Source organism: Tauraco erythrolophus, chromosome 17 (genome assembly GCF_009769465.1).
Source record: "Tauraco erythrolophus isolate bTauEry1 chromosome 17, bTauEry1.pri, whole genome shotgun sequence".
In the NCBI taxonomy this organism is placed as follows: domain Eukaryota; kingdom Metazoa; phylum Chordata; class Aves; order Musophagiformes; family Musophagidae; genus Tauraco; species Tauraco erythrolophus.
The window spans coordinates 10210979-10324924 of NC_141481.1; the positions used below are offsets into that span (position 1 = coordinate 10210979).

Below are 113946 nucleotides of genomic sequence, written 5' to 3' on the forward strand. Positions count from 1 at the left end.
ATGCTGTGGAGCAAGCGTGGATCTGTAAGATGGATGGGGAGAAAGGTAAGGAAGCGCTAATATTAAGCCCCATGCACCCTCCCCTGTTTGCGACGTGGGGAGTGGCATCACCTGCAGCGACCAGGTAAGAAGGGGCAAAGACCCTGCGCTGCACCTTGGAGGAGACAGTGGCACCCATAAGCAAACCCTTCTCGCCCTGAGGGGAATGAGCTGGGGCCCTGCGGTGTTTCTGGGTCGCTGCAGTCTCAGAGGAGCTATTCAAGGGGAAAATCACATGCACATTCCACAGCACAATGGAGCCCAGCGCCAGACGATGCTGTGGTCCAGGCGCATCCTCCCAGGACAAAGCCATACAGGAATACCTGAAAGAGGAAGACTATAGTTAAACTTCCAGTTCTCCCAGAAGGTGGAAGACAATAAGTAGCCAACAAAAGGCATTTCCTGCCCATCTATTGTTCCCCTCTCTGGGTCCTGACCAAGCTTTGCACATGGTCTGTAAACACACAGACCTTCTAATTGCTGCAGCGGGTGAAGAGCTATGCACACCCTTGCTTGTATGAGCCTTGGAGCAATCACCAAGCAGCTGGATGAAGATGTTTCTCAGGAATGTTTGCTGCTGGCGGTGTGTCTCCATCTCATAGCTGGTCTCACCAGGTTCAAGAACCATCTCAGTCTCCTGCTCCTCTCCTGGGTGCCTGCACAGCTTCAATCGCTGGAGGCTGGCGTGATGCAGAGGCTGTTCCCTGCCGCTCACCCACTGGAGCACATGTAGCACATCTCCTCTGCAGGTTAGGGCAGCCGACCTGTCCTCCATCTCTGCCTGCCTTTATCTCATCCCGTTTCCTGGCCCCAATTTTTCTCTCCCAATTAAATGGTAAAAGCACGTGGGATCCAGGCCAGGAACGAATGGTTTCAGCGAAGCAATTAGCCCGACGTGAGCGAGAAAACAATTAGCGCTGCTCTCTGGAATTCGGCCATTGTGCAGCTCATTGTATATTTTTGCCTTAAAAGGGGGCCAGCGTGTTGGGAGGAGAGCGAGGGCCCCCGTTCGCAGAGCTGGGCTGACATTTGCACTATGTTAGTCATGCTACATGTCAACATTTTTGTGAGCTTTCCAAAACAGAAATTCTAATGGGATGTTTTAATCCCGTCTTCACCCCCGCACGTCCCCCCCCTCCCCTTTCCCCCTTTCAACTCCCACCTCCCTCCTCCTCCTCCCTGCCTCTCACAGCGCTAATACCACCCTCTCTCCGCTTTGGCTCCCGGAAACCAGGCGAAGCCAGAGCAGCAAAATTCCTATTTAAACTAACATCACATGAAAAATGAACTGTTGCTTTTAATCCCCTTCGCAGGGGGAATGGGAAGGGAGCGAAAAATTTCCCAGGGGTGTGATGGGGAAGGGGCTTTCGGACACCACCAAGGCAAGCTGGGGGCAGCGGTGGGTGAATATTGCCTCGCTGATCTACCTTTGAAAAACTGCTTGGCAACTTCACCGTGACTCCCCAGGGGCAAGGAAGAAGCCAAGAAGATGCAGGGGCCCAGAGAGAAGCCAAGTTCCCTAGGGAAGCCAGTTTTGGGGAACAGCTTTGTTCAGGGTGACACTCGCATCTGAAGTGGGTTGGGTGCAGAGGGTGTGCGCTGGCGGCTGCGGGAGCTATGGATGCTGCAGGGAGAACTGCGGGCACTGAGATGCCCAGGTCCGGGTGGGCAGTTAAAATGCATCCCCGACCCTCTCCCTGGCTCCTGGAGGTTTTGGAGACCTGAAGCTGTAGGTGGCTGTGGGCAAGAAAGGAGTGACTAGTGTCCCATCATGGGGAGGGACCAGTCACTGCATTAAAAGTGGACCTTAAAGCAGGAGATTTAGGGAGTTATTAAGGCAGATGCTGAGCTGGAGGGGAGCCCCGGGGGCAAGCAGCCACCTGGGCTCCCCTCCGCTCCCTGATGCAGCATGAGGGCTGTCTCCAGCAAGGAGGGTCCCAGCACTGCTGCTGGCACAGCTGGGCACATTTCGGGGCCAGACCTCACCTGCTCCTGCTCACTGCCTCCCTTGGTTCTCGTCTCTGCTCAGGACCCACAGCGGCAGCTGCCAAACACAGGGCAGGGCTTGGCTGGGATGAGGTCTGAGAGCAGCCCCCTTTTCTTTGCTGAACCTCATACTCTAGTTCTGCTGTTGCTGGAGATGGGATGCTGGGTTCACTGGGCCTTCATCCAGCCCTGCATGAGACTTGACTCCAGCCTTCTCCTTGGGGTAATTTCTAAATGCTTCCCCTGACATCAGCTTCTGGCTCATCTTCAGAAAGGCGGTGGGGAGAGGGACAGCTCAGGACAGGAATGTGAAAAAATTTGGGGCCAGAAAGAATGAAAAGCCAGAAATTAAAGGCCAGGAGATGCAAGTCCCTCTGACCCCATCTCTGGCTGGGAGGAGCTTGGGATAGGCTGGTCATCATCGCAGCAAACTGTGATCTCATCTTGCTGTGCTCTGGCCCTGCCTGTACAGACGGACAGGTACGGGCTCCATGGACAGCTCATAAGGGAATCTCCCAAACAGGCAGCTGCCCAGGGAACAGGGACCATGGGATCTCTGTCAGTGTCACCTCTTGGGAAACTGAGGCACAGCGAGCTGGGCACAGTCGGTGGGAGCCTGCTGCCCCACTCGCCTCTGTCTGTCTGTCCACCTAACTGACTGCTCATGCAGTGCAGGGCAGTGAGTCACTTCAGCTTTGCATAATTAGTTATTTTCTTTTACCACCCCAAACTCACACTGCCAGCTAAATCTCAGAGGTGCGCGACAGCAAGGCTCCAGCCCAGGACAGCTCTAAAGCTCCCTGGTTTGCTGTCAGGGTCAATCCCAAGTGAGAGACCAACAGCCGGAGGCAGCCTGCATCCAGCCCAGCATCTCTGGCCAGCAGCAGTCCCCCCCCCCTCCATGGCCTTGCGAAGAGGGGGTGCTCCTGCCCTCCAGCCAGGGGATTTTGGGGTGGCAGAGCCAGGTCTGTAAGGCCAGGTCTGCCCCAGGAGCTGCTGTTGGGAGGAGGGAGATGCACAGGATGCAGCAAAGAGGAATCAGATCCAGCTGATTTCACTAGTTCAGGTTCCCTTTCCTTCCCGTTTTTACCTTCATTCCACGATTTTAACATTAAAAATTCACTCTCTGAAGGAAGGAGAGGAAAGCTCCCCTCACACACCTTATGCTGCCGAAACCCCCGGAGATCCACCTCGGCTGCGAAGCCCCGAGAGAGGCACTAAATCAGCGACGGCCGCCCCACCGCCCTCCCCTCTCCCCACTCCTGCCTCCCCTCCCCTGGGATGAATAGGGAGCATGAGAAACCAGGCCGGGTGGGGACAGCCCCGTGCCCCTCGCTTTCTTTTAGGATCAGCATGTCTACGGGGCCGCTTGTGTTCCCCAAGCCCCTCTCCCCCCACAACACCGGGGGCTGTAATCTGGGGGCAGCGGGCTTGGAGATGGAGAAGAATGTGGGAGCGGAGAAGGGGGGTAACGGGGACCATTCCCTCCCGCCACCACCACTGCCAAAGCCCCAGATTCTTAGACCTGGAGGAGTCACCACCAAATTCCATTCAAGTGACAGAAAAGAAATCAAATCCTTTTAAAGAGAGCCCACTTTCCCCGCAAGAATGCTCCCTCGGCCTTTTGTTGCAGGGCTTTGCTTGCTCCCGGCAGCTCGGAGGAAGCTGCTCCAATACATTAACCAGTTTAACTTGCTCGTGACCCCCCTGCCCAGCGCACAATGAAGCTCTTCGCCCGCTTTTTTCCCCAGCTCCTTTTCAGGAGCTAAATCCCCCGCTGTTCCCTGCTCGCTGCCTCTCTCCCTCAACCTTTCTCAGGCCTCTGCTTCAGCCCCGGGAAAATAATAACGCTTTGCATTTGTATAGCCCCCCGGCCCCGTGGGATCTCAAAGCGCCTTGCACTGATCGCATCGTGTGTCCCCCCGTCCCGCAGAGGGGACCTGCAGTTCCCCGAGGTGGAGGGGGCAAGTGGTGTAAGGTCTGAGGCCACGGAGGTGGCAGGTCCTGGTGTAGAGCAGTGCCAGAGCTGGAGCACATCAGGGCACAATGGGGACAGGGACGGTTCAGCATCAGGAGACGCCTCATGAGCACCAGTTGCGGGAGATTTGGGTGCTGAGTGGAGAGGCACCCACATGGTCCACTCTCCAAAGCCACCCGAATGGCACTGCTGGGCCCTCTGCTACAAGGGCAGGAAGCTTTTATGTACCCAGAGTGGTTAAAAAAAAACATAGATGAAAAATACTGAGCCCTCAAACTGGTCCTGAATAGCAGAGCCCATCAGACAATGGGAAGTTAACCAAGCCTGGCCGGGAGGACAGAAGTCTGCCGCAGGGTGCTGCCGTTTTCCTACCAGTAATTGATGCAAAGTCTCTTTTGTGCTCTCAGAAAATCCCAGAAAGAAAAAGCGGGGCGTGAGGGGGGGACCGTGGGCAGGATCCGGCTCCCCGGCCGCCTTCCTCCGGCGTCTCCCTCGCACATCTCGGCCGTGCGGCCAGAGCTGCGGCCGGCTGGCCGCGCTGCGGGGCTGCACCCCGTTAAATAGCCCCGACAATAGGATCGCGACGCAGCCGGCGCCTGACAGAGCTTTTAACCCCTGTCCGACGAAGCGCGTAAATTGTTGCGGGCGGACAATGCAGCTCTGCAGCCCGAGCACAGGCGTTTCTCTCAGATGACCTGAACACTTTATTACTGGGGATTTATTAAGCGTTTTTAGCAGCCCTGAGAACCTGGGAGCTTCTTAGGGACCACCTATCGAGCGCTGGGGTCAGGCTGCGAGCGGGGGGTGATGGGGAGGGTTTAAACCAATTTAAACCGACCTAATACCGCAGCACGGCTGAAAGGGAGATGCCCCACGTGCAGCCCCAGCCCTGGGTTGGTGCAGGGCTGAATCCAGCCAGCTCCAGTCTGGGGTACTTGGGCAGCGGGGTCTGGCTTGGACCCTTCCCTGTGGGGAGCACACCCTGGGCTCACCCTGTGGTGTCTCATTGAGGTGAATTATGGGCTGCATCCAAAATGGGGTCCGTTTTAGGGGAGGAAGTGAAACATCCCTCTTGGTCCAGCCTTGGCATCCTTCCTGCAGAGCAGACATGAGCATTCCTCTCCACTGGCTCTTGTATTTATGGGGCACCCAAATTTTTCTGGTTAGGGTGAGGCTTTTTGTACTCAGAAGAGGGACCGAATGCCAATGTACGGGGAACAGGGCATTTCAGAGAGCATTTTCCACCCAGCAGCCTCCTGCTCCCTGTCCCTCGGGTACCATCCTGTGCCCACTGAGGAGTAATCAGGGTGACTCTTACCCCAACACCATTTCTCTGAAGGCAACCATGCCTCCCTGGGGACATCAGTGTGGCAGGCAAGGGTCGAGCCAGGAGGCCAGGCGCCTGGAGAGGAAGCCTGCAGGGACACAGCCAGCAGCCACCCGATCCCCGGGAAGCCTCACTCCATCAGGACAATGCCACCAAAAGAATAGCTTCACCTCACCACCATGGCTCACTGACCCTGGCCGACGTGGCTGAGCTGAGCACCGGCTGCAGGAAGGGGGTTACCGGCAGGACCAGGGGACTGGGAGAATCCTCGTGCCAGCGCTGGCAGTGGCACGGCAGCTCAGCAGACCCCGCCGCATCGCTCGGGGGCCGGCAGCACACAGAGCCCATATTGTCGCTTTGCTCCGCGGTGCCAGCCGGGACCCCAACATCTGGCTGCGGCGCGTGTCCCCGGCCAGCGCCGGGGCTGCAGGAGAGGGAGAGCAGCTGGTCGGGGGAAAAGTGCCTTTCCTCCCTTTTTGGCTCCTGGAGAAAGGGGCTCTTTCTTCATTCAGGGGTTTGTCGATCGGCTTTTCAGCTGCCTCTCGAGCCGCAGTTGCTGTGCCATCGGGTTGGAGACAAAGGGGACACGAAAAAAAAAAAAAAGCAGCAAATTGAGACTGGAAGGCTGGGCTCTGCAGCAATAGCGGGAAGTGGGGAGTGTGGGATTTGGTTCCTGTGTTTGTATGGTCTAACTGCTTTTTTTTTTTTTCCTTTTATTATGGGAGGCTTCTTTGGCAGCACAGGTCTCTCCCCAGACACGGGCAGTGCTGTGCAGAACCAAACCCCCACAGCCTCCCTGAGCATTTCTAGCCCAGGACCATGATTCAGGGGCTGACCAGGAGAATGTATAGCCTAAAATCAGAAGGCAAATGCCGGGACTTGCCTGAGGAAGCAGCTTCCCTGCTTCGTCCTGCCTGGTATTATGGTATTGTTTATCCAGTGCCAGAGATGAATGGAGCACGTGACAGCAGGAAAAATGCAAGTTGGACAAGGTCCCTGCCCAAAAATGCAGCAGCCCATGATTATGGCATTACATTGCAGCCTAGGCCCAAACCCCAATCCGCCTCCCTGTAGCAGTGCACATGCTGGGAGAGAAAACCCCAAGAGCTCCCTGCCTGCAGAGAGGGAGGATAAGGGGGAAAAGAGGCCCCAGGGTTTGGCGTCAGTAGAATAGCAGGTTGGTGGCACATCCAGGACCAGATTTCAACCCAGTTTTCCCTCCCAGGCGCCACTTCTCCCACTACCTGTCTGGAAAAACGGAGTCTCGTTTAACAAGGCGTCGTCATCATGGTTAGCGATCCCTGGGGGGGCTTGCTTGGCATCTATATTGTGTTTATTTTGGGGCATCCCTGCACCATGGGGCTGCCCATCAGCGCTGCCTCGGAGGCATGATGCTGTACCCGGACTGAGGTTAGCCAGGTCTGGGAGCATATCCAGGTCTCCCCAAGCAGGAATGGGAACAGACCCCCTGGCACCCTGTTCCCAGATTTACCCACCAGACTGGAGCCTGGTGGAAGTGAGAGGAGTGCTGTGGTTTTTTGAGGGTTTTGGTTTTGTTTGTTTTTTTTTAATTATGCTTGGCCTCAGAAGAGACTGATGGGAAGCTGCCTGGAGTTTGGTCAGGCTGGTCATCTTTCTGGTAACCTCTTGGACACGGCTGTGAGAAAACCCCGGTGCAGGGCTCTGGGAAACGACAGCTCAGGAGGGGGAACGCGCCCGTCGCTGCCGATGAAGCAGCGAGGGATGCTCCCTGGGGGCTGCAGGGACTGGCGTACCCCCATCCCTCCCCCTGCCCACCATCCCCATGGGGAGGGAAGGAGCAGCAGGCAGCCTGCCGGCACCCCGCCATGCTCCCGGCCTTGGGCAAGGCACGGGCAGGAGACGGGCAGCGGCCGGGCAGGGCAGGGGCCGGGCGGGACGCGTGTAGGGGCTGGCGGGGAAGACGCGGGAGGGACGGAGCTGCCCACGCCCCGCGTGGAGGCGGCCCCGGGCACGTCCCTCCCCGGGCGGGGCGGGGGGCGGTTTAAAGGCGGCGGCGCGGCGGGGGCCGGTGGTGGGGCGGGTGGAGCGCGGCCGGTGGCGGCGCGGAGCGGAGCCGGTGGGAGGATGCTGAAGAGCTGCGGGAGGAAACTGCTGCTGTCCCTCGTGGGCTCCATGTTCACCTGCCTCCTGGTGCTCATGGTGGAGCCGCCGGGGAGGCCGGGGCTGGCTCGGGGGGAGGCCGGCGGGGCGCAGCGGGCGCTGCAGAGCCTGGGGGCGGCGGCGGCGGTGGCCGCCCCGGCGGCGCAGGGTCCCTCCGGTCTCCGCAGCTTCGCCGACTACTTCGGGCGGCTGAGCCGAGCCCGGCGGGAGCTGCCCGCTGCCCCGCCGAGCCCCCCGCGGCCGCCGGCCGAGGACATCTCCCCCCGCGATGTCTTCATCGCCGTCAAGACCACCAAGAAGTTTCACAAGGCGCGGCTGGAGCTGCTGCTCGACACCTGGATCTCTCGCAACCGCGATATGGTAAGGGGATGGGGATGGGGATGGGGACGGGGACGGGGACAGTCTCCGCCGCCGGCCGGGATGGAGCAGCACGGGCCGGCTGCAGCTTGTGGATGTCAGCCGCGGTCCCGGGCCTTCGTCGTGCGGGGTCCGTGGGGTGCTGTGGCCCGGCAAAAGCCACCTCCTCTTTCTGCTCGCCCCGTATTGCTGAGCAGGAGGGCTATTTCGAGGCCATCAGGGCTGTTTTGGAGCCAGATGTGGTTTTGGGAGGGTGAAATGCAGTGTTGTAGGCTGAGTTTGGGATGGATGAGTGATGGAGGGAGCCTGCCCTGGGCTCCTTATGTTCAGCAGCACCCCAAAATGCTGCTCTTGGGTCCTTCCTGCTGAGTGGCTCCCCTCGTAGAGCTTGCCCCGAATTGCTTTCCACTGGGGGAACTGAGGCACGGTGCAGGGATGCAACCCAATCTACTGGTGCATGATGTGGGGTCAGGTCCTTGCGGGTGCTCTCCTGGGCTGCAGGGCCTGGCTGCGGGTGAGGTTCGGCAGAGCCCCACGAGGTGCCTGCAGTTGGGTTGCCCAAGGGACACCCAGTTTAGCAGCCCAGGGCTGAGAGAGCACTGGGGTGTGCTGATGCTTTTGGTCTCCTTGACAGGAATTAGGCAGGACTAGCGTGACTAGGGGCTCTTGAAGGTCTGCTCTGGGTCGCCTGCACCGGGGCAGTTGCAGCTAGACTGATTCCTGACCTTACTGATGTCCTGCCCAGAGCCTTGGCAGTCCCTTACTCTGTCCTTCAAGTACTGAAGCAAAATTGAAAAGGGAAAAAAAAAAAGCCATTTCCTTAGGAAATGTGCTTTGCCATCTGCTCTTAAGACACTTTTTCTATCCTTAGACAGCTTCCCAAATAACTTATGCCTGATCCTAACCTTTCCATCCTACTGTCTTCACGTGTTTCCTCCTGGCCTGGAATCATGTTTCTCTCTTGCAAACTGGTGGTTTTGGAAGTCTGGAGTGGCTGAGGTGAGAGGCTGGGGCTGGGGATCCACTTGCCCCTGCATCCTTCACCCAGGTCTGCCGGACCCTGTGGGGTCTTGGCTCCTGCAACTTACCCCAAGTATTATCTTGCTCTTGTTCTTTTTTTTTTTTCCTCCCCTGTGAATCTTGTCCCTTTTTTTTTTGCTCAGGTCTCCTGGGCTTGGCAGTGGCTCTGCCGTCTCTTCCTGGTCCAGTTGTTTAATGGAAACCTCTTTTATGCTCTGCTGTCACTGCGAGGGGGTGGCGAGTGGAGATGGGGGGAAACGCTCTTTGAGCACCTACAGATGATCCTGGGAATGGCTGCTCTTTTTTTTTTCCCCTTCTTCTTGTGAGCTCCGGCTTTCTTATAGGGTTGTTTGGGGTTTTTTTTGTGCTCCGTTTGTCCGTTTGGATTCCCAGGGACCCGAGGCTCGGCTCTCACGCTGTCCCCCTGGGCAAGCTAACAAAGCCCCTTTTCTCCTGGCGCAGAGAAAAGGCTTCGCAGCCTCTTGTGTGGCACTTTCCATGGGAACGGGGGAGCCGGAGCTGGAGCCGGCCGTGTCCAGGTCAGGTTGCCTAGAGATGAGGGCCATGAAGCCAGGGGGGCCGCAGCCCGGCGAGGTGCCCGCCTGACAAGCCAAGCTGCTGAGTGACGGCTCTTGTACAGCACTTGAGGACAAGGAGCTGCCGAGAGAGCTGGAGGCAGCGCAAGCTCCTGCGGAGCGAGGACTGATGGGGGGGAGGACACATGGAGGCAGAGGGGACAAACCCACCACGATGGCTCCAATCTTCCTGCCCCGACTCAGCCGCTGTCTCTGGGAAGCTTTAGGGCACCCTGGGCTCCTCCAGATTTGGCATCAAGTTGTTTTTTTTTTCCTGCAGAATGCAGGATTGGTGTCATGGGTCTCCTTGCCCTTGTTTCCTTGTCCTGGGGAAGGGGCTGTGTGGTTCCCGCATCCTCTCCTTGCCTGGCCCTGTGGTTTCTGCCCAGGAGGGTGTTTTGGTGATACCAGGGTGCTGCCTCTGCTCAAATGTCTCTCTCAGTCTGAGTGAGACCCTCTCGCTCTTGTTTCACTAACGGTGCTCAGGCATGTTTGTTGCCTCACCGAGGCTGCCTCGAATCGCCCATGTCTCTCCTTCCCCAATCCACCTCTCGCATCACACCCCAACCTCCCTCTTGGTCGTTCAGTAGCCAGGCAGCTCCCTGGGGAGGAGGGATGCAGGGACTGGCAAGAAGGAGTTAAATCCAGCAGGTAACTCCAGGCTGGGTCCTGGCAGATATGGGGGATAGCTATTGTGTCCTTCCTTGGCTGCTCTTTGTTCTGCCCACAATGGTCCCTGTTTCCTGCCCTCTGTCCCCTCCAAGACCCTGCAACGGGCACCCCCTCCTCCTTCCTGCTTCTCTTGGCTCGGGGAGAGCAGATCCCTATTCCCTTCTAAATCTGCTCCCCGGCTTGCACAATCCAGGCCGAACAAGCTGCTGTTGGAGGAGAGTTACTGCTTTTCCCCTCCTTGCTTTGGTGAGAGTTTCCAGCTGTCTTGGTATCCTTAGGATGCTGGAGTGCAGTCTGGGGAAACTTTGCACTTGAAAGAAAAGAGAGAGGAGGGGGAGGAAAATGGCCATTAGTTAGAAATCCTGGGCAGGAGCAAGTCTAAACCCACCGCTTTCCTGCTCAGTCGGGGGACTTACAGTAGAAGAGTTGCAGAAGGCACAGCTCCCGGGCCAGGGGGCGGCCGGGCGACTCGGCACACGCCGCGGTGCCCGCGAGGGGTCTGGCCCGGGCTGCCCTGGGATCCGCTGGCTTCCTCTAGCTCAGCTCCCTAATTGCAGGCTTTGAAAAATTCCTGCTCTCGGGGTAGAGGGAACGGGTTTGCGTTCCAAAGAAGCACGCTCCTCCGATGGCAGCTCCCAGATTTCTCTAGCACCTTGGCCAGGGTCCCCATCCTTGGGGTGGCCACGACGGAGCGTGCTGGTGCGTTGTCCCTCTCAGCCTCCCACCAGAGCAGCTGGGATGGAGGGGCTGCTCATCCCAAACCAGCTCCACAGTGCAGGCAGCTCCATCCCCGAGCCCTGGGCTGTGTGCCAGGGCCTGCTGAGCACTGCTGAACTCAGCTCATGGATGAGGGTCTCTCCCTGCTTCTCCCCCTGCAGCCGTTAATTGCCTGCCCCAAACGATGCTGCTGTCCTTGTCCATAAAAGCCCCGGAGCTGGTGAGCGGCGTGTGTGGAGCGCCAGGCGGGAGGGTGGGGGACCCTTGCCGCACAATGAGCTCATTGTTTGCGAGGAGGTTATTAAAAAATTATAGCATTTAAAATTACAGTGGAGGATTCTTCCTCTTGCCGAAAAGAGCGGGGGGAGAAAGGGCCCACGGCCTTCCAAACCCCTTCCCTGCCTCTGCAAGCCCCAGCTCTGGGACCCCTGTGCCAGCACAGACCCCCCCAGTCCTAGGGAAGGTCACTGCCATGCAGGAGGGGGACACTGCCATCGAAGGGACACTGCCATCGCCTTGCTCCCAACCCGTCGAAGTGGGGTGGGGATTTTCCCTCTCAACCCCCGCAGGCTGGAGGGAAAACATCTGCTGTGGGGGACACAAAGCCAGGCAGGGACCTGCTCCAACAGCACCCTCAGCTTCCCCTGGAGGCCCTTGCCGAGCTGGAGGCTGAGCCCCCAACCCGGGACCTCTTTGCTGCCTCCTGCACCCAAGCCAGGGGTAGCTGCTTCCTCCTTGTCCTTGGGGTGAAAAGGGGGTGCAGCCGCCCCCCTTAAGGGGCTGTGTAGGTGGATGCTGGGCTGCTCCATCCTCTCCCAGCACAGGGAAGTGAGACATGGTGCGGGGGCAGGATTTGTGCACCGCAGGGTCACGAGGGTGCTTGCCTGGCCGAGGTTCCCCTTTTTGGCGGGTGTGCTGCCAGGAAAGGTGGGGACAGTGGTGAGCGCAGGGTCTGCTGAGCGTGTATCACCCTGGGAAGGTGGCCAGACCACACGGCCAGTCTGCATAGCTGGGGGCAGAGGGGCAGGATGACTGTGGGGTGGCCCTGGCTGGTGGGACACCATGAGCAGCACCCAGCCACGAGTAGCACCCAGCCACAAGCGACCCATGAGCTCAGTCGGTGAAGGGGGAAATGAGTCATCACGAAAGGAGAAATGAAGGGGAGGGGAAAAAAAAAAGAAAAAGAAAAAGAAATGGGCCCTCCCCAAGGGTGAGGAAGAGGCGGGTGGCTGCCGGCGGCTGCCTGGCTCCTTGCAGGCAGGCGGGGGGGGCTGACCCCATCCCAGCCATAGGGACCCCGGGTGCCTCTCGGTCCCCGTATGCAGAGGCCATGCATTGTGCGGGGCTGTATGGAGCAGTGGCAGCTATTGTTCAGGAGGGATTTGGCATCCTGTGTTTCTTGAAGCTGCAGTTTTGAGAACAATGATGTTTCCTGCAGGGGCTGGGGGGGGCAGTGGGCCCTTCCTCTCCTGAACCCCGCAGGAAAAGTTACTGCGGGGGGGCCCAAGGGGTCCTGGCACCCCTCGGTGCCACGGCTGGCACAGGGGCCAAGTGGGGTAGAGGTGGAGGGGGGTGGGTGTAAGGGCTCGGGACGCTTTCTGCCTGGGAGAGGGTGTGGAGCTGGCCCTGCTGCTGTTGGGTCTGGAGATGGTGGCTTGGTAGGTGACAGCCCAGTTGCAGTGTCCTGTTCCACTCAGCCTGCACTGCCTGAGTGCCCAACACCCTGTGTCAGGGATGCCAAAGGCTGATCCGTGGTTTTCCCTTGTCACACCAACACGGGTTTTTTTTCTGGTCCTCCTCCTTTCCTGGCCTGTCCCCTCCCAGGCTCAGCTGGCATATCTGCTCTTCTCCCCTGCAGCCCCGGGGCGAGGGTTTGACCAGGAAGGGCACAGCCCCCTCCCTCTAAGAAATGCAGGCAAATTAATTAAAAAAAATAAATAAATAGAGTCTTTAACTTTTTTAGTTTGAATTGTGTTTTATGCTGGGGCTGGGAGGGAAGTGGGGAACCTGCGAGGACCCGGTAGCCCCTGCGAGGTGACTTCCAGGGCTGTGTGCCCCTGTCCTGGTCCCCGAAGTGCCTCCTGCTCCACCCGCACCAGGAAAATCACAGGGATGTACGCGGGGAGAGGCTGGAGGGAAGATGCCTCGTTAGGATGAAGCCTTTCGGTGCGGGCGAGTAATAAACAATTGTCCCTGCGGTCTATTTATAGCGGCTGAGCCGGAGGATTAGCTGCGGGGTTATTTTTGGAGCGGCTGAAGGCACGGTTGCTGGACGGCGTTTCTGAGCTAATCAAGCAAACATTTTTTGTCTCGCCTGTGCAGAGGCTGCGTGTCCCCCGCCTCCCCTGTTCCCCCCGGGGATGTACGAGGCACAACGCGTCCCAGGGTGGATGAGAAAGGGCTTGTGATGGGCTCGTTTTGGGCATCCATGGATGGTTTCCCCCTGCCCTGGGCCAGCTCATACCCCCAGCGCCTGGGGGAAATGGGGGCCAGCAGTGAAGTGCTGGCTGGCCCCCGCCTTGGTTGGGGGTGACCTCCTCCTCCTCCATCTCCTCCTCCACGCACAGCACCGACCTCTCCCACCCCAGCAGTGATGTGTCCCAGGGTCATGATGACCTCGGACATCCTTAGCCCTACAGCTGATGGGCTACAGTCCTCATCCCCCAGCTGTCTCCCCCTCATCAGTGAGTCCCCCATCCCCTAACCTTTCCTCACTGCCTTCCCGACCCCGGGGGGGCTGACCTCTGTCCCTCCCCAACACAGGGCTACCCGGTGGGCTGTGCAGTCGGGACAACTTGCCTTCCCGCCTCCTCCATATTTTTTTTTTTTTTTTCTCCTTTTCAAGCCCCAAAGGTCACTTGTAGTCCCGTCGCTGGGAACGTGCCCTCCTCCCCTCCCATTCTGCCTTCCCGCAGATCGGGGCTCTCCCCACCAGCCTCTCCCGGCTCCGGCCGGGCTCCCAGCGCAGCTGTATGCTAATGACCACCGCTGCCCGCTTAACTCTCCTCCACTGAGTAAAGTCAACCCCCCTATTGTACCCACCTCCTCAAACAAACCACAAAACCCCAAGCGCGTTCCCCGGGGCCGGCCGGCTGCGGGGTGGCACCCAATTTCCAGTTCACTTGTAATTCATCATCCCCAGCGCTCGGGATCCATAGTCCCCCCTCTGCTGCCTCCTGTTCCCCCCTGCCCCCCCCCCCCCCCAGCCCTTTTGTCTTTCTTCCTTTACCCTTTTGTGCAAGTCTGGTTTTTAATAGCGCTTGGCAGCTGGTTGTGGTTTCTCTCCTCCAGCTTTGTTTGCTGCCCGCTGATTGATGGCGGTGCCTTTCCACCCCCTGCTCTCTCCTCCTGCTTCTCGCCCTTCCCCAAATCCCAGGCCAACGGCAGCCTCCCCCCAGTACTCCTTCCCGGGCAGCATATGCCTGGAATTAGCTGTGTAAATAGCGAAGTGCAGCTGGGCGGGCAGCTCGGGTGCCCGGAGAGGAGGTAGGGTGCTGCCAGGCACTGTGGGGTCTGTGCTGGGCCCCCCTTCTTGGGGGTGGTGAGAGGCACCCACTGGCACTGGCTCAGCCACCCTTAGGAGGATGAGGGGTGGACAGAAGCCATGGGGGTGTTGTGCAAGTGGCCGGAGACAGCCACGTGCTGTTGACACAGGTGGGGACACGGTTGGCAACTGGTGCCACGGGCAAACACACCTGCCTGGGCAGGGAGAGCTGCGGGCAGCTGCTTTGGCATCCCCGGCCACACGTGCCGGCCACGCCGGCTAAAGTCTGAAGTCTCCGCTCAGATCGAGCCGCGCTCTGCACCCACGCCCTGTCACCTGCTCCGGGGCCGGCCTTTGCGTCACCCAAAATCCTCCTACCTGCTGCTGCCCGATGGGAAAGGAGAGAGCATGGGGATGCTCAGTGTGGGCACTGGGAAGGGGCTGGGGTTTGCACCCCGGTGAGGCACGGCATTGTGTGCCATGTCCTGCCGGGACAGCTTGGCACCTTTCTTGGACTGAGGCTGAGTGTTCCATGGGTTTGCCTGGCTCTCTGGTGCTGCTTTGGGTTTTAGTGAGAAGGAAGATGTCACCAGCAGTGTCCAATGGGGACCAGTCCCCAGTGCTGCCCGGCTGTGCCGGCTCATGTCCAGATCTGCGTGGTCTCAACTCTTCAGTCCTCAAAGGTGCCTTGTCTTCTCTTTCAGACCTTCATCTTCACAGACGGGGAGGATGAGGAGCTGAAGAAGCAAGCACGTGAGTCTGGGGCTCTTGTCCCTTTGCATGCGTGACCTGGCCAGGTCCCTAAAGGAGCTCCCACCTGGGGAGCATGGCTGGTGTGGAGCCTGCCCCGGGAACTCTGAAAAAATGGTCAAAACGCCACTGGTTAGACACTGAACTCAAGAGCCCTTGCCACAGGGACCTGGGCTGAGAACGAGGCAACTTGTTTCACTGATGGTGCCTCAAGCACCCTCTGCCCAGGAGCCCCACCTGAGGACGGGTTTCCTTCCCAGTCAGCCAGCTCATCTCCTGCATGATGCTGCCGGGGAGCACGCTGACAGGGAGGGGTGCCTTTGCACCCGTTTGTCCCTGAGGAGAGCTGGGATTGACGGGCAACACAGCCAGGGTTTCATAGAGGCATTTCCCTGGCAGCCGTTCCCTGGGGCCGGGTCAGCTCCGTCTATTCTCCCCATGCAAATGACTCCTTTTCAGGCCGGGGAGAGATTGCCTTTGAGCTGGGCAAGCAAATAACAGGTGGCTGCTGTGGGAAAAGGCAGCGGGAATAGGGCAGGATTTTGGCTGTCGTGTCCTGGGTATAGAAACCACTTCATGGACACTGCCTTGCTCCCGGGCTGGCTGGTACATGGCTCCGGGACGGGCAAGGTGATGTAGGGTGGCATCATGCATAACACATGGGAATATGGCTCAACCCTGGTGCACCTGCTACACCCACATCCCTGGCTCATCCCTTCCCTTGTCTCATACGTGTCCAAAAGCCATTCACCCAAATTCATTCTGTGCCCAAAACAATGTGGCATGGAGACCACCAAGCATCAGGGACAACCGTGGGGTTTCCAGCCCCCTGGTGCCACTGGAATGTGTGCGGTGAAGCATCGCTGTTCGAGCAAGCAGGGAGGTGTGGGATACCCCGGCACCGGGCTTTGACCCTCGTCTCTTCCCGCAGGAAATGTCATTAACACCAACTGCTCGGCCGCCCACAGCCGCCAGGCCCTGTCCTGCAAGATGGCTGTGGAGTACGACAAGTTCATCGAGTCTGGCAGAAAGTAAGCGGCACCCAGGGCTGCCGTGGGGGATGGCGGGGTGGCGGGCAGGGGTCGGCGTGGGCAGAGGCCGGTTGTGGATTTTGGGGCCATATCTCAGCACGGGGTCTGAGGATTTGCCCTGGCCTGGCATGACACTGCTGCCACCACAGGTGGTTCTGCCACGTGGACGATGACAACTACGTGAACGTGCGGACGCTGGTGAAGCTGCTCTCCAGCTACCCCCACACGCAGGACATCTACATTGGGAAGCCCAGCCTGGACCGGCCCATCCAGGCCACGGAGAGGATCAGCGAGAACAAGATGGTGAGGGGGGGGGGGTGGATGAGAAGCTGGGGCTGGGGTTTGCTCCCCAGTTGGCGGGAGGAGGTCTCACTGCTGTTGCTCCCCCTCTCTCGCAGCACCCGGTGCATTTCTGGTTCGCCACGGGCGGAGCGGGCTTTTGTATCAGCCGGGGGCTGGCGCTGAAGATGAGCCCGTGGGCCAGGTAAGAGCGTTGGCGTTGCTCTCCCATGGGAACTTGTCATGGTCCCAGTGGGGCACAGAGCGACGGCAACATCTTTGGGGATGGACGCTGGACCTTGTCCCACCACCTCGCTCTCTTTGCCTTTCGGGGGGTTTCTGCAGGGGGCTTGGAAACAAGCTGGGAAGGACCTCAGTTCCGCTACGTCTAATTCACTTTTAATTAGAGCCAGAGCTGGGCAGCCACTGGCCAAGCCCAGGCCCCGTGGGGTGCCCACATGCCCGCAGGCTTTGCTCCTCTGCAGCTCCTCTCTGTCTCCCCGCAGTGGGGGCCACTTCATGAGCACAGCGGAGAAGATCCGCCTGCCCGATGACTGCACCATCGGCTACATCATCGAGTCTGTGCTGGGGGTGAAGCTCATCCGGAGCAACCTCTTCCACTCGCACCTGGAGAACCTCCACCAGGTGCCCAAGACGGAGATCCACAAGCAGGTATCACTGTCCTGATGCCCTGGGGTGGATGGAGGGGTTGGGATGGATGGTATTGCCATCTGGTTTCATATTGCCACCTAAAAATTGGGCGTTGCAGCTAAGGTATTGGTTGATGTGCTTCCAATATGTTAGCGGAGCCGGAAAGCCTCATCAGCCCACCCCTGTGGGGTGATGCAGAGCATGACCAGAGGCTGTGGGAAGTGGAGTGAATTTTGCAGCCCCCCCCCATGCCCCTGCTCGATCTTCATGGCCACGTCAGCCACTTGACCCTCCCTGTGCTTCCCCCCCCGCAGGTGACACTAAGCTACGGCATGTTCGAAAACAAGCGCAACTCCATCCACATGAAGGGAGCCTTCTCTGTCGAGGAGGACCCATCCAGGTGAGATGGGGGGACCCTGTTCCCCCCGAGCCGGACCACCACAGGGCCACTGCCGCCCCGTGCTCAGCATCGTTCCTCTCCTCCGCAGGTTTCGCTCCGTGCACTGCCTGCTGTACCCCGACACGCCGTGGTGCCCCGCCAACGTGGTTTACTAGGAGACACGTGTCCCCTCCAACCTCGTCCCGAATTTCCCTGGTATCCGACGGGCGTGTGGGACCTGCGTGCGGGTGCGTCGGTCCGGCCTCGCCACGAGGCGGACGGACGGACAGACGGACGGACGTCGTTGCTGTGGTATTGCACAGTGTGTGTGTACTGAAGGCTGCTGTGCGGCCCCTTGCCCCTTGCCCTGCCTGCCCGGCTGCCCGTGCCCGCTGCCCGCTCCGTCCGGGACGGTGGGGAGGGACGGGTCCTGAGCACTTAACCGCTGGGCACCCCCGCGGCGCGGGCGGACCCCACGCCATGCGTGGGGAGCGACCGCAGCGCCTGCGGGCTCTGCCTCCCCCAGGCTTGCTTCTCCTTTTATTTTTTCCTTTTGAATGTTAAGTTTTTTTGGTGTGTGCCTCTCCCCTCGCCTCTAACCCGGATCCCACTCCCGTAACCGTTCCCCTGCCCCATCCTCCCCAAAATCTCAGCAGCAAAGCTCTGGCTCCCGATTCGGATGAAGGGTCCCAGCGAGTTTTGCTCCCCACTCGGTGGGCAGCAGGCGGGCAGGGGAAGCCTCCCGGCCATGGCAAACACTGGGTGCCGCAAAGCTGCCGGGTGCTCAATGGCCGCACCGGAGGGAGACGGTGGGTGGGCTGCGAGCCGGCGTTGGCGTTTGCTCCGTCTTCCGGAGCTCCCCCCACCTGGCAGCATCCATCTATGCACTATTTATAGAGACTAATGTAAAGGCTTTCTATAAATATGGGGGGCGGGAGGAGGTTTTTTTCCGGAGCTGCCGGTGCGGCGTGGGTGCTGTATTTGTGCAGCGTCTCCCTTCAGTGCCACCTCCCCGCCTGCTCGTGGGCAGCCCCGCACCTTCGCCAAGGAGCACTTCGAGGTCCGGCCGGGGGCTGCATGGGTGTTTCCCCACCCCACCACGCACCCGCAGCATCCTCCATCCCTGCTGCTGGGGTGGCCGGAGCACCCGAGAGGTGCCCAGACCAAGGGGCACCTGCCGCAGGCAGGCAGCGTTTCCCAGCCTGACTGTTGCTCTGCCTGCCAGGAGACAAAGAGGGATTTAGGCAGGGAGGGAGAGGGACCTTGTGTGTCCCCCACACCCCTGCACCCCACCTGCCACCACCAGCCCTGAGCCCCTGGGGTAAGCGGGCTGAGCCGGAGCTGAACGTTTCCAACCTGAAGCTGAGTGAAAATAGCCCATAATGGGTGCGTTGTAAATATGTTATTGCGCCAGTATTTTTTTTACTGTGCCTTTTTTTTAAAAAAAAAAAAAAAACACAACAAAAACCAACTCATTGAGAATTATGTAGATTTTAAAATGCTTTTTATACGTTTTCTGTGGATCAGAAAAAAAAACCCAACCCCAACCTTCTGATAATCTGTTTAAGAAAGAGAAAAAAAAAAAATTTGCGATGTCTTGTAACTATCACTTACCTTAATTTATATGTTCCAGTATCTGGAACGTCACTCTGTGCTTTTTTGTAACTAGGATGTGTTTAAAGAAATAGATGTGGGATGGGGAACCAGCATGGACAGTGTGTTCTCAGGGACTTGAACCCGGTCGCTGCCACGGGGTCCCCGTGGGAGCCGTCACCAATAAAGCAGCTTTTTTGCTGACCACAGTCACCTGGTCCTGGGCTCCGGCGTCTCTTTATGGACGGGCTGCGCTGAACACCCCTTCTTCCCCCCGCGGATGTTATCGCCTCTAACGAAGCTCTCAGGGATGCACCAAGGATGGATTGCACCCTCATCCCTCTTTTTCCCACGGGTACCGAGATCTGCCGGCCGTTTGCCTCCCAGGGTGTGTGAGGGTCCCCTCCACCATTCCCTCCCCAAAAGGCACGGGCAGGGCTTGGCACCTCGGGGCTGCTTTTTCCCAGGCTCTGGGAAGTGGTGGCGAGGTGTGAGCCGGTTGTTAGCAGGGGGCTGTTAACAGCCAGCGGGCAGGCGTGTGCGTGGGAAGGTTGGGGGCTGCGGAGGGGCCAAGCCTCGTCCCTCCCTTTGCCCTCTCCACTGTTTTAGCCAACACCAAGCACCCACCTGCCAGTAACAAGCCCCAGCTTTCCTGGGCTGTGGCAATAGCATAAGATCTGCCCTGTTTCCCAAAACCAGCCTTGTTTGTGCCGCACCAGTATCAGCTTTCGCCTGCGCCATCCTCTCCTCCCCCCGCCTTCCTCCATACCCAGCATCTTTTTTTTTTTTTTTTTTCTCTTTTCGAGGCACACTTACTTACTTTACAGTTTCACTTGAATCTCTGGGTTATCAGGGGTTGGCCTTGCTAAAATACAGCCTGGCAGGAAGTCGGTGTGTGCTGAAGTAGCAACCCCTCCTCCTGACACCCGCACACCCTTAGCCCCCAAAATCAAAAATCCCCGAAACTCTGCAGCCCTTGGCCTGCTGCAGGGAGGAGGCTCTGGACCCTGCCCCAGGGAACTGAGCATCACCCTGACCCAGCTGCCCTTCCCCTCCCCCCAAAAAAAAAACCCACCCCACAGGTAGCCAAAAATCTTCCTGGAGAAAAGCAAGGTTGGACAGCCAGCCCTGCAAAGCCCCCGTCCCACAGCACATGGGGTCGCGACTGGGATTGCATGGTGGGAGCAGGATTTGGTGCCCCTTGGCCCCCGCCCAGTGCGGGGTCAGCGAAGGGGAACTGCGTCAGGCGCAGGAAGCCGTGCCACCCGCCGCGGATTTTCCTATTGCTCATGGCGCCGCGGTTTCGGCAGCGCGGGCGCTTCCTGGCAGCGGTGCCGTCACCCTGTCTACAGGCTGGCCCTGCCTCAGCCCCCCCCCCGGGCAGGAGGGGGAGATGCAGCCAGAACTGGGTAGCACCCATCTCACTCCAGGCAGGGCTGGGTGCAGGGGGCCTGTTTACTGCAAAACAGCCCAAATGTTGTGTTACGTGCCCACTGAGGCACTGGGGAGGCAGGGACTGTGGCATGGGGCTGGGTTGATGTTGCAAGGAGCAGGAGCCCCTTGGCAGGGGTAAAGGTTGGGAGGGGGTGCTGGGCAGTTTAAAAACTAAAAATAAAAACGAATAAATAAAATAAAAAAAATAAGAATAAAATCTAAAATAAAAATAAAATAAAACAAAATAAAATAAAATATAAAAATAAAATAAAATAAAGAAAATAAAATCATATAAACTAAAATAGATAAAGAAATAAACCACCTTACCGAGCCCTGGGGAGCGAGGGCAGGCAGCACACCAGCTCTCCGGTTTGCCCCCCACCAGGCTCCCAGCCTCTCCCTCCTCCCTCCCTGCTCGTGGGCCGAAAAGTAAATAAGTCGAGGCATTAATAAACAAACGGACAACAAAAGCAGAGCCTGCTGCTCTCGCACACTTGGCGGGCTCGGCAGGCCGGGCTGCTTTCATCTGCGCCCCGGCGCTGCTGTGGGATGGCACGTCCTGTTTACTCTCGCCCGCTCGCGGCAGCTGATAAGGCGGCTGCACCTTTCGGAGCGTGCCAGTGGCACGGGGACAAGCCCAGCTTGATGGAGACACCGCCGCTACGTAGGGACCACCGCTGGTGACACCTTCGTGCCCAAGGGATGCTCCAAGCCAAGCTCAGCCAAAGGCTTTCCCAGTCTCTGGTTGGTTGCAGCAGCGAGGGCAGAGTGTAACGCGCTTCTTCAGTCCTTTTTTTTCTCTTTTGCTCCCCACCTCCTTTTTTTTTTTGGTTTTAATTTGCATTTGGGTCATTTGCTATCATGGATTTGGTGTGAATCACTGTGTTCCCAGCCCGGGAGCTTCACGGTCCAGGGACTTCTCAGTGGGGAGCTGCGTGTGCAGCGGTGGGCTGAACACCCGTCCTGGCACTGATGGGGTGAGAAATATTTGAGACTCGGGGTGGGAGGGGGGGTGTCAGGAGACGATGAAACTTGTGTGAATCGGGTCCAAGCGGCATTTCCAGCTGCTCTGGCCCAGCAAACTGGAATATTTGTGGGAAACGAACATAAAAGCAGCCGAATTGCAGGGCCTGAGCAATGCTCACAGCACTCCAGCTGCGGCTTTGGGAGTCGCCCGTCCCAGTGCTGGGAGAGGGGAGGGCTGAGTGCCCGTGGGGGCATGAGCTGCACCCCAGCACCTCTGTGCAGCCGGAGGCCACTAAATCTCCCACTAATGTGGCCTGTCTTGGCGCAAGGGGCTGCAAAACCCTGTGGCACATAGTGATGGCTGTGGGATAGCCACGATGCAGCACGGGTGCGCAGGGCAGCCCTCCCACCCCCCCCCCCGCCAAAAGCAGCTCCCAGCCATTGCCCATATCCCCTTTTTTTTTTCACCTTCCTAATTTTTCCCACCCCTGCATCACTTGCAGGGGATTAAAACATCCACCCCCAGTCTGCCAAAGTTTATTTTTCTCTTCCTGACTTTTAAGACCAGTCTTGGATCAATCAAAACCAATCTCCCCCCCCTCCCCCCCACCCGCCCTGGGGCTCCCAGCACCCGCTGCTCTGGGCTGCCTCAGCCGTGCAGCAGGGCCAGCTCTGCTCATGTAGCCATTTGGCAAGCCAAGAGCAGAGGAGGAGATGAATTGAGCATCTTAAAAGCAGCTGGAAACACTTCCCACGGCGCTGCCGGACGAGACCCATGAAGCTGCAGCACTGCTGTATGGCCTCGTTCCCAATACTTCCTTCCTCCTCCTCAGCGGATGTGTCCTTCTCCATCCCCCCAAACCGGGGTGTCTCCAGGTTTATACCTGTCCCTGCCAAGGGCAGGGGACAGAGTGCAGCAGTGACACCGCACGGCAAAGCAGTGGCATCATGCTGGTCAGCAGCAGGTGATGCTCCAGCTGTGTCCACAGCAGCCTGGTGAGTCCCTCCTTATTTAGGGGGCACAGGATGGGCTGTTGAGTTAGAAGTCCCTTGGGGAGTGGGAGGGGGCCATGTCAGCTCCCTGCCCAAGCAACCCATCCACTGGCCCTGGAGCAGCCACGTTTGGAGTGGATCATGAGTGATTTACGGGGTGCAAGTGTCCAGGTCCCATGGTGTTCCGCTGGTGGGAAGAGGAGGCGGGTGGGAGAAGGGCTTCAGCACCGGTATCTGCAACACCTTGAAGCAGGGAGGGAGTTGTCCTTCCTCCCACTCCCCTCCACACACCGGGGAGGGATTAAAAAAAAATTCCCTGAGCAGGGATTTTTGTTGAGGTCATGGTTAGAAATGCCGCCTGCTCCACGCAAAGACCTTCCTGCCTGCAGAGCCAAGGAAAGTGGCCCTGTGGTCCTGCCTGCAGCAACAGAGCCATCAGCCACAGAAGGAAAGTCCTACTGCTCCTGCCATCCACCGTCCCCTCTCCATCGTGCCAAAGGCCACAGCAGTGTCACCGGCGGCTCCGTCACGCTGGCTGGAGCCGTGGCCCGCGGTGGCCGCAGCCTGGCCACCCTCCCTCCCTGTCTGGCCACCAGAGCTGGTGAATGTTGCTGACAAACATTTCTCCCCTCACTCCTCTGCTTGCAAACTTTTCCAAGTGCCAAAGCAGGACTTCAGCATCCCCACGTGGTCAGACAGACCAGCGTCTCCCCGCTCAGGCTTTGCTTTCAAACGGAGGAGCCAGCGGGCACCCAGCTGTCCTGGCCACCCTCACAAGTGGCCTGGCAGAGTGGCATGGGGAGATGAGAGTCATGCCTCGGGGCCAAGGGTGCTTCAGAAGGGGTTAGGGGAGATGAGATGCAATTTCAGCTGCCTGTCGCCTGACAAGACCCTGCCAAAGCAGAGCTGTGACCCCAGCACTCAAGTGCATCTGATGGGAGAAGCTGGGCAGATCCACGCTTTGACGTCAGCAGCAAATGCTGCATGCACAGTGTCACGTTCAGCAGAAAGCATCACCCGTAGCACGTGCCATTTTCCACCTCAAGAGGTGACAGGAGATGAGGGGGTATGTGCTCAGTAAGTGCATCCCAGCGAGCACGCCACAGCCACCAGTGCTGCCTGACAGTTTTCCAGCAGCCAACCCATTGACAGCTCCCAGAGGCAAAGCTCATGTCAGCACAGCTCAGCACATCACAAGAACAAATATGTTTGAAAGCATCTCCCCGGGGCATCCCTCCCTGCCTTATCTTGGAGGGCAGAGATCTAAGGGACCACTACTGAAGGCTGATCAGAAGGTGAGGTTTATTCAAACACATACTTCACCCTCCCCTCTGTCTTCTCCCAGCTCTGCATCACGTAGGAGAGATCCCTGCCCTGCTCCTGCTGGGATAGGGAGGAGTGCTGTGGGGTGAGCGAAGCCTGTGGCTGCTGGGGATGGCTGGCTGAAAAGCACTGGGAAAGGTCACTGGGCAGATGGCCTTCGCATGTTCCCATCCCTGGTGGGAATCCATAAACCTGGTAAAATATTTACGTGCTGACTCTGACGGGGGCTTTATTTTCCTTCACACCATCAGATTCCCTTGACTGCTCCAAGCCCTTTGCACCAGGGAGTAGGTTTAATCATCTCTGATCAGGGACAAGGATGAAAAAAGTGGGTTCCTCCTTTATAAAAAATAAAATAAATTAAAAAAAAGAGTGGGGAGGCAAATCTATCAATTATTAGTGAAGGGAGGAAAAATGCTGTCTGTTGAGATTCACAGCCGTGAGGGCGAAAGGCTGCGAAAAGCTCTCTGTGGTTCTGCACTGCACCACGGGCAGGACTCTAGAGCAAGGGTGTGGGTTTCAGCCGTACAAACACACACAGCGCTTAAAAATACACAGCATTAACTAAGCCAGAGCTAAATTTTTGCTTAGACCAGCTTAGACTCCCCCGGGGAGTGGGGCAGGACCAGCGGCACCGAGGAGGAGGGGGCCCAGGAGCCCAGCTCAGGTCGCTGGGCTGCAGGGTGCGGTCCCCTCTCAGTGGCCTTCAAACTGGCTCTGCCACTCAACGGTGACACCCAGGATCCTCAGCCTGGTCCTTGCAGCATCACTGGGTAGTCTGGGAGCTTTAATCCACAGTGGGATCACGCGCAGCTGCCTCCAAACCCTGCCAAGGGCCTTTTTCATGCCCCTTCCCACCCCACAATTGTTTCTTCTCCCCTCAAAAGACCTGCACTCCTGTGCAAGAGGATACTCTGCTCCCCCCGTCCCTCGTCCTGAGGGCTGAGCTCAGACATGGAGGCATCTAGCAGCAGGAGATGTTGTCTGGCTTTACGGCATTTTGGGGGGTTGTTTCCCAAACACCCGCAGCCAGTGATGGGCTGAGGTCGGCGGCAAGAACCGCGCAGGATGGAGGCAGGAGATCAATCCCCCGATTCGACTGGCAGGATCAGGCAGAAAACAGATCGAGAGAATCACAGGAAGGTAAAGGTTTTAGTTCACTGCTTGGTAGAGATGCGGCAGAGCGGGCCGGCGATCAGAGAACAGTACAAACGAAGAACTAAAAAGAAAGCCGCGGTAGCCCGGGGCAGAGCCGAGCCGAGCCCATGCCGAGCTGCACCAGCTCCTCCCGCTCTCCATGTGATGCTACCGGAGGCATGTATATCCATGTCACCGTGTTCCATTCCAAAGAGGGACACCTTGGCAGTGGCTGAGCTGGTGGTGTACCCCCCATACCGTTTTTCCACACCTCTTCTACTTCTGCTGGTGAAAATGAACCGCTGGCATTCGCTGCTGCTCCAGTGCAGCAAAGGGGGTCTGGGGGATATCCCACGCCACAGCACCGTGCGCAGGGTGAACATCTCCGCAGGCTGATGTTCACATCCCCCAGCTGCTCCAGCACCTTCTACAGCAGTGCCTGTAGTCCCCGGAGGTGCCCGACACAAGGACAGCCCCGCAGCAGGCACCAGCCTGGCTCCGTGCCCCCACCCACGCTGCCCCCTGTCAAACCTCGCCCTCCCAGGCCCCCAGCAGCAGGGGCAAAAACTGCATCATTTCTACAGCAGGATTAGTGCAGCTTCCCCTGGAGGAAATGTCAATATCGCCCGTGTGTCTTCGGAGATTCTTTTGAAGCTGTCCAATTCAATTTTAGCAGCCCAGTCTTCAAACTGGATTAGAAATCCCAAAGTCTGTGATTCCTAACAGCAACCAGAGCAGGTTGGGACCTATGAGCAAAGGAAGAAAGCAGCCCTGCTATCACACGTGCACACACTTCATCTCACATAAATATTAGCAGGACTGACACTAATAATTTGATTTCTGTAGTACGGGGCACTCACGTTCCTATTCCTTCCATCCTCTAGTAGCTATTAGACTTTATGGCTCCATTACTCATCCTCACTTCATGGATCTACCACAACATATGAAAGGTAACAAAAATTCAGGCAGGTTTATGAACAAAGGGGGGAAAAAAAAAAGGAGAGAAAAGAAGAATCAATAAGTAGGAACAGTGGTTTTAAATTGTTTATTTTTAAAACATGAAACCCAAGCTGAATAGAAACCACAGAAATTACATTTAGGTTTTTGTTTAGTATTTGCAAACCAAAAAGTTACAGTAAAAAATAGCTACATTACAATCAATAGAACTACAGAATTAAAAGTAAAGATACAAAAATGGGCTCAATCCTCTTTAACCCTCACAATTTAAAAACATTTTGGGTAAGTGCAGGAACACTCGAAAGAAACTAGCAGGTCCAAAGTTTTTAAAAAATTATATATATTTATATATTATATATGTATATAAAGTGGTGTGATATACAACCATTATGGTTAAGAAGAAAAAACAGAAAAGTTACAAAAAGGCCAGGTACATGTTCACCATTAGGTTTCTGTGCACAGTGTCCAAGAAAAAAACTTCCCTCTGAATGATGCAAATAAAACTCCCGGGGCCTCCCATTAACAAGGGACCTGAGGCACGCGACGTGATGGCTGGGCACCTGGACCCAATGCAGAGGACAATGAAAGAAATGAAGCTTTTCTGGGACTTCAGTGGCCACCTGGGCAGAGGCCATTGGAGAAGTCTTGGTGTGAGACCAGAGGAAGGAAGGATTGGGAATTGCATAGTGAGGAGCAATGTGGTATCAAATATGCAAAGCACCTAAGAGCTTCATGCTACAGTTATCCTCTTCAGGAAAGGAGTATTTTGAACTTTCTGGTTGTACATCAATTTATGTTCCACTTTGTTCATGCATGAACAGCCACAGGGGCTGGGTGAGCACCCGGGAGCTCCAGGCCACCAGTGACCCATCCCTTCTCTCTCCCAGCTGGGCAAGACACTCACCGTCACAGCTCAGCAGATCCCGCTCTCCCTCCCTGAAAGCACCAATCACTTGCTAGCCATCTAGGAACTGCTACCAAAACATCCCACGCTTCTGCTGGGTCTCCTGGAATGACTAGGGAAGCCATCCAGAACATGCACACAGATAACTTTAGAAAATGAGAGTAGGCTGTGATGAAAGGAGCCAGCCCGTTAAAGGTACAGATTAAGTCTTGTTGGGTCTCCTGTCTCAAGGCATTAGATCTAATTCCTTAGTATCTGCCTGGAGGGCTCTTCCCCTCCCACCCAGAGATGTTAACTCATCATGGAGTTGGAGAAGACCCTGGCTTCTCCTTGGTCTCTGGGTAGGAAGTACTTCAAAGACACCTCCCCTCCCTAGCTAAAGGAAAACCCACCCACCTCATCTACTCCTGAATCAGGTGGGGTGGCTAGAATCAACAAGCCAAGACACTTCTCTCTTCTTCAAAGGACTCAACACGGTATTTCAGTTGCTGCTAGAAAGGAAGAGAAGGTGGGACCAGAAGCGAAGCATGGGTTTATCCAGACAGGTAGCTGTACCTCACTCTTACAGGTATCCACCCACTCCTGTCTGCTATCACTCTGCAGCACTCAAAGCTCTCATGAGCGATGGCTAAGCAGGCCCCTGAGAAATGGTTTACTCTCAGAAAGGCCAAACTTTTCATGTATTTTCAGGGAACTGCTATGGAAATGCTAACTTGGGATCACTTAAAACCCCACGCACTGTGTCCCCCTCAAAGCACTCAAATGAACATCCTTGCATCTTGGCTGAGATGACTGTACACGGAAAATTAACACCTATCAAATGGAGAAAACTTAAAAAGGACAGGAGGGGAAGGGAGCACTCCATCCTTCACATTTGGATACATGGATGCACGCTAAAAATCTTAGCTTGAACCCTTTTATCAGCACATAAAATGAACCCAGTTTAATAATACATACAGGATACAAACACTACAGTTATATTCCCAAGACAGCACAAAAAATTCACAGCCAAGTCTTGATTCGATTTCCTTTACAATTACAATGCAGTCTTGAACACTGGACACAAGAGTCCAACATGCTATTTACATTTCACATTGTGGAGATGTTTGTGTGCTTGGAAGAGTTCTCAGTTCCAAAAGGAAGTGTCATTCACACATGATGATGCAGTGGAAATAAACCAAGCCAACCAGACAAGCCAATGACCACGTTTGTGCTTCTGAAAAAGTAACATGAAGGGTCTTCACCGATGCAGTCACCTTCAACTGGACAAGCTGCCTTCCATTTTACAGTCAGTGAGGTGTCCAGAGGCCAATCTCATCTGCCCTGAACTCTGGACCCTTTTGCTAGCAACCAGTAACATAAGTAATGTTCCGATAAGGTCAGCTGGGACTCACCAAGTGATATGGCCTTGGCATTTTGTCACATTAAAAACAGAGACACACAATGGAAGAGAGAGAAGTCTCTACAGCTTTACCTCCTACAGCTTGAAGAGTTTGGACTCCCTCAACCATGAATGCCATCTAGAACAGATGAGTCTTCGCCAGATAGCACCTGCTGTTCACCCGAGAGGGAGGCACAGAGTCTGGGAGATCTTGGCTTTTAGAAGTCCACTCCTCAGACAAAATGTGACCATATGGATGAGGCTGATTATGTCGCAGCCATAAGAACAGGCAAAGGCCATCTGTTCTTCAGCAGACCCTTTCAGACCAGCCTGCAGAAATGCCACACTGTTGCTCAAGGTTCCAGTAAAAAAAAAAAAACAACAAACAACCAACAACAAAAAAGAAAAAGCAGTAATAACAACAATAAACCAAAAGAAACCCATTTGTCTGTGTTTCCTATCCAGCGCTCTGCACAGCATGCAGCGGGGCAGCAGAGTTCCAGGATGCTTTACAAAAGTGCAATATCCATGTCAAGTAAAGGAAGTGCTGGCTGGACGAAGGTACACAGCTCACACTGCAGTCATGTTACGCTGGCCTCCAGAGAGCAAAATGTTATCTCCGTAACACTCTTTCCAGTTATATTTTGAAGTCACAGAGCACATATCTCCACATCTGTGCCTTGCTGCAAGCCCCAAACATTGCCAGAAGTTGCTCTGGGTGTTACGAGTGGCTATACCAAGCCTTGGAAGGAAGCAGGTCAAGGTGGCTGCTCCGTTAGATGCTGCAAACAAAAAGGCATAGGCTCGCTCCCCGTTATCCCTGCTGGCACAGACAACACCACCGCGACAATTTAGGTCCAACCCAAAGTGCAGTCACACGCATGGTCACGATGCATTCTGTATACAGAAAAGTCAATATACAGAAGCAATTGTTTTCACAGGGTTCCCCACACCCTCCAGCCTTCAAAACACTTCCCTTCAATGAGTAGGATCGGGACACAGATTTTAGGGCGGCTCCCCTAAAACTGATAGCGTTAAGTAGTAATCCAAGTACATCCTTGCAAGGAGAGATGATGGCAGAACAACTCAGTCTTAATGAGAATTATATGGCTCTTGCTTCTTTCTTCAAAGCAAGGGGAAGGTTCAGTTCCCCCCAGACAGTGGCTGCGTGCTTTGGGCCCTGCAAGCTAACCCTGCCACATGCTTGCACAGCCGGGTCTCCTGGTAGGCTTTAAGACAGAGTAGAAAACTTGGTGCTCATGAGCCACAGTGTCCCTCCATACCACCTGTGACTATGTTTCCCTGCCCTTGTTATTTGATAACAGCGAGGTATGTTTCCATGTGAAGCCCAAACATGTTTGAAAGGGCATTACTGAGTCCTGAGCAAGAAAATCCTGCTTCCACAGATTTATGGTGAAATGTGAATTTTTTTTCCAAAACCTTCTCTTTCGGTCTGCATGGTGGTGCCTCCTCCCTGTCTCACTCACTCCTTTGAATGGCAATAGCTGGCCTACAGCTTTTGCAGTCTATTAGTGGTTTCTATCTTAAAAAGAGTCTCAAAGCTTGCTCTTCCACAGAACTGGTACCATTTTACAGCAGATACCATCATCCTAGTTAGCTACCTGCTAGGAGCAATCCCTACCTCACTGCAAGAAGGCAACTGACTTGAGTAAAGGCAGATTGGTAGATTCTGTGCCCCGTACAGCAAACGTGGAGTAAACAGACACCGAGTCTGAACGTCACTGAGGTGAAGACTAACTGCCTCTGCCAATGGCTCAACTCCAGTTTGAGAGACCTTCCCACTTTATTTACTCTGCCAGTTATTTACTACAACGCTCAGCAGCTACGCTATGATGCCCCTGCTCAGAGGTAAAAAGACAAAAAGGAACATCATAGTTACCCTACTGAGAGGGCAGAACTCAACAGCACCTCCCAAGAGGCAGTCTCCTCTTCCAGTAGGAAGCTGTCAGTGCCCTTTGGAGCACGGCTCTTCAGTGGAAAGTACAGCACCAATGGACGACACTGGCCTCCGCAGGCACCCAGCTGCCCCTGTGCAAGCCTTGTTCTGCCTCATGTCTAGAAAAATGCCTTATGTATGCCTTCATATGGTCAGATAGTGGTTAGCAACGTGCCTTGAAAAACAAAACGAAATATAATAGCATAAAATAAGAACCTCTTCTTACAGTCACAATGTTCTCCAGATGTCATTTGGGTTTCTGATTCTGGAACACAAAGATATACTGACTATCTTGTGAGTTTGTTAGGACTGAGGCTCCAAAAACCTCCTACAATGCCAGTTCAGCAACCCTGTGCTGTAAATGACGATTTTTTTAAAAAAAAAAAATAAAGTCCAGCAGACTCCACAGGTCACTTCTGCAGGGAGAATTTGCATTTGTTACAAGTTCCATTGGTGCTTCCAGTCTCTCTTGCTTTTGAAAGCTGACTGTCCCCTAAGACCTAGCATCAGAGTGCTGAAACCCTTTAGTGCAAAAATACCCCCTGTGAAGTCTTACAAGTCTTTTCACAGAAAAAATTTGGCACCAAGTGGGTGGCTGGCTCCTGTTTGATCTGTGTGTCAGCCTTGTGAAGGGAGCACGCAGAATGCCACCTGCGAGTACCTGGGCTTCCCTGATGGAGCAGAGAGGTCAGGTTCAGAGCAAAGGACAGAGTAGTTGGCTGATGCTGGGACCCCCTGCTCCTCCTCCAGAAATCACATGCTAGATATGGTAGGGGAAAACAAAACAAGGCATTTTCTTAATGGATTTTTTCTAAAAAAAGTTAACCAGGGTAGTGGAATGGTTTGCTCTAGAAGAGCCCCAGGCTCCCAAATTACAGTGGATATACAGTGACACCATGAGGTTTCCGTCCTCCCTCACACAGTGCACCAGACCAGAGGACTCCCACCAAGATGCTGCATCGTGAGCTGACTCAGCATTCCCTTATTGTACACTAGTCACAGGCACCCAGCCTCTGCTTCTTCAGTGTTTGACAGACTGCTGATCCCACTGCAGAAGTGAAGATCTACCACCATCTTTCACTGAGTCCCTCTGGGGAACAGAAGGGGAAAAAAGGGGGCAGAAGATATTCACCAACTTTTTCTGACAGGCTACTCTAATAAGTTGGTGCCCAGGCAGGTGTCATTTCTTGCCTGGGTGCTTTCAGGTGTTCACCTGCACATGCTCTCTCTTGCACATCAGGTACAACAAGGTGAAGGTTTAAATTCAAAAAGGGCTTCCACTCCAGTGGGCAGGTACCAGGTTGGAGGGGTGGTCTAGGCTGCAGAAACAGAAGGAGCTGCACTGGATTTTGGGCAGAACAGCAGGATTGTTCTACGAGGACAGCACAGGGGCACAGCAGTTGGCACATTGTTTAGTCTGACTGCATGTGTGGGTTTTGTGTTGTGTTTTTTTTTTTTTGCTTTTGCTTTTTCATTTTAATGCACACTGCCAGCATCTGGACGAGGTTGGTTGGTGGCGAGGTATTTGGCTCTCATGCTGGAGGTGTACTGGAGGAAGACAAGACAAAAAAACAAAACAGAACAGAAAAGTAAGTCAGAATGACTAATGTAAACACAGAACCACAGATTACTACCACCTCCCAGCATAAAACGGTCTGTATTTACAGCAAGCACATGAAGGAGCAGCTGCTTTCACAAGCCACTGCACAGTCAAGTCCGAGTAACATCCTATCAGCCTGCTGCAAGGATGCTGGCCAGGTCAGTGCAGATGTGTTAATCATTTATCTAGGCTCTCTACAAAGAAGGAAATCCAACAGTAATTGAGTTGAAATATGCCATACTTCACTTGCAAGAAGAGGGGGAAATGGAAATGATGCAGACGTAAAAACCCACCTCACACCTTCACCCTCTCTTAGCCATGTTGTTGCTTTCAACCACGCCAGAAAAGGAGGTTGAAATGAAAACGGGTGTGCACTGCATTTTCACATTGCATTTTACAGCAACGAGGGCATCGGAAGACTGCATGCATCACAGATGGGCAGTTTGAACGAAAAGTGTAGAAGAATGAATCTCTGAACTATTTATGCCCAAGAAAGAACAGACCCTGTCAGGCTGGAAACAGGCTGTTGCCAAACAAGATGATACTAGCTAGCAGTTATCCGATGAGTAATAATCCACCGTGGCTTGGGATCCAACCCGCGCACCATGCAGCAGTAGACAAGACTCCAGCTTGGGGGTGAGAAGAGAAAGTCAGAAAGATGAGAGGTTCTGGTTTTTAGGGCGGCTGTTTTTTTTTTTCTATTTTCTTTTTTATTCTACACAAGGTAATCCAAAACAGCTCCCAGAAGCTACTGAGGTAACATATGCCATTCAGCTTTGAATAACAAGCTGAAAAGCATTAAAATACTACCCAGCAGTAAGAACAAAGCCTTTGCCTCTTTATGACAATGTGTTCAATGCCTTCATCACAACCACATTACTGCTTCTGGGATTCTGCTACCATGATACTAACCACCAAGCAATGAGGACAGACGTTTTAGTCATCTTTTTATACCAGCTGGAGCTTGAATAATTCTATAATACTCACATCCTACTTCCCAAGAGTCTCTTCAGCATACTGTCTTTTTATCGCCTTTAAAACTGAACCACACAAAATAGCCAGTTAAGCCAGCAAAGAGACAACTAAAAGACAGTTCCACACCAGGAGGTAGGATTTATCTTGCCCACTGGGAAAGAACATTATGAGGCATCTTTAGGCTCTCTAAAGCTCAGCTGTCCAAAGAGGTTTTCAGAGAATTAACAGTATTTTACCAGTTTTCCTTCAAAGACTGACCCAGGTTGAACTCCTGCACAATAGAAGAGAGTATCTGCTCCTTTGGCAGAGCTGACCCCATCAGCACAAGATGAAGACACCTGTGGCTTATTTGCAGGCACACCTTTTAGTGTCTTCCATAATTGGAAAACTTTCTGCAGAATATGGATCTTAATACAAAACTCTGGCCCAGAAATGGCATCTATATTTAGAAGACAAAGAGTACATCTGTCCTTTTTAAGATGTATTTTTTGTCAGTGAGAAGGAAAAAGGTAGAAAATACCAAGCTGAGCCAGTTTAAGGACTATATTCTATCAAGTTTATTAAGTGTTCCAGAAATAAAGTTTAGGGCATTATTAAAACATATGAGACTAACCAAACAGGCTCAGAGAGGCTTGGAAGTCAAAGAACTTTCGTGTAGAGTAAATAGGGCATGTTTCAGATAGGCAATGCTGACATTACCAGCCAAACATCATGTTAAGAAGAGGGTCTTAAATGGAAAAATGCATTGGATTGCTCATTTTCCCTTTGTATTCGGTACAGTGACACATGATAGGAGATGAGTATGAACAGAGAACTTCCAGGTGCTAAGGTTTTGTAAGAAGTATTTAGAAAAAAATCTCAGATCATGGAAGGTTATTGTGCATCTTCCTGGACAAGTCATACAGGTTCAGCACACAACATGCAACATCAACTTTCTTTAGAGCATTAAAATCAAGAAGGGCCACCTGACGAACTGCATTTCAAAGATGTACAAAGTACACCCAACCAAGACAGAGAAGTCAAAAAGAACTCACTTCTTCCTCCACCAAGAAAACACCCCACAGTTGTTTAAGTGTCACCAAAACAAAGTCATCAGGAACACGAGATTTGGACAGTCAAGCAGAGGGCGTTTTACATTCAAACCTACCTGCAATCCACCACAAAGAACAAATCAAGACTCAGAGTAGTCAGAGTTAGGGCTGATGTTCTCTCCTTAACTCAGGATTTTTTGCCTTTGTACCTTTTCCCATTACAGTTTGAACCAGTTACCCCTTCTGTTACAGCGTATTTTTAACGACCATAAGTACGATTGAAACTTGGAAGTAGAGAGTTAACACTTCACTGCACACCTCATAACCAGCACAGCTCTACCACCGTGCACTGGATCTTCAGTCACTGCATTAGACTCCAGGTGCAAATGCTTTGCTCCACGTGCTGTTGACAGTAGTCCCTCATCCAAGTCCTTCAGTGCATCCTCGGATAGGAAGCAGAGGAAAGATGCAGTGGAATACAGAGATCCCAACATCTCGACAGGCCAGCAAATGAAGATGTATCAGCAGACACTTGCCAGTCACTATATTATCCATAGTTAAATAAATAAGTCATTAGCTCCTCTAAAAAGGAGGAGACTAAAGTCTTAAGTCTAAAGACTTAAAGCCTGCGGACAATTCAGAGCTAAGGAGGTCTTGGACTCTATTCTGAGGTAAATCAGGATACAGAGCTACAAGTTGCATTTAGTTTTCTTTAAAGAGGAGCTTTCATAGAAGGTTAAACACCACACACAATGCAGTCATTCTTCCAGTACTCTCGCTGGAAGTACCCATGTGCCTATACACCCTCATTTACCCTTTCAAAAACAGCAAGGAGGACAAGTTTCAACCCATACCTTCCCCACGCTGTCAGCTACCCTAAAAAGAGTACCTAAGAGACTTTTTGTTACCATTTCTCCTGGTGGCTGGTGCTACTCAACACAGCACACCTCTCAGTCACTTACCAGTCAGCTAGGACAAACACAGCTGATCGCAATCAAGTTTATTTTTGTATTTCTCCAAAGAAAAAAAAAATCTCTCCTCCACATTCAGCCCTGTTGAGGGTATAAACTTTCCCAGGTATCGTTTGCCAGTGCATACTAGTTAGGTGCTTAACACATATAGCCTGTGTACAAGGGAATCATTGGTTGCCAAAAAAAATAAACTAAAGGGAATAATCAGTTAATTTTAGAGACCATAAATTCTACCAACTCTTGTGACCTGTGCAGACTATGAGTACTTCACAGCTAACAGTTATGCTGGAAGATCACTTACCATATGAAATCATGACTCCGAGTATAGACTGTTTACTATTTGTGGTTAAAAAAATAATAACAAAATTAAAAAAAAAAAAATCGATATGCATCTCTCTTCAGCTACCCTGACTGATTTCCTGCCAAAGCTACTCAGGGAATCCAATAAAGACCAAAGCTTCTGGATTCAAGTTCTTAAAGGCTGATCCACCTTTTAAACAGCTAGAGCACAGTAAACACATAGGGTTTGGTATCATTAGGTACGTGAGGTACAAGATGCAGGGAATTTCAGCCAGTGAGTTCTGAATTCAAAGCGACTTAAGCTTTCAAAGTCAAAAGAACAGAGCTTCTGTTTGTTTTGTTTGTTTTTAAACTCTTGGAAAGAATGTAATGCCTTTTTCTTAGCCCTGCAGTCAGCCACATTAAACTCTGGGTGTGACCTTAGGTAAACAGAAGACAGTGCAGACTGAGATCAGGTCATATTTCAGCCCAGACGAGATTTCAAGTCCAGAACAAAGACACTAGAATTTCCACCCCCCCACCAAGCAATACTTTATTTCATGGAACAAACCCATCTAACATCACTACAATACCACCTGTAGGAACCAAAAAGCAGAAAAAACACCCAATAAGCTGATGCCCAAGAGCAGCCTTTGCAAGACTTAAGACTGAAGGAAGCCGTGACCCTTTCAAAGGTGCTAACACCATGCTTCAAGACAAGTTTGTTTGCATTCATGCACCTTGGCACAGGGCATCAAGACACTCGATTCAGAGAGCACCCTTCCCAGCACATCACAAGGCAGGCAGACAAATGGCAAGAGGCAGCAAGAATGCAGACCAAGCAGCAACATGACAGAAAGGAATCCAAGGCAAGGCTGACAAAAGTCCCAACATGAACAGCAGAAGAGAAGGAAGAGCAGCTTTATGGACATGTAATTCTGGGAACAGAATGTAAGATACGGTTGATTGCGTAAGCCAAAAGCAATGGGCCTTCTGTTCCAACTGGAACCAACACCTTCCAGTTACTCTGTGACTAGTTTCCTTGAAGAAGCCCTGTCCTTCCTTCACACCAGGTGAGTTACCTGGTAGCTCTAATTATACCCTGTATTCAACCAAGCTAAAACACTACAAGGCCTAATTCAGACCACCTACTCTTTCTGTAGGCACATTGCTTTGTCATGGACCACCATGAAGGAAGAAACACTGGCTATCTTGGAGAACATCAACTACAGCCCATTAGGAACTCAGTGAAATGGTACTAGAAGGGCCCTGTTCACAAAGCCTGTGGGACATGAATGGGATGATTGGGACACACACAACAAAAAACAGCAAAAGGTTTTGAAACAGAATGAAACAGATCTCAGTGCTTATGTCTGGACCCTTAGGGAAGTTTTGTTTTGGTTTTGTTTTTTTTTTTTAATTTGCTCCTTTCTGACTTTAAATGCATGGATAAAAGGAAAAGCTGCACACAGATCTAATAGGCAATGAAGTAAATCTTCAGGACAGGCCACCATGACCACCTAGGATATTTCAACAAATTAAAAATCCTACAGAGGAGCTTAAAGCTTGTGGCAGGTAAGTCTCGGTGGTTTTGGGCACATGCTGTTATGGCCAGTCAAGACAAATAGAACAGCAGTAGGGCTCAAGGGAACCAAAAGCTGAATTAAGACAACCAGTCCCAACTGAAAAGCTGCTAGATTGGTTCTCCTTACTTGTAGAAAATGGCTTCTTGTGATGGGAGAACTTCTATGCTGCATTTGGAGGGCAAGGTTAGTTCTGCTTTTGAGTAGCACTCAGTACTAAGTGTTCCAGCTGTTCTCAAGTGTGGACTCAGCTGAAGCTGCTCTGAGTTAGGTTTTGTGAGGCATGGGCATCTATAACCCTCACAACATGCACCAGAAGCCTTTGCAAGGTTGATGCTGCTCCTTGAGTCTGCACCAGAGCGAAACTGGTTTTAATTTTAACCCTTGGCAGGAGGGAATGGGGTGGGAGGTGCAGAGGAAAGGAATGTGAAGAAATAAAAGGCGCTGGCCTGGGAGAAACAGTGCAGGGATGAAGGGAGTGGTTGGGAGTGGAGAAGGGGTTGAGCAAGAAGGACCTTTTTTCCAGTACCTGTTCCATTTGCGGGCGCTGTTACCAGTATGTCCGTGCACTGTCCGAGGGCTTAAGCTGCCAGCTCATATGGCTGCTACTGTCCATGGCAGCCAAATACAACTGTGATGACGCAAGAAAGAGAGAAAAAGAGAGTGCAGCCTCAACGTGCATGAAAAACACAGTGCAAGCAAGTGAAACGCTGTGGTGTGTGTCAGCAACAAGGTGGGCTCTACAACCCTAAGGGAATAGCCCTGTGGGGCAAGAAGGAGAAAACAGAAGGAATGAGAGAAGGGAAAACAAACAAACAAAAAGCCAGGAAAAGTAACGGACAAACAATGCAGCAGGATCATCACATCTTAGTTTTCACCATCTGTTCACAGAAAGCTAAGTGGAATATGTCAGCTCTGCCCACCCACTGGACATAACCTGTTTGGATGGTTATCCCCCTCTCCTCCCTCCCAAAAAGAGGAAGGAACATGTGCACTGGTATTCCCTTTGCATCTCTCTCCTCCCACAGATGATTTGCTACAAAAAGTTACCATCCCTTTTGCCTCAGTATGGTCTCAGCCACCTGCTATGGAGAGCTGCGAATACAAAAATCCCAGAAAAGCGCCCTTCCCTGCTGCCTGCCAGTATGAGAGTAGACAGTATTCTTCTTCTCTTCAGTGCCTATCTACTATGTCCCTCCAGAAAACACATTTATCCTATAGCCTGTTCTTTGCTTCGTCTCAAGAGAAGCTCCCTTTGTCTGTATGTTGCACTCTCCTCCTACCACGGCTCCTGCACTTCCCTACAGCTCATATCGATGGCTGTCAATTCAAGCTACTCTGAAAAAAAAAAAAATATATATCTAATCTTTACTTCTTCTCCTCTCAGAAACCAGCCTCAGGCACAAGGATTCAGATCCCCCCTCAAGGTATTAATGCAAACAGCTACAGAAGAACCAGGGAACTTCTTGCATAACTAAAGCCCCTGCGGAAAGGAGTGTGCTTTCTCTGAAGCAGAAGAGCTGCAGGGGAAGGGAAAGCAGGACCTTGGTCTACAGACATTGAACGAACACACGCCTTGGCAGTACCAGAGGGACAGTGCCCTTCCTACACCAGGAAATGCCAGCAGGAAAGCATTTGCCACACTGTACTGCGTGCAGCACACCAGGTCTCCTCCTGAGGACCGTCTCATCACTGAGAGCAGGTAACGCTACCAGAGCTTGCCATTGGAGTACCATCAGGGATCAGGAAAAACTCTTTGTGAAGGTTGAAAGAGGTCTGGTCAAGTACAGAGACAAGGATCAACTCTCCACTCTTCACTTTCTCTACAGCAAGATGAACTGGTCCTTTTGAAGTGAAAACATGAATGTGATGTCCTCTTTTCCACCACAATTCCTATTCCTTCATCCTCTAACCACCTCCTCTTTCCCTTCCCTTCCCATGCATTTGAAACATGCACCACAGAGTGTATTTTCTTTACCTATATCTGAAGACTGGTTCATTATTAAGCATGCTACTACTCATCCTCTGTAATCACACCATCGAGTTAGTGAGCACTGCAAAGTCATGTTCTCCAAGTTCTGGTGTAAGTAAGGCTTACAGGATCCAGTGATGGAGGGCAAGATTCATCTAGTTCTTAAACAGACAGGAAGGCAAGCCCACGTTTTATCCAGGATACAGAAATGGCTATTATCGGGCCACTCCAAAAACCAAAACCTTCCATGAAAGTTGTTGTGGGTTTTTTTTCCTTTATAGGAAATTAAATACAGAAATAGATTCTAAAGAAAGTAAAACAGTTGTGAAAGAAAGATTTTTTTTAAAAAAAAATCTCAAAAAAAAATACAGGTTTCATCCTACCATGTCTTTAGGGCAGATTAAGGAGAGAGGTTCAGCGATAACTCTGAATTTACTGTTTGAACAAGTTTCTTTTTAAACTTGAGGAACCAATGCCACAGACAGCAAGTACACTGCATGCAAGTGAATCATCCTGCTGAAGTCACCCAAGACACTCATGCACTTCAGTGGTGGCAGGACTGGGCCCATAGGACTACCAGTGTTAACAGATGGAGTCTTATTCTTTTTATGTCCAATGTCCAAAGTAGCATAGCAACCCTGCTACTTTTTCTCCATGGCAGGTGAGACATGGTTTGTCTATTCAAATTGCTGCCATTTATGGGCCAGATCCTGTGTTTGGCTGCACAGTCAGCTCCCTTGAGAGTATACAAGAGTGGTAAATGTGTATTCCCCAAAGTTGCTGAAGCAGAGAGGAGCAGTAAAGAGAGACTTACTGAGGGAGGTGGGGACTCCCGGCCAATGAGCGGGGTATTCTCACAACGGGGGTTCTGGAAATTTGCATTCTGGCTCCTAGGAAAGGAAGACACACATGGTAATAGGGGGGACGTGCCATGCTTATCTGGGGAAGATCTCTGATGGTGAGAGAGGACAGAGCATACGCACCCCCCAGAATTACTGTATCAGGTCAGTCTCCCTCAAAGCTTTCCTTATAGACCAGATGGATCTCCTTTCTCAGACATGGGCACAAAACTACCATTATTTTCCTCAGATTAAGCACTATCTTTACACTCTTACTCAGAAGGGCCCACGCTGAATCACGTCAATTGATTTAAAAATAGGTCCGTGTGAAAATCTGCCTCCCTGCAGCATTGGAACTGCCAAGCTGCAGAAAGGGAGATAACATGAGGACAAAGTCTATAGGGAAGAATGAAACAATGTGCCAGCCTAAAAAAGATAGGCCCTGAAGGTAGTTCAAGTGTGATCAGGGTTAGGCACTTCTGGAGACCGTTCTGAAGATGCCACCTGGACTAGGTAGCCCTAAACCACAACACGTCAGAGCTGACTGCAAATATTGTGGAAGGACAGAGCCTGCAGGTTTTATCTTGGCTCTCGGTCTCACAGGAGGTTTAAAATCTTTTGGCAGGACTGCTCTGTCTGAAGAATTAACTCCTCTGGTCATCAGAATCATTGTGTAACAAGGAGCCCAGACAATACTTTCCTGCTTCTTTTCTCTAGATCGATTTCTAAATCCTGCAGGACAAAGCTGTTCACATTTTGGAGCATGCTGCCTCATATAACTCCTTTGACTGCAGAATTTTTAAGCTGTTCCTTTCTCCCAGCAGATGCCAATCAGAAAACATGCCTTTTGGCACTTCGGACAAAATCTTTCATCACTTTCTACTGCTTCGTCAAATGTGCCAGCCTCGCAGCTCTTGGCAAGAACAGAAATCAGAGTGAGGCAACCTGCACAAGTTGCAATACAGCCTTCTTGTCGGGATACTCACATGTACTCTGTGACGGGAGCATTGCTGACTGTGTGTGCTGCTGCTGGAATGCTGGTCTCACTGCCATAACTACTCCCACAGCTATAGAGGCTGGGCATGTGCACTCTGTAAAGATTATCGTGTGTTTGTCTACTCCCTTGAGCAGCTGATTCTTCTTCCCCATCATCATCTGAGCTTCTGCAAGAAGGAGAAAAAGTTCCTCCTAGAACCCTACAATCACCCCACATGTGAGGTTTGCAGGAAGCCATGGTAATCCTAGGAACCTCCCAACCATCTTCCACACCTCCACATTTATACCCATTTGGGATGCCTCAGGGTGGCAGTGTCAAACACATCCTACACCACAGTGACTCAGATCTCCCACAGATACCATCTGGACTTCTACACTGCGTGATCCCCTCCAGCCTCCTCCCAGGGCTTGGCAGACAGCACAGTTCTGCAACTGCCCAGGCATACAACCAAAGGATGGACACACCACCTGAAATACACACCATTTTATAAAAAAAAAAAAAGGAGAAAAGAAAAAAGAGAGGCAGTGAGGATGTAGTGCCATACACCCTACAGAAAGCATCCTTCAAGGCTGCAATGTGTCCTTCCATTTATTGTAGCTGTGTCCAAAGAGCTTTTAAGGATAAGCCTCTGCAGACTTCTCTGAACTCCCATTCTGGTTACAAAGGGTCTGCTTCAGCTCCTAGCAAAATCTCTGAAGTCTTTACAGAGACTAAGTTGCAACATTTGTTTCTAAAGGCTTTATTCTCTCAAAAATGTCAAGATCTAAAATAAATTTTAATGCAGAGCAGAGCTGTTTGCCAACTGGTTCCTTCTCCCTTTCTCATAGTATTCTCTTGTCCCTCCTATGTAACATATGCTGTTATTTTATCTCTCCAATTATGGGACAAAGCACCAAGGTCTGAAATATGTTTTAGCAATGCTTTACAGAGTTAGTAAAAGGCTCTACAGGAAGCACTTTGTGGCTGAGGGAGACAGCATGGACATGGCTAGAACATCCCAAACATCTCCTGCAGGTTCTGCACCACGAGGTGGCACTGAAGATTTATTCAGGGAATTATAGCCTGCACAGTCTCTTACAGGCAATGAAGTATGACATCCTCCACCTCCCAGAGGGAGGCAGAGGAAGAAATGGTGCTCCAGGGAATGCAAGAGGGAATCCTTCAGTTCACAGCAGCAGCTTGAGCCTTGCTGGGGGTTGGCAGGGCAGGCAGCAGCCCACGTGGAAGGCAGCACAAGGGATACCACTGTGTAAATCTTTCTCCTTCAAACAGGCAGACTATCACTCTCTTCTCAATAATGCCTCTGCAGCTGCACGTGGAAGAGGTAAGGAAACCAGCTATTTTCTTAAGTGCTATTCTGACGCATTTCCCAAGGCTTTCTCCGTGGGCACGGCAGGCCTGGCAGGTTCTGGCTTCCTGCTATTGTTTAGCATGTTCCATGTTACTTCAAACCTTGAGCCTGGACTTAGACCACAAAAACCATGTTTCAGGATCCCAGAAGAGAAATTGCTGCGCAGTCTACTCTTCTTCTGCAAGAACAGAAAACTCAAAGCTATTTTAATAGCTGCATGTGGTACAGGAGCCAGTCAGTGAAGCCCTGCAGAGGTCTGCTCAAGACTTACTGATCAGCCTGGTTACCACCATTAATAGCAGTTCCAAACAACTTGCTGTTAGACGATTGTCACCCGTTTGCAATATCTCATCTGCCCATGCTTTTGCCAACAAGACAGCTCCAGGTTTGTGTCTGGTATGCAAGTCAGTCACCCCAGTGTGAGCAAAGCCAAGAAAGGCAACTGTGAACTGCTTCTCATTTCAGTTCTCTTCCCCATACTAGAACAAATGCCTCAAAGCAATGCGAGAGAACAGGCACTTTGCAGCTATAATCACTCATCTCTGACTTAGAGTCCTACGGTGTATTGAATACTCTGCACACATAGTATTCCAGTACAATAAGGTTCAGATGTAAATATTAACCACAAAAGCCAATAGTTTTTTTTCTGTTGGACCTGCGCTTCTAAAGCTTCATCCCTCACACTCTTGGGATTATATGGGAAAGAGCTCCATATGCTCATGGGCACAAATCCAATAGCCAGTCTTCATTAGGAAAGAACTCCACAGGATCTAAACCCTCTCTATACCTCTTTTGCTGCCAAGTGTGTGGGACGCTGCACACAATGGAACTGAACATGAGGGCTGTGACAAAGGAGAAGAGAACCAGGTAGATGAGGCCTTCCACTCCATCATAGCAAAAGCCCGTCAAAGCCTGGACGTAATCCTGGAGAGAGAAATGAGCAGAGTTTCCTGATCACTACAGAGTTAACATTGAGCTCTAATTCAAAAGCCCTTCCCCTGGCCTATGTTCTCTGAAACAACTTATAAGACTGTAGTCCCTTTTCCAGACCATACTTCTATTTTAGTTTTGGAGACCTCGAGTGTTTTTCATAACTGAACTTAACCCTTGTTTCCTCTCATAAAGCCCAACTCAGATATAGACGTGGGAATATTTTCAACCCCACAAAATATGAGTTTAAAAGAAAAAAAAAAGGAAAAAGCCAAGACAAACTTATCCACCCAACTTAAAACATCACATTTTTTGTTAAGCCACTCAGCTCCTTCACTATGTCCCATTGCCCAGGAACACAAGCATAGACTATCCCTTTTCTCTACCTTTGGACCTGCAGCTAGGGAAACAGTCAGGCTATGCTATACTGCAGCTATAAGGCATTCCATAGGAAAGGCAACAACATATGAGCTATAGAAAAAAAAATGAAGGTCCCTGAAACCTTAGGGCTGCAGCTTGTATATGTATAAAGGCATGTTATCTAGTTTCCTACAGTGATCTTTAAGCACAAAGCTAACTTGATCCAAATTCCCATTCTCCTTTCTCCTGGAGTCAATCAGTAAAAGCTCTCAAACTGTTTTGGTACACCAGCAGTTTGAAATTCCAAAATAATCAGTAGGCTACAGGTTCTATGTCCCCTTTGTTCTTTCTTAGCTACAACTCCATTACCAAGTACTCACCAAATGCAGACTCCGGCAGTCTACTAAAGCTGTCAGTTGCTGCAAGTTGATCTCCGTTGAGTTTAAAACCTCCTGGATCCGAGTAAGATACTCCTGTAAGCAACAAGCTAGCAATTACGGCAAGGAAACGGCTTAGTGGGAGCTGATCTCAGGCTTTGTACAAGGATGAGGGAAGCCAGAAAGCACAGGGAGAGCAAACTTGGAGAGTTACCTTGGAGGCGGGGTGCTCTCTGCTTGCTGACCTCATGAGTTCCATAACATCATCTTGCATTTCCACCAGAGCCTTGTGACTTCCTGACAGCTTCTGCTCAACACAACACATGCAATGTTTCAGCAATTCAGGACACATCAACCAATGGAACTCCTCGAAAAAGACTTAAATCATACTTCTCAAATATTGAAGCATCATCTGTGTGAATGGTACAAGTTAAAGATGTCTCAACTGATATGGGTGCAACTGCGATAGGGTTAAGTTTGACTTTCACCATTCTGGAAGAAGTACAGACAAAAAGAGGGAAAGGGAAGAACCAAAAGAAAAGGAAAGAAAAAACCCAACACACACACAAAACACATACACGCAGCTAGGGCCAACTACAGGATAGAGCAGAAGGAGAAAAAGACAATGCATTCATGTTTTCACCACAGAGCACAGCTGGATTTTTTTTTTTCTATTAAATCAGATGGCTGAGAAAGACTTAATGTTAACACCAGAAGTTGTTTGTACTGGGGTGCAGCCTTCATATCCCATTAAAGCATCCATGGGAATTTCACATGCAATAGCATGTCAGAGTACACTGAGCAACCAGAAACGCAACAGATGGCAACGGTGCATCATACCACAGCTTGAAGTGTTCTTACCCCACCCTTTAAAACAGAGGAAGACAGGACTTAAAAAATCCTAAATATAAATGGTGAAGCAGCTGGCGTCTGCCAAATAGTGGGTGGTGTGGGTTCATTCTGGCCTCTGATGCATAAGACAAAGTTTGGGATGGGCCCAGGTGCTGTTCCTCAGCCCCCACACAAAAGAATAGTGACTCACATTTACACTTCAGGATACAAACATCCAAGGGATTTAAGAGGCATATGGGAGAATCACTCCCTCACCCACAGAAGTGGCTGCATTCTGGGAGTGGAACGATGCCACTGTTTAGCCCAAAAGAACCTGCAAGAAGATATTCAAAGCAGGAAGTATGTAGTTTCCCACCCTGCCATTAATTGCGGGTGCTCTATATCCATGATGCTGATCTTAGAATGGTGCTGTGTAAACAGAGGTACCACGAACAAAGCCATGGTCCTCACCACATCACACATGGGCCCTTCTAAGAGGGCACCCTGGACCTGAAGCTATGCAGGTAGTGATGAAGTTGGAAAAAACTGCTCGCTAAATCACAATGCCATCTCTTGCACAGCTGGAATGTAGCTACCAAAGCTTTACCAACAGGTGGAGTGCTCCCTAAAGCTAACACCTTGCAACTTGCTGCATGCTGGCATCAAAAGCCTTTAAGTGATACCCTGCAGGATGCTGAGAAGGGGTGAAGGGAGGCAGGATGCTTACACTTACCTGCTGGAAAGGGTTGGGGTATCCAGCACTACAGGTCATGTAGTAGCGGAGAGTATCTACAAAGACAAAAGAGAAGAAACTCATGCTAGATACCTTGTTCCAGCTTTGCAGTATTTTACAACTGCCACAAGGGAGGTGTTAAGTTCTGAAAGCAGTACGCAAAATGAAAACGCAATATAAATGGAATTACTTCCCTCTCTCCATGTAGGATTACAGTACGTGGATGGCACTAGAAAAAGGGATGTAAGCTGCCTTTGTTGTTGTTTTATTCAGAAGTCAGCACTATCCACAGTATAGACATAAGACAAGACATCAGTCTAGGATAAATCCAACTAGATGTTTAATTTCTGCAACTTCCAAGTGCCAGAATGTTATTCTGCAGTCACTGAAAGCAACCATGGACTTCTGTTTAGGGCATGTAGCAAAGAGACAACTCAACTTTCAGTCAATTCAGTTCACCAGCTAGGTCACTGCAAAGCCACAAAATATCAGGGCAGGAGAGGTAGTAGGGGTGATATAAACACAGGCTGCTATCAAAAATACCTGTGAAAGCACGCTGCTGGGCCAAAGGAAATGCATATACACATCCCTGTGCTACTACACAATGCTGAATATACCACTTCCTAAATGTAAAAGTTCAAGTGTTTAAATGAACAAAAGAGGGAAAAAGGCATCTTCACAACTGAGGATTCTTCTGTCATGTTCAAGGAGAGACTGCTTTTCGGTAGTGTTCTGCAGAAGAAGATAAGAAAGCCCTCCTAATTCAAGCAAATCAAAACCTTCAGAAATATCATTTCCTAAAGATGGCATCACTTTGAAAGCAAGTGAGAAAATGGATGGAAGACAACAAGTTCTTGTCTTTCTGGCATATATTAGTGATAAACAAGTTATAGTCTGTTTTTTGATAGGTGTCACTTGCATGCAGTTAGATTTTACTTAGAAGGCTTTAATTAGACTTTAACTAAAAAAGTGCACGCCATTTGTTTTCCATCCTTCTTTCAACTTATGAAGAAATATGTTTTTTCAGTATTGAGTCAACACTGTAGACTTCATCGGGAAAGAAAGCTCTTACCGTATATTAGGATAACAGCAACATGTTATCTGCTCAAGGGACCTCAGATCATTTGCTGGTAACATCCCACCAAAAGTTAGTCTTCATACTGAGCAGCTCTACCAGTAATCACAGTACAGTGAGGATGTACTTGTAAAGTTCCAGATAACACTGTTAAAGCACTCTGATAGCAGCATCACTTGTTTCCAGGCTTGAAGACACGGTTTTATCTCACCTCATTCGGATGTGTATGAAACCAGCTCGGTGCCCTCATGAGCCCTCCATAATACTGCACCAAGTGCTGTCATGAACAAGTTACAAATATTGGGCTTTCCTCTGCTGTTCTCAGTAATGCTATCGAGGGAGGGAGCTCTGAAAGATGTGATCATCCAAACACCTTTAGATTATTTCTCAAATGTTTACAGTTCCTCTTTAGAAGAACGGGAGCGCGCAGGCTCCACGAAATCAAGGGTGAAGATGGCTCAGAAAAGACAACAAAAGCCCAAAACACACATACACTCTGCATTTCCCTCCCCGCTAGCACCCTTTTCTCCATTCCTTTTAATCTTCTGTCTGTGACTTTCAGTAATGCATATTCCAGACTGCAAAGGTATTCTAATCAGTCCCAACTCAGGAATCAGTAAAAGGCACAAGAAGCAAGTGGAGCTGTGAAGGAAGCAGACCTGACTGTAACCTGACTCTGCCACACTCCCCATAAATATTGAAGGCACCTTTTGGCAAGCCAGCTCACTGGAGACCAAGTGGTACAACGCAGACTGTCAGTTCCTGCACACTGGCAATGCAACCTGACAGCTGTTATTTATAATTCATTAGCCCACTTTGGGGGCAGCTTCTGCCAGCTGCTCCATCTCCCCCCCCACCCAACTCCTTCTCTGGAATGGCTTACATCTCCCCAGCCAAGCCTCTAAACAGCAATTAGCAAAATTTGGGCAGACAGGAGGGCAGCAAGAACTGTTTTGTGTGCCTTACTTTGGGCAGACCACACAAATGACTGTCCACAACTGCTGAGCCAAGGAAAGGACTGCTCCTCTCAGGCTCATAAATCATACTCAATGGCTACGGAAAAATGGATTAAAACGCACCTGTGTGAGAGAACAGCATAGTGACAGCAATCCACAGCGTCACACCCAGTGACCTAAAGGAGCTGTGATCTTGTCAGTTATGTATTTTAACCCAACAAACCACTAAAAGTTTCTCTTAGGCTCCCACGGTGGTATCAAGTTTTCATCGCCTCTGTAGGTGCATTAAGTTGCATGACATACCGCTAATACATAGCTCCAGAAACATTTCTTCAGGGCCTTCTGGATCATCCCTGGTGGGCAGATTCCAGATGAGAGTTCTTGATATTCCTGTCATAGTTTGCAGCTTGTAAGCCCAGGATAAAGATTGCGGGTTACAAGTGGAGCAAAAAGCAGCACAGTGAAATAAGTGCTTCCCCTGCATCACCCTGCAAGGCAGGATCAACAAGGCTTCGCTGTGGCAGCAGTGGTTTTGCAGCTTACTAGTGTGACACTGCACATAAAAAGCGCTTTCCAAAATGGCAAAGCCAGCAGGAGCAGCTTTCCCCTGCTCTGAACTCAGAGTGCTAATAGCTGTGGTGCTTTAAAGCTAAAGCAACGATATGCAGTGAAGCTGCTTTAAAGTGATTCCGTGCTGCAAAGCCTGTAAATTAAGAGGAGCATGATCCTTGCCTCCATACCACCAGGCTGGGAAAGAACAGGAAGCACCTTCACCAGTTTTAAACCTGGTAGAGGCTGTCCTGTACAACACAGAGTCTCACATTTGTGTTAAGAAAACAGCTATACTAACCCATCATTTGCACTCTGCTAACAGCTCCAGGCAATTTCTTTCTATAATTATCTTTCCGATGCATTTTCCTCCCAAGGAAAATTCCTGAAGGTTGCATCTGATTTTTGAAGCTGGCCTTTAGGTGACCTATTTTACAGGAGAAAGGCTAGGCAGGGTTACATCTGCAGCTGCCTATGCCTGCTGTTGCTAGCAGCGATCCTCCTGACCCACTCTTTGTGCACAGGCAGTGTGGGAGCAGAAAGCAAGGAAGGAAACTACCCAAAACGCTTTATTTTTGCAAAGTCTGTTTTTCCTAGAAAGGAAAGTAGAACTGCCTACTAAAGACAGCTTCAGCTGCTAGAATTACTTATTGCTTCTGCAACCATGGAGACTACAATTCACTTCAAAGCCCAGTTGAAATGCAAAAATAGGATTATGCACTCGCCGAAAGGCAGCGAGAAGGTCTGTAGGGTAACGAGCCATTAGAAAAAAAATCCTAGTTTAAAAAAAAAAATCCCCACACCTAGAACAGTTTTTCTAACTCTTCTTCATCTCTACTTGAGCATTCTTTAAGCAGCTTGCATTTTTACATATACACCCAGATGAGACTGTCTCTATGGCTTCAATCATCAGAGAAGGTTGAAGAGTATCACCTGTAATGTCAAAGGAAGACGACTCTTTTAGCCGCATTTTCCTGCCCAGATAACATGTTCTCTACCAGGAGCTTTGTTTCCCTAAGGCAACAGTCTGACAACAGAGGGAAGTATCTGCATAACATTCATATTTCTCATATATGCTACTCTTGCGTTGGTGAAATCAGTCATTGTAAGCCTTCAGCAAAGAGCTTGTAGCCATCCCACGTGCCCTCCGCTCAGAGCTTTCTGCTAATCAGGAGTCCAACAAAACCACGCAGCAAAACAGCTTCTCAACACCAACATCAGCTCAGCGGATTCTTGAGAGCCCTTCTTTGGGCAAACTCTTCTCTGCAGTGCCTGCTGAGCCCGAGTAATAACTGTGCAACCACCACATGTCTCGCATGAGGTTTTGTCCCTATCTTACTTCTAGAGAAGAAAAGGAGGTGGTGGTGGTGTCCATCCTCCGGTTAATTCAGATCTGGGCTTCTAAGATGAATCAGTGAGAGGCCAATTAGGAGGCTGTGTGCGACAAGAATGCTTGATGCTGATATCTGAGCAGCTAAGTCCCAGCATCCAGCCTCACCGACTCAGCTAAACCGCAGGTAAAAGGCTCCACTATTCATCCCCTGAGGTTTACAGTTCCTTTGGATGAAGTGAGTGGCTGTTCACTGAGCAGATTTCTAGTCAGAGAACCTGGAAAAAGCTGTTCTTGTTTAGACAGATTGTGCCTTTTTATTTAATTTTATGCAATAAGTCATCTGATAATAACATAATATCAATGAAAAAGAATGAGACTAGAAGATGGCCTCCTGCTTCGAAAATAAACATCTTGGCTGCACCAAGTCTTTTTACTAGCAGCAGGAGTTGATTACACAGCCACTGTTCATCTCCATTGGCTTTATCTCAATTAATGAACACTGGGTGTTAGGCACACGTATCAGCCTCTTCTGCAAAGTGATTTAAATCTCTCCTCCAAGATATCTGCACTAAGGCTCTTTGCCCCCCATTCCCCCTCCTTTTATTAAAACAGCATATTGTATCTACAAAACAACATCATCATCTCTCCAGCTAAAAACATGACAACAATAATAATGCACTTAATCAGATTATTCTCAGCTCCATTAATTCTATTTAGATTTGCAAACAGCAATTAATAAATAGGAATATTAACGTACTAGTTGCCCAGTATCCAACATAGTTCTTTTTCTGTGAAAACTACTATAACCACCACCAACAAGAAAGTGTTGCAAATATGCAAACCTAGATGACTCAGTCCTAGTTTGAATGCCAGAGCGTAGGGCTGGGAATATTACAACTCACTATATTTAAAAACAACTAAAAGTAGTGATTCAAGGGAAAAATTGACCTAGCACGACAAAGCTTCTTAAGATTACTTGTTGGTTCTTATACCCTTAGAGATGGCAGCACTTAGCCCAGTATGCCGTACCCCAGCACTGGCCAAACACAGACACCTAGGCAAGACTGAACACACGAATGCCCTCTCAGCCCAACTTCAGCTCAAGTGATTCCTACAGTAAACGTGATTCCTACATATATGGTAACTCCCAAAGGATTCTTCTTCCATGGACCACCTGAGCCCCTTCATCCACTCACACCATCTCTTCTCTGGACTGAAAAACTCATGGTCAGATACGCTCTGGTGAAACTAGCTGGAGCAAAAAGTTTCTGCCTCATCTGTCTATGCTGCTGTTAACTGAGAGCATCACCCATAGAGCAGAGGCAGCACACTAGAGAGCGTGAAGAGTCTGTGCACTAGGACTGGGAGCCTTCAAACAGGGCATCTTCCTCCGAGGGGAGAGCATTGATGCTGGCTCCCACCTGCTTGCCCTGTCTCCGTGAGCTCGTCGCTCAACCGATCACAAAGCAGCTGCTACAACTTACAGCCAACCATGTTGAGGGATACCAATACTTATTTCAGACTTTTTTTTCAGATGTTTCTAAGGAGTCATTATTGGGATTAAAGTGTCATGGAACAGTTCCACACTGCAATCCTCATGTTGTGATTTCCTTCCTGCTCAGGTGCCCAGGACAGTCCCCAGTGTCGGGACTAAGAACTATTTCTGTAGCTTCCTGATCATAAACTATGACACAGCAATGAAAATCCGTATGGGAAGGTGGAACACTCAATCATCTCCCAACCAGCTGCCTAGTGCAATGGCAGGCTCAGAAGTTAGACTGATTTCCTTCTGAAAAAAAGGAAAAAGGCGCTCACGAACGCTCAACGGCTGCCTAACAGCAGGGAGCTGACACACCAGCAACCCACGGAAGGGGCCACCCTTCCAACTCAAGCCTGTGTCAACACCTGCTCTTCCTCCTCTTCAGCATTTCGCTTAGATCCATTCACTGTTATTTATGGAGCCTTAACAACTGTTATAGCTGGCGGTGCTGCCAGAACAGAGCCTGATTTCACCAGGGGGAGCTGACTGTCCCTGCCGGGGGGAGTGGGAGGAGGGACAGGAATGGCAGTCCTGCACTCACCATTAGCCTCAAAACGAATGATACAGACTAATGAAAAACTGCAGGAGCCAAGCAGGCAAGGACAACCGAAATGGAGAAGTAGCACAACGGGGCATTTCTTCAGTTTCCGCAGGGTCAATCTAACTGTAATCCAGAGCTGATTTGGGTTACCAAATTATTACAGCACACAGCTGGCATCGGCGTCTGATGTTTCCCCTTGGCCTCACTGACCTGTTTGCCTCCTTGAACAACTAAGAAACTAGCTTGGTACCTGAAGCTACATCTTCATCACCTCCACACCCAAGAGAGGATTTTCATCTTGTGTGGTGTTAAACACTCATTCTCTTCCCTTATTGCATTTCTTTGTAACAAAGAGTTGCCTGGCTCTATCCTCTCCTTCCCAGGAAATCAATAAATAAGGTGTTCCAAAAATAAGCTGTAGGGTGGCAATATCAACCTGCACATACTCTTTTATACTACATTCTGCCTCCAGACAAACATTTCTTATTGCTTCTAATCCCTGCATCCTTACCCACAGCTACATACCTAATTACCCATTAGTCAGTCAGTTGCACAGTAAGAGGCAGCATTTGGCTAAGCACACGGCCATACATTAGGTCTTATGTACATAAGGCAAAGATTCTCTGATTCCAGCAAACAAGAACCAAGAAAAACATGCGGCTCCTTTTACAAATCAGTGTCATTGCTTATTTGTGTTTTATCATACACAGAACTATACAGAGACTATCAGGGGAGAAAAGTTAAGCAGCAAACTCAGCCCTGAAAAATATCTTTCCTTTTTAATGTTTATGATATTCTCTGCTGGCAGGTGCCCAACCATGTTTTTGTTAAGTCACAGTTCTGAAAGCCACTCTTCCCCCCCCATGAGGTCCAAGTTAGAGGCAACCCTCATCTCACCAACCACTTCAGTCTAAATTAGGAGCAACAAACAAAAAAATCCACTGGTGCTTCAGCTGGATGCCCCTGTGACACAGGCATAGTGCTTTAAATGGAACAGGATAAACAAAGCAGTCAAAATACTACATTTATAATGGAAAGAGAAATTCATGCTTCTCTTTGTGGTTGTTTCCATTTATTTACCTTTTAAATTAGCTTTAAAGAGACTACTATTTTTAGCCACTATTAAGAGGAAAAAAAAAATATATATTTGTTCATAGCAGATACAAAGATAAGTATTCTAGATTCAGGAATGCAGAGCCAAGAGCAAGTTTTAAAAATGACAACTCAAACTGCACACTGCTATCACCACAGCTCTGTCACTTAGAGGAGAACAAGATTGAAGAGCGCTACGTTTAAAGCAAAATAATCCAGGGACTTCTGTTGTTTCACCTTATCAATTATTTCCATCCAAGGGCCAAGATGGAAGAAAGGTTCTGAAGGCTCTTCTGACAAAAAAATAAGTACATGTGCGCTTCTGACTGGAGTATAAATGCTTCTTTGGGAAGAACGCTGGTTTTCCAGAGCTCCACACACATCTGCTTTTCCCCACTATATGCAAGCTCCCCTGCTCCAAACCCAGCCTTAAACTCTCAGCCACTGCCACGCTGCTGTGTGACAGCTGGCGCCACAGTACGCCGCGCCAAAGCCAGTCCCAGCACTTACCGGCACTAAGCACTGCATTCTCCTCCACCACTTTGGAGACATAAGCATCAGGGTTAATACAGAAGTCACTGGAGCCCTAGATAGATGCAAGACAAAAGGGAAAACGGAGATCAAAGAACATGAGTACAAAAGAGCAGCTGAGCCAGGTCAACATCAGGGAACCCTCTACTATAGAGGTGTTTCCCATACTGAAGTCTCTCATCATCCCCACTAACACTGCTTTACACAACCGCAGCTGGGCAGGAGCACTCACTACCGCACCACGCCACGGAGGAAGGAGGAGCTCTGTACTTTTCAAAGATGCAAATTGCCAGGACAGCTACTTGGAACAAGATGCTCTATAAAACAGGCACAGCGCAGCGTTCATCTCATGTGTACTAAACCTGCAGCAACGGGTGAACGGGACTTGGCTCAGAGCCACTTACCACAGCGACAGCCAACTCCAGACCCAAGGATCCCCAGCTGACAATCAGGGCAAACACCCCAAGCAAGCACACCCTGTGGGAGACAGACAGATGGCAGATGTAGAAGCTCTGATTTCAAGCAGATCCTTTCACAAGATGTATTATTTGGAGTCCAAAGCAATTACCAAACCCAAGAAATTATCAGCCACTGTATCTTCAGATAAACCATCCCATTTTATATTTTGTGGACAGCAGCAACAGAGAAGTTTATGTCCAGTTGTTTGTTCCCACTTTACCTGGCTGTGGAACTGCAGGGGAAGGGAGAAGAGGGTGGAAGCAAAGACTTACTCTGCTTCTAGCAGGGAAGCCAAAGGCAGAGAGACACATGGGTGGCTGCAGGGAAGGCAGATTGGCAGATGGATGACTACAGTCCCATCGCTTTCACTATTCCCATCCTGGACTTATTTTCTGAGTCCAAAGATATTCAAAGAAAAATATGCCACATCAAAAATATCTCACAAAAAGATACTGATCCAAAATTAAACAAATCCCTCCTGTTTCTGGGATAAATGAGCTTGTCAGGTGTAAGCACTGCACAGCTACAGCCAGTGGGAGGGAACGCTCAGCCCCTGTTGGGACAACTGACTTCGGTTCCAAGCTGTGTGCATCTGAACAGCACCTAAGCATCCCACACAGCCCCAGGAGAGACAGTCACCTGCAGGCAAACAGTTCAGAGCAATGGTTTGGTGCCTACCACTGCCAAGCGAGTCCATCTCTGCACAGATTTGAAAGTTTTGTTCTGGCAGCTTGACCTCATTACCGACAGAAATGGCGGGAAGTGTCTGCTCTCAAGCAGACAAGGCAGAGGGATGACAGAGCAGTGGTCTCTGTGACATTCAGCTAGCACGCAGCAGTGGAAGAGGCTTTTGCACTTCCCCAACCGGCATGTTAGCTCTTCACCTTTGCTGTCAGTATGAGTCCTAGAGATATTTAGGCAAAAGCGTTCCTCAACACAAGTGCTCCTCAACTCCCTTAGGTATGGGGACGCAGACTAACAAGCAGTTTCACTTTATGGTCCCCTGTCTTCACAGTAAAGGGACGCTGGCTTGCTCTGTCAGGCTGGCTTTTTCCTTCAGGCTTTGAAACACAAGCAGGCTACCTCCTACCCACACCCTGAAGAAAACAAAACAAAAACCTGTTCATAACCAAGATATTCTTTATTCAAACCTAGTGCAAGCATCTCTGTGAGGAAGGGACATCTCTCTCTTCTGCTACATTTGTTTAATTGAAGACTAGAGCTTTAAAAAAAAAATAAATCTATGTGTCTCTATTTAAAAAAATATATATGTAGAGAAAGATGTATGGATGTATGCATGTCTGTCCCTTACTTCACCAACTTATTTTAATTCTGAGTAATCCCTATTCTGTGAATGGATCTGTGGCTCATCTTGCACAAGTAACAGAACTTTACCAGACTGACCTCTGTGCAGCACTCTGGAATAAGATGCTAAAAACTTTATTATGCTTTTTCCAAATGGATGCAAAAATTATCAGCCATGGATGAGCAAGGTTCTGTGGTTTTATGACATAAGGACAACACGGCTTGGTGCCTCCAGCTGAGCATGGTAATCAGTAAGACATTCGTGATTTTACTTTAAATGAAGATGACTGGGTCAGTAACTGACTGCTTGGCTAAGAGATCTAAAACTGGCATTTCACCATCGCGCTTGGCTGTGATACACTTGCTTCTTCATGCCATGTGCTCCCCCTTTGGGGAACGCCTTAATATGAACTTCTGGCTAACAGGGAATGAGATTCTAATTTAAACCCTGGGTTTACCATCTGTGCATACACTTGGACTTTTGTCTGTACAACCTGCCAGGTATGAAGTCATCTGGCAAATAATAAACCCAAATATGTGTTTCAATTATCAACGGCATCACCATATACCAGGATAAACTCTTGGCCATGTCAGTTGTCAAACTGTCACTATGTTGATGATACCAGTATCTTTGCCAAATACGCCAAGCTAAACTAAGCTACAAGACAGGAAGAGGAATATTTTTTCCTTGAAACATGGACTGAGCATGGCAGCATTTGCAGTGCTTTTTAGAAATAGACATGTATTAATATTGCAGTACCATGGCAACAGGACTCTTTCTCCTAACGGTACAAACCATTGCTTGTTTAACATTTCTTCAGGTGTGACGGTCAAAGGTACACAAGAGCAGGTCACGACACAAAAAGCATGCTACCAGGTTGTGTATACACATGCAACACTTATCACCGATTAAACAAATGCCTTAACTCTATGAGAATTGAAGGGAGATTTCTAAAGCCTATAAATTTAAGGGAGGATGTTCACATTACTATCTCCCAGCAAATGGAGGCTACCAATGCTAGCCAGTGGCAGGCAGACTGCCCAGATGAGTTCCTCATCTCTGATGAGGAAGCAACGGACACCAGTACCATTGCATTTTATAGCTCAAGAACCTTCCTGTGAACATCTCTCATACATAGCCCTAATCCTACCCGCAGACCTATGCTCTATAAAGTCTCTCTACAATGAGAGGCAAATTTAAGATGTTCAGTCTCAGAGGTCTTTGATATCAACCAACAACAGTCCTGAGGTTTAAACTGGCAGGCACTTGCATTCAGATGTTCTTCCATATGCACTGTGCCTGGGTCAGGACTTACCCCATAAGAATGGCCCTGGAGTTTCTAATGAGCCCAAAAAGCACCAGCAAACATATCAATACATGGAACAGGAGCAGGCCCAGGTATCCCAGCCACCTGCAGAAAACAAAAACATAGCGTACAAAGGAAAACTGGTGTATGAAAGGCATAGATCAAGAAGCTAGTGCGACTCATGGGAAAAACGTAGCTCTTCCTTTTCTTCAAGTAAAAGCCACCACTAATGATGAATCTCCAGTCAGCTCTGGATATTTGCTGAGTTCAGATTCAAGGCAGGTAAAAGCATTTACACAACACGCCCAGCACACATAGTTGTTGAGAAATGAGACTGCCAATCTTGTTCTAGTGTAGAGTTATATGCAACTGGACACCTCCAGATAAAGAGGCGGCATTGCAGCTTCTTCAACTTCCTCGACATTTGTTAGAAAAAGCTTCAGTTATTTATTCCACATTGTGTGGACAGAGGTTTTCTTCTGCAGAATACAGTTGATGCAATCTTTTATTAAATATTCTTAATAAAAAGGAATGTCAGGGTGTGGTGTTAACCTACAGAACTAGTCCAGTTTTCTGCTCTATTTATTTAATGTCTCATACAACTACAAAGCACTTATTAAGACACAACAGCAGCTACCTCCGAGGTTGGTTTTACTCCTGTGGTAGAACACAAGCTACAGATTTTGTACATTGAGAATAAATTTCTCTTCAGCTGGTAATGAGCACAGTTAAGAAAAAAAGTTGTTGTCATGCATTTTGATTTAAACTAAACGTAATTTTGCTGCAAGGAACGAATCAGCTGGGTGGGCCAAGAGCACCTGCAGTAATATAAAGAGCTTTTGGCTCAGCCACCCAGAACACGCACATCATTGTTGCAAAATAGGCCAACACAGATGCTACAGTCACTACACTACAGCACACTACACACCTGTACCAGTCATAGAGGTCGATCTGAATTGCCAGCTCCTCTAGAGACAGCTCTTCATTCTTCCAAAAGGGGATCTCTGTTGTTTGCCTGACTAGATCATCCAAAAGACCTTGCATTTTCTGGATAACATTCAGGTAGTCCTTCTGCTTTGTGAACATCTCCTCCAGGATGAGCAAGTTTGGTTCCACTGTTTGGTTCAGGGCCACCGCTGTATCTAGTACCTATAGTATGGAAAAGAAAAAGGGAAAAAAATTAAAAGAGAAATAATTGAAGGACATGAAGTCAAGGAAGTAAGAGAGGATTCATCCTTACTATCAAGTTACAGACAGCTTCCAGATTACCAGTCCTCTATCTTAAGAGGCTCAGACTGCTTAACCTTCAAAAGCAACTTATAAGCATCTATAACATAGATTGTTTGCAAGTAGTCCAACAATGGCACCTCAGCTGAGACTTCAACAGATGTACACATTTTGCAGCAGAATACTATGAAAAGAGAGACAGCACAGCAACAACTGATTGTACTAAAATGGTACATTCTACTAAGAGGCTTGCCTGCTTTGGCCTGCTTCCTCTTCCAGGCGTGGAAGAGAGCTGATCAGAAGCTGTTTTTAAATCCAGCAAAGAGAAGACTTCCTTTAACAAGCTGTGTTTGCTTTTATATTTTTAGAAGAGCTGAAGAAAGCATCTCTCCATTAACGGAAGTTTTAGCACATCTCTCAGCCCAAAGACTAACAGAAAAGAGGAAGGCACAGCCAGATTCAAGAGAAGAGGTGCTGAGCAAGTCTGCTCGTTCCCACCCTCCCCGTTTGCTGGCGTGTCTCCCCTAGTGCTTACCCGGTCTTGGACACCTGCCACGGTGCGGTTTGCATGGCGTAGCGAGTACGTCAGCCGGTGAATGCCGTCACTGGTCTCTCCATTCCCATAGAAGCCAACAGCAATTCCAGCACTGCAGAGAAAGCAAGCAAGAAAGGATAGAGTTAAAGCCAAAAGACAAGCTATACAATGCATAGCTTACCCCAACTGCACCCTTCGTAGTCCCATCAGCACTTTCCACAGACAAGGAAGCCGTGTGCCTCTACAAAGGGTAGCAGGGGTAGTCATGCTCCTCAGCAATCACTAAAAAAATTCACCTATAAACATTCACCTGTGTCTTCTCCACACAGCCACCAATTCTCTGTATAGCATCCATACAACGAACACCATCCCTTATCAAAAGGTACGTTCCCTTTATGGTACAATAATGAAAGTCTGTTAGAGATCTCTTGAAGAGCTCACACCCAGCCATGGGCAAACAGAAATCCATCCAGACAAGTGGCTCTCCAGTGGCTCCTGCAAGAGGAATGGGAGGCTACCACTGCTATGCCAGGAGACACGTCTTCTCTGGACATGAAATACAGACGGTTTCATCACGTTTTTAAAAGCAGGACACGAAGAGCTTCCATTGACTACTTGCCCATGGCCGCAGTTCATCTGGATCCATTTTCCATGCCCTCTTCTCTATGCTGTGAAATATCTATGAACAATCTATCTTCATTTATCTTCCCATTAGAAGCATTTGTGTCACTCTGATTTAGAGTACTGGGAAGGAAGGCTTAATAACTTACTGGGACAAAAGGCTTATTTATTTTTAAAGCAAGCGAATTTCAAGCTCGCAGACACAATTCAACTCCAGCTGCTTAGCAAATTACCACCTATCAGCTGGTTTGCCATAACTGTCCACACATATCAGTCTGCCCCAATTATGAAGTAAACCATATTAGCTTAAGCCTCACTTAAAGGAGGAAGATCCTGCAAATGAGTTGCAACCAGGAGATTATCTCATGCAAGTCAGTGATACCTCTTCTCTTAAGACATCACTGCAGGAACTCACACAACTCAACTCAGGGCAAGCAAACATTACCAGGATACAAATTTCCTGTTCTGGTAACATATTTAGCTTCAGAGGAACAAGGATCTTTTCTGGGAAGGTTCTCAAGACACCAAGGTTGTGTTTGTGGTAGTGGAAAGGAATGTGGTAGTGGTGGTTTTGGTGTAAAGCTAAAGTTATTCTGGATGAAACAGTTTCTTCATGACAACTTTGTGCTTGGGTTACAGCACTGCCCTCACAAAGTTGGTTTGATGAAGGAATAAAACAGGAAGGAAACAAGCCAAACAACAGCTTTCAGAACAAGTAAGTGTACTGCCGTTGTTTAACAGGAAGGGTCACTAAAGGACATTCGGCATTCTTCCCCACCATCACCACCCGCGTGGGAAATGAATCCAAGCAGGCAGGCCAGAGTGGGCTTTGTCTAGATAACAGACCTTTGCACAGATTTGCTCTGGCACATACATCAATCTGCAGTCCAAACGACTCTTTCTGCTCTGGCTCCTCTCCTGCGGGAAGACAGCATCCATCCCTCCTCTCCTGGGCTCATGCGCTTCAGAAAGAGCGGGCAGAACGATATAGTTCACCCAGCTGCATTTCTGCTTTCTCCTTACACATACAAGAAATGGAAGCAAAGATCACACACTGGAAGCGGATCCACTATGAAAACGTGTCAGCCCCATGCTTTTTCCAACAAATGAATCTCCATAAATTATAGAGACCTTGGCCCATAAAAGCCTCAGCTGAAGAGTCTTCCAGGGACAGCAGGAAGCCTACATCATATACAGAAAGAGAGGCAGCAGGTAAGTAACTCTTAAAATTTAGTGTTAATACAAGAAATCAACCTCTTTCTTCATGAACACCATTCCTCAAACATTTTCCTAATGCAAATGATGCTGATAATTAAAGCGAGAAAAGCCCTCTGCATTCCTCCCTGGTTGCAGCTATTATCAGAGCTTGATAATGCATGCCTAGGATGCACGGGGGTGGAAGGGATAAAAAAATACACACACACCTCTCTCCCCCTGAACTAGAGAGATTACAGACCCAGAGCTATGCCCAGGATAAGACAACTCAGAACCCCATTGCAGCAATTACAAACCTTTGGCTTGAATTTCCCCTTGTCTTATCAGAGCAAATTCAGACAGACCCTTTCACTCTCCTGAGCAGCGGAAAAAACTTTAACAGTTGTTTCTACTATAGACACCAAATAAATTCCAGAACATTCTTGACATTGAACATGCAGATCAGACCCCTTTAATTGGTGAACGATTTTTATTCGGCCTGCTACAGCTACTAGAAGCCTGTTCTTTCAGCAAAGGCTTCATAAGTGCCCAAAACCTGCTGCTTGGCTCTCACAATCACCAGCACAGTAGCCCTGTTTTGGTGGAAAAGACTCCGAAACAGCACTCTGAAGTAGCAGCAGCTGTCTTGTCCTTAGAGATGCAGCACAGCTAGGTCCATTAGCCAGTTTACTCGAAGTTCCTGTTCATGAAGTGCTAGTGACTACAGGCAAGTGATTTGAAACTCCTTACCCCATCCAAGGCAACACCACCCCAGCAGCCATCCTCATCCACTTCCTATCCAGCCCTGCACAAGCCACAGCTTTGTCTGCCCTTAACTCTCTAGGCACAGTCACTGCTCCTAACAGAAAACACTAGAGCAACAGGAATCGGGATAAAAGCCATTTAATTCAAGTAACAAATTCCTCTGGATGTGCGTATCCCACATTCTCTGGAAACTACACATAAAGCATTAATCATTCCGTTACTGTCCAGCAAAAGCCAGCTTTGCATTCACATCCTGTGCTAGCAAGAGCCACTTACACAGCCGTTCTTTCTCCTAGGAGCAAGCTGTACAGTTTTGGGGCAGTTCCCCTTTCTATGAAGGTAGAGAGGGAAGGAAACCACCCCCAAAGCCCAGACTGGGGGCAGCTGCCCAGACCCATGCTGGGACTGAGGAGGGGCAGAGCTGAAGGGCAGGCAGTGGGGAAACTGCCGGTGGGGGAAGCGGAGAGAACCACTGCTGTTCAGTTTTGTTTGCATTTGGCTTCATCTAAATCCCACAGTTGTTTCAAATCCCTGCCTACACACGCTGGTATAAATTGCTATTGTTTAAAGCAGATTTAAAGATTTGCACTAGTTTTTAACTACCTTTTATTTGATTAAAGCGAAACAGAGGGGTTCCTTCTATTTAAGCACATTCTTTTAAAGTAAAAATAGATCAACTCATCTTAACCCAACGGCGTAAGTCCTTGGGGTCAGGATGAATCACATGGCTTCTTGCACAAACCCCGGGAGGCTCTGGAGCCTCAGATACAGCAGATCCATCTCCCAGTACAGGATGACAAAATCATCACCCAATGGGGAAGCCTGCATTTCTGTCACGCAGCGGATATAAGAACAGCATTCCTGAATGACACAGCTTTTTTCCACCCTAGCACCCTCTGGAAGATACTCCAACGCATTTTCAACGCTTCTATAGGAAAGTTATCTCCACTTCTGCTATTCTTGCTTCTGTCGCACTCCCCTCCCTAGTGCACACACATCTCTCTCCTCTTGAATCCACATTGTCCCGTCCTCAGTTCTTCCTCCCAAACCTATCATTGTCAGTCTCCTATCCCCTCATCTCTCCCCTGCTTTCTCCCTAGTGTTTTTTAATAAAAATCTTTTTTTAAAATAAATAAATAATAATAAAACCCAAAAATCAATCAAGCTCTTACGGGCCATTTAAAAAGTTGCTCCTCCTGCTCAGTACTGCATTTAAAAAGCCACTTGGCTACTCAGTCATTTTGGTAAGTTTTAGGAAACCCACAGACGTTAAGTCAAGAAAACACTGAGCTCCTGAGATTAACACTGTCTTTACTGGTGCACACCCACAGAAACACACGAGAGACACGGTACGCAATAGCAGCTCTTTGAAGAGTTACATGACACAAGACGGAAGAGCAGCATGCCATGATTTCTATGTATTCCTACAGGCACGACAGTAGGATTTAAAGTAGCGCAGGTTGCGTACACACACTTTGGCATCACTTCTCAGCAAGACTGAAGAAATTCAAGCCTGGAGAATAGCTTTCTTAGTTTTCGTATACAAGGGTCACATGGGCTTCAGACATCCCCTGATAAAGAACCAGAAGAGAAAAACCAAGTGCAATTCCAAATTACCTTGCAATACAACCTGCAAAACTGTTTTCTGGATTACACAAGATACACACACAGCAGAGCATAAATCTGATACAGAGATGATATACGTGCCTTCTGGTGGAGAGATCCTCCTGTTGTAATACCCATGCACATACAGTGAAAAGCCAGTGGGTACCCAGTCACCAGTCTGATGAGATGAACACTAGCCATTCACATCACATCCTCAGAAATGAATAATCTAACTACACCAAGTCATCTTTAATTACAGGAACTTCATAAGGAGAGCCCTTTTTAGACTTCATGTTCTCAGGAGGAATGTTAATTTGTCTCTCTAATTACCACCTTGCACTTTCGCACTAAGGGAAAGCGCTATTACTGGCACTTGAGAAAGCAAGTTTTCACCATCTCTTCATACCCATTTCTTTTAGATATCCCTTCCATGAAGCTTTCTAGCCATCTTCAGAGCTGAGCTCCCTTTTGGGAGTGTTAAGGTCACCTAACTGGTGCATGAGATGATTTATAAACACAACTTCCCACACACAGAAACTGATAAAAATTGGTAAGGACTAGAAATGAACTAAGTATTCAAGGAATAATCTAGGTAAATCTTTCCTGCAGCTTTGTGGCTAGACCAAGTGGGAAGACTCAGAGAGACATTTTGTTGGAGAGCTCCTGCTAACCAGTTATGCCTTCCTGCTGGCTCAGCACTCCTCCTTTTGCTCAGCAGGAAATATCAAGTCATTAGGAAACAGTGATCCACAGTACTCAGCAGGATTCACAACACAAACAGCCCTCTGGGATTAAGCACTACCTAGATAAGCATGTACTAGGCATGGGTGGACTTAACCCAAGGTAACTAGCTCTCAGCTTGGAAGACAATAGTCCACGGCACTCAGACAGACCAGACCAGCTGCTGTTCGGAACCTCTCACTGCTTCACCATTCAAGCTACTTCTCTCCCCTTGCATACGGTGGTGCAAACTGGTCCCCAGACCAGCCTACTGTCAGGCAGACATTCAGAATAGCCTTATTCTTCATCACCCTGAAACATAACAGCATCTGCCAGTCTGGCACTTCTGTTATGTATAACGCACAACAGCTAGGATAGGATACATCCAACGGACTAATCTGTAACTGTTGGTATCTAACTGGGACTTCCTGCTAGCACAGATTAGATTCCTTGTTTGTCGGAGGCTGTATCTGCATTCCCAGCCAGACGCTGAGCACAGAGCACCACGAGGCACTGGTTCAAGTGCACCATCATGTCCAGCTGCCTTAAGAGGGGCAGAAAACTGGCCTTGGCTTTGCAGGAGATCAGCAGAACTTGGACAGCACCTTTGTCCACCATGAATGGTACCAACCTGCAATCGCTCAAGTACGCCAACTTCAGAGTACAAATGTAAAAATGTAAAAGGTCGAGATCAATATTCATCCAATATCACCGTAGATTCAGTTAGAATCTTAGTTTTAAGGATACTCCTCCATTTAATACTTGCAAAACCAAATGGTTCACCAAAGATGAGAACCAATGGTTTAGATTTTGAGGAAGTCTAAGCAGTTTTCCAGCTTGCAGACTTGACTGGGAGTTACATCAAGTTTACCAGAATTTATATGCTGACCTTCCAAGTTTAAGTTGTCTCATGCATGCTCTGGGAGATGTGCAGAATACCTCCTTCTCACCCTTTCTACCATTAAAACCAAACACAACTACCACACTCTGCAGGCAGCTGTCTTGGACACATGTGCTGCATAACAATAGCTAACAAGAGCCTGTGGCAGCAGCACAACTATAAATAGCATCAGTTAGAGTTTCTGCAAGAAAGGGCTAGGACCACAGTACTTTCAGTGGATCGGAATGGATGCAGCTGGAGCTCTTGAGATCACTAAAAAGAAAGGTGAATGAGGCTGAGATTTCTTCTTTGCAAGTTGTTCTCTGGTTTGCTTTTCTGTTCCAGGCACCTATTTGCAGTCAGCAAAGCACAGAAGAGCTCTCTGCAAAGATGGCAATATCAGATAGCACGCTAGCTTTCCTCTTCAGCATCGCGCCTGTAGAGGCAGGGGCTAATCCATCCCCAGCTGCCAAACTCACAACATAATGTCTGCTCTGCTGTGTTTGTTCCAGTACTTCAGGGGTTTTCTATTCTCTTAAGTACGCACCTTGAAAGAGCAAATACACAAATGCATTAGTAGCACAATCTAGCCCTTGAACTGCTAAGCTTGGCCTTCAAGGAACATGCTCACCTCTGAAAAGATCACACACCAGATCCACCACCTATCAGCAGGTTAACGCAAAAAGTGAGCCATGAGACACTGCAAAGTACAACCGTCTCGTCGTTATCTCCTTTCTAAACAGGGCACAGCTCCCAGCCCTGCTGAGGGGCAACTAAGACCACCCAGAGCCTTGAGGAAGAACAGCTGATTCTTGGAATTGGTAAGAAGCACAGTGCTCAATCTCAGGGCACACGTCCCTTCGGCTCAGAGTACTCACTCTGCCTGAGTCAAAACCAACTAAGCCCCAGGCTCCTTCCAGAAGTTTGCAAATGTATTCCTGCTTTCAGATGCTCCATCATTACCTTTCTAGGAAACAGGATCCTCTTCTGTGTTGACTAAAAAGAACCACCAAAAAATCCACTCACAAACCAAAATGTAAATTCACTGGTTTTACCTTCTTCTGCATGTGTTCTCCACTAATTACTTAATTTTTCTTGTTTTTCAGCAACCCTTGTTTTCACCTCACCTCCAAAAGCTTTCTATTGCTCAGTCATAAGATGAAACATTGCTGACACTAGCACCACTACCAGCCACCCTTGGAGATGGCACATTAGTACAGATAATGAAACGCAGCAGTATCTTACACAGGCTGCAAAATCTGAATGTCCACTCCAGTCAAATACCAATACTTCCAGACCCAGAAAGAATCACCTCTGCCTCTTTCTTCCTAATCTATTCTACCACAGTCATTCTTTTCGGACACTAGATACTAAGAAATCTCTATCTAGACCTCATAAATATTTCAACTATATCCACTTTGTTTAAGTTATAAGCTCCCGAGGACAGTGTCCTTGATTTACCACTTGCCAAGTATCAAAGACCAGGACATTAGCTATGCCTTTTCACATTGTTCCAACCATTAGGCAGTTCAGCTAGTAGTAGAAAGGAAGAAAACACATCACACATTTAAAACATACACATACCAAATGGAAAGAGGGATTGCTGCCAACATTCACTAACTACAGACACAGCACACCAAGTATGAAAATGCCTGTGCAGGATACACCACCCCAAATAAGAGGGAAGGTCCCTTTCAGGCATCGACCGTACCTGCACACCAGGGTTGCGATGATGACGCACCACGCCGTACAGCAGCAGTCTGCATTGAGATGTTCTTCACTCTTCCGATGGCGGCAGCACAGCCAAAACGAGTAGAACAAGAGGAAGAGCAGGTCCAGAGCGAGGCAGGCGAGCGCGATGCCACCCAACAGCAGCAGGGCCTGCAGAAAACAGGAGATGGGCACCACATCTGAGTACGGCACAGCCAGAGCAGGGGATGTGAATCAGGGCCCAGATGTTTAAGGGCTCTGCAATAAGACAGCGCTGAAGGCATACCTTGAAAACAAGCTGGTTTGTGTTTTTCATATATTTCTTAAATATAAACAGGAGGTTTTTAGCCCCACTTTCTCCCCCTCTCTGTATCCCACTCAATGAAACCACGTTCTGTACCTAAGCAGTAAATAGTTGAGCTATTTTGCCTCCCAGTCTGCAAACTAAGTCAATCAGAGAGGGTTTTTGATTGACTCCTGATCACAGGTCAGCAGAGTTAAAGGGGAAAAAAAAAAAAAATAGTTCAGCCAGCTGCCTCTATCTGTACAGTTCTTTAATCTTCATGAATAAATATGCAGGCTTATTCATTAGAAACCCAAGTGCATGTGTGGGTTTGAAAGGGGGTGGAATTCATTATACATGTGTGAGATTGATTTAAAGAAAAAAAATGAATCCCCATGCAATGCTTCTGTTCAAGATAGACCTAGAATAAATGCTAAACCCCTCTGCATACAGGTACAACAAAACTAATGTGGACACTACAGACATACTGGCTTGAAGCTGTCACAAGTTGAGTTATTATGTTGTGCTTATTTCTAGTCAGATGTTCCTGGGAGGCAAGGGAAGCAATAAGTGTTTAACTCCATTCTAATTTATTTTTATTCAGAAAATCCTGGTTGAAACCCAAAAAAGCAAAACAATTTTGTTAAAAATAAATATCCATTCTAACACCATGTCCAGCTACACTTTTTCATGTGAATGAATGAAGGAAAAAAGACGTTACTTCATCCATAAGCTTTTTTAGACAAACCCTTGGTAGCAGTGACAAATGTCAACCTATTAAAAATGACTTAAAAGATCTGGAAAGGACCTAAGTCACCTATTGCTGCCCCAATATCGGGAAGGCAGACGTAGATCCATATCAGCAAACCTAAAACAAAAGGTTAGGGTGTTGTTTTTTTTCTTTTTAAACAATATCTTTTTTCTCCCCATGCAGAAATTCTCTAAAGAACATTTATACACTTCCTCCCAATTGAAACAATAACTTCCTCCTGGTCAAAAAAATGACACAAAGAACACTGTGATTCAAGTAAGACTCTCAAAAAAAAAAAAAATGGTGACTTTCTAACAGGGCCTGGTAGTAACTTGCTCTTCGTAGGCTTTTCTTCCCTTTCTTTCCCCCTGGCCTGCTCCATAGGTACTCCCTGGTGAGTTATTATCCTGGCAAACTATATGAGCCGCACAACATACTTTCCAGCCAAGTAAACGTCAGCGTGTACAGACGGTAGGGCCCGTCGCCACATAACGAGATTCACGCTCGTTAAACCCAACCGCTGCATCACGGATACTCCACGCAGCCGCGTGCCGTTTGCTTTCCCAGCCTTACGACACCCACCCAAAGCCCACTGGGATGGAGAGGAGTGGGGAGCTTACAGGTGCTGCTTTCCCAAACTGAACAGCAGAAACTCAGTCCCATTGCAGAAAGCGAACTTTTGGATTTTTAAACGGAGAAGAGTGGGGGTGGAAGGGAAAAAGCCCTATCCCCCTTTCCCATGACTGTGCCAGATGGTGCGTGCGCTGTTCGAGTTCCCGAGCAGAAAGGGGCCTTGGAGAGGGAAGCTGCATTCGGAGCCCCACGTTCTCCCACTTCTGACAGCTTGCCACGTACGAGCACTCAGTACTAATTTAACTAACGCGTTTGGCGTACCAAAGCTCCTCAGGGATATTCTTTATTTCTTTTAAACACATCAGGCTGCTGTAATGCAAAGCTTTCCTGTGCTGCTCGCCTGCACTCCTTTCTTCGCACCCTCAACCTTCCCGCACGTGCTAAAAGGCATTACCGCTGGAAAGAACCACCCAGCTGAAAACATCCTCTCAGCAGCTCTTTATCAGCAAAAAAATTCACTCTGCAGCTCCAGATGTAGGGGAACAGCCCCCATTAGAAGCAAAAAAAAAAATCATAATTAAAGACTGCCGTGCAGCAAGCAACCTGAAGTCCTTGCTTTGAGCAGACACTTCATATATGCTTTAATTTTTGCATCTGGCCAAAAGGACTCAGCTGGCCACTACACCACGATCTGTGTTTCATTTTCCAGAGAGTATTTGTTTTCCATTAATAGATAATGTGCCATGACAACAAGTGAAATCATCCAGCAGAACAGTTATTAATCTTTCTGACTGATGAGTCAGTTTAGGACCCAGAGACTGGCTGGCAGTGAAAGCCTGGTCACAACCAAAGCTATGCCTGTGCCTGCTTGCCAGGATTAAATGACAGTATTTAAAAAAAGGGGGCTTGAAGCTGGATAAACCCTCAGACACTCTATCCTGCAACAGTAAATCTGGGACTCGGTTATCCAAGGCCACGTTATCCTGAGTAAATGTAAAATTATGCACTGGGCCTTCTGCCACAAGAGAGCATCAATTCGTCTTCGAACCTTTGCTGAGCCATCAGAACCTTTATAGCAAATGATGCATGAACTGCCCTTACAGGAAAACGGAGACAACTTGGAGGAGCAACATTTTACCACTGTGCTGACACTAATGGCAGAAGTGGAGACAGAGCAGTCCCTGAAAATGACTGTAAATCCAAGCGGTATCAGCCAGACTGGCAGGAGACAAAGCTACAGTGTTTGGAAGCACTTTCAAAATAAAAGCTAACAGTGGTACACAGGGAAGTAACCACAAGCAGCATTACTAGCTCGGAAAGGCACTGTGAAACCTGAATACGCTTGGGTCTTGTGCAGGGATGATGCTCGGCAGCCTGCTGCAGCATTAACAGCCTTTCTCAACTCCAGCATGGTTGCCAGGATTCATGGTATTTACTCTTTCTGTGGGAGTAAAAAGTCAAGAGAGGGACAGAAAACATGTAGATCTTCATGCACGGGGATGGGCTCCATCACAATAAAAAACAGCAGGCACAGCAAAAACATCCCCCCCAAAAATACCTGGAGGCTGGTTAGCCCTTCCATGTGGTATGAGGGTACTGATACTATACCTAAGGGCACATATGTAGGTCAGCCTTCAGTTAGAACAATCCTTGGTCTCTGAGACCGTGCCTTATGTTACCGTGGAACAATTAAACCCACATACAGCCTTGTCTACTAGATGGAAAACCTCCATACAAAACAGTCGCTTTCAGCTTGCAAGTTCCAAACTGCGATGCACATCATTAGTTACCTGAATATATTTGTGGGCTGTGGTCCTGGAAGGCTAATTTTAGCTGCTGAAACTGCACTTATGGGATGTATATTCCATTTCATCCCACATACATAGTCACAAAGAGAAGCAATCTACATAAGAACATGAGAAAAGAGATATACAAGATACACTCGAGCATAACATCCTTAGCAGAGAAAACCTAAAAAAACCCCACAACACAGCACATTGTAACACAGGAGGTAAATGCTGAGTTGCATTCACGTTAAGTGTTAAGGTTTAGCACTACCTTGAGTGCTGTTGGCTCGTCACTCGACTGTACGGAGGAGTGTTGGCTTAGGGACCCTTCTTCACACCACCACATCCCCTCTGCCATGAAGGTTACTTGGCATGAGAAGTCCTGGCAGCAGAACAGGCTTAGAAAGTTAATTCTGAACACACATGGGCTCAAAATAATCCATGTGTTTATTAAGTACAAGTCTTACCCATCTCAACCTATCCAACTTCCAATTACCACGTTCTTTAGATCTTAACTGTACCAACAGCAGCATGGTGTAGCAAGCAGCTCATCACATGGAATAGATGACAGCTATTTCTGGATAGCACTGCTATTTTACTACTAGTTAGAAAGTCAACTAAAACCTCATTAAGAAACTTCAGAGCAAAGCTGAAGCCTTCAGGTGGTTCCTGAAAAGCATGCCATTTCACCTTTAATCTTCTATCAATAATTTTAAAATTACTTCATCTTAAAATTTCATAATTTCAACCCAAAGGACAAAACAGCTACAGCTTTTGAGCGTCTCAACAACACAGCTGTCTTAATCATTGCCAGATTGAGAACTCTGTATAGTTCTACCTTGAAGTTAGCTTTTGCCAAAAGAAAGTTTTCCACTGAATCTGCAACTAATGTTCCTTCTGGATTTCCATGCAGCGACTTGAGATTGTGATCATAAAACAGAGAGAAGAGGTTAAGGGAGTGTGGGAAGAGAAAAACGTTCGCTCAAGAAGAACAAATGAAGCAAACTGGGCTGCTGCCAAAGGTGCACTCATCTCTGTTTATTCCATGAAGAACGGAAGTCGCCTTAGCAAGAAAAGAAACTGCTGTGGGATAGTATCATGCCTACACTACTTCCCACATTGTTTTTTTGCAGCCTTCAGGACATCTCCAAGAAGATTACATACTCATCGATGATAAGTGACTATGTCCTACCAAACATTTTTTTGTAATGCTGGCACCACGAGGAACACACTGACTCCCTCATCAATTTGTTCTGAACATGCTGTGTGTTCAGAGACTCAATTTTCATTTCTGAAAAATTCTTTACGTGGTGTTTATTGAGATACTTGAGTGTCTCAGGATGTCATTCATCCCACAGCCTCTACAGAAGGATGCAGGCTTTGGAAGGGAACGCAGCCAACCGCATATTGGCAAATGTAATATAGGGGGAGGATGTGGAAACCACTGCTGATCTCAGCACTAAACCATCCATATCTGCTCTGCCTGGGGGACAGACCTTCCCAGCCCAATTACTGTACTCAACACAGTAGAGGAGCAAGGCTGGGCAGGAAACGTGCTGTGGAAGAGGCTTTTCCCACGGTACTGAGATGTATTCTCCTTCACGAGGGATCCCTCAGCAGCATGGAAAGGCACCATGGAAACAGAGGGCAGGTTCCACCGTCTCATCTCCTTATACAGACATTTCCCAGAGAAAGCACACTGTAAGGGAGTGCAGTAGACTACACATATATAGTTAGGGCAAGTCCACACTGGAGCAAGCAATATAGGCCAACACATTGCCTTTAGCTTTTTTCAGCTATTGGCTGTCCTTTATGGAAAAGGGAAAATGCCCAGGATTGTGTCATGCTTTTTTTTTTTTTCCCCCCCCAAATCACCTTAAGACAATAGAGCAGACTCATTAGAATAAAACAGATCTACAGTTGAAACATCTCCTAGCATGACCAGATGCTCAAATCTGTTTAACCAAGCTGGTTAAACAAACAGGTTAGCCTCTCAGCATTGAGGAAGCTATCTCCACAGGCAAGGGCATTCCACAGTTAATTGGTATTAGAGCTGTTAACTGAAGCCACTTTAATTACAAATGAATGTTCACACAGGGGTTTAATGTAGTTTAACTAGAATGGCCTTAATTCAGTGTAGTTTAATTCACTTTAGTGCATTTAAAGTGGTTTAACTAATCTGCTTTGAATTTATTCCTTCAGTTAATTCAGATTAATTTCTCAAGTGCCCTTGTGCAGGCAACAACTGAGAACAAGGCTAGGTTGATTAAAGATTTATCTTCATTTCTTCCATACTAACATTCTGACCCCTTATTTCATAATTAAAGACTTTCAACACTGCCTTTATATTTGGTCCAATTCACAGAAGCCACCAGTGCAAAGGCTGAAGAGATGCAACCTTGCTGACACTTGGTTTATTGCAGTAACCAACACACGATACAATCACCACCAGAGCTTTGAGAGCTGTGGTTGAGCACAGGTATGTCTGCACACCTCAACTTCCACAGGTTACACAGGGGCAGGTGCTAGAATTCAGAGCATCTCATATCACAAACCAAAGAGAGACAGAAAGCACTGAGTAGAAAGGATTTGCTTAACAATTGGGTTGGATTTTTTTTTTCTGCCCACAAATGCAGATCTAAGCTGTGCTAATCAGCAGTGAACACTGGAGTCCTATTGGGTTGAAGTCAAATAACAATCCATTTATTCCCTTAGCTGTTACCAACTCAGCAATCTCCATCTTACACAGCAAGGAAATGTTCCCAGAGGTAAGGAGGTCCTCTAAATTGGATGTTCTTATCCCTAGTTTCTCCATAATGCTGGCTGAAAGCCTCTATGCACTACAGCGATGAAAAGAATGAGACACTCACCAAATTCAGTTTCCACTGACAGGTCCCCACAGACTAAATCTTTATTAAATGAGGCTTAGCTCAGAACTGGCAGCTTGTCAAATGAGCATTCTCACTGAAAAGGCGGATTTCCTTTCTGGGGATTCTGCAAATTCCCTCTCAGGGCTCAAAAAAAAAAACCCACCAACCCACAACACCATGGATGCATCAGTGTTCATATACAGGTCTTTGCCCCAAATCCCAGACCAGCAAAACGTGTAAGGAATCTCCTCAGGAACAGGCCTTCAGCTTTAGAAGTTTACTCCTTCCTAGTATTCCCAGTTGAACAAAGCTAAAATTATTAGTTAGCTTTGTTTAAAGGCAGGAAGTAGATAAATATTTGGAATATTGAGGCAAAAGGCACCAAAATGATAGCTGGAAGAATCCGGTGGGTGTCCTGAACCGCTTGTGTCCATGCTCAGCTTCCCCATGGCAGATCTGTACAATTTCACCAGACATTCCTTTCCCACAACGGATTAGCTCATGCCTTCCCGTCTGACAGCGGCTCCTCTACTTGAGGTCTTTCAGAAGCTGTTTTATTTCCTTGGTTAGAAAGCTGTATCATCCATTAAAGTCTTAAAACCCAATCTCTTCGCAAGGTAATTTTCCAGCAAACTGGATAATGGAAAGAAACCCCGTGCTACAAAGGAAGTATGAATTTAATGCTCCCACAACTCGAGGATAAGCAAGCACTGCCTGTGTTACCTGGCTGGAACCCAAGTGCTGTATAAATTCCCATGCCAAGACAATTCCCCATCCCCAGCTCTGCAGCAGGAGCTCAGCTATGCTGGTGCTGGCCTGGGACTCCCCGAAAGCAAGACACAGCACTGCCAAGCTGCCTGTTGCACACAGACAGGGACCAGGGCACACTTGCACAGCCCAGCACGTGAGCTGGGCAGCACTGGCGTATTAAAAAAAAAAAAAGGCAGCAGGAAATGCTTCGGCCTGAAGCCCGGTGACTTAATCCAATTTCCATCCCTTCTCCCTTCCCCCTCCTACAACGCAGGCTTTCAGAGACAATGCACTTCATTGAGAGGGAGTAGGGGGAAAAAGTCCCTCCTATGTGCTTACACACTATTAAGCAAAGTGCTGGGACACCACATTATTTTTATCTATCTATGCCGACCATGCATGCTCTGGAGTGGATGCCAACCTCAAGGATTTTCTTGCAAGACTCCAGCTGTAAGGAGTGTGTTTTCCTGTAGGTTACCAGCTCTCTTTAGCTGCTCTTAACTTCTTGCTGTTTCTTCCAAGATACAGCTTGAAACCCAAGTATTCATATTGTTCCTGTGAATTTCAAGAGTTCTCCACACAGATAGGATCCTTTGGTCGAAATGATTACATGCATCATCTACAAGTCTCCTGTTCCTCTGTAGGACCTAAAGCCTGTCCTTTCAAGGACTGGATAGGTAATGACATGGCATCAGTTAAGATTAAATACCATATTTAGGCTCACAGCAGCTTTCTTGACCTTCTTAATCATCTCATCTTAAACCAGTCAATTAAATCAGAAGAGATCAGCCACTACAGAGTTTGAAGACACTGAGCTCAACCCTCAGCTCTGATGTCCAGAGCAGGAAAGGCCTGGCAGAGAGATTCCTGCAAGCTGCATACACCGCGCAGCACACCCTTAGCAGGCAGCCAGTCTGCTTTGAGAGAGGCTTTCACACGCCATGTCTATTTGGAAGAGGATAAACAAGGCATTAGGGAGTTGGAGTGGAACAGAAAACAAAAACTTGTTCCAGTTGTGGAAGCTTTGTCCAAAGGAACATTAACCGATCAACATGGTTTGCCAGTCCCATCAACAGATCATAGTTTCCACAAGCATGGCAGCTGTAGATAACGAGGTTTTGCTCGTTTCTGCCATTCTTTTGCATTCTTTTGAACTCACTGGGTTGTCTTCAGTGATCCAGTATCACATCGTGCGCATTAGTTAAGAGCTTTTACTGGGCAAAGATTTGTTCAAATTTCTTAACAGCACATACATTTGGTTGCATAGGTCACATGCACAGATGTCCAGCACAAGCGTTCTTCCTCTCACTACACTTTTCTGGCATCATCTCCGTGCAGCTCGTGACTTGCAGACATATCAAAGCAGCTGAGAGGAAAGCAGTTCAAGTATGGCCACTTCCCGTCTACCTCAAGTGATAAAACACCTACATTGAGTTTCCAAATTTGTCTCCAAAATTTCCATAAGAAGTTCATTTTAAGAGAAGATATTTTTAACCACCACACTTGGACTGAAGTGATTCTGGAAACTAGGGCAGGCTGCCTTTCACGAGTTTGCACTACAGGACTGTGCACGGTGCCTCATTCCCTTCACAACATCACTATAACCTTCCACCTCCAAGTAATTTTGGTAGGACCGCAGCCAGGATTTGGTAAGACTTGCCCAAAGAGGTAGGAAAGCACATTTACTTTGGGGAGAACAACAACAGGACTAACAGAAGCAGAAACACTACCTTGGTTCCCAAGCGCTGCATGCAAATGACGCAGTCTAATGTCTACTCCGACCTACCAAGCTCATTTTTAAGGACACTATTCAAGGTAGCACAATGATTTATGGCATAACTGATCTGCAAAGAACAAACAACACTATTTTTTATTTATTTATTTTTTGAAAAATCAGCTATACCTGGAAACAAGGTATTAGTACTCCTCACAATCAGAAGGATTATGAAAGTGTCCTGACTGTATCACAGGGACAGAGAAAGTGTGAAGAAACCCAAGAGAGATGAAAAAATTTAAGACAAGTGTAGAAAATGTGATCATTGCTGGGCCAATGGGGTTGTGTCCTTGAATCATCTGCAGAACTACATTTTGCCCAGAAAATTGTCGGTGGCAACATCTCTGCAGGTACCATTTTAATCCCAACTCTTAGGAGTTTTTACACCATGTATCTACTGCTACACACTACAAACTCAAGCATAACGTTTGCTGCATTGAACCACAAATGTGATGCAGTCCACAAATTTGAGACAGTTCAAATTGAAATGGAAACTCCAACATCAAATTGTTAGACTTCAAAGGCAACCAAAAGTACCTGCTAACATTTATACAACTTTTCTCATATCATCAGCACCATGAAGAGGTCTTTTTCTAAACAGGAGCTATTAGGAAAACATTTAATCCATAGTAAGAAGCTCTAGCATACACTTTGGCATTTGGAGGCACCCAAGTTTAAAAATAATTAATTTGCAGGAAAAGAGATACTTTCTGGCCAAGATAAATCCACCACAAATGGCTTCATAAACTGCTTCTATTAGCACTGAAGAGACAGGAAGATGAGTTGCTATAATCGGGCTTATGCGTTTACATGTCAGACAGGAATGGGCTAGACTGGTGCTGCTCAGGTGTCTTTAACATGGAGATCCACGTCAAGTTTGTGCTTGGTTTGCAACCTGAAGTCAATTTTTAGAATGAAAAGTGAGAAGTTTGGAACAAGAAAAAAGCAAGGAAAATAAAAATGGAGTGGGCACTGCATTTCCTTTGATATTCACCCCATTCATTGACATTTAACTACACAACTGAAGGAGGCCAAATGGCTGTTCACACAGCAAAACCAGTGTAGTTCATAAACCACATTAAACCTACGACAGGGTGAGAGAAGTGGCACTCTCGATTAAGTTAGCAAATCGCGCTGGCCCAGCTGCCCTGGCGACTGACCTCTGGGAGAGGATAAAGAGCAAAATCAAAGGCAAACTGCCCTACATCTTTAAAAAGTCACAGCCCATTGTGCTACAGCTAGCAGTCCATATGACATCTTCCTCAAAAAAATTTGAAGTTAGCTTTAATGCAGTATGTCAGTCATGTGGAGAGGCCGTGAAGAACTGGAAAGGGGCAACATCCCATAGGGATATCTCCTGTAAGCTGGGGAGGGAGGAACACAGACCTCTGACCTAGCTATTGACTGTGGACCTCAATGACCTCCTTGCACAAACAATACCAATGTGCCATTTAACTGTCAGAGACAAACAAGTGCCATGCTTCTCACTATAAATTCACTCCAAACTTCCTCTTTGAAGACTACTACAGTTGGGCTTAAAAAAAAAAAAAGGAAGAGGAAATCTCTTCCTTCAACTTCAAGCTGTGCCTTTCCCTCCCCCAAAAGAGGCTCATTCACGTGCAGGAAACATTTCCACATTGAGTCTACCTTGGCTTTATTTTGGGGGTTTTGAGTTGGTTTTTCGTTTTTGTGGGGTTTTTTTTCCTCTTTTTCTTTTTTTAAAGAAAAAAAAAGTTCTCGAAAAAACACCAACAGGGACAAAGACAACCGATATTCACTATTGAGAACCTTCAAACCCAGGAAAAAAAAAAATTACCATAGACTAACAGAGGAAGCAGATCAAAAAACTATCCGAGCCAGCCAAGACCCACCACAGTCACAGCTGGAGCCTGTGTTTCTGCACCACTGACAAGACCGGGAGCGTCATTAACCACTTCTCCGCTCGGCGCAGCAGCCGGGAAGGTACGGAGCAGAGAAAGGCCTCCTGCAGGCTCCTCGCCAAACGCCGAGAAGGGATTAGGGCCTCCGGCAGCTACACCGAAGGGAAACAGGATCTGCATAGAGATACTTTCTTTACAGCTTTCCCCATTAAGCAGCACGGAGCTGAAGATGGGGCTCTCAGCAACCAGGGTAAAGTCAGATGTGGCCCCCTTGACAGCAGCGTTCTAGCAAGCGGTCACAGCCTTACCCTTCCACTTCTGCTTCCCAGTCGGCACGCTGATAAAACGGGGAGCACACGCTTTAAAAAGCATGTTCTCCCCTTTTGAAGTTCAACTCCTGAACGCCGTTCACCAGAACAGGGCAACAGGAAACAGCAGATGCACATCCAGATTGAAAAACCTTGCGGTTGCAAGTTGAATATGGTGCCAGCACGTGTTTTTGCACAGGACATCCTGCTTTGCAGCTTCAGGTCTGAGCGTCCTCTTCTCAGTTCCTCCATTTCCCCATGGGGTTGGGGGAAGAGGGGAAACTGTCTCCTTTCCACTAAGCAAGGCTGTTCAGCTCCCTCAGGGCTTGTCCACCTGCAAAGCTGAAAGTTGTCAAGGAGCACAGGCCTGACAAAAATTTAAAGTATTGGGTTTATACCAGCTATTTAGGGACAAATACACCTCACTTTTAGCTTCCTTTACCACCAAGTTTTGGGACATGGAGCTATTTTGCTGTAAAAGCAGTTGTGTCAGTTAAAAGCAGCAGGTTTTTGCCCCACTGTGTCCTAACAGGATTTTTCGTTAGCTGCTCTGCTTTCCCAAGACAGATGCATCATTTCCATCAGAAATCAATGCATTTATAGGTAAACCAATAAGCACACAGTCCTCCTTCACAGATCTTTCTATCTTGCTTGCGAGACCAGTGCTGGTAGGATTCCTCGAGCTCCTGTGCAGGCATTCATTCATTCATCAACTCTTCTGAACTGCTTCTTGAAATTGATTTTGCAGGAAAGTTCCCAGAGCTCTCTTAAAGGTTCTGCCTACACTGATGTCACGGCTATATTTAAAGAAGGAATCCCAGTAAAGTGCTTTATAACATGCTCTGGCAGGACAGTGTAGACAGAGCTAAATCCTATTAAGCCACTTAAGTTGCCTTCCCCTTCTACAGTCATCTGTCAAACACTGGTCCTACACATAACAGACAACCATCAAACCAGCTTATCAAGAGTCATACTTAAAACACCAAACAAAAACAAAGGAATTCAATCACCACACACATGAGGAAGAGAAACTGGGGCAGTGTGCTGCTCCAGTAACCTCCTGGGATCCCAGAGGGTAGAGAAGGCCGGTGACTAGCTTTTCATTACAGTTAAACTGTAACCCACGTGCACGCTACTGGACTTTTAAAGATAAAATAAGAATGGCTGTTTCTTTCTGTGCTACTCTTGACATGGAATCAACATATTTTGAAAGGTTTATACAGAGAATATGTGAATGTAAGGCATACGTTTTAAATAAAGAACACACTAATTGGGGTAGACGTAACTGGGGAAACAGAGAACACTTCAGCCTTAACTCAGCATCCAATGGAGAATGGGGAAAGCAGCATTCAGTTATCTGGTCTCCTTTCCCAGTAACTTGAAAATAAGCACCACAGAATCGTGAAAGATTAATTCCCATAAGTGTTAAATGCATACATTTAAAGTTCTAGTTTCATATAGCATTCACTCCACTGAGTCATGTTATTGCCAAGAGATTTCAGAGACAAACCTCAATTTCACAGATCCCACAAAGTGACAGAAGACAATAGGCTGGAAAAGACCTCTGGAGGTCACTGTAGTCCAATCTGCTGCTAAAAGTAGCAACCTCATCTATTAAATTAGCTGTAGAAGCCTTGCCCAGGCAAGTTTCTAGTGTCTCCATGGCTAGAGTTTCCAAAGCTTCCCTCAGCCCCTGCTCCAGCACTACAAAGAAAAAGATTAAGTGATTGCGCAGAAGTGCCATTTCCCATTGCAACTTGAGGTCACTCTTGCTTGTCTTTTTGCTGGGCGCCTCTGAGAAAAGCCTGGTGACATCTTCTCCAAGTCTCTCCTTCAGGTACGTGAAGGCTGCTCATGGATCTGTCCTTTTGCATCCTCCTTTCCAGACTGAAAAGTCCCAAGCCCGCCAGTCTCTCTTCACAGGTCGGGCTCTAACCATCTCAGTGGCCTTCCTCTAGGCATGCTTCAGTTAGTCAACATCTCTCCTGCACTGGAGGCCCCAAATCATTGTGTTACGCAGCATTTATGGAGAAGAGCCATACAAGCAAAGTGGCTGATGACCCCATTTTAAGGCTATTTGCAGCTTGCTCAGAGGGCTAGGCAAAGCCAAAGCCTTCAGAGCTCAGGTTGGTCTCCAGCTGCATCACCTACCCTACCCGAGACGGTGACGAAGCACCAACAGGTGACAGATCTTCCCCTACGGTGAACAGCATGGACAGTCGCTCCGCAGACGCGAGAAGTGCAGCAAGTACCACTTGAGACTGAGCCAGAGAGACTCAACAGCATGGATGTTATTCCTCAAAGCAACCAAACCAGTCAGCCAAAGGGGGAGGAAAGGAGAGGTAAAGAGGGGGGAAGCAGGAATAGAGAAGTTACACGCTTCAGACTGAAAACAAGGCACCTCAGGAGTTATTTGGCGAGCCCGACTGCATGGATGCTCGTGTATGCCATTGGCTGCTGCCTTCCAGAGCTGCACAGCAACCAGCCCGGGAGGTGGAAGGCTGCCAGCACGCGTGAGCAACCCGCTCAACCCCTCCTCCGCGTCCCCGCAGCCCAGCCTGACAAGCACCGCGGCTGCTCCAGCTCTCCAGCTAATCGCTATATCGATCGCTCTTCCCCGACCGGAGGTCAATCAGAGAGACAGCCAAAGGAGGCAGGACCTTGGTTAAACGAATGACAGGGTCGATGCAGAGCAGCCACACCAGGTTATTTCAACAACAGCAGGACAGGACAATTCCATGTTCTACCTCAGTCCACGGCTCAGGTTTTCCTCGATGAGCAGGAAGACAGTACTGTAGAAACAAGGATGGGGTGCAGGGGAAGGGGTAAGATGTGCAGCTGTGCTCGTGTCTGACACAGGTCAGAGAAGTGCTGACACCCAAAAGGTATTAATAGTCCTCAAAAGCAGCACTGCAAGCATCATTGCTGCTCTTGTAGATGTTTCACTCCATTAATTTAAGAAAGCAAGGCAGGAAACTGTCACAACAGAAAAAGCTACCCAGTCTCAGCTTCCTTACAAATGGGGCTCCAATTCCAGGGTCCTAGACCACACTGACATTTGGAAAAGAAGATCAGAGCTTCTCACAGAAGAGAAGCAGGAGAGAGTACAGAAACTGGCACAATGTGGGAAAGTGATTCAGCTGTTGGGCTTACCACCACCACAGCCACAAAACAGATCACGAACTGTGCTATGGATGTGGAGGAGGAAAATTAGACCTAGTGCCTAAGCGTGACAGCTCACAGCAGGAGAGCTTGTTACAGCTTTCCTGTAGCACAACCACCTAAACCAAATCACCATTAGATGTGAGCAAAAATTAATCTAAGACAAAAAAAAAAGAAGGGTGCAATTGGACAAAGAACTCAAACACAATAGCTTGCAGGCTCTAGCACAAGAAAAGTCTGGAATTCTTTCCATCCAGACCCAAAATCATTGTCTCCCAGAAGCACTCAGAGCTAAGCGAATGGTATCCTGAACTTCTCTGTCCCACTTCCCAGCATGTGCAGGAGAACTTCATAGCAGTCATTGCTGACCAGCTATGGCGTCTGGTCACACAGTGCTGATTCTCAGCTTGGAAAAGCAGAAGTAAGAGAAGGAAGAAGGCTGAAGACTGAACAGCAGGAACAAACAGACCAACTTCTACCATTTTTGAAAGAAAGCAAATCAAAATTCTCTGTTGTTACATTTCTGAGTTGGCCACTGAAAACAAAACCAAAGATCATGGCAAGGTCTTAGGGCAGCACAGTGAACATACAGAGTGTGACAAGTTAATGCTGGTTGATATTAAAGCTTGTACAAGATCACAGGTAAGCTACAAGCATGAGGCAGGGGAAGATGACGCAATTTTGGGACAGGGAGAAGATATTTTAGAACATACGCGCATAAGACTTCTATTTTTTTTTTTTCAATGCTCCAGCTGCTACAAACCTCAGGAGTCCATCATATACAACACTGTCACCTTCACCTCTTCACTGGCACAGAAAAGCATGTTAGAGGGTGGAGAAGCATTAGCATCTCTCCCTTTTGCCATCACACAGCTGTAATTACAGCAACTATTTCTGCAGCCTGTAACAGCTACCCGCTTCCCATTATCCATAAACCAAAAATCAAACCACTGCAGAAACAACCATGTTTTGTGTCCCTGTCTTCCCCAAATTACCTGCCCCTCAGCTTAGCAAACTGCACTGAAGTAGATGAGAAGCACTAGCATGAAATCAAATAGATAAGCCTAGCTCCTGATGACCAAATTCAGCACTGAAATAGGAGGCCCTGAAGCAATCCGTGCTGCCAGCTCTGTTGGGGATAGAGCAAAGAGCAGATTTAGTATCTTAAACACAAAAACAACAGATTCCCCGCACGCACACATACACATGCCCATTTCTGCTGTGGTCATCTCAAACAGAAAAATCTCCAGGAAATACATCACCTTCCTCACACACCTTCTTCTCAGAGAGAAGTGTTAGATCCTGCCAGCATACTCAGTACAAAAACCATGTTTTAAGTTTTCAGGGACTAGAAGTACAAGTTCATTTGAAAAATCTGTCACACCTTTCATTAGTTCCCTTGAGTTACGTACAGCAAAACTAGTTGTGGAGACATTTGACAAGCAGACAGCTAAAGATTAGATTTCTTCATTATTCAGCAGTAGCCAAAAAGGGTTGTAATCATTTATATAGGAATAGTTCTCAAGCTTATTAATTACTGTTATTTCTGCATCAACTTGCTTTTACTTCAACAACAAAACAAAAAGAGGTAAAAAGCATAGTTTTAACAAGAGAGATCTCCCCAGTATTGACAAAGTACTACTTTCCCCATTAACAGCTGCCGCTATGGATGAATGTGTCAGGGATTTTTTTTTTTTTCCTTTCTCTTCTCCAGCATCGCCACTGAACATTTAGTAACAGAAGAAAAACAAGAACACCAACATGAAAAGGTTGTGACAATTCAGCCCTGCGATGGGTAGGCTGGCTCCCACTGGGCTCAAGCAATCACTCAACATGCCACTGGCATGGTCTCCGAGCTGCAGACAATGCCACACTTTTACTAAAACAGACCCAGAAAAAGGAGGAAAGAGTAGGTGGCATAGCTGCTTCTGAAACTTGTTATTTACCCCATCCGCAGGGGGTAAGTATCAAGGTTTTCCTCCATTTTCTTCTCGTCTTACAAAAAGGCTGTAAAACCCTATGTCCTCAAACCAGAGGCTGACTTTGATATCCACTACACAAACATTAAGACGTGTTGTTTAAGTAAGCTATCCAGAGGTCATCATCTATCCAGTCTGACCTGGCAGAGCAACGGAGCGCAGCGGACGCAACTCCACCCTAACGAGCCAGGCTATTTTTGCTGCCGCACTTCAGGATCAAAGCTTTTCCCTAAAAAGCTATGATTCCAGGGGCTAAGACCACTTTGGTAACAGCTAAGATGGCCAGAAAACCCTTCACTTTCAGGATACTTAAGACTCAAGCAAACACCATGTTGAGGCTAACAAGCACCACACAAGCCATGTGTTAAACTAGTATCATTGATGGCACAGCAGCAAGAATGCCCTATTAAAATCTGTAACTAAATCAAGGAATTCTAATATTCATAACTGAACTTAAAAGCACTACCCTCTGGGATACTAGAGAATTTCCGCTCAAAGACTGCTCACCTCATTGACAGTCATGCTGCTTTTCATAATCTTGTCCACAAATTCAATCAAGCTCCAGATAAAAATCTAATCAAGTTGGACAAGTTGAATTGCACGGGCTGTCTTTTCAAGTTCTTTAACAGGAGGTCAGCTCAAAACAAGTCTGTGACGTCCCAGGACTCGAGCAGACTTATTTCATGTAGTTCATTGCTGTAGGCACTGAAGACCATCTTAGCTCCCCCAACTACTTCTAATACTCACTTCGGTGGAACATTTGATCTCCAGACAAGTTAGGCTTAGTCTTCTCTTTTTCACTCATATCCTTTGTGATTTCTCCAGACACAAAAATGTCTCTCCGAGGCCTAGGAAAGACCTGCTATTCACAGAACCCCATTAATATAATCGTTCCTCAACTCTGGAAAGCATGACTGTCCCTGAGAACTACTGCTAGTCTGAAGATAGCAACCATCCTAAAGCAAATACAAAAGCACCCATGGATTGCCAGGGCAAAGCATTTACATTTGAGAGGAGCTCGTCATTCATACTTGAGACGCGTTGCTCTCTTCAGCTTGCCCTTCAGAGGCCCTCTTTTCTTTTTTTACTCTCTGGCAACTCTGTCTATGAAAGTGGCATTAGGGGGGAAAAAGTTTTGTAACCATATCAGTCACAAATTTTACTAGAACTAAAATTTTACAAGAATACCATTTCTTCCTGGCATCATACTTCCATAGACAACAGAACAGCACAAATGCTCCCACTAGCCAAATTCCTAACATTTCAAAAGTAATTATTTCTAAGCTACTGAACAGATAAACAGAACTAACTAGTTTCCAGGCAGCAAGCCACTCCCCATCTTCCTCTTGTTCCGCGTGTGTAGCTCAGGTCATTTCCTATTTCGATTCCAGCAGGAAGAGCCATTTCAACCAGAGCACAGAAATAAGATGCCCAGAAGCCCAGACTCACTGGCTCTGTGCTGCATTAAAAAAGCACTTGGAAAAAGGCTACTGATTAAAGGAAGGGTGCTGTTATCTCCAACACCAAACATCTGAAAGGATGTTCCCTCCCAGACACTTCAATGTACAAAGTTCAGTTCCCTTCCTCCTCTAGTTAAATAGAGTCTTTATAAAACAAAAGAAACTGTTGGTTTGACTGTGTATCCAGCCAGCCTCAAAATTAAAATATTCCTGCCCTGTATCCACTCCAGGTTGGTCCCTGGTGAGTATCTTCAATGTTTTACATATCAATATTTCTTTCTAGAAACTAAGCTCCAGGGAGAACGAAGAAGTGAAGAAGCTCGAGCGTATTTATCAGGCTTGACACTTTCTATCGGTATGCAGCACTAGAAAACAATTTCCCTGATAAATGGAGGAGCCCGAACTCGTCGCACAGCCCTGTATCTTTCTTTCAACCTCATTACTCTTTTCAAGAGGTACAACTCTGCAAAGGGTTTCAAAATGCAGACAGACATGCAACAGAGGAGCCTGCGGGGAAGGTGGGGACTGTAGCTACGTTACAGACACACAGCTGAACTCCATGGGTGCAGTGAAGAGTTGTTTGTGCCACTACTTCTCTCACTGTTGAAGTGGCATCACACCACCACCGTAGACACCCAATGTCACTGCAATACGGCTGTGTGTGATTTCACAGGTCATGTCCAAAGCTGTAATGCACTTGGAGGAGGAGTTGCATACACACCACGCAATGAGAGCGTCAATCACACGCAGTCTACTACTGTAGAAATGAAAAATTGATCAGCTGCTCATGTGGCAAGAAGAACAGCTCAAGACTGTTAAAGTGATGGAGAGTGTGGTCTTCAGGACAGAGAGAAACAAAGAAAGAATAAGCTCTGAAAAGGATGGGTTGAGGCTAGCACTTTAACAGCAACATTCCCTGCTCAGCTACAATTCTGCAGGTCACTAAGTAACCAGAAATAAAATGCTGTTACAGACCCCTTTCACTAGTCATACAGTGGTTCTATCAGCTTTCAGTATTGTTTTCAACTCCAAAACAGAAATTAGCCATAAAGAGCAGGAAACAGCTTATCTATAAGCCAAACCCAAAAGCGTGTTTTTTCCATGATGGTTTAAAAAAATCTATGGTTTAGAAAAACCTATGGGGTCACATGAAGAAAGAAGTCAGCCAGGAACCTTTTATTCAGCTCCTGAATTCTGCTTACTGATTCAATATCCCAAGATATTCCAAAACTTCCAAAACAGAGATTCAACACAAAGCCTTGTGTGTCCCACACTTTTTCACCCAACTCTTAGCACTGAAGCACTATGAAAAGCACAGGTAGGTACTTTGCTCCTGGCTCACACTCTGCTCCCACCCCAAGTTTATGTCAGACCCAGGTTACAACCTGACAAGAAGAATCAGTGTTCTACGCCCGGATCAGGTGCTCAGCCTGGTTCACCCGGCAGCCCTTCAAATACCCTGGCCTCCAGCTAGCAGGACTGCTTCTCTTGGCACCAGAGCTAGTTACACTATAACTGGGATCAGATGTATCTCTGCGCTGGTGTTGAAACCTGTTTTCAGCCAGGTCAGTTCCTTGATTTAATCACTGAGCAGCTCCAGGGTGCCAAGCATTCCATTCGCCCTGCTGGCCCATGACCTCAGGAACCAACAACTTCCACTTCAGACAGGTATGATTAAAGGCTCTGAAGCTGCAGACTTTAATAGGGATGGAAGAGCTGTATCAATTTTAGGATTCCCCATGCAGGTCCTCAGGTTTAGGTCCCGTTTATACAAAGGCACAATGTTGAAACCACAGTTTTGCACTATTTCTCCACTGAAGTCTTGCCTAAAGAGGCCTAGCACTGACCAACGTCAATGTTCACAGCCCAAATCTAATTTTTAATCATGCTCAATATGTTAGAATACAGTACTACCAATTTTTCTCTCTTGTATAGAAATATTGCCCAACGAGGAATACGAATGTATTTATTCCAAACGGGTGCTGGAAGCAGTTTCACCAGCACACACAGATCTTAGCACCGCAGCAGTGATACAGCAGTGTCATTCCATAGGAGCAAAAAAAAAAAAAAAAAAGACTTTGATGCCATTAAAAAAAGTAATCCAGCTTTCTAAGGTTGCAGCTCAGAGCTTAAATTGCGCAAAGGACTTCTACAGAGAAAGCTAATAAGGAGACTTCGAGCACAAAGCTACAGGTAAAGCCAGAAAGCGCTACTTAGAACCTTGCTCCCCATAAACCACACTTCCCAGTACACACAGCTTGGCACTGCAGCTTGCACAGTGTTCACCTCAACCTTCTTTGGAGATCTGGACTAACTTTTAAGTACTTTTTGCTGTATTTATAATTTTACCAACAAATCATAGATGGGTTTGGGTTGGAAGGGACCTCAAAGACTATCTAGTTCCAACCCCCCTGCCATGGGCAGGGATGCCCTCCACTGCACCAGGTTGCCCAAAGCCTCGTCCAACCTGGCCTTAAACACTTCCAGGGATGGAGCATCTATAACTTCTCTGGGCAACCTGTTCCAGTGCCTCACCATCCTCAATGTAAAAAATGTCTTGCTTAGATCTAATCAAAATCTCCTCTCTTTCAGTTTAAAGCCATCGCCCCTTGTCCTGTCACTACATGCCCTTGTCAAAAGCCCCTCTCCAGATTTCTTGTTGGTCCCTTTACTTACTGGAAGGCTGCTAGAAGGTGTCCCCAGAGCCTTCTCTTCTCCAGGCTGAACAACTCCAGCGCTCTCAGCCCATCTGCACATCCGAGGCCTCGGATCATCTTTGTGGCCCTCCTCTGTACCTGTTTCAATAGGCCCATGTCCTTCTTATACTGGGGGCCCCAGAGCTGAACACAGTACTGCAGGTGGGGTCAAATAATTCAGTACATACTATCTTGGACTTCTAGGTCGTTTAAGATTTGCCAGCAACATCACAGTCCACCCTTGCTGTTTGCAACACAGCCGCCTTCCAGTGCATTCAAACTGAGCACACAGTTACAGAACCTAGACATCCAGTTCAGCCACAGGCAGAGGTTACCTGTGCACAGCACATTATCACTTTCTCCTGTCCGTTATGCAAGCACGATTTCCAGCCCACGTTTCAAAAATCAGTCACGGCCTGCCTAGCAGAAGCAATTTGTGGATGTTTAAAAAAAGATCTGCCACGCTGCAGAGAAGTGGACTCATTCTTCAAACATTCAGATAGCAAGTACAAACCATGCAGCAAAGTTTGGACTGCATACAACTACAGTATTTTCTGAGTCTTCAGTGTACAAACAGGCAAACTTGAAGTCAATTTGTTCTCATGGACTTCTACAACATAAAGGTGAATTTTTTGTTTTTAAACAACTTCAAAACTTCTGTCCAACTTGTAAGTAAAGTGACAATAGTAAGTTTGCTCTTGGATCCTTTGAGTGTAGCTAAGCACCTGCACATTACAAAAAAATTTTAAAGAGAAACCAAGAGAGACACCCACACAGGACTTGAGAACACCCTGTTTTTCTAGGTTATTCATAAGAACAGTCTTCCCAAACACAGCACAAGGGAGGAAACGTTTTGTAATGCTTAGCAGTTCCCAGAACAAAGAGTGACCTCTTCTAGCACTGACCCCAGCCTGTGTGCTGCAAGCTTAGACACCACCAAATCCTTCTGCAATTTACAGACGGAAAAGAGGAAGTGGTGACACTTCAGGCAGCCAAAGCTTTCCTATTAAGCCTGGGATTGAAAAATGTGCAAGACAGCAGAATCGTAAGTTACTCGGTCATAATTTTAGCAGGAAACACTCTGCTCTTATCAGCATTGCTTCAAGCCACCCCTGTTGTGCTAATCCAGTATCTTGTGAATACTGAAGCACCCTTGATGGAGAGGGCCATTGTCAAAACAGAAGCCCTTCAACATTTGTTTTCATTGCACCTACATCTGGGGAAGAAATTACTGCAAAGCCTCTACCTCTCCGCAGAGCACTACTTGGATCAGTTTTGGAGGCAGAACGGCAAACACCATATGCTTTAGAGAAGCTTTTGCTGCTTAGTTTCATAGATCCATGCCTCGTCAATACATGCCACCCCACCCCAGCCCTCTGCGCCAACTGAACCGTGTGTGTTGCTTGGACACAGCCACCGAGCACGCCTCATTACTTGGGACTGCTGCTCGGAAGCTGGGCCTGGAGTACCAGTGTTAGCATGGAGATAACAGCAAACAGCCCCCCTGTTGTTATTGTCACACCTCAGCCACCTGCTGATAACCAAAGAGGCAAGCCCTCACCCTGACAGGCCTTCATCTGCCAACGCTGTTCTTTCAGGACAATTCAATGTGTGAGTTATGTACTGCTACTGATGCCAAGGTGCCCTAAATGCCAGCTTTTGTCTGGGGAAAAAGAAAGCGATCCCCACAAGTTAAAAGCAAAATCTGTGCCTTTTCTAACAGGCACTGACTGCAAATTGGTTTCCCCACTTGCCATTGACTTGCCCTTGCTAATCTTTCACCCTGTATTTCATTACGAAATTTACACCGCTTCAGACACTTGCTGTTGATACAGAGATTTTCCCCACTTCCCCACCCATGAAAAGGCCACTCATCTCACCACCCCAGCTCTGCATTTTGAAAGCATCACATCCTCCCACCAACAGACAGTCTTGCTGTGCCTCTGACCTTGAAAGCCTTAAACACACTGAAGCCTTCACCACACTGAAGCCTTCCTTCAGACAGCAGCAACACTACTCACTCAGGGCAAAATTATAAAGAAGTAGAAGAAGGAAGTATCTTTTCTTTCACATCCTGAGTTGGCTGATAGCTCCCCCCTCACAGTGTAATCCTGAGCTATGCTTCTCACCGACCCCTTTTTCTTTTGTCTCTAGCTAGGTAAACTGTAACTACTGTATATACTGTACATTTCTGTGTCTTCTCAATTCCACCTTTAGATTAATAACCAGTGTTTGAGACAAACCCTTCCTATCCACGAAGGATCACAACAAGTCAGAAGCACTACAAGCTGAAGAGCTTCACAGGTCAAGTCCAAGGTGTTGCACAGCCAATCGACAAACCTCAAGGGAAAGACTTCTTCATTCAAAACAGCTGCTGAGAACACACCCTGTCACTGCATCTGCATCTGGTGCATGAGTAAGAGCCACCGCCAGAGCAGGACTCAACAAGCAGTCACACCAGCACCAGCTGAAGAACCAGGCTGCTCACCAAGTCCTCACGTGGCCATGTGAGGGACTTGAACTTCTGACCATGAACCAGGCTCTGTTCCTCCAACATCTTTACAACTACTGACTGGCAGAAGAACGGCAGATTTTTGGATTACAATGTCTGCAGAAAAAAAATCCTAGAGCATAGACTCTTCACTCTGCTGTTTTGTTTTTAACTTCACATCTGGAGTTAGAAACACAGCCCCCTGACATGCAAACTGGAAGTACAAGGAGGGATTCAGCAAAGGAAGAAGAAATCCAATGGACAATAGCCAGCTGCCTCGTCCACTTACTACATTATGCATTCACATACTGCAGCACTTTGAAGCAACGAAGTCAGGATACATTCTTGGCCTGAAAATTCTTGGAAAGACCATCTAATCCAGTCTCCCATATAACATCCAGGCCACAGCCATTGACAGCCAAGCAGTGGGCTGTTATGAACCATCCTTGTGGTTTCTCTGACCTTTGAGCTTTGTTGGCAATCCATCCAACATGCACCTTGAGGTGCTTTACTATGACTCCAGTATGTTTGCAATGTCACCAAGGCTGGCCATTTCCACTAAACAACAACAAAAATAGCATTTACCAGTCCTCCAGGGAGTGCTTACCAGAAACTTGGGGGAAAAAAAAAAGGGCTATTTAAACACAGCTGTTGGGGCTGCCACCAGATCAGCACTATCAAGCTAGAGATTCCCCATGCTGAACACAGAAATACATGATCTCACATTTTCTGGCTGCTGTGGTTCCTGAAACACATTTTCATCAGATCTACACCAGGAACTGGTGCTTAGTTACTTATTTGCTATTTGCCAACCATCTCCTGCTTTGTTTATTTTTTAATTCAGTGTCTTTCAGTTTACTACTGTGGCTGGATGGACTTTCAGCCAGCTATCTTGATTGCTGAATCACATTCCTTAGCTCCACAATAATCTTTAGCATTAATACCTACATTTATCTTAATAGTTAACTTTGCATTTGAAAATAGCTCTTCTGAAGCACCAGCTACCTTGTTACCTGTGCAGATCAGCAATTTGCCTGTTTGGAATATTATCACAAAGCGGGATTCACCAATGTATAAGCAGAAACCCTCCAGGCTGTTTATGAACTTTCCCATAAAACACACCACAGAAGGGAGCCAGGTGGATCTTTTTGCATTTGAGTAGTTTTATACATATTTTTAAGCCAGGTTGCACCAGAAATTTAACTTGCATTTGAAATATCTCAAGCTTAAGATCCATCTTTTCCCTACAAGGAATTTTTCTTTCTCCTCTTTATAGACAGGTATTTTAAGCCTCATTTGTGAGCTTCTTTGCACAGAGCATCCTTATCAGGAACAAAGAGATGCAAAAACTATAAGCTCCAGTGCAGGACTCACAGCATCTCTTATTGAAGCTTATTCTGTAATCAGGTGGGGCTGGCCGATGACTAACTAACGGACCAGAAGTAAGAATACACTCATTGCAGATTTTCTGAAGCTAAAAAGAAAACAGACATGCCCTCCTCAGCTCTGTCACCTCTGTAGTATCACCACCAGCGAACACGACCCCTTGCCACAAACTCAGGTCAACTCACTAAAAACATCATCAAACAAGAAAAGTAGTTTGGGCAACAATACAGAGTTAGATCCGCTCCAACCACCCGCATTAGATTAGTGGAGAACATTATCTGACTCCCAGCCTATACAGAAAACTGGATCTTTGACAAGAGACTTTTCACAGCACTTAAGGGCTGGCAGCAGTTGCCTGGAATTCTTCACCCTTTTAGCAGGTGTTAAAGCTTCTGGGAAAGAGCCAAGCAGTACTTTTGACTCACTGAAGCAATCGAACCATTCGTTACATCGCCCAAACTCTGCAAAAAGTGAGAGCAATTCACTAGAAGGAAGTTCTGAGCAGCCCCAAGATAAGATGCCCTGAAGTCACAAAGCAAATACCTGCAATAACTCTCATGTCTTCATGTTACTTTTTATTGAATGAAAGCAAGCGGTGCATAAAGAGCAGAACAAAGTAGAGCAGAGCATCTGCTCAAATACTCTAACAAAGCACTCGGTAACTGTTCTCACTTAGCTCTATGCAGCATAAAACCCACCACGGTACCTCTGGCAGTAACTGTGTACAAGTAAAGTAGCTCTCTTTCCTTTATGGGTCTGAAGAACATCACAAGATGCCGTTAGTCTTCACTGCAGAAGGAGCTAAAGAAAGAAGCTTTTGATTTTGGTGGTTCTCCCCACCATCTCTAACAATAAAACAGCCAGCTCAAGTTTTTAGTAAAAGGAGAAGCAAGCTCAAATGCGTATTGAGAAAGCATTTTAATTTAACTCTGTGGACAGTACTAGTGGGAAAAAACACAGTACTCTGTAGCAGACAAATCCTATCCTCTCCCACTTGGAGGCTAAGGGTGCTCTGGATGGGGGAGTGAAAAAGAAGGAAGGCGGGAAGAGAGATGGCTCGGCTATGTCCCTGGTGCCTTCAGGGTTTTAATCACATTAGCTGAGACAAGGCAGCCTGCCACACTTGCACCTTGAGATCAGTAACAGGCTCTCTGTAGGGTTTACCTTGGCTTGCTAATGACACACATTCACCTTCTTCAGGCCTTACTGGGTTAGTCTAAGGTCACACCTCACGCCACACACGTGCATGTGTGCCCTTCCTCCTCCCCTGTTCTCCCGGTGACACAGTCCCTAGGTGCCACACAGCACGCCAAGCAGGATGCTGCTCTCCGCACATACGTCACTGATTTACCCTTCTTCACTCCACGTTAATGTGGGTATTTACATGAGGGGATACTTCCTTCCTAAATTCTTTGTGCCCTCCATCCTTACTAGGCACCATAATCCTGTTTATGACACGCTGGTTGCTATGGAAGCGATTATATCATCACTAGATTATACCTTCAGGTGGAGAACGTGTAAGTGAAGGAACATGAGCAGGTTTTTGCATACATTTAAAGACATGATAGTGCACTCCCACATGTAACGACTAGGAGCTTTAACAGTAGCTTCTGGATGCAGAATATGACCATGAGAAACAGCATGGCATCAAGTTTTCATTTGGTTTTCTCCTAAAAATTTGATTTTTCATTTTCCTGTCACAGGCTTTGACTATTTAATTTTAGGCAGTGCCCTACAGCTGAACAGTACAGTCCCAGCCACTTTCCCAGGACCCTGAGATTATTTCTGCACTCCAAACACCACCTCCCGAGTCCAAAGATCAGGGTGAAAGAAGTGACAAGATCATATAACCAACTTCTACAACTCTAACTGCCCTTTTGTTGGTTACTGTCTTGTACAGAGCAAGGATTCAGCAAGCAGGAGCAAAAGAGACAGACGGTCTCAGATCTGAGGCGCTCGGTGAGACGCATGACTAACCCAGCTTGAGCCAGCAGAGCAGGACAGCGTACGTGCCTGGAATGTGTAACCCCACTTGGAAGCCTGTTTACCAGGGGCGCAGCACAGGGGGTTATCTGGGTGCTGCCTGGAAGTTATCTGTCTGTATTGTTATGAATTTACACGACAGCTAAGAGTGCAGCATAAATCGCCTAAAGATCCCATTCCTTGCAAGCTGCTGGGAATCAAACAAGACTCTTTCTTACCTACTGAGACCCCACTCAGCAGCACTGGAGGAGCTTTAGATCTTTAAAGGCAGGATTGTACAAGGAGCCAGCACCCCAAGCACAGCATTTGATGCTCACACACAGTGGCTAGCACCATTCCCCCAGCTGATGACATGTACATACATCAGCATGTCTCTGAACTCTTCCTGGCCTATAGCACAGTTTCAGCCACCAGGACACTTACCTAGATCAGGCAATACAGAAATACTGCAGTAGAACCCAAAGAGCCATTGCACAATCCAAACCACAGCTGCACCAAGAACAAGATTCTTATCAACAGGATTCTTAACCCAATATAGTTAATGTTTTGACTACAAGAAGTATATATAGCTTGCGAGTTAACATCAAACTTTGCACCATGTAAGACTTCCTTACTGCATCATTAGAACAATGCTGCAGTTCTGTTTCACATGTCCTGTTCTAACAGAAAAAATACTCCTCACTGAGAAAAAAAGCTGAGGACTACACTGTACTTTCCAGAAGCTTAGCCCTGTTTACAGCCATCCTATGTTCACAGCACATGGGAGAGAACCCAAAGTGTCCAAGGTCTGAGTACAGCTACACAGAAAATATTCAGGATCTGTTTTCCCAGGAGAAGTGACCAGTGACTTGTCGGAAGGCAATAGCACGTCAAAGGCTAATTGAGTACATCCCCCAGGATGAAAAAGTCTTGTAGGACTAGTTTTAGTATCAAAGAAGTGGTGGTGTATATGTTTGTGAGTAGGAAATAAAGAACTAAATTGCTGGTGGATCCCATCTGAAGGCACAGGTGTTAGAAAGGAAGCTCAGCATTCACTTCAGACAGCAAGCAGCATGTTTCACTTTGGAAGGGAAAAGAAATACAGACATGCCTGATTTAAACTTGAACCTTGATGAGCATTCAAGCCCTATCCTTGAAACTAGTTCTTTCTTAGGAACCTTACATTTCATTTATTGCATCAAGTAATCAAGATGACTCTTACTAAAGTCAGCACAAGTAAACCAACCCTAATAATCAAGCTAGTGTTCAAAGTCCTGTCCATAGGTTATACTTGCAGAACTACATTTCATGGGCTGGATATGACACTGCTGTGGTCCAAGAGGCACATCTCCTCCCAGGCCAAAGCGTAGCTGCCATCAGCAGAACATGATTCAGATCTACCCACCAAACAAACTTGGATCTGCAGTCCTCTTCAGCACTAGGAACATGTTAAGAGGCGAGTCAATCACAGGCAGAAGGCACAACAGCTAGCAAATAGCTATTAAATGTATTTAGCAGCAGTAATAAGACAAGCAGCAGCTTCTTAGAGAAATGTTTTCTTGAGGAAAAAATTAACAGCAATGAAATACTAACTGAATTTTAATAGCTGCATCAAAATCCACACAAACACCAAACAGGCTGAAAGGGCACTGGAGTGAGACACACATGTGACCCAGCAAGCAGTTGCCTCAGTAAGAATTTCAGACTTAAGATACAAGTACACAGACAAGAAGAATTAACACGCCAAGGGGGAATTAGGGTGACAAGATCCTCATACCTTCTCATCGTCTTCTGCTGGGAGAGGAGGTAAATTCACAGCTTGTCCCTTCCTGCTTCTCCCATAACCTCCATATTGCCCGAGGCGAAAGCTAAGCTGCACTAATAAAAACAGCAGAGCTAGCATAAACTGTCCAACCTTGTTATTTACACCTCAGCAGAACGCTCCCAGCATCTACTATCACTCACACAGCTTCTCCAAGAGCTGCCTGCTAACACACAGGCATTGGACACAAGCACGTCCCAGAGTACCGCTTGTCCATGCAGAGAATTTTGTCAACAGCACTGGACATATTTTATATTCATCACCTTTAGTTTACCCTCTAATACTAAAGCATTCAAAATGCTTTTGAAGAACTTGTGTTTGAAGAGATTTTAACTTACAGGAAGTGAAGCTGAAAAAGCTCAAAAATCAACCCCTGCAGCGATCAAGAGGTTCACTGTTGGAGCACTCAACTTGCCCCAGAACATAGTCTCTGAGAGCAGCCAAGAACTTTACCAGGCTATTTACCTGGTTGTACTTGTGAGAATGAAAGGCTATTTGAACCTTGTAAATTTGTTATTCCCACTAATTTGTCATTGATTCAACATCTGTTGTCTAACCTATAAGAATTTTGGATATATACAAGGAACGGCCAATAACCCAGCGTATTTGACCTCACAGACCAGGAATGAAATCCTGTCCTACTCAAGCTCTATGCACTACTCAGTCTTATAAGCTGACAATATCTCAGACTGCATGGAGAGAAGACAAGAAGGACAAACAGAAGACATCAGTCACATTTTGAAATACTAAAATGCATACAGGAAGCCTTGTACAGTACTTTTAAAATAGCACTCTCATCCAAAGTAAAGACTTCTGTTTAGCTACAGAAGTGTCAAGCAAATCATTCCATCCTCGCTGGATGTGCTATCTGTGCTTTCCACTAAATCCAGACAGAAAAAGACCCAAAACACAGCTGATCCATTTTTTTCCTGCCACCTACTACAACTGAAACGGTTTCCCTCTTAAGGGAGCATAAGCATTAACACTTGCCATTGACTAGAAGTACCTCTAATCTAGTCTTGTGGAACCTTACTCAAGTTCAAATGCTAAGAAAAAAAAGACAAACCTATCTTTTTAATCGTGCGCGTCCGAGCCCAGTGACAGCCAGCTGTCTCCATCTCTAGCCTTTTCCTAGGTCTGTGCCTCTCAGTATTCCTCGCACTTGACAGCCTGTCAGTCCAAAGCTAAATGGAGATCATGTTTTCAGGGTCTACACTGCATTCACAGTAATCGTAACTACAAGTAGAGCTGCAATAGGATAGAAATAACAAGTCCTTCCCTGAAGTCCTTTCAGCCTTCCCTCTAGTTCTCCTTCTGCAAAAATAACAAAAAAAAAAAGCACAAGTGTTTCAGAGATACCAGAAGTAGCACAAACTTCTCTCACAAAACCCTAGTCATCTGTTGCTGGGGGTCACCCACACAAATTAGTTCTGAAAATTACCTTCCCTCGTATTTCAGAAACAAGAAGAGATTACAACATAATGGAAGTTTAGTATTGATTCCCCCCCCCCCCCAGTAAGAAAAAGTACCTGGTACTTTTTGTTGTAAAACACTCAGCTGTTCCCTAACTTCCAAACAGCAGAACAGGCACTGCTTGCCAAGCCTGCCACAGCTCCTGTTACATTCTTACTCCAAAAGTAAAATTCCCTCGGGTGCCAGAATTTTAAGAAAAGATGTTTGCCTAACTTTTCATTAGATTCCCCTTCTTCTCTTCTCTCCTTGAAAGTTAAATTATTGCACCTCCTAAGGAAAAAAAAAAATTATGCAGGACAACTCCACCCTTTCCTCTTAGTTCAACACCAGGAGGCAAGATCGAGCTCGAGGTCAGCCACTACGCAACCCTCAGCTACTTCCTTCATGCCCTTCCACGCTCCTCACCCAAAACCAAGTGAGTAACAGCTCACCACACCTGCAATTGCCAAAAAAACATGATTTCTACAATTGATGCAGCACAGCTTATTGCAGCTGCAAACATTCCTAGGCTCTGATAATTATAAGCCCATGGCTGAGTGTCTAATTAAAGAAGGAATGAATTAATGAGTTTTACCAAAGGCTTTTGAGTCACCATTATAATTCTCACCCTTAATCGGCAGCAGGACACTCAAAGGACAGCGTGAGCAGGATGAAGAGCAGAGAGAGGGGGATAAACCACCCCCAGCTGATGCTTCCCCCCATCACGTTCCTCTCCAACGTGTCACTGTCATTCAGACCCCGACAGCCAGATCAAACCCAGCAGGAAAACACCCGGGCCTTTTGGACAGCTGAAAAACAAAAACGCTTCCTGAAGCTGTCACAAAGCACACAGCAGCCTTTGAACGCCGAGAAGCGGCGAGGGGCTCTGCCGAGCGCCGACTCCACCGCTCCCATTCAGCCCCAGCCCCAGCCCCCAGTCAGCACCAACAATTACAGTTCAGTCCCAGGCTCCCGAGGAGGCAGAAATTGAAAACACGTTTTCATTGAAGCACAGCTTGAATTTCATGAATTCCATCACTCTCGGCTTTCTCAGCATTTCCTGGAGTGAATACTGTAAAACAAGGGAGAAAGGAGGGGGGGGGGGGGGGGCATACACACAGCAGCAATCGTATGCCACCCCTCTGACCATGCCAGTCCGAGAAGACTCTACAGAGGCACTTGCAGCGAGGAAGCGACATAAAGAAGGACTATTCCTAAGCTGAAGAAAATAAGTATATGCTAAATGTAAGTTTAGGGAGGAAGGAAAACAACAAACTGCCAGAGGCCTCGGAACAGCAACAACATCCGTTACTACCAGCACTTAAACAGCAGCGCTACAGGCACAGCCCTGATGCAACACACTACAATGTCAGCAACGCAACAGAGAGCATCTCTTTTGTAGACTGAGGAAATCTCAGCTGCTACAGCAAGTATCAAAATTACCAGTTTACCAGCTACAGGAACTTGAGCACACTGTTAAGCTGCAAGAAAGCTTGTCCCAAGAGAAGAGCAAGAAGTACAGTGAGGTCATACTATGCCAACCTCATTATCCAGAAAGCAAATCGTATCCTGGGCTGTATCAAAAGATGTGTGGCCAGCAGGTCAAGGGAGGGGATTCTGCCCCTCTACTCTGCTCTCATGAGACCCCACCTAGAATACTGTGTTCAGCTCTGGAGTCCCCAACACAAGAAGGACATGGAGCTACTGGAACAAGTCCAGAGGAGGGCCACACAGATGATTCAAGGGCTGGAGTACCTCTGCTATGAAGTCAGGCTGAGAGAATTGGGGCTGTTCAGCCTGGAGAAGAGAAGGCTCCAGGGTGATCTTATAGCAGCCTTCCAGTACCTAAAGGGGGCCTACAGGAAAGCTGGAGAGGGACTTTTTACAAGGGCGTGTAGTGATAGGACAAGGGGCAATGACTTTAAACTGAAAGAGGGGAGATTTAGATTAGATATAAGGAAGAAATTTTTTACATTGAGGGTGGTGAGGCACTGGAACAGGTTGCCCAGAGAAGTTGCGGATGCCCCATCCCTGGAAGTGTTCAAGGCCAGGTTAGATGAGGCTTTGGGAAACCTGGTGTAGTGGAGGATTTCTCTGCCCATGGCAGGGGGGTTGGAACTAGATGATCTTTAAGGTCCCTTCCAACCCTAACCATTCTATGATTCTATGATTCAGAAATCTACTGTTCAACTGTAAAGCAATTATCATCAAGAGAAAACAGGTAGCAACAAGCAATGGGTCATTTTCCAGGTGCACAGCTGTAACCCAGTCAACTTTGGGATTATTCGGGTTAATTAATACCCCATGGATAGCTTTGATACGATTACCAGTACTCTTAATGGTTCCTTCACTGACACCCTCTTCCCCCCAGCTTGGGCCTTATCTTAAGGAGCATTACATCATCTGCTGCACTGAGCCCTCCTTGTAACAGACGCTATTATGCAACTGAAGTGCCTCCATTTGGATTTTGGCGTTATTTTGAATTTCAGTGTTGAATAGGAGGCTTGTTTAAATTCTCTGCATGAACAGCAGCATTTTACAGACTGAAAAGGGTGTCCATGCACAGACACCAACACTGGCATAACAACACGTCTGAATGTGTTATACGTTTGGGAAACATCCATTCCCCACATTCCCGTTTCCCCTCATCCAGGAATAAGTCCGGCATTGTTAGGGCTGATTAGCAATATCTTTCATCTCTAATTTCACACTATAAAGGACTTTCATGCACACGCACGTGTGGCACCATTCTGAGACCCATCAGCCAGAAAAAGCATTAGCTTTGACCAAGGAAATCACAATCTGAGGGTGCAGCTCCAGTTTAAGCGAGGGTGAAGGGGAGCGTCGGCTCTCTCCCCTGGCTGCTCTCAATTCTGCTCTTACTATTGACCTAAAAATGCTCATTTGTTAAAATAATAACTTAAAAAAAGTCTGGCACACATTACATCTGCTGAAGCAAGCAACCTGATAACCATGTGAAAGCACACATGGTTATAAATGTTACCCTCAAATCCAAATGCTTAGAGAAGGGAAACAGAACAAGTATCATGACTGAGTTACACCAACTGCTGTGTCCATGTATTGCATGCTAACCTACTTTTTTTTCTTTGAAAGAGAATAGCCCTGCAGCCTTAAGCACACAAATGACTACTTTGCAAGAACGTCCACATTTGTGGTTTACCAAATCCTAAGGCTCACAAGTATAACATCAGACTCAGAAACTACAAGTGGCTCATTACCCAGAAATCTTAAAAAAAAAAAGTTTGAAATTAAAGCCTTTGCAGCATGAAAGTGCACTGTGTTTTGCTCTTTCCTAGTTCATCTAATATGAAAAAAATAAAAAAGAAATAGCATCAGCATGGCACTGCCCCACAGCGACTATTCACTAGATACGGGCAGAGCCTTACACCATGCAGCAAAAGTTATTTCTGTTTGGGGATAAATGTAACCAATTCCTAGTTTTTCACCACTGCAATACAACCAGTCTCAGTCACTCCTTGAAGTGGAGTAAAGGGAAAGATTTCTAAGCGATGGCTTTTTTCTTTTTTCAGACTGTCATCTGAGTGCATCCCCAGGACTAAAAATCTTGCATCAACTTGATCTTCCTTGAGTTTTGCTCACCTGTCTTGTTAATCATCGTCATCAGCTAAGACAATGAACTGGCAGGATGACATTTCCCAAAAGTACAGCCAGCCTTGCTGAGAGTACAGCCAGGGTTACTGGGTTTTGGTTTTATCATTATTATTAGAGACAACTCTCCAGCATATATCAATATGTCCCTGATAATTTGGGTCTTATCCATGTCCTAAAAGTGAGAATTGAAGTTCAGTATAAAAGATAATCCTGATATAGTCTAAAGTTACTCAAGTCTTGTCTGACTCTCAAAGCAAATAAATTCCCAGACATCACGTCCCTTCCCCCAGCTATGGGAATTACACTCAGTTGAAAACAAGCCAAGTTCTCCTACCCACTCAAGGGGAATGGAAAATCTCAACATAACTGGTGGAAAGTTTACTACTAAAAGATAAAACAGAAACAAGAGGAGAGTTGACAGTCATCAGGAAGTTAGTTGCAGTCGAGATGCTGACTCCCGTCCATCTCAAGAAAATTAAGAGTGAGCACCATCTTACTCAGTGCTTGCTTGCAGCCACCCAAACATATTCACTTGACAAAGAACATAAAAGGACTTCAGGAGAAGCATTAGACATCACTGCTTAGTCTTCAGTGTACTGATCCTTACAGGCACAGAAGTGTTCCCAGAAAGGACTCACACATTGCTGACCAGGCAAGCTCTGCCACAACAGTCTTACAACATCAACACAAACAGCATGAACAATCGATTCTGGGCTTCACCTTCTCCATCAGTGAGTGTGCTGGGGGGGAGGGAAGGGGTGGGAGAGAAGAGGTATAAAGTTAACCCTGTCCTAGAAGAAAAAGGAGGAAAAAAGAAGAAAGAAAAAAAAAAAGACAGAGAAATGCCAAGGGATTGGAGGGTGCTTGTTCTGAAGACGCATATCTCGAAACTTGATGTGACAAAGGCCCATAACTTTTGTCTATCTATAGACAGATTCTTGTTTACAGGTTCAAAAATAAATCTAATCCGAAAATACAAGTAAGATCAAGAAGACTTGTGGCACAGCTCCTTAATCCACATTCAAAGCCTTGAGGTTAAGTCACAGGAAAGCACCTGACTTCCCACCCTTAATCTCCAGAGTCATGCCTAATGGGATATGTTCTCCTGGGTGAGAATTTCTCACTTTCCCTAATAGCAAAAAATAAGGAGCACTAAAAATCCACACCAACATCTGCTTGAAGCACTGCTTGTTTTATTGGATCAACATTTAAACAAAGGCTTTTTGTTAACCTGAAGAGTGTGCATTTTCCTCTGCTCAAAAAGGCATTAAGAATTGAGAGGAAGGAAAAAAAAAAGAAAAAAGGGAAGAGACGATAAGACTGAACTGATTTTGATTAGTCCTCTCTCCAGAACGCTGGTGATCAGGCTTTGCAGCTGGACACAAAGATAAGCCTCCTAAGCAGTCATATCATTTTGGTGGCAAACTGAAGGTTAGAGACCCTCATCTGCATTTTCAATTCCTGTTTAGACTCTGTTTTTCCAAAGCAAACACAAAACTATAAGGTTCTTGAATGTCAGCTCCTCCGAACCAATAAGCATTTGTGTGCACACAGGCAAGTGCAATATATAGGCAGTGCTCAGAGGAGGTGGATGCACATTACTGAAGATTTACTTCATAAGTACTTAAATCCAGACCAGGAGACATACTGGAACGCTCGTGCAGGAGAAAAAAAGAGTATTTTCAAGAGAACAAGTGTTGTCTCTGTGCAGAAGCACCAAGGTGCCAGTAGCTGGCCACCACCTGACCAGACTGATGATTTTACTTCTGATTCTACTCTTCCAGCTAAGACCAGCGTGATACCTTCAGAGCACCACATGCTGCATAGATGTCTCCTAAGACTGGGAAGCTCACCAGGCCTGGCAAAACCATCTTCTCCGTGCAGGACTAATACTTTTAGGATTCTACCCAGATGAAGAAAGCATGGTTTATATCTTTGCACACTCACTTCCATCTCCTTCCCTTCTCCCCCTACAACATGTTTCACATTTCTCCAAGTCACCTTTTACCCCTCTGCGTATACTTTGGTCTGCTAAAACCATACATTCAGAACAGTTACTTTTTTTCACTACAGTAAGGTAATCTACAGTCAGGGTTTCCAGAAACTGTCAATTCTCAGCAGACCATCTGAAAATGTAGCAGCACAGCATGGGTCAGCAAAACAGTAAGGCTGCAGACAGAAAGCTGGCAAAGGTTGACTTTTTCCCTGTCTGTATAACATATGCTGCTGCATGACTGGATGTATGGTCAACAGAAACCATTGTATGTCTATCTTTGGCAAAAATCAGCCATCAAAAATTGTCTTGGTTCTACATTTTTGGTTATTCATTATGCTGCAGTTCTCCAGTTAAGGCTCTTCTAGATCAGACACAGAATAGAGGAGTCTGACTACAAAACTTATTTGCTGATAAGAGGTATGACTGCATGGTTACTCATGCAACCAAGACTGATGAGTAAAGGGAAAAGGGGATTTACCATCCGTTCTTAAAAACCTAAAAACAACTTCAATTTAATTAGAAAACATTGGATTCTACTATCCAGGGTCATCTAACCTTTCTGAAAATAGGAGCAAACTAGTGCTACAGCAGGATAGCTGATCAGACCTTGGAAGTGGTCCATCTATTCTTGAAAGAAACCTTCATCTTAACCCCTTTAAGAAAGGCACATTACTCTCTGACTTTGAGCCAACTAGACAAAAACACGTCATCCAACTTGACTAATACACATGTTTCCAATTTACAGAAAGACTCTTGGTTTCGGAGTTGAAATAAGACGCCAGTACAGTAGAGGAAGTTCTAAAACAATCTCTCTAATCCAAGTTTTTTGGCAGTTCAGGCTCCACCATGTTTCTCCAGCCAAGAAACACTTCCAAAGACTACATTAGCTGTTATGTGTAGGGAAACAGCCTCACAGAGCCAGAAAGTACCTGACGGAATTAATTCCTTGCTGAACCTTTGCCTACAGGTTCAAACACACATGCCTTGGGTTAGAGTCTGCAAGCCAAAAAAAGAGAAGCATCATTGGGTTTGCACAGCACCTTTCACTGCTGGATTCCCCCTCAACACATACAGTAGTGGAAAAAAGATGTAACAACACAAAAGCACTGACAGATGTATGATAGGAAACTCTTGGGCAACAACACTAAAAAGACATCTCAAAACCAAGGACTAGAGCATACCCTTGTTCTTATCAATGCTTCATTTAGCACGGTTCTGCATCTTAATTGGTGTGAATCAACCATCCAGGCTTTTTCCAAAGCACACAGTTGCCATTACACCTACTATCCACGCGTTTGCAGTTCTGACTCTTGCAGAAAAAGCACGAGCACGGTGCAAGGAAAGAGTTTCAAGACACTGGAAGATTTTGCTTTATTCTAGCCTGAGTCATGCATAACCCATGCACTTACACAGATTCAGTCAACATTGCCATTTTCCAGCAATTAAGAAAAGGCAGAAACTCAAGTCGAGGTGCTCTGTAGCTTCGCTTTTACAGCCTCTTTCTTCTTCCCTGTTCAGCGCACAGTGAGACTTCAGAGCTACAATAAAGTGTTCTAGGCTCTATTTTTTTGTCAGTGCCAAAGACATCCAGTCTCAAGCAGATATCCCATTACCTGCTGTTGTGCTGTATTAAAAAGCTATTCACTTTTTTCACTTCTTTCCAGCGTATAACCTCCACACTACCTCAAGGCTCTTAACCAACTCTACCCTGAGAAATAAAGTGAATTCAATGCCATGCAACTATGTCAGCCACAAGCAGAAGTACTTACATTACTAAATAGATTAAACCAGTGACAGCAGCAGTCTCAGGACCATCTTACTGGTCCAATTAACTGAATTGGAAAGCCAAGTGGACAACACTGGCAAGATCATCATCATTCATCCTGCAGCAAAAGGCACAGAGACCAGAACTGGCATTAGCACGATGCTGTCAGAAGGAACACGAGCTTTGCTCCATTTTTACATTCCCTTCACTCCAGAGTTTGTGACTCACTACACAATGAAAAGGCTTTGCAGAGCACTGCAGTATGACTCAGATGAGGATACAGCCAGAACAAAACTGTTCATATCAAGATATCTTCAACCCCAATGATTCATGGGAGGATTAAGAAAAGAACTGGTCTGATAAGGTTCTCTATAGGGATGACTCTATGGAGCAACTCCTGCAAGCAGCACACGAAGGCAGCTCTCACAGGATTCACTGGCATGCCAAACCCCTTGGAGAAGAAGGATCACAACCTCAGCTCATTCTACATTGAAGCTCACCTCCATTCCCCCAGAAAAAGGAAACAACTGGTTGTACTGTTGTCTGCAGCTTGTCATGACAGAAGCAAAGCACCTGAAGGACGTTTTTAAACAACCTAGTTGAGAAGGGAAAGATCTGTTCTGCTCCTCCACGCTTGCACACACTGTTCTGACCTAATGCAACAAGATACATCGAGGGAGAAGATAAGAAGTAATTAATACCAAGACAGAGCGTTTCAGACACTGACTCAGGTGAAGAAGGTACACAGCCAAAACCTGCAGCTGCATTGATCTCAACCCTTGGCAAAGACATTGCCGTAAGGATTTCTCATGCTCTCAGACAAAAGCAGGAAGCCCCTGTAGGTTGGTACACAATGGACACAGCCGCCTTGAGACAGGAGTGTCTCTCCTGCTCTGACAAAAGGGACTACATGGGACAGAACAGCACAACTAGCCACTAGATCTACGTCCTTCTAGATACACCCCATGACCCAGGGTCCCAGAAGACACCACAAAGACTTACATTCCAAAGTTTATGTACAAGCTACACGTGCTTCAGAGAGGTTGCAAGGGACAACAGCCTGTCTGCTGCTTCAGTGGAATAGTGGCTTGTGCATTACAGTAATCCTTGCTAGGCAGAGGTGGAAAGCCTGTTAAATCAGCAGGATCAGCTCGCCTGCAGGAGCACGTGGCACTGCTATAAGTGACATGACAACGCTCAAACCCAAGTCACTGTATTTTGCTTTTGGTTGAAGTGGGATGTTCAGTTGATGCACGAGTTCAAAGCCTATCATCAAAAGATGAGTACAAAAAAAAGGTAGGTCTTTACTAAGAGGTTACCTAAAGAAAACAGTTTTATAAGGAAATCAATGATTTCCCTTGGTCATGGGTTGGGAAATCTTCTCTAGAGAAGCAGTGAAGAATCAGAAAGGATACAACGCTTCCTTCCTCATAACAAATCAAAATTAGAATGGACACTGAGCCCTGCTGTATGCCTATTTATGACAACAGTCTAGCTACCTAATGACTTGAAGTCATGGCAACTTCAAGGTATTTTCAGTTTAGTAAAGGTGATCCTTCCTTACCACAGCTAGGGATGCTCTGCCCTTTCCCCTTCCCACAAACTAGCATCCCCACTGACCTCTCTTCAGCCAATGGAGAACTCAAATGCAGTGTGCAGTTTAACAGCATATACTTAAAAATTGGGGTATCAACCACTAATGGAATACAAAACAAAAATACACACAATTTGTGCCAATGAGACCTACAGAGAAAATAAAAATATGCAGAATTTGAAGTCCATTTTTTAATTTCTTATTTTCAGGATGTATATGATTTTGCCTGCTAAACACGAAAGGTTCCTAAAGAAACAGGGAGACTCTGCCAGCATAGGCTGCAAACAGAGCAAGAGATGCAGATTTATTACAAAGCTAATAGAAAAAACTAGAATTCAAACCAAAAGGTCATCAGAACAATTTAAAGCATGAGAGAGCATTTAGCATTACAGTTCCCACTCCTGGATTAAGTTTCCTTGTTCCACTGCATTAGAATTAATCTACGTGGCTATGAACTCTGGAGTCAACTTGCAGAGCCACAGCAGCTTCGTTACATAACCAGTGACACCGATAACACGGGCTGCGTTACCAGAGCCTGCTTGCTATCCCTCACCAATGCCGAAACCAGCAAAGCTGCTGCTACTCAAATCATTCTCTTGATGGCAGACGCTTCAGTAATCCAGACGTTCGGGTTTGGATTTGATAAGACGTTTTCTTGCGAGCTGATGTTAAGACTTAAAAGGCCATCTACTGCTGTGCAAGAAGTCCTTAATATCATCAAGGGAGGGGAGGCAGCTACACAGGAGGAGAACAGCAGAAGGCTTTAAGTCGGAATACGATTACTGTAGAAAAATTATCTGACAAATGAACACAACCCCAGATAGTTGTGAGGAATGCTTTTAAGCAATTTAAGCGAAAAACAGCACCTCTGCTGTCTACTCAAAGGTCAACGAGTGCTTGTTTCATGATAACACCCTCCCAAGAACATCTTTCCATGAACTCTTCACTTCTGATCTTCAGCATCTCCTATCCCTTGCTTTAAAGGCAGCTACCCTCTGAGGTCATGGAAACACAGCTAAGCTGCTGTGCAGCGTTACATCTGTGTGTGGCCATCTTGAACTCTGCTACACCAAGGGAGCTAAAACAAATTAACAAACTGAAGCTCCAAACAGGAAAGTTGGGCCAACAGTCTGCTTTGTTTACTGGTTTAACAATGTTTCTTTGTATCACCTCATTGCTCTTTAAATACATCTCTCACATTTTGCTCTAGCTTCAGCCCATTGATCTGTTCATCTGTCTAAAACAAAAAGCCAAAACGTACTGTTTTCTAAAGTATTTCTAATGCCTTTTACTTCAAGGATAAACGAGAACCGTTTAGATGCCCCAGCCTTTCTGCCCGTGTGCGTGATAGCATTCTGTGTATATAGGACACTACAAGTATGTACAGAAAAGCAAAATGGTGTTTTCAAAACCAGAGACCGTGGCAAAACGAGGCAGCAGAGCCACTGCAGCTCTGTTCCAAGATGACAGCAGAGAACACAGATGTTGGAGCACACAGACTCACCCCACGATCGCTTTAATTACATGCCCAGCCAACCCAGCACAGGATACAGGCTAAGCAGCATTAAAAAAAAAAAAAAAAAAAAAAAAAGCAGCACACAGTATTCCGAGAGCATCTTCCCGTGCACTTGATGCTAACGCCGCTTTCAGGCATTAAGTCATCTGTTTTCCAGCAGGCGGGCAGCCGGTTTTGGAAAGGCACCGCTGCCTCTCCGCAGGTCGCGGCGGGACCGCTGCCGGCGCAGGGGGCAGCGCGGTGCCCACCGGCGGTGAGGGGTCACCATGGGGCCGGGGGCGCCCGGACAGCGCGGGGACCCGGCGAGGGCACTCGGCCCGGGCTGCCTCCCGCCCCCGCTGCCAGGGCACCGCTTCGCCTCCTCCCGAGAGGAACTCGGGCTCCCAGCACGCTGGAAGCACTCGGGGCTCCTCCTCGCCCCGCCGGGGGCGATGGCCTCCCGCCCCCGCACCGCGGCGTGCCCCGGCCCGGCAGGGAGGCAGCCCCCCGCCTGCCCCTCGTGCGGTGGGTGCGCACACACACACGGAACGGGGAGACACGGCACCCGCAGACACCCACCCGAGGGGCCCCAGCCGAGGTCGGGCCCCCTTCCCCCCCCCCGCCTCCTCCGCAGCCCCCGGGCGGGCCAAGCCCCATCCGCACCCCCTGCCCCGCACAGCCCGCGGGAGCGCGAACACCCCCCGCACACAGAGACCCCGCGCCGGGACCCACCTGCTGGTACTCGGCGTCGTGCGGTCGGAAGTCGGCGGCGGTGAGCTCCCAGCGCAGGCTGAGGTGCGGCAGGCGGTGCAGCAGGCTCACCCACCAGGGCGGCGAGTAGCTGACGCCCGCCATGCCCGCCGCGCCGCCTCGCCTCACCCCGACCCGCGGGCCATGGAGCGCCGCCGCCCGCGCTGCTCGCTCGGCCGCCTCCCGCCTCCCTCCCTCTCACCCGCGCCCCGGCTGCCAGCCCCGCATGGCCGCCTCCCCCCGCCGCGCCGCTCGCTCCCTCTTTGTTCGCCGAGAGGCTCCACCGCCTCCGCGCCCAGCACCGCCCGCCCGCTCCCATTGGCGCCGCCGCGCCCCGCCCCGCCCCGGCCCCGCCGCGCTCCGCCGGCCCCGCGGCCCAGGTGGGCTCCGGCCCGCGGTTCCTCCCGAGCGGCGTCGGCTTTGGAGCCCACCCGGTGCCCCCGTGCCGCCCGCGGGCAGCCGCGCTCCGCCGCCGCGACTCGTGCTGGAAGATGGCGCCTTGGGCACGGGCGCGTGTTGCAGGGGGTGGGCGTCCCGCACTCCCAACCAGGCCGTGTCCCCTTCTCTCGTGCCAGCACCTTTCCCTGCAAAACAACCCGGAGTGGATCCAACCGCTCGGCACCTCGCTCCCCTCGGTGCCGCTGGGCGAAGCGCCGTTGCCAGACCTCGTTCGCTTTGGGCAACGCGCTTGTCCCCGTGGCACGGCTCGCTCTTCGTTTCCCCAGGCTGTCTTGGCTTTTCCAAAAGCCACGGGGAAATTTCTAGAAGTACTGAGGCATCTAAAGATGCAGTCGGACCCCCCCATCTGGTTTCCACATGTGCTCTATCTGTTTCATGGAAACATGAAGCGCTCTGGTTCAGCTTCCACCACTCTCTCCGCAGGCAAAGGTTTGGCCTTTTCCAGACTCCAACCCAAAACCAGTGACATTGCTTCATTAACTTCAGTGGACTTGGAACTGTCAGCTGGTGTTGCTGACTGTGTGAATCAGAGCCACAAATTAAACACCGAAGTATTTAAACAGTGACAGCCTCTCACTGCGTAACACGGCGAAGTTGTGCAGAACACAACGGATCGTGTGTTGAGCTCCCTGCAGAGCCACGCAGACGCAACTTTCCCAAGGATTATACTCTGACCCGACGGGAAAGGCTTTTCATTTCTTTCTAAACAGAACAGAACCAAACTATTTTTAGCCTTAAAGGTAAAAAAGATGAGCACACCCTCTTGGGGACTTGTTGGAAACTAGTAAGTACATCAATACTCTGGATAACATTAGGATAGTGTAGTAAAACAGACAGGATAACAGCAAGCAGCAGCAATCCCAAATTCATTCACTTCATTACAAAGATCACATTGTTCCTATTACGACTAAAATGTATAAAAATATTTGCTCTTTTCTTTTAAAAGGACTAGATCGAATAATTTCATTCTTGCTCTAGCTATGTAGCATGGTCCAGCATTAACGCAGGAGTTCCTAAACTTTGCTGGTCTATTCAGACCATCTCCTGAACCTTCACACTCTCCACACCATCATACGAACCAAAATCTCCCCATCCCAGCTCTGCAGCAGCACACCTCTCCTACTGCTGGTTTGAAAAGCCTGGAAGCATTGTGTTTTAGATACCACTCAATGCAACTGGAGTTGGAAGGGGAAAAAGGACCATCCAGCCTTCTAAGAGACTTAAAGTGAATGTGTCACAGGTCTTACAGGTTTGAGAAACCTGGAAGTCTCTAGTCATTTAATTAGCGCTGTTTAGAATTAGGAACCGTTGTGGCCCAGGAAAACTCAGAAAATATTCAAGTGCTGTGCATTTCATTGGAAAACAAGTATTACCAACTCTTTTTTCTCTTAAATGGTGGCAAATCAATAGAGATTATAGTTACATCTCTTTTGCAAGTATCATTTTATTACTTTCCCCAGATACAGCTAGGACTTTATACTTCACACTGTCCTCACCAATGCATTTTACAAATCAGGAAAGCAAAAACGCTGAAACAGGCTGTTTAACACATTAGGACCAAATAAACATATTTCTGCTGATGTTCTAACATCAAATTTAATAGCTTTTGACTAGGACAGGATTTTCATATGAGTGTTATCAACACAGCTAAGAAGAAATCTTATCGATCCCAAATAGCGTTAAGACACACGTCAGAGAGTTCACAGCCACGCAGTACGTGCCCAAGTACAAGATATACAAGGGTACAAGATATAAGACCTCAACTCCCTCCAGCCTTCTCCAAGTAAAGTTTTTCTTTTTCTGCAGGAGGACAGCTGAACGACAGCCAGTTTTGTTCTCTCTTTTTTTTTTTTTTTTTTTTTTTTTTCCTTTTTCCCCACAGTGTCAGCAAGGATGAGGAAGGAATTACTGTAAAGCCCAATGATCTATCATATTTCACCTCCAGTTCAAACAACCCAAAGACAAGGAGCTGAGACACCTCGCTGGGAGCAAGAGATCTCTCTGCATAAGCCACTTATGCCACAGAGTTTATGCAATTCGGGACTAAAATGCTCAAGGCTGGAATCTGTCCTGCAGATGGAACTGCTGCCACGGGCCTCTGAGTAGACAGAAAAACCCCACCAGGCTGCAAGTCCGAGTACCTTTGTCAGCAGAATGATGGACACGGGACAGAAGCAGGTGCAGCAACCACTCTGAACCAAGATCTTGTCTGACAGTGTTGATGTAAATCAAACCAAACAAAACATTTTGGAACAAATGGTAGAAAAAGCTGGTTGCTATTAAATGGGGGTGGTAAGTAGCAGAGTATCAGCACGGCAGTTTGAGGCATCATATGGGAGGCGAGGGGTAAGTGGGAAAGGGAGTAGGCTCAGCAGTGCTGGTGTGCATGCCACGCACAGCCCTTTGCTGTGGAGACAACTGGATTGAATTATAGCAGAATGCGGATTCAGGATTACAGAGAAACAGAGGCATTAACACTTTTAATTTCTCCCCTACAATTATTTTTAATGATATGGGAAAGTATGAAAATGAAGAGTAAAATTAATTCAGCAAACTAGGAATTAGAGACAAACCACAGGATCTAGCGCTAGCTGTACTTTCCATGGTAGAGCACTTCAGCCCGTTGTACCATGTCAGGAAGCAGGGTTTGCAGTTCTTAGATGTCTAGGATCTCTCATTTAATCCTAATCAGGTAATTCTTGATTAAATGATGACAAGACAGTTATCAAGGCTCTCGTGTTTAGATTATAGCGGCCTTTGCCCTCCCCACATAAATAGGTACTCTCTGTTTTGCCAAAGCAAAATGAACAGACAAGCCACTGCTGTGACATCCCAGGAATAAAAACCAGCAGTCAATCACCCTTGCATGGAAAGCAGTTCTACAAGCAACAAAAGGAAACTGCAAATGTCAGCTTGTTAGCTGGTAATCCTGTGGAAAAGTAACCCTAAGAGCCATATTAGTGTTCTCTAACTTGCTTTGACAGTGGCTTTGCTAAAAAATCACTGGACAAAACAGGCAAATGAGAAATATTCCAAATTAAAGACAACAGAGAAAAAAATACCAGTTTAAACCTCCAAAACAAGGCAACTAGTGCTGTCTCCTGTCCTCTTGGGACCATCAGCTAGTCCACGAAAGCACTCCCAGGAACCGTAACATTTTTCACTCTTCACGAGCTTCTCTCTGGTTTGACATCCCTACGGCAGACGTGACACTTGCGACGAGAGCACCTTTTAGAACAGCAATCCCATACCCCTGGCTCTTTTTATTCACTATGAAATGAAACAATTCAGCTTTTAGTACGCTGTGAAGTGAGAAGCCTTCCCCTGACTGTCAGATCTAATATGTGTTATGAAAGGTTTTAGCCAACAATACAGATTTATAAAAATAAAAGTGAGTTTGAACTCCAAGAGCCAGCAGATGGACGAGTTACCCTCTTGAGACTAGGGACTAAATTACGGGCAGTCAGAGGGAGGTCGGCGAGACAACCGTGTCTCCGCACTCAGCTGCCACTGTTAGGCAGCACCTCCGCCTGCTCACCTCCTCCACTCCATAAGCTCTGCCCTTACATCAAGCCGTGCCTCCTCGCTGAGCCACGCTGTGCCTCTTAAGATTATCCTTCCTCTCCTCCCAGGGCTTCCTCTGTATTTTTCTGCTGAGATCCGAAGGAAATAACAAAGCCAGGGCTGATCTCCAGCCTCCTCCAGATTTTGCTGCCCCCTCCACGACACTCAGTCCCCAGCCTCCGCTCTTCGCAGCAAAGCCACGTTGCCAAGGCTCTTCCCAGTTGACTTCTGGCTTGAAGGATTTCCCCTGAGTGGAGGCAGCTGCAGACAGGAACATACATCTGGGCCTTCATTGCTTTCCTCTGAAGTCCTCCTAGGGACTTTTGGGTTTAAACAAAGAATAGCCACAGCCAGGGCCAGCATAAAAAGCATTAAGCAAACTCACAAAAATCATAAGAAAAGGTTAATTCTGTCATTTCCAGTCCTGAGGCAATACTCTCTCTCTCTCTCATGTTCTGCTGGTCTTTTTATACTTGGTGAGTTCCAGGGAAATGGGTGGACGATGTGGAAATCCTATTGAAAAGCACCTGCCTGCTCCTTTCCTTTCCCCAGAGAGCAACACACAGAACATTCTATTATTTAGTTAATTGCAAAGAAACAATTACAAAGGAACTCGGCAAATTCTCTGTAATCACAGCGAGACCCATTGCAGTTCAGTAAGTTCAGCAAATTAGCAGATAAGTGAATATAAAAAGGAAAGAATAACAGAGCTCAAATTGCACTTTGTTCGTTTGTTTTGTCACTCATAGTTTCTGTTTAATTATTTAAGATATTTCTTCATAACATTCCAGAACATTTTGTATAATAATGAAGGTTTACTAGCACAGAAAGGCAATACGTGGCTATTAAATCTCTGCTGAGAGGAGGAAGAAAACTGCCAATTCTGTGTGTGAATTAGAGATCCTGTTCAGGAAAAATTTCCAGGTTAGATAAACAAAAGGTTCTGCCACAATTTGTGTAAGATACAAATAAGGATTATTGCTAGACAATGACAATGCTAAGTAATGTTTGCGCAGAACATTATCACTTGTACTACAAGCATTCACGGTCAATCCCCTGTTTATTAAAAGCTATTCTAATTTTCCATGCATGTAACTAGAGGCCATTTAAATGTAGCCTCTTTTTACAGCAGCACTGTAATCAAATGGCAGATTTTACAGTATTTCACTTCTAAATCCGTATTACAGAAAAGCCTTTCAAGCTCCGTTACGTTACTGAAGCAGAACCTCCCTGCTGCAGAGCTGACGGACTGAGGAGGGGCAGAGGAGCGAGATCCAGGTGTGATATCATCTGGCTGATAGCAGGGGAGGTAAGACAGCCCTTTACAGCAGGCACCATGTCCCTCCTGGTTCTTCCCAGACCGTTTTGAGCATCAAGATTTTATGACACATCTGTTCACGCTACCAAGTATAGAAGCCCTAAAGGGGCTTGTGCAGTACCCAGCGCAAAGTGTCTTCGAGGCACACTGGCAAAAAACCTGGCAAAGAGAAGGTGAGCTGTTACGGTCTGAGCAAGATGTTGAGAGAGGAAATTTTGTTTATACGCAGCTCCGGTGAGGGGGGAGCAACATGAACACTTTCCTGGAGACCAGAAAAGATGTACAAATACGTACGCTTTTGGATTTGAGAAAGGTAATTAGGACAGCCAGACAGTGGAAGGGGCAAGAGGAGCAGGGTGCAACGTGCTCAGTAGACTACAGCAGAGCATAGTTAATACGAACACGGCAAGGCTGGCTGTTCCAGGCTGTTGCTTTGAGCACGGAGAGGACAGAATGGGTGCTAAAGGCCACGTATAAGCAAGAACCAACGTGCCTTAGACACATTTGAATATAGGGCAAACATTCAGAAACTGACGTCAGTGCTGTCTCTGCGAGGCAAAGAACTGCATCGGCAAACGTTAGAAGGAAACATCAGAGGAACTGATGCAGCACCAGAACACCAACCATGCCTGAAAATCCTCTCCTAATAACTTAGAGCATAACACGGATATTTTGCACTTTTCAGGTCTTAATGATGCCCACAGAATGAATACAACTGTTTTGTTTGTTGTTTGTTGTTTTTTTTTTTTCCTTAGAAGTTCGTGAGTGGAAAGCGACAAACCTACCATAAACAGATGCTGCAAACCTTGCAAGAATCAAGGGCACTCTGACGTCAGATGAAGCCAAAGTATGGTTTAATACAACTGGTGTGAACACTTAATTGCTTTCAGCTGAGTTCAAGCCTAGTCTGCTCCAAGACATCATATCAAAACTTCTCCATTCATGCCACACGGCTTACCTCCTGCGTTTAAGATTTAAAACTGAAGTTTCTGCTAAGAAATCCAGAGCATGTATCAGTGGAGCAGAGAGGAATGAACAAAAAAAAAAAAGTGAAATTTAGGTAACATATTCATCAGATCGTTTGTTTCAGCCTTGTACTCTTATAGCTGTTTTAGTCCTACAACAAGGACTCTGCTTGATAGGAAGATGACTACAGGACTCCCATGTCTTCAAGCAGTGGGCAGAGTCTTCTATCTTTATAAAGCAGCGTAAAGCTTGTTTTCCTGGGAGTCCCTGAAGGCTTTTTCACTGGACCTGGAAAAGAATGCGTACATCCTAGTTCCTTCCACCAGAGCTTCACAAACAGCAGCAGTAACCAAGGTAAGGGGATACACTATAAGTAAACTGGACAGTCTTCAGAACGCTGTAGACTTCTGTTCTTCCCCAGCAGACAGCAGACCAGTTTCACCCAGTCCTCTGCATGGCTGCAGCAGTGCCAAATCCTAGCACAGGGTGAGCTCTGTGGCCCTGGTGAGTTCAAACGCTGGTTATCCATTCTGCAGCCCTCCTACAACTGGTTTCTGAGAAGCATGTATTGATAATGTATTTAGGCATGAAGAGTCACCTCAATGACTTCTTTTGAATCTTTTATCTGAATTTCACTGGTTTGGTAACCAATCAGTGTGACTTGTAACCAACAAGCAGCACAAGAGATGAAAAGGCAGAAAAGAAACTTGCTGTACTCCACACAAAGCAAGGTATCTTTCAGGCAACAGCACGTCTTTTAGTTACAGAACTAGTTGATAGGATTTCTTTTCTGAATAAACACCAGAAGGCAAGACTGAATGCAAAAGCCCATCACCTCTTTCAGTTCCACTAGGCTTTGGTCAAGAACACCGTTCATTCCTGATGGGATCATCCTGAATGTGTACTGAACAGGAAATTTCACACCCTACAAGTTTAAGAGTTATCTTGTTAGTATTGGCTCAGCAAAACAGTCAGAGGTAAAAGGTCTACCTGGATGGAAAGTGACAACAGGAGCACGCAGCCAAGGCCAGAAGAGCAATGCAAATACAGAAACTGCAGCAGAAATGCATTAACAATTAATTTACAAACGCCAACTTTATTTGAAAGTTCAACAATGAGGAGAAAACACATTGCAATTGCTTTAGCTTTTAAAAGATCCCAAAATAAATTACGAGACTTGCACAGTTCTAGATATGAAAAAGATCATAAAAATTAACGGTGCTTTCCTATGGCAAAATTAATCCTTTTCCATTTTGACTATATGAAAGTTGCCTGTGCAGGGATTATTTTTATAGCTACACAAAAACCAATACAGTTTTTAGGTCTGGATGCTTCAGTAAAGATTTACAGGCGTAGGCACTTGAAGGCAAAAAGAGATCAAGAGAGGTAACATCCCACGAAAGTCAGATCTCTCTATTCACACGTGATCTCTAACTGAACACGACTGTAAACTGCAGAAGGTTTTAAGTAGGCAACGTTATTCCACACCCGTAGAAGGGCAAGGGTGCTGTTAGATTACAAAGGTTACAGTGGAGTTTAATTTTAATTCAAGACCTTGACGCCCTCACAAGGTCACCAGTGCTTTCTACAGAAGGCACATTTTTCAGAAACAGATTATGTTTGCATTGGGCCTATCTTGACAGGTTTGAACCACACTGATTTTTACTGTCTTCAGCTCCCTGTTAAGGAAAACCACCATTTATTCTGAAATTAACTTTTTTTTTTCCCATCATTGTTCCACACTTCCCAGATTTACAGGTAGATTCAGAAAGATTACCACTCAGATAGATAACCACAGAAAGAAACCTAATGTCAATTACTACTCCTTTCAATGCATTCCCTTACAGCATTAAAGGCTACTAACACTGTGGAGGTTTCTCTTTCTACTCTACCACACCAAACCTTTGATGTGCACCAGCACAGAGTTGTCTTCCAAACAAAGATACACGCTTGAAGCCCAGCTCAAGTTAAGCATCAGATTTTTGATAGCTAGGAGATAGCAGATTCAAATTTAGGAAGCTCTAGACACGTTTACATTCATCCCAGAAAACGTTTTCTCCTTTTCACCCCCAATTTCTCTCCATGCCTTTCTTTGGGTCATACCAAGATACCATCTCCCCGTTATCCCAGAACTTGTCTATTCGCAGCATTACTGCTAGTCATGAGCTCATTCAAACGCAAGTCTTTCTGCTCTGTATCTATTTCCCAGTGCTT

At 47.5% G+C, this 113946-nt stretch overlaps 2 protein-coding genes across 3 annotated transcripts; one reads left to right on the forward strand and one right to left on the reverse strand.

The window, feature by feature from the left end:
* The first annotated feature begins 7436 nt into the window (after window positions 1–7436).
* LFNG (LFNG O-fucosylpeptide 3-beta-N-acetylglucosaminyltransferase) lies at window positions 7437–17563 on the forward strand. The gene is made up of 8 exons (XM_086622099.1): window positions 7437–7832; window positions 15002–15050; window positions 15979–16078; window positions 16228–16381; window positions 16477–16562; window positions 16864–17029; window positions 17323–17408; window positions 17497–17563. The coding sequence occupies exons 1-8, from the start codon at window positions 7437–7439 to the stop codon at window positions 17561–17563; spliced, it is 1104 nt and encodes a 367-aa protein (XP_086478225.1).
* Window positions 17564–30435: 12872 nt separating this feature from the next.
* On the reverse strand, window positions 30436–105530 carry TTYH3 (tweety family member 3). 2 transcript variants are annotated; one of them, XM_086622325.1, is made up of 14 exons: window positions 105408–105530; window positions 64808–64977; window positions 57312–57423; window positions 56478–56698; window positions 55559–55654; window positions 52883–52955; window positions 52458–52533; window positions 44862–44917; window positions 43512–43604; window positions 43301–43393; window positions 42418–42554; window positions 40269–40445; window positions 39258–39333; window positions 30436–31580 (listed from the first exon to the last, which is right to left on the reverse strand). In XM_086622325.1, the coding sequence occupies exons 1-14, from the start codon at window positions 105528–105530 to the stop codon at window positions 31509–31511; spliced, it is 1575 nt and encodes a 524-aa protein (XP_086478451.1). In that variant the 3' UTR covers window positions 30436–31508. The 2 variants fall into 2 exon arrangements, with proteins under 2 accessions (XP_086478451.1, XP_086478452.1); XM_086622326.1 differs by lacking the exon at window positions 30436–31580 and adding an exon at window positions 37022–37102.
* Between the last annotated feature and the right edge of the window lie 8416 nt (window positions 105531–113946).

Excerpts from the sequence above, each read along its gene's own strand:
- LFNG (XM_086622099.1), top strand. The coding sequence starts at position 7,437 with ATGCTGAAGAGCTGCGGGAGGAAACTGCTGCTGTCCCTCGTGGGCTCC. Across the intron at positions 7,833-15,001 it reads TCTCTCGCAACCGCGATATG|ACCTTCATCTTCACAGACGG; the intron begins GTAAGGGGATGG and ends CTTCTCTTTCAG. Across the intron at positions 16,563-16,863 it reads AAGATGAGCCCGTGGGCCAG|TGGGGGCCACTTCATGAGCA; the intron begins GTAAGAGCGTTG and ends GTCTCCCCGCAG.
- TTYH3 (XM_086622326.1), bottom strand. The coding sequence starts at position 105,530 with ATGGCGGGCGTCAGCTACTCGCCGCCCTGGTGGGTGAGCCTGCTGCAC. Across the intron at positions 52,534-52,882 it reads TGGAGTTGGCTGTCGCTGTG|GGCTCCAGTGACTTCTGTAT; the intron begins GTAAGTGGCTCT and ends GCATCTATCTAG. Across the intron at positions 40,446-42,417 it reads CACACTTGGCAGCAAAAGAG|AAGCTCAGATGATGATGGGG; the intron begins GTATAGAGAGGG and ends TCCTTCTTGCAG.